Below are 112,698 nucleotides of genomic sequence, written 5' to 3'. Positions count from 1 at the left end.
CCAGAAGGGCTGGTCTGAGTATTTCAGAAACTGCTGATCTACTGGGATTTTCACACACAACCATCTCTAGGGTTTACAGAGAATGGTCCGAAAAAGAAAAAACATCCAGTGAGCGGCAGTTCTGTGGGCGGAAATGCCTTGTTGATGCCAGAGGTCAGAGGAGAATGGCCAGACTGGTTCGAGCTGATAGAAGGGCAACAGTGACTCAAATAACCACCCGTTACAACCAAGGTGGGCAGAAGAGCATCTCTGAACGCACAGTACGTCAAACTTTGAGGCAGATGGGCTACAGCAGCAGAAGACCACACCGGGTGCCACTCCTTTCAGCTAAGAACAGGAAACTGAGGCTACAATTTGCACAAGCTCATCGAAATTGGACAATAGAAGATTGGAAAAACGTTGCCTGGTCTGATGAGTCTGAATTTCTGCTGCGACATTCGGATGGTAGGGTCAGAATTTGGCGTCTACAACATGAAAGCATGGATCCATCCTGCCTTGTATCAACGGTTCAGGCTGGTGGTGGTGGTGTCATGGTGTGGGGAATATTTTCTTGGCACTCTTTGGGCCCCTTGGTACCAATTGAGCATTGTTGCAACGCCACAGCCTACCTGAGTATTGTTGCTCACCATGTCCATCCCTTTATGACCACAATGTACCCAACTTCTGATGGCTACTTTCAGCAGGATAATGCGCCATGTCATAAAGCTGGAATCATCTCAGACTGGTTTCTTGAGCATGACAATGAGTTCACTGTACTCAAATGGCCTCCACAGTCACCAGATCTCAATCCAATAGAGCATCTTTGGGATGTGGTGGAACGGGAGATTCGCATCATGGATGTGCAGCTGACAAATCTGTGGCAACTGTGTGATGCCATCATGTCAATATGGACCAAACTCCCTGAGAAATGCTTCCAGCACCTTGTTGAATCCATGCCACGAAGAATTGAGGCAGTTCTGAAGGCAAAAGGAGGTCCATCCCTGGTGTCACTCTCAAATGTGGGGTGCCTCATGGCTCCATGCTGGGTCCTGCTTAAATTAGGCCCAAACAGCCAAGCGCTGCAGAGGCCTGTTGGAATTGTGCTGTTCATTAATCTCCTCTGAAAAGCCGTAACATTTTAAAGGCGTAATCATACATCAACCCCTCAGAACTTTGTACAAGATGGTTCCGTGTGAAATTTTCTACAAAAATCATAAAAGGATGTTGTGCTCCCACAACTTAGACAAGTCAAATCTAATTTGTACCCTTCCACACAATAATGGACAATTGTAAAACAGACTTCTTCAGATGAGAGAAAAGCTCCATTCTCCATAAATGATTCTGACGTGAATAGAAATTCACAAAATGAATAGTCAATCTTTTCTGGTTGAGACGGTAGATGGTAGAAATACAGCATCTGCCTTTCTGACCGAACAGACGGACCTACAGGAAGAACAGGGGGGGGCCCTCAATAACTGAGGGGAAAATTCTTTTGTTGGATTAAAACATCTAATGTGAGGGTGATGAGAGCAGATTCACAAATGTCTTTACAAAGCAGTTAAAGCTGAAAGAGACAACTTGAACACTTTAGTGTTTTTTTTTTTTATCAAGTTGTTCCCTTGCATGTAAAAAAAGAAAATAGATAAAAAGGGACTGAGAAGATTTAAATTTGAAAGCAGATTGAAAAAGGTTCTCATCTGCATGCTTCTCTCCTCTGCAAGAACTTCACAAAAACATACCAGAGGATTTATGGAAACTCATCACCACAGCTCATGGAGGACCACGAAGGCCGTTTATCTGGGAATGTGGGCGGTAAGCAGCGTGGGCCTTCTGTCTGCAGACCCAGATGGGGAAAAAGTAGAAGAGCTGCTATCAGACCCATTAAAATACATATATAGTATAGGATAGTAGAACATGCTCCATTGAGGAAACAATATAAAACAACTACACTGCAGAGCAGCTACAGTTGGCAAAGTTGATATCCACTTCGTCTTCCTGCAGGCATCTTCTGATTGGTTCTATTCCAGCAAAAATTTACAGATCCAGAAAGTTCTTCTTAACTTTGGTTTACCAACACTGAGGTAACTTCAGAGTTTCTCCATTAACCTTCTGTATGAAATGAACACTGATTTATTCATCTGCATTTGAAGAAATAATCTGGTAATTCTTGGGCTCATCAGGAGCCCTCATCCAGATGGTCCAGGCTCAATCCCTCAGATAGATAAGAACTTAAAGATATTTTGTCATCTCATTGCTCTAATATCCAGCACGTTCAAGGAGCTGAAAGCTGTCTGCCTTGGCTGGTGCTGTTGGGTGTTAACTGAATGTGTGTCCAGCTGTCTGAATGGCCAGTATTGTAAGTCGGAAGTCTGTGGTTAAAGACCTGGCTCATGAACTACTTTACAGGTTCTGCTGGACTGTTCCTCTTCCGCTCAAGCTTCCGTCTTGGATCAGCAGCTCTTTGGCCTTGCCCATAAGAGCCGGCTGTGGTGATGCTTTATGCAATGTTGTACCTCCATCATCTCTTAAGGAACCAAATGAACTCCAGAATGTGTCCCATGTGCATCCAGGCTAAGGCTATGTGCTGGATTTATGTTTGACTTCAGTGACAACAGAAAAGCCTGGTTTGTGCAACCGTGATAGATTTGAAAAGACGTGTAAAAGTTATCTTTAAATTCAGGCTGAGATGCATTTGGTGGCTGTTTTCCGATTGATCTTATAAAAAAAAAAAAAAAAAAGTCAGTGTTGAAGTAGTACGGTAATCTGAATCCCAGCAACTAAATGAACTGGAAAATGGATGAAAGCAGAAGATTCAGGGTTAAAGGAGGCCATGGGGGCTGCTGCTGTGGTCCTGATTGATTTAGAGTGGCATGTGGTTCAATTTCCAGCTCACAGGCTTCTGTTTGCTCAGCCTCCTGTGACATACCCATACAGAAAAGTCAGCAACCAACAGTAGAAAAACAGTAGTAAAACCTGTCACATCAGTTGGTAGCGAGCCAGTTGCTCTCGCGGTTTGACATGTTCGCTCACTTGAGACTGATTCAAGTCACAATTCATAGCAGAGATGGCGACAAGCAGCAAAAATAAGACTTCAGACTCGACTTAGACATGTGCTCTGAATACCTGACTTGGAAAGAGATGACTTATGAACTTCCGTTTGTAGCAGTGGAAAAACACTAACAGTCCAGTTCAGTTGCTTTCGATTTCTGCTGGAATTAAAGTCGAGCTTTTATTCTTTTTTCTTTATTAAAGCCAACCATAGTTGTTGCATTTTGATTTATTAAGGATGGAGTCAAACTAGAGAAGATACAGCAATTGAAACTAGGAACATCTCCCGATTTAGCCGTTTGTTGACCCACCTACAGCACAGGTCAGTAATGAAAAGTCTTGTTTTGGTCAATTTTGGGTTGGATGACCCAGTGTGGGCCAAGTTTTAGCTGAAGTTGTATGTTTGTCTTTTAAAACACTTTGGTATGGAGTTCATGGTCCAATGGGAAAAATATGCTTCCATCATAAAGGAGAGACCCGCTCTGATCCAGATGTCATGATAGATTTTGCATACAGGAGTGTTTACATTTAGTTTTGAGTGTCAAACAGACGTAAAGAGGAGAGCTCTGCATGGTCCGTATCAAATTGCTGTTTCAGACGCTTTCAGTTCTTTCTTCTCCTTCTAAAACTACCCTGGGCTGAAAGTCCAGAGATCTACCCAGTCTCTGGTCTCCTCCAGGACCATTCCAAAGGCCATCACATGCAAAGTTTTTAGATCAAATACCCACTAAATACCAGCCAATACAGGACAGACTGCTTTGCTCAGCAGGTCAGTTGCTGGTTGTATTCAACCCATCAATTTTGAGCTGGCCCACTGAAGGTTTCTAGTTTCCAACATTTTATGAAAGAGACAAACGAATGGAAGATCTTGTCAAATTAAAACATACCAAATGATAACCTCTTCACTGCCATGCCTGATAGTAGATAAAAAGGAGTTTATGTCCTTGGTTGTTTGTCTAAAACATGGAGTGGTGGCTTCATTTGGCTAAACCAGTCCTGTTGCCATATTGGAGCTTTCTCCTTCAAACCTTCCAAACAACCAGACTGGTTTGCAGTCATGACCTTTAACCTTTTAACAGAAACCTAGAGAGTCAAAGGAGAAGCTCTTTGATATCTCCTTATTTCTCTTAGCCTCCTTCTCTGACCAATGCTGAGACCTACTCTGCAGGGAAGATTGACAGCTCAGATGTTCTCCTCTTTGTCGAATTATGTTTTTTTTGGAGATGTCTTTCTGCCCCTGCATTGTGTCAATACAGCTCTGAATGTTTCAAACGGCAGCTTATATGATCAGAAGAACTTGGCTGGTGGCTCATCTTACATCCCATTGTGAAAGGGGATTCATCTTTCACTGTCACGTGAACAATAACAGATCCTTCTTGCTTTTGGATGCAAGAAAGACTGCTTAAACTTCAAAAAGCAGCTTCAACCAAACAAAGTGAAAATTTAAACTTTATCAGCTGCAGGTGTTAGTATGGTGAATGCAGGTTTAAAAAAAAAAAGGGTACAATAAGCTGAATCACACTTTAAGAGATATTAATAATTAAACATTTAATCTTCTTTATTTATTCTTCTCACAAACATACATTAATAATTGTAAACATTTTCGGTAACGTTTGACATTAAAGCATCAGTTTCCCACCACATAACATTATCACAGCACCTCTACATTACATAGAACATCTGGATCCATTTTAATCTTCATGATTTTCAATCTTTTTACATCTTCTGCCGATATAAACAACACTAAACATGAAGCAGTCTGGGTGTAGGAAACGTCCTGGGGTTTCGTGTTAAAATCCTGGAACCACCAGATTCTCCCAGTTCCACCAGTTTACTGGTGTTGCTGAATATTAAAAATGGGTTTTAGTCCAATCTGCCCTTCTGACCCCGAACGGGATCAGGTTTTGGCTCTTTGGACTGGAAAATTACATTTAGACTTAAAATTTGATTTTTGCTTAATAAACAAGAATAAAAAAACCAAACTCAAATCGTTCAGGTGTATAATCCAATGTGTGAGAATTTAAAACTAAACTTTGTCACAGCTTAAAAATCAACACTTGTAGAAAAAAAAAACATTCAGGATAAAAAATAAAAAGCTTTCAGGACAAAAAACGCACTAACCGCTGCAATCGGCAATCCCTCGGTCTGCTCTCTGAGCAAACAGGAGCGCAGTCGGTGCAGCAGCTCCTCCCAACCTGCTGGCTGCCATGAGCCATTGTTTTTGTTTCACCACACATCACATCCGTCTGTAGCCCCCGCCCACCCCCAGCCAGAGAGAAGTGAGGGACTGTTTTTCCTTTAAATCGATGGGACTGATTCCATCTTCAGTTTTAAAACTCAAACATATAGAAAACAGTCTGCTTAGAATAAATCAGAGACAGTTCAGCGTTTCACAGGAAACTGATACAACATCGGACAGTGCCAAGGCTTCCTTTAGTTGGAGCTTAATTTCAAACAGATAAAAACAGCAGTATTTCAACATTACTCCCATATTTTATCTACATTTCCTAAAGGATTCTGAAACCTTCACACAGAGCCGCTGCTGCCAACAACTTCACTCATTTCTGTTCTTATCCATTTTCATTTTACTACATTCATCTTTTGTCTTCTGAGCTCCAATAGTTCAACTCTTACAAACAACCTGAGGAGGAATAACTTAGTTCAGCAACTGAATTTATGTTAAATAAGTTAGAAACAAGCATAGCCCTGTTGAGATAAGGCCTGAGCATTTTTTTTCCTTTTTAGAGGCATCTCAATCTTCAGTTGTTTATGATGAAAACTGAAACTTTTCATCAGTGCAGAGGGTTTAAACATGCATAGTAGTTAAAACAGATCATGTTTACAGAGAGGAACCATTAAAAATTAGCGAGGAAGACAAGGACAGCCCGAGCTTTAATCCACTGCTGGTTTTAGTCTGAAGTATGGTTTAGTGCATCAGACTTTGTCAGGGGGAAACTTACAGCTTCAGGCTCAGACACTGAGCAGATGAAAGTCCTCCGGGTAGGAACAGGGTGGAGAACCTGCAGAAAGCTGCATCACTAGAAGTCATTTCGCCGTTAAACAGCCTAGACTGCCAGGAAGGGTGTAGATGATGAGCAGCAGCTTAAAACACACAAAACAAAGGTTTCCATCATTAAAAAAAACCGACTGTCTGGTGATAGAGTAGAATAAAACATAAAAAATATGATGCAAACTGAAAAGGACAGAAAAGCCTTTGTCCCAAAGAGGAAAAAACATCTCTCTATCTCTGAAGCTCTAAGCTCTCTATCTTTGAATCTCTAAGCTATCTCTGAAAGCTGCTTTAGCAGCTTTCAGAGATAGCTTAGAGATTCAAACAAGACTGAAGGGTAAACATCTCCAAGATAACAATATAGTACAGTCATTTATTAGGAGGCATATTCAGGCATAAATGAAAAATTTTCTTTTGAAAAGAAAGAAAATGTGGAGGCTTTTTACAGAAAGTAAAAAGTGTAAGAATCAAGAATATAAAAAAGAAAAAGAAACCTCTAGAGATCTGCAGAAGACCCTTGTCTGAAATAAGTGGCATTTTGATTACAGCCTGTTGATTTATGGCTATCTGTGGGTGTTGCTTATTAATGCTGGCTTCACTAAATCAAATCCTATTTTAATGTCTTTCAACCTGTTTTGGTCGAGCGGCAAAAGGAGCCATGGAATATTTCCAGCGTAAAAAGCTCAGCTACACAGTGAAAGGCAGAACTCAGACATTTTATATAACACATGGAAAATTGCTATAGAGGATGTGTTTTTGGAAAATGCTTACCAATACTGTTGTAAGATACAGCATTTATTACAGAAAAAAAAAAAAAAAAAGACCTCGCTTGTCAGTCAGATACCAAGATGCCTCATTATGACCTCATCTTTAATGACCCAACCACTAGTTACTAGTTTACAGTTACACATAACTGTTACTTTTGCTGAGTTCAAAATCAGCAACTGTGTCCTCCAAAAGGCCAGATTCGTTGCTTGATTACATCATAGTGCCTGTTCAGATTGTAAGACTCCTCATTATGTGCCCGACCAATGCATCCTTCTTTTTGCCCGTTTGAAAGACAAGTCCGGTGTATCCTACGTAGCCTTGAGTATCCCGTGATTTACTGCGAGTCCAAACAAGCCGGCTGCTCCGTGCTCAGGTGAAAAAGGTAAAGGGCAATTTAATATAACCCAAGTATGTGAATAGTTCTGTCTGAAATATTTTTTTTTAATAGTTATTGAGTCAGATATGTGGCGGTTAATGTTTGGTTTATTGAATGGTTTTATCTGTCCCCGTGTAAATGGGTCTGGCTGACATTTAAGCACAGATTCCAATATCTCTGCAGTGAGGGGACTATAAAAATATTTGTGATGATGGTACTGCTGCTGAAGCTCCTCAAAAATGTAATTTGCACCCAGAACAGTAGTGAGAACTTTGGTATCCATGCTTTGCCTGCTTTATGTGTTCATGGCTGCCAGAATACGGAGCATACATGCTGTGAAAGCCGGAGAAGGCTGGACCTGTTTGAATCCATAGCCAAACTCTTTCGGCCTCCTTATTCTCTCGGACCTTGAAGGACCCAGTCCAGGTAGACTGGGTCCTTGGAGGATGCAGCCTTTAAAATCAAACACACCCATCAACTCAAGTTACCTTTTTCACTTAAGTTTGACCTCAGGAAGTTGATCTTCTGCCTGCAGAGACTCAACGTAAGCCAGGGCACTCTGTAGGGAGGTGAGACAGTAGCCTTCCTCTCCTATAAGATAGCTGAAAAGACAAATGGAGGTTAGTTTATAACAGCAACACTGGTGAATATTAAAAAAAAATTATAAGGAGCAACATTTCCTTCCACAAGTTAATATAATTGTCCCACAGTGCAAAAAATCTAAGCTCCAAATTTAAGATATGCACTGAAAAAGTCTCTGGGATTTTATGTTTTTTTTTTTGTACATGTCACGGTGTTAGGAGGCTGATGAAATGAGAATAGAGCAGTGAAAACAAAAAAAGGATGGGTCAGGCTTAAACCAGTGAACCGGGCTGTGAACAAACATCTCTGGCCACCCTAATGAGTGTATGACATGAGCTGTGTGGATCAACACACAGCCCAGGGTCTAGACCAGGAAGCAGATTTCTAGTTTAAGATGCCTCAGATTACCCACCCATTACCCCATACAGAAAGAGACTTGCCCATAGCCAAAGAAAAAGAGATTAAAGCCGATTTTGTGGCTGCCATGAGCCATATTACTGAGAGTCGGCACAGCAAAGTCGGGTTACCATTGGGAACGATACCCTCATGTTAGAGTGGGCGTATGAGTGAATTTCCAGAAAGCTTGCAGATTAAGGAAAACACCTACACTTCAGTTTTAGATGCAGACAATGGCGGGTGGGTCTTTAATTTGCATCTGACTTAGAACGCAACCAGGAGGATCCATGTGCTTTAAAACAGCAGTGTGAGTTACCAATGAACAAAGACTCAGTTGTTGAAATGTTTTCAATAAAAATGGTGAAAGCCTGATTGCCTCAGATTTAAGCCTGTTTGGTAGTCGTTATGACCTGGATGACTCAGAACTTGCACAGGCAAGTGTACCCATGCATCAAAATACAAGAAAAAAAAAAAAAAAACCTTTGTAAAGCTGAAGCAGTTTATTTTTCTTAATAAATGAGCATAATCGTAGGTTTTTATTTAAAACAGATAAAAAACTCCCATAGCTCTGTTGAGCTATGCATCCTCCCAGCAGTAATGACTTTGTGGATTTCTTAAGAACATTAATTTTCTATATATATATATATATATATATATATATATATATATATATAGTCTAAAAAATATATTTTTTATTCTTGTTTAGAAAGTGAGGCCGTATTGAAGGTAACTATACTATATGAACTGTGTTGGGACCTTTTTGATCCAGTTAATTTTCCGAGACAAAGCTATTGGCTTTAAATAAGCTTTTAACTTTTATGTTGGAGCCAATGCCAGCAAAATGATTTATGGAAGCATTTCCTCCAATTTCCACCTCCATTTTAAATCAAATTAATCCATCCCTATACAGAGATCCCTACCTCAGGCTTATGGTAGCTATGAATAAGCCTGTACTTAAAAAATTCCTAGTCAAGTAATACGTGTATAAACCACATAAATAACATTCATCTTCAATGAAGTTATACAAGAAAATTGTTTATCATGATCAAGCTTATTGGCCTGAAATATTTGCACCGGACGTGATCAGCTGACATACACAAAGTACACAATTGCCATCTGCAGGCAGCACCTACAGATTTAAACTTGGCAGCTTTCGCGGCATTGAACATTTAGATAGTGTTCAAAGAGCAACTCCAGTGTCATCCATCTTAGCATACAGTCATGGCCAAAAGTATTGAGAATGACACAAATATTATATTTTCACATGATCAGCTGGCCTCTGGTTTTCGTGTGTATGTCAGATGTCATCACATACAGAAATACAATTGCAATCATATTATGAGTAACAAAAGCTTTTAATGATAGAATGAGTTAATGCAGCAAGTCAATATTTGCAGTGTTGATCCCTCTTCTTCAGGACCTCTGCAATTCTCCCTGGCATGCTCTCAATCAACTTCTGGACCAAATCCTGACTGATAGCAGTCCATTCTTGCACAATCAATGCTTGCATTTTGTCAGAATTCCTAGATTTTAATTTTTCCACCAGTCTCTTAATGATATCCCACATATTTTCAATGGGATTAAGATCAGGGGAGTTTCCAGGCCATGGATCCAAAATCTCTATGTTTTGTTCCCTGAGCCAGTTAGATATCACCTTTGCTTTATGGCAAGGTGCTCCATCATGCTGGAAAAGGCATTGTTCATCACCAAACTGCTCTTGGACGGTTGGGAGAAGTTACTCTCGGAGGACATTCTGGTACCGTTCTTTATTCAAGGCTGTGTTTTAAAGGTAATACTGTGAGAGAGCCATTTCCCTTGGCTGAGAAGCAACCCCACACATGAATGGTTTCAGGATACTTTACAGTTGGCATGAGACAAGACTGGTGGTAACGCTCACCTTGTCTTCTCCGAACAAGCTGTTTTCCAGATGTCCCAAACAATTGGAAAGGGGATTCATCAGAGAAAATGACTTTACCCCAGTCCTCAGCAGTCCACTCCCTGTACCTTTTGCAGAATATCAGTCTGTCCCTGATGTTTATCCTGGAGAGAAGTGGCTTCTTTGCTGCCCTGCTTGAGACCAGGCCTTGCTCCAAGAATCTCAGCCTCAGTGCGTGCAGATGCACTCACACCTGCCTGCTGTCATTCCTAAGCAAGCTCTTTACTGCTGGTAGCCCGATCCCGCAGCTGAAACACTTTTAAGAGATGGTCCTGGCGCTTGCTGGTCTTTCTTGGGTGCCCTGGAGCCCTTTTGGCAACAATGGAACCGCTCTCCTTGAAGTTGTTGATGATACGATAGATTGTTGACTGAGGTGCAATCTTTCTAGCTGCGATTCCCTTTCCTGTTAGGCCATTTTTGTGCAGTGCAATGATGACTGCACGTGTTTCTTTAGAGATAACCATGGTTCACAGAAGAGAAACAATGATGCCAAGCACCAGCCTCTTTTTAAAGTGTCCAGTGGTGTCATTCTTACTTAATCATGACAGATTGATCTCCAGCCCTGTCCTCATCACCACCCACACCTGTGGAGCAATCCCTGAAACGATGATAGCTGGTCCTTTTAAGGCAGGGCTGCAATGACGTTGAAATGTGTTTTGGGGGATAAAGCTAATTTTCTACGCAAATATTGACTTTGCAATTAATGGCCGTTACGCTGATCACTCTTTATAACATTCTGGAGTATATGCAAATTGCCATTATAAAAACTGAAGCAGTAGACTTTGTAAATATTAACATTTGAATCATTCTCAAAACCTTTGGCCATGACTGTAAAGTATTTTTTGGGGGCTTTTTACATTTTTTCTTTGACTTTTGATTTCTTTAACACAGATCTGAAAGAAAGCCGTCCTGCATGGCATAATTAATATTTTGTGCACTCATACCCAGTGCTGCACCTCTAGTCACATGGTCTTGTTATGATCTATATACATATCTATCTCTACATCTCGCTATACGTAGATATACACACACATACATCTATATATCCATCTATCTATAAATATTTGATGAAATGTTTTAGTTTTCTAACAAAGAGCTAAACTCTGCAGACTTTATCTCCGTATTAAACATAGAAATAAAGGATTATAAACAATGTTGGGACTAACCACCAAGTAAAGCATTATAGTCACTACATTTTACATTAAAAAGTACTGTAAAGAAATACTGTAAAACAAACCGACATGTTAAGTCATTACAACGCTTTAAACACATTTGTTATTCGTTACTTTATGTGTATAGATATGGACTACAGGTCCTGGATGTCTCCCTGGTGAGGTGTTCCAGGCACGTCCCACCGGGAGGATGCCCAGGGGGAGACCCAGGACAAGCTGGAGGGACTATGTTTCTCGGCTGGCCTGGGAGCGCCTTGGGATTCCACTGGAGGAGCTGGCCCAAGTGGCTGGGGAGAGGGATGTCTGGGCCTCCCTACTGAAGCTGCTACCCCTGCGACCTGACCCCGGATAAGCGGAAGAAGATGGCTGCATGGATGGATGGCTAGCAAGTCAAACCACACATTAAAATATTGCGGATTAGTTTTCATTGTTTTCAGATATATATTACCTTTACTTGTTATTTAAAAATTAGAAAGTAACTAACTCAGTTACTTTCTGCAGAAGTAGCTAGTTTTTTTAAGTAACGTTCCCAACACTGAATATAAGCCAACAGGATGCCAAGCTTTTGTATGCCACCAGAGTAAGCCATTTGCATAGAAACTTGTAATGTCATAGTATTTGGCAAGGGTCCATTTAAGAAACCATCGGCAGATCCAAAAATAGACATATCTAATGTTCTTTTCTTATCTAGAATCTTGAGAAAAGTAGTTGCTAATCAAGTAGGTGACCACTTTTGTTAATCTGATTATTATTCAGTCGCTACACCTGGAACTAACCCTAACCACCAAGTTTTTTGGTTATTTTTGCTCAGGACTCTAGTCTCATTTCTGAATTACAGCTAAACTTAGAGAGATCATGTCCAGGACTGACAGCGTGCATTTGCAACTTTAAGGCTGTGATATTGTAATTCTGTTGTTTTTCTCCAGCTTTTATTGTCATTACACTGTCATAAGTACAGAGAAACAAAATTCTCTCTCTGCATTTAACCAATCCCCTTGGGGAGCAGTGGGCTGCAATGGGAGCAGTGTGGGGTTAAGGGTCTTTTTGCTCAGGGAACTAGAGTGGCATTCTGTAGGAGTGGGCATTGAACTCAGAGCCCCATTTCCCTACCACTAGGCTGTCACTCCTCCGATTCCCCCCCATTTTTTACTAACCAGCAAGTCCACTAAATGCAGTTAAGTCTTTAGCTAATCTAAAATTCTGCAGCCCGAGCTCTGATCAAAATTAGAAATATATTTCTCCAATAAAGGTATAGTGGAGGATGTTCCATTTCCAGGTGGATCATCTAAGTGGTCCTCCTTATTGTCAGTCATTCTGCTTATGTGTTTACATAAGTCCATCCTATGTGCTCGTCCTCAGTTAGCTATCTTTTTCTGTGCATGCACACTTTTATGTGGTGAGCTACGGTTTCAGTCATTTAAGCTCTGCTTTCTCACCGCGGTTCTTTGAAAATGGCAGAGGGTCGCAACGGAAAAAGTGTCTATGAAGTGTATGAGAAGAAGAGAAAGTCCTCATAAGAGAGAAACAAGACCAGAGTGTTTTTGGGAGATTCTTTTATGAGATGGCATAGACTGAAAGCACAGGTCGGGCTTCCCACTGATGCCTCGTTTGCAAAGTTTCTACTCAACAGGTAAAGTTTGGCATGCTATTTGGAGAAATCCATGTCCCAACACTGCTAGTAAAGGTTATCTACCTCTATAATGTAACTTTCCAGGGAAGATAAGTTTATTTTGTAATTTGCATCGTTTGTAGTTATTCTACGGCCACAGATCCTTATTTACCCTGCAAACATGTCCAAATACCCACTGCAGCACAAACACACACAAATATAAGCATGTCATGATTTTTTTTGTTAATGTACCAGTAGTCTTATTTCCGGGGAAACTTTTTATATACAAATATGAGTGAGATGAGATCCATCCGAACGACCGCCTTATTATTGCGTACCCCCATATCCTCGAGGGGAAATAGGATATTGCATGCTTTCATACTCGTTTAATAGGCGTTCCCTCCCAGGGGCAGGTACAGGGTTGTGCATGTGCATTTTTATTTATTTTTTTTAAGTGGAGGGCGGGTCTTTTAAAAAAAAGAAATTGTGAAAATACTATACCTTTAATTGAGTTTCTGTTAAACCAATAATAGAATTTAAAACTCTCCTCATGTACAAAACTTTATATAACTAAACTCCATCTAAAATCAAAGATCTGATTGTTCCTTATATTCATAACAGAGCAGTTCGGTGTTTACTAGTGGTTCCTAGAGTTTGAGTAAAATGGGAGGCAGATCATAGTTATTTTTTTTTCTCCAGCTTTCTATTCTCATTACACTTTCTCAAGTACAGAGCAACAAAATTAACTCTGTATTTAACCCATCCCCTTGGGGAGCAGTGGGCTGCCATTGAGCGGTGCCCGGGGAGCACTGTGGGGTTAAGAGTCTTTGCTCAGGGAGCCAGAGTGGCAGACTGTGGGAGGGGGGCTTGAACTTAGAACCTGTCTACTTTTAAGATGGAACAAATATCCAGTATTTAGGTAAACGGGTAAATCATTTTTGCAAAGAGCCAGAATGGTTTAGATTGCTTTTTTATGCAATAAATGCACAATCAAAATAAACAAAAATAGAAAACAAAATCTTTAATTAGGCTAATATGACAGCAGTGTTTTAAACTGATAATTAATCTAAAGCAAATTGGATGTTTGGAATCTGCTTTGGGTAATCTGTATGCTTTTTTCTCTCATTTCTGATTTAATTAAAAACAGACAAACAGCTATGAACTGACAGCTAATGACTCAGCCTTCGAGCAGTTTGTGGTTCCTACTTTCCCCCCAACTTGAACACACCCTTTCCACAAAAACTGCATAAAAATATATTGGAACTTTATTTGCATTTTTATAGAGGGGAAAAAGACCAAATCTCCTGACATTCTTTGGCACCAGTTTATCTAACAAGCTATATTTTAAAGCTCAGCCTGTAACAGATGTGATTAGACCTTTTGGGTGTGGTCAGAGTTCGCATGCAATGATACCAAGAAAGATACAAGTCATCTAAAGCAAACAAGCTCCTATTTCCTTTTCTTTTTATGAGTGGAAAAATGTTCAACTATTTAAATACTGGAGATGTCTTTAGTAAATATAAATTAAAACCTCTCATAGAAATGGCTGAATGTTAGAGTAGAGCAGTGACTCCTCTATGCGATGCTAAACCCAAAATATTTAAAGCCAATTTATAGTTGACAATGTGAACTCAAGTCTTTCATTAGATTAATTAGAACTGAAGGTATCAAGCTATTCTAGTAAAAGAAATGACACCAGGGATGAAATTCTGCACTTGAAAAAATGCAATAAAAAAAGTTGGATCTTGATTTTATCTGATAACTGGTAAAAAAAAATGACTGTTAAAAAATCTAAAGCTGTCTTTTGTAGTCTTTAGCTTTTAGGTGGCCTCAAACTCCAAAAACGGGGCAATTTTTGTGTGGTTCTGGGTAACAGACCACAGGTCTCAGCGGCAAGACTATCTGCTGCAGGATACACACTATAGCTGGAATAAAAGCTCTCATTTGTTTCCACTCTTACAAAGCTGCTCCTTTACACCAACTGTTTAAGCCTCCTTGTTTTAAGTGGATCCTTTGCAATATTCACACATCGTCTAAACTGAAACTTACACTAGCTAATACACATCTGCCTCAGCAAGAGGTTTATACATGGGATTTTCCAAGGAATTGACAAGTGTAAAACAATCAGGACAAAGTGGTGGTGTGCTAAGAGAGGTTTGTGAGCTTTTGGAAAAGAAGCAGGCATTGTGAGGTAGAAGGAGGTCTCATGCAGCACCGACATAAGCTCTACACACACCCACCCATCCCCCCCCCACACACACACAACCCCCCCCCCCACACACACACACACCAATCTTTTAAAGCAATAATGTTGAACAAGCTAAGAGCAGCACTCCTGTTATCAAATGAGCATCTGATTTTTAACATTCATCTTCTCGATTTTGGAGCCTTGTTTAGACCCTACTGCTGGTCAGCTGTACAAACCACACAAGATCACAAAAAAATAGTTAGTCGTTCCTTTAAACTCTACAAGCTCAGCATCCCAGGAGGGCAAGTTACCTGATGTGAAAGCTATTGTCTTCATCACAGATCTGTAATTCAGTGGTTTGACGGATTATAACCCCACATAATCCTGGATAGATTCCTAAATGTGGTGCTGCATGCTCCATGTTGTGTAACGAGTGCCTGGGACTTTGCATCAACAAATATATCATCGTATGAATCATGAATCATTTTCACTGACTCATGTCCAATCAAAGAAAACATGTTGCACTAATCAACAGGTCTCATTTACCAGGTTAGAACGGTGACGTATCTGATGCTGTCAGTAGCTTCTGGATACTTCAAAGTTCAGTATTATGTTTTTTCCCCATGAAGATGCCTCACCTTTCATGAATGAACTCCTCCAGAGCAGCACACTCAGACACCAGCTGGGGACACTGGCAGCGCAGCGCCACAAAAGACAGGATAGGCAACAGGTCATCTGCTCCGCTGTCAGAGGGACAGAATAAACAGAGCAAAGGATGAAACTCATTCACATTTACAGAGCATTTTGGCACAAGCTCCCTTTGGGGACCAGATGAATATAAAACCAACGCAGCTCTTAATGAGCTGTGTGTTGAGGGAAAAGCTATTTTCTAGATCTTCAGGGAGGAAAGCTGCACTTGGAAAGATGATGGCCAGATAGCCTTTTCTCAGTGTGCAGACAGCGACCCTTTGTTTATCATGACTCACACGCAGGGCTAACTACTGGTTTGCGGGATTGCGTGAGAAGGCAGGTTAGACCGACCCTGCTGCGTGCAACTGGATCCTCTTTTTCTGCAAGTGGTGGAAGGTGTGGACAAGCTCGTGTAACCAGTGAGAGCCAGAGCATCCAAATTCACACAATCCAACCCTGAATTATACAGCTCCCTCCAGTAAACATACATCTGACAGAAAAGGCTGCACCTCAGCATTCCAGGAACACAAAGCATACCAGCTCCATGAGGAAATCCTGAACCCAAGCAGCCCTCAGTTCCCCTTCTAACATAGCGGTTCATAGTTAGAATTAGATAATAGAGATGATTATGGAAAAACAAAGAGATGAAGAGAAATGAGCTAGAAAGAGATAAAGATTTGATTTTTAAAAACATTCATATCATACAATTATCTCAAATCAATAACCCATTCAAAATAATAGGAGCTATACATTTTTTAAACTAAACAAGATATCTTTATAGTTTTTTTTTTCTTAAATAAATCCACTTCAATCATTTACAAATATTTATATTTCAGTATAATTCTTCATATTAAAAGGCTGCATACAATCTGTATCTTATCCATTAGTAGGCCTATGCACCTTAGTAGTGTACAGCTGGCTATAAAATACACATAATGCTGTGAAATGATGCTTTTAAACAATACAAATAATAGTTAAATGTAACAGGGGTCTCACCATCCAGCCCACATTAATGGATAAGCTAGACTGCATCTCCAGTATGTTCATAAATTAAACAACTACTTATCATGCAAGTTATTTCCCCTTAAAACTGAAGAAAAGTTAATAATCTCAAACAGTTTTATAAAAATGGCCAAAAAGAAAAACAATGTTTATACCGATTTATCTTGAAAAAGGGTAAAAACATAAATCTGTACTTAAAAAAATTGGAGGAATGCAATGACGGCGTTAAATGTTTTAAAACTTAGCCTGATTCATGTTTCCCGAACAAAAGCGAAAAAAGAAAAACACCCACATTATCCCAGTCAGTTTGTTTAGTTACCAAACTATTTACTTTAGGTCTTTTATAACACACACAGAAACCCTCCACTGACGTAATTCTCTGCAGAGGTTGATCCAGTTCGCTGCCTCTGATCTCCAATAAAAGGAGAACAGCTAGCTGGGCTGCAACCAAAACACTATTAGCAGATCACACAAACACCATGGAGAACATTAATGAAGCAAAACTAAAATGTATTGTGAGGAAGAAGAGTGATGATGGCTTGTCTCTCTTCAGCCTGACATCCTGGCAACGTTTCTGTTCTCACATCAGTCCATCTGTTTATGGAACATTCAGCTTTGTTGATGTTCTAGAATAATGAGGATATAAAAATAATTTGAGAAAAGTTTCTTCATTTTGGACCAAGTTTAGCGTTTAATATAAGCCTAGATGATAAATGGTGAGTGCTGCAGATCTACTGGGTCAGGTTGACCCGGGATTCTGAAAACCGCTGAAAACTTTCAATTATCAGCATTTTTAGTTCAGCACTGTTTATGTTGCTCCCATCAAACCACCTGGGCGGACTCCTGCTTTGCTCTAAACTCAGACAGGACGACCTAGTTTAGGACCAAGCAAGTAAGAAGCGAACTGTAAGAGGGGTACAGACCCAGGACATCTCCTGCTGTGCAAAGGCTGAGTGAGCACTGATCTGACCCGACAGCGCAGCTACCAGGGCAATGAATCCTTAAATTGGGTTCTGCACTTCCAGAGGATTTTTGAGACAGTCTTTCAGTCCAAATTATATGCATGAAGTAGTTGAGGAAATTAATTAGTTTGAAGTTTAATGAGGTTGACAGCAACATGTTTGTTTCCATGTTTAACTGGGCTGGCTGTAATCCATCAGAATCAAAGAGGTCTGCTGACCTGTCAACTCTTCAAACAATTCATGACTTACATGGCTGCTGTTCTGGGTGTCGGATTTCCTCCTTGAAGACACTTGTAATCCTCAGCACAGGCACAGATCAGGCGTAATGTCCGAACTGTGACACAAAGAAGCAAACATGACTAGTTGGATCTGTTCCGCTTCTGAAATGGACCAAACAGGAGCTGAATATGGCCGCCAGAAGGAAGCCCAATGAACATGACAGATATTCCTAAAGACAATTCACTAAAACAGTTAAAGATGGCGGAACCAGGAAGATTTTTTTGAGGCCCTCAACAACTCAACCTGTAACATGTGTTTTTGATTTGGTCTGCATCCTCAGTCAAAAAAAAAAACGTATCGTGAATTTTACTGAAACAACATCCAAATGAAACCTTAACAAAAGAAGGCCCCAGAAAAAGTACTTAACGTATATGACTTCCTTTTTAAATCAGCCAAGATATTTAGTTTTGAGGGGTTTTTTTTGTTGCCATTTTGTTATTTAATCTAAAATAGGGCAACAAAGATTCAGCAACTTTGCCTGAAAAAAAAATAAAAAATAAATAAAAAATACCCTTTGAGTCCCCATTTAGCTAATTAGTCTCAAACAATATTGAGCATGTCCAATTCTTGTTGATAAAAATAAACCCAGAAAAATCCAGACCACAATGGCTGTCCATAACACACTGTATACTGCTTTTCTTTCCTTTTTAAATCAGGCAGATGTGGGACACCCTTATGTTATCGTCCATAATGACGTCAAGAACTTTTTTAAAATATTGTTTTATTCCATTATTGCCAAGCAAGTGAATAAAAAATAAATTTAATAAAAATACCTTCCTATTTCAACAGAAAGGCAATCTATTTTTTGGCCCACAAAGTACTTTTACTTCACATGTTTGGCCCAATTGCAAAACGTTTGGACACCCCAGGTTTCAAAAACATTCAGATTAAAGTCAGAATAAAATTAACTCCCATTAGAACAGTTTCACTCAAATTTTTTTGGTTTGCCTCCTTTTTTTCCCCATCACTCTAGTTCCACCTCAGTGCGAGGTGGGGTCATCAACAGCAGGGCAACTCCCCAGTTAGAAATATACACCTATGTGATTTGTAGCAACGCAAACAAAGGGCGCAGACCTCTGCTCTAGGTGTGTGCAAAATAATCGCCATGACGATGCATCGCGATTCTAATTCTTGTGATCTACTGCATCGATTATTGATGGCAAGAATCGATTCTTAATAAAAAAAATGAACAAATAAAATACATGAATTGTTGGCGCACATCAGCCAAACCAAGTGGAATACAACTTCCAGACCAGCAGATGTCGCTGCGGATGTGTTGACGCCCGCTGCCTTGTGTCACTAGCATTTCCGGCCGTGGTATACTGCGACGAGTCATAATAAAACATGGAGGACACTATGAAAATTCGGCCCCCGGCTCCATCACATTTCAAGTCAGATGCTTGGATGCATTTTGGCTTTAAAAACAAAGAAGGTAAAAATGAAATTGATAAGATCCACGTAATTTGCAAAAGGGGGAAATATACATTTTAATGTTTTCGTTTCATTGGTTTAAAGGACCACTTAGGCCATGTTAACGGCACTGATTATCCTTATTTTGTTATTTTAAGTTTGATGAATCCTAAGAACTTTTTGTCAGTGTGTCCACACCAGTAATAGTAATATTTCTGTCCAGTATTTGTTTTCATGGCAACACCTCCTAAAGTCGTTCCAATAAATACAGCTATGTATGAATTCAGTTGCTTTCAGTTATGTATCAATTGAAGACACTATCCAGATCACACACAGCCAGTCAGCCACTGGTAATGGCTGTATCTTTTTCTTACAGTGTTCAGTGAAAATATCGCAATGCATCGCAATATTTCAAGTATCGTGATGCATCATGTTAGAATCGCATCGTGGCATGTGAATCGTGATTCGAATCGAATCATGACTTCTTTGCCAATACCCACCCCTACTCTGCTCTGTCTAAAGCTTTAATCATGCTCATGGAGAGGTGAGCTGAAGAAGACAAATGTCTCTGGATGAGAAGGAGAGTCAGAAGAGAGGGAGGCTATGGAGCGCCATCAAGCTGACCTGAAACAATAGTCATACAAGCCTAATGAAAATGGATTTCAGGTTGAAGACAGTTATATTTATTTTGCTGATTAATGACTCTGTGGCCTAGCCAATCAGAAAGAGGCTGTGTTTTGAGTGGAGGGGATGGATGTTATAGCGTCCATCTGCATGGATGACGGTAGAGAAAAACACGTGATGGAAATGCTCCCAATGCGGGCTAAGTGGAGCAAAGCTGCCCGAGTAGAGTCTGTCCAAAAATTGGCCCAAGTGAGGAAGATGCTGCAGCTGCGGGAAGGCTGGGCTCACTGAGGCTGACAGAGGAAGGGTGAGATTAAGGGACCTAATGATATTCATAGGCTGACTGGGAGCTGGATATTACCTACAGCAACAAACAGACAAGATCCTATGTTGGTCCACTGCTTATCTAACTATTTTCCTACTTCTTAGCTTTAAAGAAAACCAAAGGTCCAATCAACAGAACAACCTGGTTGCATGAGTTACATACCTATTCGTTCTGCTCTAACACTGGAAGCATGGTTTTTATTTCTGCTCCAACTGTTCTGGATCAGATCCTGCAGTCAGGCTCCTGAAAATGCTGGAAAATATAAACGCTGAAGTTCCTGGCAGTTCCAATAGAATTCTCTACCAAATATTTGTGGTTGTATTGCATACAGTAATGCACTGATGTTTATGGGATGGATTATATTATGCACCATCACCTACATCCAACCAATCACTGAGGGGAAAACATGTTGGCCTGTTTTGTTCTAGAATAAAATTTAAAAACTTTGAGCTCAAACATGAATGAAAGCTGGATTCGAAGAAAAACAGCTGCTCGTCTATCTCCTCCAATAAATACATACAATCAGACAGTAACTGGGTGGGGAGACCAAACCAGTCTCCACAAAAGCCCAGTTTATTCTAAAAGAACTTTCTTAAAGTTGAGGAAATCATTGGGGTTTATCTTACCTACACACTCCAGCTTCCTCTGAGGACAACAGTCCTGAACCAGGAGCTTCAGTTCCTGAACAGCAGACTCATAGGGGTAGGAACCTTTAAGAGCAAGGGGGTCCTGGGGAAACAGTTTTAGGGGAACACCGACATCTGCTGGAGAAGCACAGCAGAACAGCCTCATGTTCCTCTCGAAAAGCTGCTCTCTTTCTCTGTGGACTCTCCTGGAATCACAAACAGAAGAAAGAAACTGGATCTCCACTGAAACTAAGGGAACAGAGATCTCCCACTTAGAAAACACAAGTTAGAACTCATTTCATTTCCTTTACAGTGTGTTTTACTTTTTAACTAAAGTCCCACTATCTACGGTCCAGCAGAAGACAGCAGAACATTTTTGTTCACACTGGTGGCCTCAATTTGAAAGTCTTATGACAGTAAAGAAGGAATAAATTAAGATCTAATCATAGTTGGTGATGACTCCGACAAATGCTGAAGGTTCTCATTTTGAACACAAGGACGCAGAACATCTTGTATAATATCAGGGTACACCATTTGAATTTCAATTCTGAAATTATGGTAGATTTTAATCCGCCATTTGCAGCTACATGTGCCCAACTTCCCAGCGGATTCTGGGATTGGGGAGTAAAACGAAACTATAGCTCTCGCAAACAGGCAATTAATTGAGGCTCCACACAGACAACTGCAACCAGAGCCAACATGCAGCTCTTAACATACAACAAGCTCCTATAGAAAAGAGAGACCACCCAGATGAAAATAATAAACATTAAAGGCAAGCCAACATCAGCGTGAGATGAAGGGGTTAACCAGAACCTTGAGGTTCTGCTGTCAGAGAGGTGCACTACCTAAAAAGAGCCAGCAGGGCGCTCCACAGAGGCGTAAAGAAGGCCTCCTCAATGCTGCCAAGACAAAGGTCTTTAAAGGTGGCGGTGTTCAAACAGTCAAAGGAAAGCAGACACAGGGAGAGCAGTTGATCTGGAAGAAAAATGTTATGATGAGCAATATGTCGAAACACCTAAACAATCAGAACGAGTCAGTACTTCCACTTGCTCACCGATTGCTATATGGATGTCTTTGACAATAGCTTTCAGGTGTTCTTTAAGTGCTCTCAGCTCCAGCTCTTCCAAGTGGCTTTCATCCAGCTCCATGGAGGGGTCACAGGTCACATCTGCATCCAGGCTGCTGATGGGAGGGGCCCAGTCCAACTGGGACAGGAACTGCTCCAGATCCTCAAAGGAGTTGTCCCGCTCCACTGCGACTTCTGCATCTACAACCTCATCATAGTTTGTGTGAACGTCATGAGAGTGCGAAGGGGAGAGCGAGGCATCGATGCTGAAGCTGTGGCCCCCAAAGCTTGGACTGGTGGTTCTGATCGGCTTCCTGTGGCTCTCTGATCAGGCAGAAAGACAGAAACATGTAGGCTTACATTTAAACGGCAGATTTATGACACAGACCCACTGATGGAGTCACTTTTAGACTAAACCGACTGTTCCCTTACTGCTGCTTTCTCACATTTTTCTTTTTAACAATTAAAAGTATAAGTTTGCATGATTTCAGGACTGCCTTTTAAGACATAAAACAATAGTCTGAAGTTGTTCTAAATTAGGTTTTCCAACCATCCTTTGGTTTACCGATAGATCATTGTCAAGGTCCCATAATCATGCGTTTGAAGACTTTCAAAGTCACCTATGGGCAAATATGGTAGATGCCTTTAGAACTATGTGGGTATTCATTTGTTATGAAATATAGTTTTGTTATTCCAGCACCCAAAAAAACATGTAAAAACAAACAAACCCTTGCCTTCAAAGCAAAGCCGCACTTTTTATTTTGCCATATCATGCCACTTCTGAAGACTAAGGCTACATTCACACTGCAGCCCTGAACTGACCCAAATCAGATTTTTCGGCCCACATGCGACCTGATCTTTTCAAATGAGACCTGTGTCTGAACTGGCAGGTCGCATTCATTATTCATATACCTGACAGTGATCCCTATTCTGCATCTTGCTACGCAGAAGCGGCAAGAAAAACAATAACCATGGCAGATTATGATGCGGAGAGCAGTATTTATGTTTAACCATATTGAAAAGATTGAGGTTTTATGGAAAAGATTGCTAGATGCGCACAGGCACTACCATCCATGTTCACTTCTGTAAACACAGAGCACGCTGGGTTGTGACGTCATTGCGTCCTCTACTGCACATGCGGGACACTTGCGTTGTATGAGTGCAGTTCACACAGGAGATTGTCATGAACGACAACGCAAAAAAAAAAAAAAAAAAACTTTCACAAAAAAAAATCAGAATTGAGCATTAAGGCCTGCTGTGTGAACTTAGTCCAAGTTAGACAACTCTCACTGCCACAAAGCAGATTTCATGACATTGTCTACAAAAGTAAAGCTGCTGACCTGTACAATTTAGATGCTAAAAGAGCCACTTTGCCTCAACGTGATCATCATGTTCTGCCTCACATCACCCGTCCCTTATCAGAGAAAGTTGGCATTTGTTTACAGAGATGGCACAGTGCTGTTAAGGCCGGTGCTTCCCTGGAATAGCCTTCTTATATAGATATATTTTTCAGTTTATCAGGACAGAGGAGCTGCTGCTCAGACAGCAGAACAAATGAGGATTACTCCAAGCTGCTTGAAAAAAGCGAAATACCACTTTTTGCATGATTTTGATGGAATAGCATTATAATACAGTTAAAATGCTCTAAAGACTTGTTTTTGCATGATATAGGCCCTTTGGTCCATGTAGACAAAAAAAAAAAAAAAATCTCTTTGCCTTCATCAAAACAGAAAGCTATAATAAGAAGTCAGACATGATCATTTAATACCCAACCCTTCAGAAAACTGGAGAAGAATCCAAGACCTCAGGACTCATTGGACCTGCTCACAGACGGCTGACAGTTCCTACCTGAGAGGAGCAGGCTGTGGACGCTGCGTGAGGGTCTCAGCAACATGGCGGGGCTCTGAGGAAGGCGTTTACTCACGATGGGGTAAAGCTTGTTGTAAATGCTGTACTGATGCTTCCTCAGGAGCTTCACCAGTGGATGGTCCGATTGGCTAAGGATAGACAGAAACTGGTAAGGATCACTCTGCTCGGCCATAAATTGTTTAAACATTTGTTTTTGTAAACTTCATCACACCAAATAATTTGTGATTCAGGGTGAATAAGTCATAAGATGGGGTAGTTGGAGATCCTAATAGTGGTTAATCCTTATATGCTGTCAAAACGGTTGCATTCTATCAGAGACTCCTCTGTTAATTTTTTACCATCTATGTTGTATTGGAAAAGGAGAGGATTTAGAAACTGGTCATCCAAAAAAAAAACAAAAAGACATTTTGAACCAAGTCAGCTCTATTACTGGACCGGGCAAATTTTAATGGGTAAATTCCCATATTCCCGTAGTAATGGCATATGACCATAAAATAAACCCGATTAGCCAAGCTTATAAACTAAGCCAGTTTGAAACACCCCTTTGCTCATACCTTTCTGCTCCTCAATACCATTCTTTTTTACTTTATTTAGCTCCAGATTCACACCAACGGTCATCTCAAGACACTGAGAAACGTGGGAGATTTGCTCTGCTTTGAGACAGCAGTATGATTTTATAATGCCTTATAAACACGTTTCCCAGGGGTGTCAATAATCAGTGAGGTTACATCATGTAGAAGGTAAACAATGAGGCATATGTTCCTTCACAAACCAGCAGTCTGACTTCAGTGCTTTGGCAGCAACCAGGAGTCAATCTAAGATCTAAAGCTAACAAAATGTGAGAGCTAAAATGTCTGGACTGTCAGGCGGTGATAGGAAGACTGTTTAGGCAACTCTCTCTTGACCTTTGACACTTACAATCCTTCTGGTTTAATGACGTTCAAAGACATCAATTAATCAAATAACAAAATCGAACGTAATGGCTGCATACGATAGATAAAAGCTAACACTGCCGTAGGTTTAAAACCATCTGAAGTGTAGGTTATTGCAGTTCCCAAAGCATGAGCCTTCCTGTTCCTCAAACTCAGCTCAATGAAAGCAGGAGGCAAAGGTTAGTTGGTTCAACAGTTATTGATGGCGTTATTTTCAAGGCCTGCTAATGATTCGGGATCCAGCTCCAGACCAGGACTCCTCAATATGGGATCCTGAATGGTGAGCAGGAACCTGAAAATCAAGTCTTCAGACCTTCTCCATGCAGAACCAACATCTGCGTTTCCATCTCAGGAAACATTTCTTGTGCATCAGTCTGTCTTACAGTGGGTCTAAAGAACCTCCTGACTGAAGACACTCTGTAGTGCTACGATTTTCTGAAGATAATGATGCTCAGGACTGTCGTTCACTTTATTAAGAATTATTCTTTCTTAAATCAACTCCGCAAATTCTAGAGGAGTTCCTAGAACAAATACATTGAGCTTTTCAAGTCATTTGAAGTCACCCTGCAGATGATGGAAGAAGAGCTCACACTCTCCACAACAGACATAGAAGTGGTTGCAAACATTGAAGGACCTAGGCTTCTTTGTGAAGTACAGTCTGTTTGTTCTCTTCTTGTAGATGAATGCACAGTTGCATCTCCAGTCAAGCTTATTGTCCAGGTGCAAATTGATGTATCTATACTCCATCACCACCTTCATTTCCTCTCCCATTATTTTAAATGCATTCAACTTGTTCCCATTTCTTCTGAGATCTACAATCATCTCCTTGTTTTGTTAACATTCAGGATCAGATGATTGTTTTCATGTTATGCCAAAAAGCAGTTCACCAGCTCCCTGCACTCTGCAGTCGATATGGACAAGAAGCTGAGTATTTCTACAGATGACAGGACTCAGTCTGGTACTGAAAGTCAGAGGTGTAGAGGAAAAAGGAAGGCAGCGAGTACAGTCCAGTGTCCCTCCTCTACTAGACTTCTTGATTAGACAGCTGACCCTTCAGTTTCAAACTGTGGTCTTGTCAGGTAGTTTTTGGATCTGGGTGATTGTTGATGCCTCCACTTGAGTCTTCTGGAGTTTCTCACAAAGTAAGAAACGCTGAATTGTGTTAAATGCACTGGAGAAATCTACGAACATGATCTTCACTGTGCCGTTTGCCTCATCTAAATGACAGGGCATGTTGAAGCAGGTGTATGATGGCATCTTCCACTCCAATGCATGGAGTCCTGATAGCTGCTTAATGTCTGCTCAGGTGAACCGACAGAAGTCCTCCAGGACCTTGATGATGTGGGATGCAAGAGAAACAGTTCTATGGTCATTGAGGACTGTTTGAGTTTTCTTTGGTACTGGAACAAAGCATTGCAAATAATTTCCTCGTTAGCGCCCCCTTCAGTTCTAGAGGCCTCATTCTCATCAGTAGTAAGAGTCTGCTCTGAGCCTTCCAGTAAAGAGCATCAGTGCTGTTATTCTGGTCCAGTTTACTTTTCAGGTGAACACCCTGCCCTCCATCTGGGATTCCATGAGCTTTGGAGGGCAGTCTACATAACCTGCCCAAGCTTCACACCCAAAACAGACAAACTAAACAGATACAGAGGTTCTTAGAAATACACCAAACCTATGAAAATGATTTGATCCATTTTAAGCTGCGCTTCAGTTTTTATCCCAGTTTAGAGAAACGGAGCCACACTGACTGAACCCTAAAGGTTATTCTGATCACAGTGCTGCAAATATTTACCTCAGCAAGTAGGAGAGGAAATCTAACACCAACGAGGAATCAGGGTTCTTCTTTATGCTGGCTCTCCACTGTTTGGGCCAATCCTAAAAGAACAAAATATTCCATTACATAAATTACTCGTTGCTTCCAAACTGCAACTTTTTAAGAAGATACTGTAAATTTAGCTTAAGATCCTATAGCCTGATAAATGCTAAAGATGGCTTCAAACTCAGCAGTATGCTGGTTTTGCAGCTACTAATAATTATAGTAAAATCAAAAAAATTGTGTGGTGTGAATCAGAAACACTAACACATTGTCGCCTGCTGAGTTCAGTTTCTTCAATTAAAGCATTATGTGCGATAACTTAATTCTTTGGTACAAAGTAAACTGCCAAAAGTTATGGGTTAGTACTAGAAACTCATTAACATTACTTAGTTTAGGGGTAAATAATTGTTCTCATGGTTGAATTATTTTTTCCTTTATAAATGAGATAATTTGTAAACAACTGTTTATACTACTTCAGATTGTCTGATATGAAACATTTTGAGAGACAAAGGTCAAGGTAAGACGGTTAATGGTTATTCACATCACTAGATAAATCAGCCACCAGTAGAGATACACCGATCCAGTTTTATCCAGTCTAATACCAATTCCTGGGCTGAGGTTATCGGCCGATACCAGATACCGATACCACTGTTGAATAAAGGATTTGTGTACTTTGCCATGCGAATTAGAGCATCAGGCTTAACATTAAAATTGTTAAAAAATAAAATAAAAAAATGGGGGAAAAAAGTTAATAAATAACAGATAGATCATCACTAACTGCTTTGCTCTTCCTTATGACAAAAACAGTGTTTTGTAAACACAGCATTTAAGTGACCAGATTGCTGTAACTGTATTATTTTGAATGATATTAATAAAAACCTGAAACAAAAAGATTGGCATCATTCATCCAACTCCTAATTAAGCTAATTATTTAATATCGGAGCTGATATGGAGTCAGTGTAACGGAACAATGCACTTCTAGTAGAGCAAGATGAAACTGGTCAAATTTTCCATTCAATTTTTGGCAAAATCGGATAAAAAAAAAAAAAAAAAAAAAAAAGATTAATGGGATTTGGTAGGAGGACAAAAAAATATTAAAGGCTTACAATTTTTTTAAGCTATAAATCGCTCAGCCCTAATATCTAGTTACCAGACAAAACATTAAATTGTTCTTTTATTCAATGAGTTAAAGAGGTCGACTGTAAAACAAACACTAGAGGAAGCTGGAGAGCATCTTTAGCAACATTAAATCCAGAATTATGCTAAATTGGGACCGCAAGTGCAGGAAGCAGCAAAAAAAGCGCCAGCTTCTTCAGTTTGATGCTTGTACATATAAAAAGGTCTGACACGCCTCAAGTGCATCTTTGATGCTCCTGAAGTGTGTCCCGGTAAAGTGTGTACAGATGCGTCCGATGCTTCTGCTGCCCCTGTGTTCAATGGCAGAGAGCAGCTATGCTATATTTGCTGTGATCAGTGGGTAAAAAGTAGTTTTAAGATGTTTAAAGTGAGAAAGTCCACCTCAGAACTTTATCTGTGCAGTCAGTTAATCAAGATTACGATCCAACCTTCAAATATTATTTCACTGTTGGACTAGCACGAAACCCCCGTAAACCGGCAGTGCACTGTCACTGGAAAAGCTGTTCAACAGCAGCCTCTGGCCTGGTTGCCTCTTGGGGTTTTTCAGCTACTGTTCAGGGTGGCTGGAAGGAGATGTTAGCATTTTTCATGTGCATAATACAAACTGCAGGCACCAGAATAATAAAAGCGAACATATTTTGCCAGTAGGTTTTAGTTTTAGAGGGGTGATCATGGCACTCTGCATCAGCAGTGCTGTGTCCGTCTCCCTGCCAGCCTCATACCAGCTTCTCAGATTGGTTGATGTGGCGTGTCGAGCAGTAAAATTTAAATTTTTTAAACTCCAGCAGCTGCTGCTTGTGAAGTGCATCCCACGCCTAACATGTTTAGGAGCTCATGAGGCTTTGCTTTGATGCTTCAAGATGCACTGCTCCTGCTGCTCAAAGTGTGTTGCAGGACCTTTTGATGAACGCCAACCATTGAATTTGCATGTAAACCAGCTGCATCTGCTTTTTCAGCAGCGTGCGGTCTGAAAGTAGCATTACTCTGAGCAAGGCAAAACTTCACTGCCCACACATTATTCCAGTATGTTTATATTTAACTAATCAAATTTGTCCCCTAATCTTCACCATGTCCGATTTGCAGCCTTTGGGTCACTCACATGATCCTGCTCATATTCAAGTACATTAGCATAGAGAAGGCGCTGCTCCTGCTCGTCTGCAGTCATGGCTCCGGATGCAGCAAACCTCCTGTTAAGACAAACAAACCGCAGGATTTAGACCAACGTTTTTGCACAAACTCTCCATACTAAGGATTTTAATCACATTGAATGCAGAAGACTGGTCATGTTTTGTCACAGTGGGAATGTCAATTTCAATTATCTCCTTGGTTTAGAATGTCAATAAAAGCTTGGATATAAATGAATGCAGTAATGGGATTCATAAATATTCAGCTTTTAGTAAAAAAAAAAAAAAAAAAAAAAAAGGGAAATATAAGTTTGGCTGAAATACAGGTACACACAAAAACAAATAAAGACATCAAGCTATGCTTTTGGTCTATTGACACTAAATATTTTTAAAACATGAAACTCCACAGATTAAACAGAGAGGTTTGTTTTATAAGTGCAGACAAAAACAAACAGATAACAGGGCTGATGTGTTTTAGGGCGCCCTTTGGAGCCCAGACAGAGCGCTCAATGATCTGAGCTTTCTGGACAGATTAAACCACGAGGCAGGGAATGTCAAAACACTACAACTGATAACAGCTAGACAGATGCAAGAGAACAGACTGACAGCCAATCAGAGAACCCTTAAGGCAAAGCTCTGCAGCTGACCTATATAAGGACTCCAGAGGAACCACTTTACCAAGAGGTGAAGGAGACCTTCACTCTGCACTTCATTTAGTTTTCATGAGTTTACCTGTTAGCTTCTTCTTGTAGCCTTAGCCTCCTTTCCTCCATCTTCCTCTGAAGCTGGTGTTAAAAGTTTAGGAAAACAAACAAAAAAACACTCTAAAGTGGTGAATATGATGTCAGATAACAGGAGAAGCAGACAAAGCAAAACCTCAGGATACACTCATATGGTTGGTTTAATCCACACCCTGACTAGTCAGAGATTCTCTTCTGGCCAACAGGAACCTGCTCCAGGTCAAACCTTTTCTCACCATCTAATGGTATCTAGATCTTTCTAATACGTACTTCTTAGCCAAGCCTGTTTACAAGCAGATTTTGATGTGAACAATATCCAAACACCAACAAGACACATTTGACTGTTAAGTTTTTCTTGAAAAAATAAAAAAATCTGTAAAAATATCGAAATTTCTAAAATATTTTATATCTGAACTTTTATAGATTTTACCAGGTTGTACATTCGGCCGCAGACTGGCCATCATTCAATGGAAGCTCCCAAAAGGATACAGCATCCTGTCTGGCTTTGGCTATGATGATGTTCTCCATCATCTGTCGCTGCAGAGAAAGCGTCTGGATCAGAAAGATTAAGGAGACAAATATTTAAAGACTTTAAAAAGGTTCAGATTGTTGCTAAAAAACTAAGAAAAAAACATCACCTTTCACATAAGGTTCACTTGTATATTGAAAACAAAAAACAGGAGTCATAGCAGGCATATTTATATAAACCTTTATTAACATTAAAACTGACAAAAAAACTTGATAGTTTGGCAAACAGACATCCACATAAATACATTCTTCACAACATTAGTATAAAAAAGAAAACTAGTCTGTCCAGTGCAGGATGGAAAACAAAGATCTGTCAACTTTGGAGGCTTAAAACAAAAATTCAGATAGAGATCCAGTCTGCTGCCATGTTTCAAATCAAAGAGTGAAAAACAAGATTAAGCAGTCCTTCCAAACGTAGATAACTTGGCCACAGTCCACAAAAAAATATTTCAAACACTTCAAAATTAAAGCATTGGGTCCAGGTACAAAGCTACCGAGCAGCAGTGCTATGGTCTAATTCAATTAAATGGCATACACAGTAACATGCCAACCCTGTAAAAATCATAATCACTGAAGTTTAAGAAAAGACAGGTCAAGGATAAAACAAATAAAGACTTAAACAGTGAGACAGAGAGCATGGAACAGGACCCCAAATATTAAACAATTAGCCTTGACTGCATTCATCATAAGCTTTCCAAACAGTCATGACACAAGAACAAACCCCTCAGTCCCTCCTGTCAAATAACCAGGAAAATATTAATATTTTGCTCCTCCATCAGGAATGGGATCCTAAATACCAACAAGTTTGTATAATCCTGCAAATTTATAGAAGTTATCAAAGCAACAGGCTGAGCGGAGTTTGGAGGAAGATAGAAGCTCACGATAGACAAGTTTCCCATCATTTTATTAGCAGCAACACCTGATTTTATAACCAAGTGCTCGGCTTACACAAGTTTCCACGTCTGGTTGCTCACTGGACTTGAACATATCAAGTCCTTCTTAAAAAATAAAACATGCAGAAGAATTTAATAGTGGAGTGCCCTGGAGAACTGCTGCAGCAGATCAAGTGTTAGGTCTGGAAATCCTTCAAAGCTCCTTAATATCTTTTGCATTCTTAATTCATTTCTATTATAAGCCCCCCTTCCCCCCCAAACATGGTAGGACAACAAAAGGCACATTTAAAGCATTTTTGTATGAAATGATCAAACTTCTCTTTAGTTTCATGGTCCAACCAGAACAGTTTTCAATTCAACCTTTAAAATCCAAACTGGATGATTGAGAAGTTTTCAAAGAGTTGAAGCAAACAAAAAAGAAGAGATTACAAAATTAGCATATTTAAGCATCACAATAGAAGTCTAAAAATCTAATAGAAAAGTTAATCAATGCCAGCAATTAATTAACTTAAAGACAAACCAATAAAAGGCAATAAAAAATCTTTATTATGAATATATATTTTTTTTAATTTCCAGTATTTTTCCAGCAATCGAACCACAAACTGAAGAGTAATTTGCCATCAAACTGCCTCCTTTCTTTACTCCTCTAATTTAAAAAGAGTTGATTCTAGAGGTAGAGAGACCAAACTAAAAGGCTGGAGATTCATCTGGACACGGAGAGGCTGTGGATCAAAGATCTCCGGATGGAAACACTTTTCACTTGTTTGGGGGAGAAAACATACCTGTCCGCCTGGAGCTAAGCAGCTAACACCAGGTTAGCTTACACCACTTTACCTTTACAAACGCCTTCAGTTTCCTCCAATACGGCCGGAGCTCCACTTGCTGCCGAAACATTTTCCTTATCTAAATTGGAAATTAAAATTAATTTTAAAATTTCTAAGAAAGAAAAATGGAAAAAACCGACAGAAATCTAAAAGGTGAGGCGGGGAGAAATTTGGCGGACCGGTTTGGGTAAACGGTCGGCTCACCATATTTTCTCTTCGGACGCTGAGAGCGTTTTTCAGTCATCAGACGAAGGAGGACTGGAGAAACTTCTGGTTTATCTGGAGCCCAGAGTCGCAGATAAAAAACGGTGAGCCTGCCCTTTACTACTACAACTTTGATCATTTACACAGCTGACGCTGACGCCGAACCGGCACAACTGATGAGTTTCAAAATAAAATACCGGAAGTAGTTCTGAGCGAGAAATCCATCTTGATGCCCCCCAACAATTGAGGGTGTGTGGACCCCTGTGGAGGACCAATCCTGCCATAATTAAAAATAAATATAGAAATATATGAATGCTCCAAAAATGAATAAGCATACAATTAATTGCCCCCAAAAATACAATAAACAAATAAATGTAGGTAGAAATTAAATTATACAGCGAAACATAAATATATATATCTTTTTTAATTAGCTTATTTGTTTATTTGCCTTTGTAATAATTACCTTATTTATATATCCGTTATATTCTTCACCTTTAATTATTTATCAATTATTTCTTTAAGTATTTATTTATGTGCATGTAATAGTATTTTTGTCTGGTTTATTCTTCCTTTGTATTTTTTTACCCTATTTATTTCTTCCATGCTATTTATTTCTGCCTGTTGTTTTTACATTTCTGTATGCATTTCTGCCTCATTAGGCAAATGAGTAAGGGTGTGTCCTAGACGGTCAAGTTCTGCTCATTGGTTGGTTAGCAGCCACCGGCCACAGTCACAACAAACATGACTACCTACCATGAAGTGCTCAGTGAGCTAAGGCATAATTTAATTTCTACCTACATTTATTTGTTTATTGTATTTTTGGGGGCAATTAATTGTATGCTTATTTATGTTTGGAGCTTTTATTTATTTCTGTTTTTATTTTTAATTATGACAGGATTGGTCCTCCATAGCCTCAGACCAAGGAGGTCAGTCTAACCCAGGGGCGTCAGCAGACCCAATACTATAAAGGGGCACAATGGGGCACAAAAAAGAAATGCGAGTGCTTAAACTGGCGAACTACAAATTTTTTTGGCATCTATTTATTTAAAAAAAGCATGGGCACAGATGATTAATGCAAGCACGTGAGCAAAAATTTTATAGCACTTATTCTGATTATAAAGTGTCATAAATAAATTGTACAATCACACTGTTATTTTCTGCATCATTAAATATCTACCTAACCCAAACTGAATTGAATTGGCCCAATTGTGAACTTAACTGTATATCTCTGATCCACTACTGATGAAGGCACAATTTATCTTCATTAAATATCAGTCAGCAAACATAAAACTGAAAACTTGAAATGTACATCTGTAAAAGGAAAAAACAAAAGAAACACATCTTACATGTCTGTGTTTATCATTTCTATTTTGGTCCATCCTATGATGGTGATGATCCTTTGAGGTGTGTGTATCATGGCCAGAAAGATGGAAGAGCTGGATGTTTTCTTTTTTAACAGTAAACGGTAGCATCTCCGCTTCATTTTTGAGAAGCTGTCGATCACTTGTGACTGGCTTAATTTGGAGAGTTCTCCTCTCTCAACTCCGCTTTCAGAGCGGAAAATTCCGATGGTTGTAACCTCTGGTTATTTAGGACTCAATAAAATATATTAAAGTTGTGTTTTACACTTACAAGGAAATTGTTTTGGTGATGAGTTGCTGCACACAGACTGGTAAACGTACAGTTGTCATAAATAAAAATGGAAAGTTGCACTGGACGATGGGGGAGGTTGGAGCTATGCTCCTTCTAAAGTCTATGACAATCTCCATTATTTTTGGGGTGTTGAACTCCACACTGTTGTTGCTGCACCAGATGATCAATCTCCCAGCTGCAGGCAGACACATCCCTGTCAGAGATGAGTCCAGTGCTGGTATCATCTGCAAACTTGAGGAGTTTGATGGAACAATCACTGAATCTGCAGCTGGTTGATGTACAGCAAAGTACTTTTTCCACCAGTAGCTGCAGTTTTTCCAGGGTGTGCAAAATGGAGAGAAATATCGTAGACAGCGTTATGTGGAAACCCCTCCAGAAGAGATGCAAGACCCACAGCTGGTAATCACTCCAGCCTCGTAGCCAGTCAGCCTGCTCTCCGCACCTCTAATCTAATGCGGTCCTCCACTGGGGAATAAAAAAGGCACTTCTTCTTCTACAAAGTGCTGATGCGATTCTTTATCCAGTCCCCTAGATGGCGTCAGGTTCCATGTCTTGGGCTCATGCTCTGTCCTTCATCCTCCAGACTCACATCGGCACCGCCCCTTTGCTACGTTTTTTGATGCCACCTCATGACTATAGAGAAGTTATTCTAAGTAAAGCTATTCGGCTTTGTGACATTCACGATTTTCTGGTTTCAAAAAAGGTGATATCAACAAGCTAACTCAACTCTAAATTAAGTCAGCCCAGATTTCATTGTAAGCTTGAGGAATGGAAGGCAGAAATCCAAAATGGAATAAAAAAAAGCATCAAAAGTCCACATTTTACACAAATGGAACTTAAAAAAAAAAGAAAGAAATATGCTAAAAGAGGTAATGCTGCTTCTATACAGAAGAGCTATATTTGTATATAATTTATCTTTTTATTTTTAACTTTATTTTCATGTGTAGTTTGATGTGTATATATAAAAACTGCAACTGGAGCGTGTAACAAAAGTTATTTCCCTCTGGGATTATTAAAGTAATTCTGATTCTGCGTCACAAGGAGGAGATTAAGCATGGACCACTCAATGCATGAGTGGGATTTGATAGAGAATTGAAGTTACATTTGCAACATTTATTCAACATGAAAAAAATAAACTATACGTATATGTGTTCATGGCCATAAAATATGAGTCTAGGTTTAACCCCAGCAGGAACATAGCAGTACCTTTTAAACCTTTACAAACTACACAACATTTGTTGGCTTTATTTGACAAATGCAATTATTATTATACAGAACCTTACATACAGCAGAAATGTACACTCACCAGCCACTTTATCAGGTACACCTGTCCAACTGCTCGTTAACATTTAATTTCTAAGCAGCCAATCACATGGCGGCAACTCAGTGCATTTAGGCATGTAGACATGGTCAAGACAATCTCCTGCAGTTCAAACCGAGCATCAGTATGGGGAAGAAAGGTGATTTGAGTGACTCTGAACGTGGCATGATTGTTGGTGCCAGAAGGGCTGGTCTGAGTATTTCAGAAACGGCTGATCTACTGGGATTTTCACGCACAACCATCTCTAGGGTTTACAGAGAATGGTCCGAAAAAGAAAAAACATCCAGTGAGCGGCAGTTCTGTGGGCGGAAATGCCTTGTTGATGCCAGAGGTCAGAGGAGAATGGCTAGACTGGTTCGAGCTGATAGAAGGGCAACAGTGACTCAAATAACCACCCGTTACAACCAAGGTGGGCAGAAGAGCATCTCTGAACGCACAGTACGTCGAACTTTGAGGCAGATGGGCTACAGCAGCAGAAGACCACACCGGGTGCAACTCCTTTCGGCTAAGAACAAGAAACTGAGGCTACAATTTGCACAAGCTCATCGAAATTGGACAATTGGAAAAACGTTGCCTGGTCTGATGAGTCTCGATTTTTGCTGCGACATTCGGATGGTAGGGTCAGAATTTGGCGTCTACAACATGAAAGCATGGATCATCCTGCCTTGTATCAACGGTTCAGGCTGGTGGTGGTGGTGTCATGGTGTGGGGAATATTTTCTTGGCACTCTTTGGGCCCCTTGGTACCAATTGAGCATCGTTGCAACGCCACAGCCTACCTGAGTATTGTTGCTGACCATGTCCATCCCTTTATGACCACAATGTACCCAACTTCTGATAGCTACTTTCAGCAGGATAATGCGCCATGTCATAAAGCTGGAATCATCTCAGACTGGTTTCTTGAACATGACAATGAGTTCACTGTACTCAAATGGCCTCCACAGTCACCAGATCTCAATCCAATAGAGCATCTTTGGGATGTGGTGGAACGGGAGATTCGCATCATGGACGTGCAGCCGACAAATCTGCGGCGACTGTGTGATGCCATCATGTCAATATGGACCAAACTCCCTGAGGAAGGCTTCCAGCACCTTGTTGAATCTATGCCACGAAGAATTGAGGCAGTTCTGAAGGCAAAAGGGGGTCCAACCCGTTACTAGCATGGGGTACCTAATAAAGTGGCCGGTGAGTGTATATTTTCTATGTACCTAAAGTTCCATGGACAATAGCTGTATGAGGTGTATTCACAAGAAGACATGTTAAAAACCTAAAAATAATAAAAAAAAAGGGCTTAAAAGGCTTCTAATTATGCCTGAAACCCCCAAAATATATGAATAGATATTACTTAAAATGTATCATTTTATCCCAACCCTTTTACTGCCTTCCCTGATACCTGGAGTGAGGAAAACCGTGCAGCTGTGGTGGCAGGAGGTAACTGGGTGGATCAAATTTCTCCACAAATGTTTATAGAGCTTTCCTGTCTGCAAAGCTTTGTTGTAAATTATAATAGAACATAATCTAAGCTAAAATAGAATAAACTCCAGTCTAGGTTGAAACCCCCATGTTATGCACATCAGGTAGAGATACTCTCCTCTCTGCCAAAGGAGACGGATGATACTTAACAGAAACTATGATTGATCTGATGGGCATTAGCTGCTTGGTAACTATTTAATAATAAATCTCTAAGGCAAAGAAATAACTTGCTACCATTGTGTCTTACCGATCTGTGGATTAAATTTTATCGAGATAAGTTTTTGACAAAAATGGTGATGCCCAGAAATATATGCATTAAAGTGCATTTAATCGCACAGAGCATATATGAGCATCTGCTCTCCAACATCTACATGCTACTGCAGTAAAAGACACCATTCCTAAAGCCTTTCTGATCTCCATTTAAATGGGCGACAGACTGAGGATTACTTCCAGAAAGCCTGCTAAAAAACAGAGCTGTTTCACTGAGTAACTTGGGGGATTATTTTCTGGCATAATGGCTATCTGGCCCTATGAAACTGAAAAACCAGAATATGCAAAGATCTAGCTAAGATAGATCTATCTGCAAACTTACTCTGCATTCTGACTTATTCCACTTTCTGAAATGAGCCCCTGGTCTTGACTGATGTAGCCATTACTTGGCTAATTAGGTCCAATAGTTGTATAGAAGCATGTGGATAATATGTTGTTAAGTTATTAACTGTACAAAGATGATCCACGTTGTTATAAAGGGTTAGGTTATAGTAGATCTGTCATAACTGGTAACTAAGCAGCTGGTTCTACTTCAACTCTGCTTTATATTTTCTTTACAAACTCTGCAAACTTACCAAAGACGTCTTCTGGTAGACCTGACCAGGGGTGAGCCTTGCCACACGGGCCTCATAGCTGGCCCTCAGCTTCTGGTTTAAACGTGATGCTTCTTCAATTGGTGTCAGATCCCTACAAACCAGGCACAATTAGACAAACATCCATGTGATGGTGGACTTCAGCTGTTCAGTCTTTAAGAAGGAATAACTGAAGTTCACATCTGAAGAACATATTAATAACACTGCTGTCAACATGCCAGGATCAGCCATAATTAGAATCAGAATCAGACATACTTTAATAATCCCAGAGGGAAATTACTATATAATTATATTGGCAATGTGAAAACATAAGTATAAGGTACATTAGAAACACACAGATTAACAATCAGAAAAGCATCAGAAAAACCCCCCCAAAAAGCATAAACACGAGACAAAAGAAATGGGTCTAACTCTACATCAATGTTGACAAGTCTGGTTATCAATAAACTGTTGCTTTAGCCGCATCTTAAAGGTGTTATATTTGTTTTAATTCCTTATGACCATAAAGATGAGATGTCATTCAGTAGCAGCTCGAACAGAAAAAGCAGTTTGGCAGAATCCACTTTTCCTAAAGCGAACAGATGTTTAACACATTAGTGGTGAGGAGGAGATGATAAACCATGCATCATTTTATAGATAAGATAACAGTAAACATTTGTTGTCTTATCCAGATTTTGTATATTTATATTTTTGTTGGTTTACTGATTGTGGGGAAATGCTGAACATTCTAGCAAACTGATCTACCAGTTGGACCTTCTCCATAAGGTTTCTATTCTCTATCTAAATAATCTGAACCATTTAAGAAGTTCTTAATGTTTTCAAGCTGAGGATGATTAATTCATCAACGACATTAAATAAAATGGATTCTTCTACATTTAGAGTTGGGGAATTTCCTTGATTCATTGAGATTAGTTTTGGTGCTACAATCTGTCAACAAATGACCTTACTTTTTGCATGATTCCTGAGAGACCACAGCTTGCAATCTCTGGAAGGCTTCAGGAGGAGGAAATGGGGAGAGCTCTCCGCCACCATCTGACAAAACTCGCCGGTGGCCGGACTTTGTGTAGCCGCCCACTTGGGGAGGTGCGTCCAAATGAGTATCAGTAGCTGTGACATGGACAGACAGCAGAACAATAAAAAAAAATAAATAAATAAAAAAGAGAGGTTAATTTAACTGGATTTTTTGTAGGAAGGTTAAAAAGAGCAGAGTGGTTATAAAATAGATGCCTCTAATTGGATGAAAAGCTCCTCACCAGTGTTTACAGATGTAGGACCAGCCTCTGTCTGAAAAGGCTCTAATTGGCCGGCTGACGCAGAGCAGGTGGAGTTGGAAGGGTCAGGAGGCTCAGAGCGTTTCGCTAAAAACGACTTGGCTCGCTCCAGACACTGCTCAGCCAGCCTCAACATCCGCTCCACCTCCACAGCAACCATCTCGTTCTTCTCTGGAAGATGGAAACACAATGAGAGCGGATCCAGTTAGCCTCTGGAACAGTATTACTACAGCTGCATAGCAGTACCTCAAAATATCATTGAAAAGGGTGAATTATTTTAGTAATTCTATTTTTAAAAAAGCAATCTGACTTTTTAAAAATGTGTTTGTCACAGAATGGAATGTAGCTGATTTTTATTTTCATCTGGTTTCCAGCTTAATAACAAAACAAAATGCCTCTGAAAGTTACATTATTCCAGCAAATGAATAAAACAATTCAATTCAAAAAATACTTTATTAATCCCAAAAAGAAATTACATGTAGAAACCCATGGACTTTTATTTAAAAACAAGTTTCTATGAATGTTAATAGTTGTAGGCAGGAATGATATTCTATTGTGATCTGTTTAGCACCAGATCTGGAGTAGCTTTGACTGAAGACACTGTGTTGTTGTTTTTACAGTCTTCTGATGAGGACTCTCACTAAATATTCTGCATTTTATGAAGATTCTGAAGGAATATTATACAGAATTATGGAGCTAAACTCCTCTGCTGTTCGGTTCTACTGGACACCATGCCTCTAGGCTGTGGCTTGGATTAATGTATTAACAAAGGGTAGGACGGAGGAGATCAGACTCTGGTTCTTCCCAGGTCGCTTCATTTGCATAACCCTGATGGTTCCTGAGAGTTCCCGAGGATGTTGCATTCTAATATTTTTAGTTCCTGGTTCACACTTGTGCCCACTAGGTAGCACATTTGGATCCAGTTTCTGTGTGGGTGTAAAAATCCAGATTTAGTTAGAAATGTTCTCAGACAGCATCTCCTCGGTGCAGCATGTTGCATTAGGGTGCAGTATGTCTCTGTGAACAGTCTGATACTCCAGAGTCATTTCTAAACTGCAAGATATAATGAAAGGTGCATCATTTTGACCTCACTGTTAAATCCCCTTTAAATCAAGAGGTCAGTAAAAATATATTTTTTAGAGACGGTAAAGAGTTAAGGGCAATTTTAGCATTATAACTTCGAATTTGATTTTGGATTTTTCATTTTCAATATCACTGAATAAATCAATAAGATAAATATACTTTCAAAAGCCGTGTTTTGTTCCCTCACTCTTAAAAACAAGTAAGGGAACATAAGACCCTGAACTGAGAAAGTGTGCCTTCCAGAAATCTGTGCAGATTAAAAGGGAAAAATACTCACTAGCAAACAACATGGGTGCCCAGCATGGAAAGTTTTGTTCTACATTTGTTTACCTGAAACATATCAAATGTTCTATTTTGTATGCAACAAAATGAGTGAGGCTCACCTTCTTCCAAAAGAGCATGTGATATATAGTTGATGGTCCGCAGGTACTCATAGTACGCCTCCTGTAGAGAAACAACAGTCAGTAAAAATTCAACATGTATAAATATACACACACGTATATATGTATATATATATATATATATATATATATATATATATATATATATATATATATATATATATATATATATATATATATATATATATATATATAGGGCCAGCAGGCAGCATGTCAGCATGTGAGGCCTCAGCTGATGCACATGTTGGACTTTACTAGTTAACTAGCAGGATAAAAAAAACAACTACAAGCCAACTGGTAAACATTGTGAGCTCCAAAGGTTAACTAGATTTTTAATAGACTCACCAATCTCAGTATCTTCGCACACTTTCACTCCATATTACCAATTTCTCACACTAAAAAATTACAGACAATAAAACTCAACTCTGTTCCACTTATTTATGTATAAATACCACGGTGACCAAAATCCAGTCCGCATTTTTAATACAATCTTAGTGGTAACACATACCCAATCCATGTTCCCACCTACTCCCTGTGCTAGATATTGAAAAAAAGACAGTTGTTATGAGGTATGTCATTTTAATTTTTATCTTATCTCATCTGGACCAGGATAATTCTCTTTGTAAATTATTGAAGATTTTAAGTGATCTTGTACTTGAGTAAATATGAATAAAAACTACAGCAGCTTGCTTAAACTATTGATGCGGAGGCTGAGACTAGGATCACATCCAATGGTTTGTTTACTCTTTACCTGGTGCTTTTTTTAGTCCCAGGTTTAGTCCATGTTTTGCTGACAAGTTAAATAATTATTGCTCAGTCTAGTTTAATAATCTCCCGTTGGTGTTTAGCAGAAATTAAACCAACACAAATATTTTAATTCTTAAAGCTTTCAGGTTGGTCTCTCAAAACAATAGGAGGTCCCCAACAAGAAAAAGAACCATTGCATTTTATTTTTAAAAGATCAGCCACCAAAGAAAAGACCAACCACATTCAGAGATGATGTGCAGAACAACTCGGTTATCGAGGATTCATAGAGGAGAAACCACAGGGATGTTCTTCTTTTGTTATTACTTATCTTATTCTTTATTTTGGTCGATTAAATATGTTTAAAAACTGAATTTCCATCACACCTTCCAATCTGAAACATCCAGAGAAGTACTGTCTCTTGCCATGGGGAACTTTTATAAAATCGACAGCCTCCTAGAAGGTCTGAATTGTTTAGCTGTTTTGTCAATTGTAAAAAAAACTAATAACATAATCAATGAAGCTTTTTAATCCTTAGCATATTACAAATATTCTTACACAGTGTAGTTTGCATGGATTTCGATTGCACTGGCTGCTGTATCAGTGCCAGTAATAGCTTATTAGTTCCCCATTGTTTAATTTACTTGAACTGCAGAGAATAATTAATGAACAAAGTTGTGAAATTATTATATTTACGATGCAAGTATTTTAGTAGGGCCCATTCTGCTTTACTTCAATTCCCTTAAAATCACCAGAATGTAGAAAATAATGTATATTGTGAGAAAATGTTTCACATAACTACAGATCACTTATTGTTACTCAGTAACATTTACTGTGCTATAAAAATTCCACATTTTGCCACTTTGCTTCAGTTAAATCCTCTGAAAACCTCCAACCTTGAGCTGCACCTACCCTCATCTAATCCTGACAGGGTTTCCTGTCCAAACTATTTCAAAATCTTACCCCAAGGTTTGGTGAAAAGTTGGCAGCCCTGTAATTAAATAGGTAGATTTTTTTTTACCCATTTAGGGTCTGCTAGCAGCCAAGTTACATTTCTGCGCCTAATTTGTCAACAAATCACATTTAAGAACCAACTGCACTTTAATAGGTATGAACATGGAGAGGATGTTTCACATGCTGGAAAGCCTACAGCAGTAAATGTTAAAAAATAAAATAAAAATAAAAACTGAAACCAGTGTGTTTACTGTCTTTACTGAGAATGACAGCTGTTACCCGCCCTCTGTTTGTTTACATCCCCTCACATCGTCACTTCCTGTCGGTCTTCGACTAGGCTTTCATCATCTCCACCCAGGTGAGTAGATGTGTACCTTATGACTGTTTCCTCCCTCAAGCTGGATCGCTTCTTTGGCCATCTTCATGGCGTTTTGAAGAGGCTTCACTCCGCTGTCAGACGCAGCCATGGTGATCTTCTTCTTCTTCCTCCTTTTTCTTCTTCTTCTACTTCAGCTTCCCGGGCTGCTCACTAAGTTGCACAGCGCACCCTGGTGGTCCAGTATCCCAAAATGAGAGTGGACAAAACAATGAGTTTGACTTGTGTTCACTACATTTAACACCCTCCAACGTCATTTTCAATATAGAGAAAATATTGAAGATCATAACGGACAATAAATAAATAAGGTAATTATTACAGAGGCGAATAAATAAAGAAGCTAATTAGAAGAGATATATACATTTATGTCTCACTGTATAATTTAATTTCTACCAACATTTATCTGTTTATTGTATTTTTGGGGGACAATTAATTGTATGCTTATTTATTTATTGAGCATGTATTTATCTCTGTATTTATTTTTAAACATGTCCTCTATAACAATAATAATAAACAATAATATTATTATTATTATTATTATTATTATTATTATTATTATTATTATTATTATTATTAATTATTATTATTACCGCGGAATTCCAGGAGGTGGCGCTCTGAATTATTCGTCCCTTTCCCTACTTCCGGTTTCACTTCCGGGTTCTAATGTTTACATCAGTGAGGACAGCTTTGCAGCCGTGGAGTTTGTTTTTGTTTGAGTGGCTCAAGAAGTCACGTGTTACATTTAACGTGTTATCAAGCTGTTTGGCTTGGGAATATATAAGGTAGGCTGCAATTCCAGCCCTTGGTGTTTCACTTAAACCGCGCAGCTCCAATAAAGCTAGCAAAAGTAAGATGCTAACCAGCTAATAGGCTAAGCAGCTAACCAGGCTAAACAGCAGCTGAAAGGCACCTAGAGTTGGGTTTGTTATTTTTTGATAACCGTCAGCACTGACCAGAAACCTCAAGGGATGAGAAATAATTGCTATTTAGTTATACATTTTCCAAACTATCTAAAAAAAAAAAATCTAAATTACGATTATTTTCAGATTCAAATTTATTGCGATTTTATTTTTATTTTTTTTTTGCACTAAGCACAACCATGTCGGTGTTTCACTTGTGGGTTTCAGTTCGTCCATGACCTTGAGAGCCTGCTTGTCCAGGAGCCTGTGCTGCAGGACGTTGCTGTAACATTTGCATGAAAAAGATCTTACTTTTAATATAATGCATAGATTTAGGTGCTAGCTGCACCTCGCTGTTCCCTTCTGATGGACAGCATACCCACTTTAATTGTATTACCACCAACTTAGGGAGGAATTCAGGGTCTTACTCTTGTTGAATCTATTATGACTGAAATTGAGTGTCTCTGTGATTAAGAAATTGCATATTTCTAAATTGCGATTTTATTGCAAAATGCAATTAATTGCCCAGCCCTAATCTAAATGTATTCAAACATATTGTTGTATTCAAATTCACAAATTTGGGTTATTTCTTTATCTCAGTGGCTCACAGGGTTGTCTTTTTTTCCACCTTACTACAGAAACAGAATATTATTCAGAAAGTCGGGCCCTGACATAGACCATGAAGAAGAAAGTGCGACGTCTAAGGACCTCATCACAACAGACTGGCAGAGTGCAGATGTCAACAGATGGAAGTGAGGAGAAAAAGTCATCTGGTAACAGAGGGAAACTTCAGAAGACTGTACCACATACTATAGATGGTTTGTTACCCGAAAATACAGGGATAGACATGAACTCAGGCTTAAGTGTGATAAAAGATGACGAACAAGAGAAAAATCCAGACAGCAAAACCAGATTATCAAGTAAGTGGTTCAATCTCATCTGCTCAAACATAAGCCAAATGCAATGATGCTCAACCTCACCAATGGAAAAAGGTTGTCAGTAATCTGTGTCCATCAGTAGGTGCTGAAGCATTTTGTGTCTTAGTTATAATGCAGAACAATTAAAGCTACAGTGTGTAATAATTACAGGGATATACAGTCAGAAATGTAATATATTATACATAACTATGTTATTTATCATCATCTACGAGCTCAGCCTCTTAACCTTAATATTTGCGTTGCCTTAGAATTCGTTATTTATAATTACATAGGAGCGGGTCTCGCAGCCATGGAGGCAGACAACTTTGCGCTACGGCAGCGCAGAGCCAACAAACTAGCGATTGCGAGATCGCCAAAACGTCACAACGATGTAGAAAAAATAACGGGTATATTTATTATCTTAAGTCTACATGAAATCTATACCCTACACAGACTAATGAAATACTATCTGTAAAATTATCTATCTAAACAAACCTCATCACTTGAGAAGGTAGGTGATGCGGACGTCGTGGAAGACATTTTGTCCCGTAACGCTCGCCGTACTGTTGGGGGGGAGAAGCGGTGGCGGGGAGATGTTCATGTTGCTGCGGTCTGCAGTCTGACCGCTAGATGTCGCTAAAAGTTACACACTGTAGCTTTAAGAGGATTTAAACAATATACACAAACAAACTTTAACTCATGTAGACAAAAGATAAAAGGTCATGGGTTGAATCTAACTGAAAAATATGTAGTAATTTTATAATTTATTATTTCAGAGCATAATCATATCCATAAATCTTATTTTCAATTATACGCAAAACAAAATGTTTTTTTCGCACTGAGATTTAAGAAAACACAAGTTTTCATGTGTCGATACATTTTGTAAAACAACATACCCACTAACCAGCTTACCATCATCATTACTAGGGATGCAAGCTATGTGTTAATAAATTAATCTAAAGTGGATTTATCTTATCGACTAACAATCGATTGAAAAATTGTCATTTTCTTAAAAACCTGTATTTTTCTTGTATCAAGACGATCTTTGCATGACATGAAGGGTTAAATGGATTTTTTTCACCATATGCCGAGTTAAAAAAGAAGAAAAATAAGTGAATTATTGCGTTTTAGCAACTTGTTCCAGCGGTCTGAATAAAAAATAATACATTAATAAGAGAATTTTTAAACACATGCAGTGGAAGTAGGGCTGTCCTGATCGGATAAAGATTTTAGAAATCGTTCCGATAGACAAAAAAAAACGAACAATAGAATATATATGCCCGTGTCTAAAATCTCTGATATGAGTTAGTTGATAGAAACACTGCTTCAATCCGCTTCTTTTTAAGTTTATGTAGCCCATGGGTAAATACCAAATGGGTTAGTTGTTTTTGCCCAGTTAATAACCAGCTGTTATTAACTGGGCAATTAATTGTATTAGCAATATAATCGCAAATTGCAAAATGCAAATTGAAGATACCCTCTGTCTCACTGTAGCTGTTTAGAGTGGGTTTGCCTCCACACATAAGGTAGAGAGTTGTGGTAACACACATTTCCATGCATGCAGGTAGAGGTAAAAACTTCCCCAGGCAAAAGTAAAATCTTGCGACAACTGACTCTGGACAAACAAGCTTTCAAGATCATGAATACAGGAAAACTCTGGATTAAAAAAACTACATGTTTATGATTAGTGCAAATGAAAAGCGGAATGAAATTGCAATGATGGTGCATTGATGGTAACATCAGTTTTGTTCTTATATTTTTTGTTTTTTGGGGCTGAAAGTGGAGCAAACACAAAACATGTGCCTGTTTCGTCTCCCAGCAGGCAGACTGTCTACTGCCATCTGCCGTCTCTGCCATGGAAAGTTCTCCCCGCGCAGCCTAAGGCACGCCTTCAACAAATGGCCACAGGATTCCCTGGAAATCTTTGACTCTGCTGCTCAAGCGCCCCTCTTTTTCCATACGGACTTCCAGCGCTTGGTCGGGGTCCAGTTGGACCGTGATCCTGAACTGTCAGAGTTTATCTGCAAAAAGTGTCACACCAAGTTCTACAAGTGCCACAATACCCTGATCAGGTTTCTGCAGAGAGTCAACCTGCCACCTGTCGGAAAGGGGAACCGGTGAGGGTCTGAATAAGTAAATACAGCTCAGGGTGTCTCTAAGAGTCTGTTTTTAAACCGTGAAACGTGCTGGACCTAAAGCTGCTTGTTTATTTACAGGAAGAACCCAGAGTGTCCAAACTCCTCAGCAAACAACACATCAGGAAGTAAAGAATATCCTCCCTTTTTTGTTTTGACCAACCCCATTACAATGGGGGGTTCACTGTGGGTTCACTCGGTTTTTTTTCTCTCTGTTCTTTCAGCACCAACTTCCATAACAACTGACCCAAAATGCCTCCACAGTTTGGTTACCTGGGCTCACCGACACGGGGAGGCCTGCCAGTCCTGCCCTGACCTGAAGGAGGTGCTGGAGGGCCAGTGTTGGGGCTCTGTGAAGGCTGTGTGGGGCTGTGTCGATGGTCACAGATACATCATGGACACTCAGTGCTCCTCTGCTTCCTACCTGGGAGCCAAAGGGGAGGCCAGTAGAGGAGCTTTAAGGATCAGGAATGATGAGGGAGAAATGTCAGAGGACGAACAGGAAGAGTTGGATGAGGAGGAAGAGTCTGCTGGAAATGAAAGGTTATTAGATGGAAGCATAAACACTCTGGTTCAGCAAAATCTCCCCTCAGGAACAGAACAGAACTTGGCTCAGGAGGGCTGGACTGGGAGTGAAGGTGAGAATTCCTACATGAGACCTTCAAAATGTGAAAATAGAACCAGCTGAAGCTGCGTGGGTCTGAGGTGGAAACACAGCTGTGGGTTTAGTGGGATTTATAATGCTGTGATTTTATTTTGGGTTCTGGATACTGATCTGTTTTTGTTTTGTTTTTTTTCCCCCCCAGATTTTCCAGAGGAGGCGCTGTCTCCAGCTGCTGCTCCGCTGCAGGACCGAAGCGCTGACGATGATCTTTCTGACAGGTTTGTTTATGATGGGTCAGTGTTGGCTGAAGCACTCAGATAAAACAGGAAAAAGAAGCCTTGATTACTGGTGTTATTGAAACATTAAAGAGAAACATCTTCAAACTCCAGGTTGCTGTGAAAGTTCACCTCTATGCAACCATACAATGCATATTGTTTTAGATTAACAGGCTTCCAAAAAACAGTAGTCAGAATCAAAACAAATTACAGACACTTTGGTTAAACAGTAACATGTTATTAATAAACCATGAGAAAGAATCTGGCTTGTTATGGAAATGGGGTGCGTCTTGTCTACAAACAAAAATGACACTAAAGCTACTTGTAATAAATTGCTTAGATCTTTTTTGTCATCAGGCTAAAAGATATGTTTTTTTATACCTATCAAAAAAAAATTTCAGAAGAAAAAAATGAAATGATGCTTTCTTTTTGCAAATGTTTGTTAAAAAGAAATAAAATTAGTGATCTTTTCATAAATGAAATAATATGCTGTAGTAGACATTTAGAAATAGTTATTAATGTTTTTCCTATCAGTTAACATCTCGAAATAGTTTTATTTGGCTGAACTGAATGAAAAATGGCTCTTTGATTGTAAAGGTTGCAGATCCCTGTTCTAGAGTCTGTACACTTCAGTAGTTGATTAGTATATCAGTATTTCATTAATCACAATTAATCTGATCAGTCATTTCAGCCCTAGATTAAGGGGAAGTTTATTCATTCCAATGTTGGATTAGACACAGGAGGACTCTTTTTATAAAAAAGGCGACTTCAGAGGAGGAAGTTGATTTGATGCAGTGTTTTTTAAGAATAAGGCCCCAAATTCAAGTGCAAGTTTTCTTAATTTCCCCTGTGACACAAAGCTGGTTTTGAAATTAAAGCTAAGAGAGACTCTGAATCTGTGTGGCTTCAGGGCGATCTCCGAGGAAGAAATTGAGGAGAACAGAAGAGTGGACCCGTCAGACGAGGAGCTGTTTGAGCCAATCCTGAACCAGGCGTAAGTCATAAACCACTTCCTGTAGAGTTAAAGGCCAACCAATCCTCCCTGTAGTTGTTTGTAAATTGTTAGACGTCTCCTCCCCTCAGAGCCTCCAGACTGAACATCTCCAACAAGAGGAGGCAGAGCCCAAAGTCCTCTGAAGAACCCAGAGTCAGGAAAAAACCTGGACCCAAACCAGGCTGGAAGAACAAGTTCAAGCCTAAAGGGTGTGTAAACTTTCCAGGAGGTTCTTAAACCAACAATCTCTGGTCCTGTTCAGATCCATAAAGTGAAGCTGTTGTTTTTTTGTTTTTAAGAGAGGAACTCCCAAACATCTACAAGTGTCCATATCAGGGCTGCACTGCTGTCTACAGAGCTCCTGATGGCTTAAAGGTCAGGATGGATCCTCCTCTGCTCCCTCTGTGAATCTGTGTGCTCCTTTTTCTTCTTTCTAACTTCTCAGAGTCAGAGGTAAACCTATCCCTGCAGACGCGTGTGTGTGTAGGTTCTCAGTAGAACTTCTGTTTGTGTCTGTTTAGAAACACATTAAGGAGCATCATGAGGACATGAGGGAGAGACCCTGCCCTCATCCTGGCTGTAACAAGGTCTTCATGATCGACCGCTATCTGCAGCGACACGTCAAGCTCATCCACACAGGTGAGGCCTCCAGGGATACTCTGTGGTGGGTCTTTCTAGGCCCACACACGCTGAACAACGGGGTCACACATAACCTTACGTGTCTTTTTAAAAAGATCACAATTTTAGCTTTGATTACAGCTCAAATAGGATTTGACCAATCTGGAAAGACAGACTGATAATATTGGTTTATTTCTATCAATCTGGGCCGTTTAGCAAACTTTCTTACATGCTGGAGCAAAGCAACACCAAATGCCCACCTGCCAAAGTTTGGTATTAGCCACTCATGCTAACAAGATAAAATGTGCAGGTGCTACACGGTGTGACTTCCTTGTTCATATATGTACTTCTTCCTGTGCAGCCATGTCTATTTTGGTTCAGCTGTTGGCTCCCCCCACTTGCTTTCATCATAGCTGGATGTCCCGCCGTAAGCCGTGATACTGCCTTGTGATTTGCTGTTTCTTTTGGGGTCAGTTTCTGAGCCTTTGACATAAGCCCCATTTACACTACCCTTATTGAAACCGTGCCGAGATCGGTCCGAGCAATGTAACTGAGATAACTGTTGAGTATAAATGGCACGCATAACTGAACCGTACTGAACCACACTAAACTGGTCCTAGTTCATTAGTTGGTCTCAGCACTATTCAGTTCCGGCACGGTTCTCAGATAACAAAGAGCGCATGAGCAAAGCGCATCATCTCCTTACAGTCAGCCTCTGTAATCATGATATATCAGACATTCATAAAAATACTAGCTTCCCTACTGAACCACATGCTTTCTGATTACCAGTGTGATGAACCTCAACGTTTGTCATATCCACTTCCCATAAGCCGACTCTGCCAAGTAAATTTACCAAAGGCTGCCTTCTTCACCTGACTCTTTTTTTCAGTTTTCGCAAAAAACGAAATATCTCAATTATAACCAAACTTCCTAAATGTTACGGGCGCCGCCATGTTGATTTGCTTGTTTACCTCTAGAGAGCAGTAGTACCATCGTCACTAGAAGGCGAGGAACCGTGCTAGCATGATGTGTAAACGGCATAAGGAACCAAAATCACCATGGTTAACTGATCCAAGCTCGGTCCGAACTCGGCACGGATCAGTTTTCAGAGGCTAGTGTAAATGGGGCTATAGTTTCAGTAGGTTTGCTCCATGCCATGCTGCATTGATGCAAGAACTCATCAATACAGTTAGTGAGTTATTGTGGCTTTTATCTTCTAAATGTTTGTCTTATCAGGTTACTATGAAATATTTGGTCTCAGTAACTTCAATAAGGATGTACAAATGATAATAATGTAAATATTTCTATTTGTGTTTCCAGAGGAGAGGAACTATATTTGTGACCAGTGTGGTCAGACCTTCAAACAGAGGAAACATTTGTCAGTTCATCAGATGAGGCATTCAGGAGCCAAACCGCTGCAGTAAGTCCTGATTAAGGAGCTTCATTATGACCTCAGTCTGCAGCTGACCACAGACCTAGTTCCTACGGTCTGAAACTGAAACATCTTCAGGCCTTGATTGGACTTTATTCCGCATTACATTCCTCTACATGATTAATAATTTAAGTGATCCAATCACAGTCTTCTTTATGACATTTTAGAAAAATCTTCCAGCATGATATTTAGAGCTTCATCTTTGTAGGAATATAAGTCAAAATATGATTATTAGCTATACCATACTCAACATACAGGTTATTGGAAGAACTAGAAATAAAATAATGTCCTAAATAAGCTCAACAACTTTAAAACCCCAACAATTGCCTGCTCTAAGTAGGGCTGGATGATTATTCAATAACAATATATATTGGTCGATAGACGTGTGGTGCAAAAGAAAAAAGGAGGGTTAACAAAAGTTCAATATAGAAACAGTTTTCCTTCCTTTTCATTGTAGTCTATCATGGTACAGTCACCACTTCCCACAAACTAATCGCCATCACTGACCCAGGCAAGCCGTCACAAAGCGCCACCCTCTAAAACCACAACACAGAGCACATATAGATGTCTCAGCAGGAGAGGCGAAGGATAATGTCCCGAAGAAGGGATTTAGTAGCTCGCCAGTTTGGCATTATTTCGGTTATAGCAAGTCAGACAGAAATAGTTTAAAAATTCATACATTGTGATTTCTGGATTTTTTAGATTATGTCTCACAGTGGACATGGACCTATGATGACAATTTCAGATCCCTCAATCATTTCTAAGTGGGAGCATTTGCAAAATAGCAGGGTGTTCAAATATATATTTTCCTCACTGTACCTCTGATGAAATTGAAATAACAATCTACAGCTGAATCCAGTGAGGAATTAAAGCAGGCTCTGTTCAGCCAGCTGACCAGCAGTGTGCAGGGGGAAAAGAGTCCACTAAATACCCCAGAAATTCCTCCAGAATTTAATACATTTCTTTGCAGAAGAATTTAGGCCATCCTCACCTCGCCTGGGTATCGGTACTACCCGTAACAGACTGTCCGTTGCATGTTGAGGTTTTGCAGATCGTTATTTTATAAATGTCAAATTGGTGTACAGGTTGGTCTCCAGATGAAGGTGAACTTATTTCTGATTGTTTGGTCATAATCAGAAGCTATGGCTTAAAAAAAAAATCTGGTTGTCATCCTCCTCTTTAGATGTGAGGTTTGTGGGTTCCAGTGCCGCCAGAGAGCGTCCCTGAAGTACCACATGACAAAACACAAGGCCGAGGCAGACCTGGAGTTTGAGTGTCTGATATGCAGGAAGCGCTTCGAGAAGGCGCACAACCTGAACGTCCACATGTCCATGGTCCACCCGCTGATCCAGGCCCAGGTCCAGAGGAGCGGCACCAAGAGGCAGCATGCAGACCTGCAGACCATAGGTCTGACCGGAGAAGTGGTCCAGCAGGACCAGGACAGATGACGGCAGGGAGTCCGGGTCCTGCTCTGCTTCAGAGGTACAAACAGCCTGTCTGGGTCTGCACTTTGGATCCATTGTCTCAAACTGTTCTGAGAGAGTCCCGAAGTTTAGGTTCAGCTGAGGGTAAAAGAACCACTACAACCATTCTCAACAGAATCAACTTATTCAGCAGCTTTAATTGGGCTGTGAATCAGGGATCAGTCATATCAAGAGCTTTCTGGGTTATATACTCTATAAAGCTTCGAACTCAACACTAATTTTGACATTTTGAACTCAAAAAGCTTCCTGGATGGGAGGCGAAACATCTTCAAACTTGGATAACAAGGTCCAGTGGATTGGCTTTAACTTTTGAATGACTATGACCTGGATGACTGTTAATCTTCACCACTATAATGCCCTAGGAAAAGCCTTTTTAAATATAGCCAATGGGCAGCCTTCATCTTAACATGGATGTTCATATGCATCCATGCTAAATAATTGCCATATTTGATGAATGTATTTGAATGTTCAAGAGTCTAGCTGATCACAGAACCAGGCTGGAGCTCACTGAGCTCCCATCCTTTCAGAAATCTTTCACCAAACTGTCTGCACCCCTCGAGGCTGGATTTTATACACCTGTGGCCATGGCAGTCATTAGAACAGCTGAGTTAGATTTTTAGGCTGGGAGAATGAAACGTTTTTGATGTTGTATACATTTTATCACCATGTTGGGCTGTGCGAGTATAGATGCTGATGCATGTTAAAATATGTTGAGTTTTCTGCTCTGAAAATTTATCAAATAATTTTTTGTTTTCAGGTGAAGGTGCTCAGGGTCCTGTCGTTCCTGTTTCAGCCACTAGGGCGGTGTCTGCCTTTCCTCCATTCACACTGCAGCAGTTCTTCAGTTTTTGGTCCTAATGTTCCGACTACTCAGCAAAGGAAAAAAGCAAATGAATCCGAACAAAAGATCTTAAAGAAAGTTGCAGATTTTAGCTTCAGATTTGAAGATGAAAAGGTTTTATTGTTTTGAACTGCTGGTCAGGCAACAAACTATTTAAAATTGATGTTAACTTATGTATTCAATGTTGTCACACCAGGAAGCGCTGCCTTATGACTGTTAGCCAAACTACAGCTGCTAAGCTCTGGTGTTGAGGCTCTGTAGGAAGGAAGAAACACAACGAGATAGAGTCTTTTTTTATTCCAAGAAAAGAACACTGCAACAGAAGGGCTCCCCATGTATATGATCTGTAGAAAAACTATGTAAATAAATAAAATACTTTGGTAAAAAAGTCGCCTGTTTGAAAAACATTGTGTTTGACGTTTAGCATCAGGTCAGATGTTTCCAGTCTGTCACCATTAAATGAAGTCTATCTCAGGGCTGAGACTGTGAGGGTTCAGCAAAACCGACAGAGCTGCTGCCAATTCTGGGTCCAGGTCTGCGCATTGACACTCCAGCTGGATCCATGAAAACACAGAGAAAAACACCAGATAAGATGAAGGCGAGTCAGGAGGGTTGGAGTGGGATGCAGGCACTGATGTGGGAGCCTACCTGTCGCAGCTGGCTGGAGGAGAATGCAGCGGGAGGTACCTGTGAGATCGAACTCAGGACAAGCTGTTTGGTGCGGTTCAGAACCTGGGAGGGATCCAGCTGAAAGAAAACCCAGATTTTCATTTAGCATCATTTCTAATCGCTCTGCATAGACAGACAGAACCACCCTCACCTTCTCAGTAGGTGCTGTGGTCATGGTCGGCGTGTCTCCTTCTAGGAACAGCTGCAGCACAGAGAGGTACCACAGGATGGCAGCGTGGAGGAACCCTGGACAACACAGCGCCCTCTGGAGGAACTCAGCACTTTGCTGCAGCAGCAAACTGAAAAAAAAAAAAAACAGGAAAGAAATGAATATGACCAAGAAAACGGAGCCAAAAGAAAGTATTCTTATACCTTTATCATAATATATTCCATATAAATCAGTTTCACACTTCATGTTAAAAATTTCAAACATCAGGATCAAAATGTTTTGGAAAGATTTCAGCTTTCAAAGCTTTAGAGCCCAAAGTTTGATCCTGATCCCCAGCCAGCATCAAATTTCCTCCTCTCTGCAGGGCAGCCGAACCTCCCAGTGTCCCAGACTAACAATCTGCTCCTTAATCTAAGCTTGAAGCTTCTTTCTGAGCAGCTTTAATTGGAGGAATCTCTTTAACTTACACCACAAGGTAATTTGGAGCCATTTCATTTTTGGGTAAATGTTCAATTATGGATGGAAAATGTACTTCCAAGTTTATACATGACAAGCTGGAACGGAGCAGTGGTGTGAAGACTTAATGGATTTACCTGCAGAGAGCCCAGGGCATTAACCGTATGCAATCGTCCGAAGATGTCAGGGAGACCCAGGGATACCGGTTTGGTTCTGAAGATGCTGAAAATGTCGATAACATAAATATAAGAAGCTCCAGATCATTGGAACTAGTTCCAGCTGTGTGTAAACGGTACCGTTGGAGCTGAACATTAGCAGACAGTCAGCAGAATTCACCAAAACAGCCAGAAGCTCTGAGCAGAAATGTTTAGATTTTTCACAACTTTGTTCCTACAGTGGAAAAAAAACAAAAACATGATTTATCATATTTGTGATTCTTTATCTCATAATTATCAGATTTAGCTGCACTCTAGAAAAATACCACATTCAATGTACATATGTTATTGTTTCACAAATTTAAATCTCTAAAGATGCAATTTGTTCTTTTTTCAAAAGTGTATTTCATTCATGATGGATACAGAATGTTAAAGATTTAATTCCCGGTTGGACTTCGCCTACCTGAGGGTACAGAAGTGCTGACAGGTAGTCCTTCAAGCAAAGGAAGAGCAGAGAAACAAGAACCTGGGCCAAAAAAAAATTAATCAATAAAGTTTATTTTTTTAACATTCATCTCAGAGAAATTTACAAACTGACAACCAGAACCTTTAAAGTTCCTTTCTAGCTTAACATAAGATGATGCAGTTTCAAACAGTTCAATAGGAATGAATGGTTGGCTTGTTTTCTCAAGCATCTCCACATGTCTGAAGGATTGATCAGTTTTTGTTTTGGACTCTCACCTGTTTGTGTTCAGCTCCTCTCTCTGCTTTCAGTGACTTCACAGCATCACTGAAGCTCTGCTGCTGTTCCTCACATCCTCTGCAGAAGGAGCCATGCAGGCTTGCGGCGCACACCAAAACAGCAGCTTCAGGCATCTTGGCCACCTGACTCCGCTTTAGACTGCAGACCATAAACAGTGACAGAGCACTTCTTAGCATTGTCTGTTTATCAATTAGCTGACAGGTAGGTAATGTCTGGTTTTACCTGCAGGCCCAGAGCCAACAATCCGAGAGGCGCTGTAGCTGTTCTGGAGGAGACTCTCCATTACGGAGACGAGCCCACAAGGAAAACAGGAGCGGAGAAAGCTGCTGCCACCAGCGCTGCAAACACATCCAGGCAGCAGATGTTTGCTCAGCTAGCAAAATCCTTAGCTCACTTCAAAGCTGTGATACATAATTAAAATCATTTCAAACTAAAATGAAAATTTCTTTGCTTTCTAATGTTCATCTGAATAAATGTATAGTTATTAAAATAGATAAAGTATTTTAAAGGACAACTCAACCAAAAATCCGCTTTTTTTATTGATGAACTGCACACATTGACATCACCTACATCCCAAGCATCGTTTTGACAATTTACTGCATGTTTGCACTAATCCTTTTTTTGTCCAAAACCTGCCCTTTGGCAACCTCCTCAGGTTTAACAAGTGCACTGTATCTTCTTTTAAATTAGCATCGGTTTTGGCTACAACGTTATTGTGATGTTACATAAAATAACAAGCATGAATAGCTCTCTCTCTCTGTGGGGTTAAAACTGGCTCCATCTCCCCCATGTCTTGGTAGAGAGTTAGAGGAGGTATAGATACAGATTGATGGCAAAGACTAGCATCACTACGATCACTCTCCTTGTTGGTGTCACTGCCAGTGTCATTGCCTCTGTCAATCACAGCAGAGACCATGCTCAGTCCCTAACCCACTGCATGTTCCGTCCTCTGCCAAGCACCGCCTCCGCAGGGCATAAATTATAAATATATGCAGATGGAAGTGAGGCTCCAGAATGGAACGAGTTCTTTTAATAATGTTCTTTAAATGTTCTTTCATGCTCAGAATCCCTCCATTTGGTTTGTTTCTCTCCTAGATGAAGCTACTTTGAGGGCTACTGATGCTATTTAACTTAAACATAGGAGGTACCCGTATGAACACTGCTTCCGTGCTTCTTCTCTCTACATAAAAATGTGTTCTTATTAAAATTGCAAATAAAAATTTCCCCTTTGATAATTTTTTCTTTTCTGCTGTACAGGTTAACATTTAAAATTCTGTTTTCATAATAGAAGTTTTGATTCTTCAGTTTACTTTTCTTTGCCACTATGGGGCTTTAAAGGTATTTTTCATATTTTTTTTACACTCTGAGAGGTTGCTGCAGACTGTGACTGAAAGCAATCTATGATAATCAAGTGATTTTATCTTTCTGTACATGTGGTGCATTCCATTAACCTTGGAAGTTGGAGGACGGTAAAGCTGTTGGATTACCTCTTAAGAATGTCATTTTAAGCTATGCAGCATTTTTAAAGTATACTTTTTAGATGTATATCAACAGATCTGGAAAAACCTTCCCATAACAGAATGTTTTAGTGATACTAAGCGATTTTTTTTTTTTACGTAGGTGTTTTCAAGAGGTTCATCAGATTTTATTGCAATATTTTGGTTGTGCAATTCTGCAGATGATGCTGGACCATCACAGCCTTCAAATACCAGTTCCATTCAGAAATTGGTCAATTCCATTGGCGCAGAGGTGACATCATCTAAAGATCAATTTATGGCACCAGGTGTTGCATTAATCCACTCCGAGAATCACACTAAAGATGTTATCCTACACTTTTCCAAATAATATTGGAATAATGAAATGAAATCAGTCAGGTGTAAAGCTTCCAGCTCTGTTTTCCATACCTTTCCAGCATATAGGCTCAGGTTTCATGGATGTTAGCACCAATCTTGTTGGATTGTGGTGAGAAATTAATTGGAAAGCAGATTTTTTTTCAGCATAAACTGGTATCTGGTCTTTTTAGGAGCAATGAGTCATCAGCGCAGGCTGGTACCGGTTGTGACTGAACTCTTCCTCTGTTATTTTAACTCAGAGATAAAAGATGGAGGTAAGGTGTACCACTGCAGAGACCACGAGAAGAGGACAACTGATGCTCATCTGAGACCAAACTCTGTTGACTTCTTCTCCGGGGCGTTCACACTGCACAGCCGCACATAGCAGACCCTGGAGGGCAAACACAGCAGCTTACGTCTCCACATAGACACAGAAGCAGCAACGTTTCTGTAGCATCTTCAGGGTAAATGAAACGACTCACCTTCAGGAGGTGTGCCGTTACCGAGCAGGCCAGCACGCTATCTGGAGAACACACCTTCCTCTGATGATGAAGAGAAGAAATCACATGGTTTCAACCTGGCTGAAGTTTGCTAAAAGATTAAACTATTAACCACCAGTTTACCTGATGCTGGTTGATGTGCTCTACGAGCCTGCTGCAGTCCACAGTGGTCCTTCCACTTTCAATCTTTATTTTAAAGAACAAAACAGCTGGGAGGGACAGGAGCACTCTGAGGAACACAAAGGTTAGGGTCAAAGATCTGATCTAGAGTTTACTGCACCCTTTAACCAGGTGTAATCTATGGAAGGGAATCAGGCCACCTGTTCCATTTATGTAAGTTTCTCTGCAGGCCAAGCTTGGAGGTGATGCTGGCAGAGGATGGAGAGCATCTCTGAGACACAACCTCAAACAGGAAATCCCAAAGATCAGCTCTGTGTCTGCAGCCACCTGAAACGTTGCTCACTTCCATTTCGTACACCAACTCCTTCAAGAACACAAAGAAATATTTTATGCCCTTATTTTACTTGCGGCAGATTAATATCTATTTATTTTCTACGCGTTTAACCCATCAAGACGCCATTCAACAACAGCTATGGGTGGTCGGTTTATCAGCCCAAATATTATGAGCCCCAGCCTAATAGACACGGGGCTCTTTGTGTTCGAGCAGAACCTCTGATCACGTCAGCAAGAGAAAACAACATCTGTGTTACCATCAAAATTTTAAAGAACATTTAGCAAATGTTGGTGTTTCTCATTAAAATGTTTTTTCCAGATTTTGCATTGAAGATTTTAATGCATTCATCAGGTGAGATGCGAAGGACACCCTGGACAGGCCTTCAGTGTTGGTCAGGATGACACAAAGAGTCTGCAACCTGTGGCTCTCATGACACTTTACAACAGCTCTTCTTCATCTTGGCTAAAAAAGGTGAAGAACCAACTCATTTTTTATAATATAGATCCTCTAGCATATCTTTTTTTGCAACATAGTTTTCCAAAGATTTCAGCAACACATTGAAAATGTATTCATTCTCTTTTCCTTTATTTTTCAAACAAAAATTTGAAAATTAAAACAGCAGGTCTTTAAGAGATACAACTTTTACTAAATATAACCCGTTTTGTTATTGCTGTCAGTTTTCTTTTTATTAAATGTAATGTTTGTGGCTCTAAACGTCCTTTATTAGCTGGACTAAAGTCAGAAATAGCTCTCTCAGTTTTAAAGGTTGCAGATTCATAAATTAAACACTAGTTAGCCTAACAGTCACGATTCCGGACTGTTGGCAGAAGCTGGATAAATGGTAGAGATGCAACACATTCACAGCAAGAACACATCTTTTTCCTCTTTTTTTAATAATGAAAAGAAAAAATAGAGGATGGATCTAGTCTGAAAGTGATTTTTAGAAATCCAGACATCTTCAAATCTTTATTATTTAATTTTTTTTTCTCCCATGGTTAGGGTGATGGAGGGTAAAGTTTCTTTTTACTCCACTTTTATTTTCCATATTAATCCAGACCTGAACATTTCTCTAATCAAGAGTTGCATAATAAATCCAGCACATTGCTTGTGGGTTGTTGAGGTGTTGAATGCTTAGTTTCTGCAGGCGTCAAAGTGTTTCACACCTGCAATCTGGAAAGGAGGTCCGGTAAACAGGTTCCTGAAAATCCTGCAGAACAACTTGGCTTTTCAAGGCTCAGGTCCCTGTTGGAATCAAATAAACAAAATGATGCTTTAATAACCTGAAGAATCTGTTTTAAATAATATTACAACCAACTATTATTAAATATTATATATTCTTCTTACCTTCTACATTTTGATCATTTTGGACAATTGCATTGTTCCCACATGAAGTCTTTTAAGTCTAATTAAAAACTTACAATGTGCACAAACGTACAATAAAGCATGGCCACTGATGAAACTGGTGGATTTAGAAACCAGTGGTTAGAAAGATCAGAGAGAATCTGTAAGTTTTGTAAAGTGGACGGATACAAACTGAAAAGCATTTCCTTATTACCTGGTCAAATTACATCAATATAAGAAACACGTTTCCCCTCAAGTGTTCTAATCTAATCTCTGGATTTCTTACTTTCCTGCCAGAAAAACAGATAAAAAGATTCTGGGTGAAGAAAGCCAAATTGCCGAACTATCAGAATGTGTAACGGATTGTCACACAGATAAAATAATAAAATTAATCTGATCATACTGTAGCCGTTTCGTTACTTTGCTCTATTGTGATGACTGTATATACCGTAAATTCTCTAATATAGGCCCGGGCCTTTATTTCACTCAAGTGCATCGCGGTCCAGGCCTTTATTGGATAGAGGCCAGTATTAGAGACAGGCCTCTATTGCTATTTGAGCAAAACAGACTACCAGTGGAATGAATAAAAATGAGATTTTGTGTCTATTTGAACCTATAAAACACTAGGTTCATTTATTGAAAAAGTACAGTTACCATGTCTCGCTTGGTTTGAAGTAAAAAAAAAAAAAAAAAATCCTCCAATTCTGTTTAATTCTCCTCCTCAGTTTTTCTCCTCCTCTTCATCTCTCCCTTTAATCTCCTCATCACTCGCGCTCCTCCTGTTCTGCTGCGTGTCTGTTCTCTTCCTCGCGCAGACGGGCAGCAGTCAGGGCCTGTCGTCCAGCTGCGCAGGGCTGTGGTACTTGTATGTTACTTACTACCACAAGTATAATGTTGAGGTATGCCCAGAAAAAACGTTTATAGCCCCGGCCTGTATTAGAGACCGGCCATTATTTACCTCCTCTGACAGCGAGACCGGCCATTATTAGAGACCCGGCCGCTATTGGAATACAGGCCAATATTAGAGAATTTACGGTATATATATTGCAGGTTTATTACTATAAGTTTCATGTGATTCAATTTGAGTTTAGTGTCTAGTGTCATACCAAAAAGCTTCTCTGACTTAAATTATAAATCAAATACTTAATCTCTCAGATGGCAGAAATTTCCTCTAAAATAAAGTAAAACCAAGTTTATAGAGTAATTGCCTTACAAGCATTCCTGCATTATTTTAGTCCCAAAAACCATCTGTGTTATTAGTTGCAGTTCTAGGAATTTTTTCAAAGGGTGGCTAAGGGATTTCCATAGTGGCCAAATTAGCATGGTGCCTGATCAGTAACTGTCCCCGAAAAATATTCATAGGGGTATTCAGGCAGGGGCTGATGTGCACTAAAGCCAGGCATACCCTGTACAACTTATGCCCTTTCCTGGCCATTCTACAATCATGCAAGAATTTTTCAGGCCAGCTTTCAGTCTGATTGGGCATCTTGTAGTATACAGGTGGAAACGAGGCGCGATTAGCCTTCCGCTCAGGAATCGTAAGGTCGGGAGAAAAATCAAACATGTTTGAAATTCAGTCGGCCGTCGTAAGGTCACATCAGAGCTTCAGGCCGCACAGTGTATAATATTTGGCTCATTTTTATATTTCAGCATTTGGAACCTCCCTAGATGGGCCTTAAAAGAAAACTGTAGTGCATAAATCATTTAACTAATCATCTAATGAGGTTTCTTGGCACCTTAACGGCTGGTCCATAATGGCATTTAACAGTTGAGAGCAGAGCTTCTTCATGTCTCCTCCACAGCCTCCCTGCTCCTCTGGACGAGTCAGATAGACCTCACAGCAGGCCCACTGCTGATACTCCTGCCTAGAAAGAAGAAAGAAAAACATGCAGTGAAAAACTGAGCTCAACTCCACAATAACAGCAACCAGTAGTTTCCTTAATACTTATGTGCTTTGGGCACATAATTATTTTTAATTCTTTTTCTATATAGTTTAATATTGACTTTTAGTTTAATGAATTTTTGTTTTGTATGTTTTGGGGTTACTTTTTTCCCCCTGGTTAATTAGTGGCTGTTGGACTGCCTATGAATGGGCTGGGTTTTGATCTTGGAGGCTGTCCTTTGCTCGCTCATTCATCTCCACCATGGAGAAGGCGCACCTGTCTCCAGCTACTGTAGGCCGCAACCGACACCTCCAAGCTGCCATGCGGTATATTTTGTTAGCCTTTGCTTGGAAACTGTTTTCATTTTGATTTCGACCTGGTGGGACCGGTTGTACTGTTTTCGATTCTTCTTTTCTTTTCTTTAGTAGTTTATTTTTTGTAGTCCAGTACTAGTAGGGGCTTCGAACGGCCCTGTATAGGGTTGTATAGTGTTGGCCCCCTGCTGTACCGTTTTGTTGTTTTTGATCGGCTCATCAGGTCCAACTTTCTGTTAATACTTTGTTTTGGTATGTTCTTTTTTCTCTTTTCCTTTTTTTGGACACAGAAGCTGAGGATATTTAATTCTGGTTTTTTTGTTTGTTTTTTTCCTCTACAGAACATCCCCACAGCTGTCTTGAGAAAGAGGGTTTTTGAAAGAGAGTAAACTACAGAATAAATTATCTTACACAAAAATGTTTACAAGAGAGGTCAAGTTTTTCTTCTGTACATTGTTGAATGTTTAAACCTGAATGGGTACAAGACTTTAATATGTAATGCGTAAGCAACACGTAATGTGATTTATTCAATAAATAAATTCTAAATATATCAGTTGCATTTCCTGCACATGCCTTTATTTCTGATAGGAAATACCTGTCAGTTTTACCTCATTATCGAGGTAAAACTGACCAATTTATAGTGATATTAGTTTGAGGTCATATCCCCCAGCCCTAATTGAAAGGTCATTAAAGTTCCTGGGAATGTCAGCTGATTATTCAGACTAAAAGCATACTCTATATCAAGGGTGGGCAATTCCAGTTCCTGGGGGCCGGTATCCTTCAACTTTTAGATGTGCCTTTGGTTCAACGCACCTGAATCAAGTAATTAGTTGATTGAGAGGACTTGTGAGAAACTGACTGCATACTGAGGAGGTAACTCAGCCATTTGCTTCAGGTGTGTTTGATAAAGGAAGGATCTAAAACCTTCAGGAGACCGGCCCTCAGGAAAAGGAATTGCCCACCCCTGCTCTATATTATACATGCTCCCAATTGACATGTAAAAATATCCATTCATAAATACGAATTTCTGTCAAAAGTTTGTACCAAAATGTTTGGAGAATGAAAAATTTTTAAACTATTGTTTATATATATTGTCAAATTAAATCTTGATGTATTTCAGCTGCTTCTTTAGAAGCATCAGTGAGTTCATCGTCATACCGCTGAGAGTCTGACAAGATGTCTTCATGTCTTTGGACTCTAAGCTCATAATTCAGCCACTCTGAAAAACATAACTGGACAAAAACAAAAGTTCATTAGTATTGGAGTCAGTCATGAAAACTAATCAGTTAAAAAATTATTTTTAATGGCCGAAGTTTATTGCAGAAAAGAAACTCTTCAATATCTCAAGCCAAAGTGTAATGCTTAACTTTCTTACATGATGAGCAAAACTTTTCAATGCAAGTAAATCAGAATAATTCTTACTCTGAAAACTGAAGTTTAGATTTGCTACTTGAAAAATTTCCGTTAATGTTGAAATCCATAACTACAACAAGAAGAGGTGCAGCTTCAGTTCTGAGCTTCGCACAAACCAATAATTCAGCAACACTGAATGTTTGATTCGATCTCACCCTAAACTGTGGCATCTGCTCCAGCTGCTGGAAGGCAGCATGCCTCCAGAGATTCAGGACAGTCTTCTTCCAGTTACTTAGGTCATGTGTGATGCTGCTCCACAGGGGGTCTGAACCATCCTGCTGTTCATCAGGGCAAACAGATCCAGAGCTTCTTCTGGCCTCAGGGAACAGCCTTGGAATGAGATACAACAGCTGGACAAAGACAACAAAAAAAGAAAAACATAGCAATTTCATTTTCATAGATGTGCAAAAAAAAAACACAATCATAGCTACCAAATGAATCTCAGAATTTCTCAGGCTGACAATGACAGAAGCAACAGAAGTTGTACCTTTTTATAAAGGCTGCTTGGGATATACTCCTGCTGCTGCTGCTGTGGAGATGGTGAGTCTCCTCTGCAGAGTCCATAGCACACAGCAGCCACACCGAGCCTGGTAAAAACCAGAGAAGAACGGCAAAGATGTCAAGTAACAAAGTACAAATACTTAATTACTGTACTTAAGTACACTTTTTAGGTATCTATACTTTACTCCATTACTTATTTTCCTTCCTACCTCTGACTTCTACTTATTACATTTTCAAACAAGTATCTGTACTTTCTATTTCCTTATATTTTTAAAACAAATGTTACTCGTTACTCTTGGCTTCGGTTTAATGTTTATAAATATTTATTTCATGTCATGTGCTCCATCCAATGCAGATCACTGGTGCCATCCACATCTAGTGAAAACTAGTGTAATTGGATGAGTCATATAAAGCAAACACTCATTGGTTAGCTAAAGGAAATCATCAGAAGCAAGCAGGTGTTCTTCAAACTGTAAACGTGAATTGTCTATGCCATGCTACAATATTGGATTCAGAAAAAGATGTTGAAATGTCTAAAAGTTCGGACACAGCAAGAGCGTATCGGGAGATGGAGACCAACCAGACCTCCCTCATCCTTGGTCCTATCTCAAAGGACTTTTTGAAATGGTCGAAAAATTGAGCTTTCAATTCACATAGTGGCATGTGGTATTTTTTTTTAAAGGTTACTTTATACTTTTATACTTTAAGTAGTTTTTGGAGCACATACTTTTTCACTTTTATTTGAGTAAAGAGGTCAAGTTGATACTTCAACTTTTACCAGAGTGTTTTTAAGTATCTATACTTCTACTTAAGTAACAATTGTGTGTACTTTTATCACCACTGAAAACGGTGAGACAAAGCTCTATCAGTCTGTGATTACTGCAGACTGACAGCTTATTGAAATGTAAACATTCTTTTGTTTTAGTCACATAAATAAACTTTGCAGTCTTTGCACCAAGAAGCATGAATATATTCTCAGAAACACCTTAATTTTAAACTAAAAAAACAAAGGGTGTTGGATGAGCAGATTAATTCTAGACAAGTCAGATTTAATTATTAATAATGTTGAAAAGCCGTAGATTATCACAGGTGTCCATAATTAGCTGTGTGAAGGGCTCATAAAGCTTTGTTCATGCTTGACGCGCCCATGCCCCTCCGGGCGGACTCCATTAGGACAGGATTTCCGCACAAAGCACCTAGGAAAATTTGTAACTACGAGGATGGATCCATGTGAAAAACATGGAGAGCAAGCATCAGCTCCTGCTGGCAAGGGTTCACAAATGTAAACATCTACAGACATCCTGTGATTTAAGTCTATAAATAAAATCACTATCAACACATTGTGAAAAAGAAACTGCTGTGGCTCTCGAACGACATGAAGAGGCTTGATAAATTTGTAAACGACTGTGTTTTCTACTTCCTCGTGTTGTGTGGAGGTGTCAGCTTGCTGTTTCTGCTGAACATGCCCTGCCCCCCAGAGTCAGTTGGGACAGGGGAAAAGCCGCACACAATATAAATGCTGCAGACACTGTGACGGGTGGCTCAGTTTCCACAGAGAAAAGACGCCCATGCCATTGAAGAGCCACAGCAATTTCTTTCCTGGAGTTTTTCCCCAAAAAATGTTGATATTGATATTTATTGGTTAAATCAAGGGATGGCTCTAGATATTTACATTTGCAAACCTTTGCAACTTCACCACGCAGAACTTGTGGAAGCAGGAAGCATAAACCAAGCTTAAAGGAGTATGTGGAAGCAGCCATAGCTCTGCAGGAGAACATCTCCAATGGAAGAATGAGGAGAGAGATCTGTCTGTTCAGAGATCTCACTGACCTGCTGACACAGGATGATGCCTGACTTATTCACTTCTTTAGAATAATTTATATTATAATTCAAACTAAGATGTTTACCGATACATTTGAAACAGGTGAAATTATCTCCACAGGCAGCTGCTTATAATTTGTTTATTTATATCACTTTGCAAATCACTGCCTCTATAAACAAAATCTACCTGATTGGCTTCAACAGAACCTTTTGGTAAAACCCCTTGATACATCTGCTGCTGTGAATCAGCATTAATTGATGAACTGAACTGAATGACCTTACCTGACAGAGAAGAGCATGTTGATGTGTGTGTTACAAAGAACTGCTGAGCTGAGAGCATCAGCCAAAGGTAATGGCTGATGTTGCCTGTGTGACACCAGCTGAACCCGAGGACCTTCTGCCATGGAGGCCTGAATGTGGACCATGAAGGCTGCCAGGCCAAGAATGTGTGAAGCACTCAATGAAGCTCCCTTTAGGTAGAAGAAGTAATAAATAGAATCAGCTGAACTTCCTTGGAAACAGAAAAATAAACTGAACCTAGCTGTCTTTGATTAACTTTCCAATTAGAGTGTAAATAACTGAATCAGACTTGACAGAAGATGCCTTTTTTTAAACTGCCTTGAGACTAAATGTGTAGTGAATTGGTCAAATATAAATACAGATAATTAAATTAAAAAATTCCTGCTTTATATAATGTTGATATGTCATCAGAGAAGGAGCAGATAGCACAGTGAAGTTTAAATGTTGATTTATGTACCTGATTGTGAAACAGCTCCCAGAGTCTGTGTGCTACGCTGGAGAGAAGGTGTCTGTTGTCAAGCAGCAAGCTGACAAACCTGCAGCCCCACGAACACTGTCTGAAAATGTAAACAAATATGTCCAAATCAATTAGCATTAAATTGGTTTAAAAAAAACTATTTAAGATAATTAATTGATTATATTGGTGAGTTTCAACACCAAATTCATAAAGGAAGAAACTATTTCTTTTTCTAGCTCTTTTTTTCACTTTAAAAAGCCAATCTAATTATTTCATCAGTTTTTAATCATGACGAAAAGAAAATGTTTTAAATAATACAACCGTTTCTACATTAGGAAAATGTTAAACCGTTTCTGAGTCATAAAAAGTATTTAGAAAAATGTGCAATTAAAAAGGTTCATTTTATAATCTTCAAAATAGATTAAATTACCGTATTTACTGTGAGATGAAAACAAAGATTGATCCCTTTCTTAAAACCAAAAAACAGCCAAATATTTCTGTTCAGTTGAATTTAGAGGGAGTCTGTTAAAGTAAAGAAACCCACTCACTTATTAGGAGGATTTCCTCTAGAAGCGTTCAACAGGCTTTGGCAGAAAGTTCGCAGGATTAAATTAACAACCTGATGATAAAAACCAAGAAATCTCTGTGATCACAACTTTAAAACACAACTTAACCAGTTCTTTGTTTTTCAATCAAAGCCTACTTTTACATGAAGCTCAGGCAGCTGGGTGCAGTCTGTATTCAGCGTGACAACTGCTTGCCTCATGAGCTCATCAGGGGAACCAGGAAAGATGACGCTTAAAGTGTGGGAGATCCTGGACAGCTGAGCTGACATCTCTGAGAATAAACAACCAGCACTGATTACTGATTACCTACTGATTATTGTTGACAGAATTGTTTGAGTGGGAACACATACCTCCATTGTTTCCTCCAACAACCAGCTCTGTGAAGTCCCTCAGCTGAACTTTCAGGATGTCAAATGGATCTTCTTTAGTGTCCGAATGTGCAGCAGTCTCTGAAAAACAAACAAACAAACATCATAAACACCTGAATTTAAACTGTAGACGAATGCATCACCTGTGATTCAGAGGGTTCATTAGAAAATGCCTACTGTTTTGCTGCCTTTGTTTTTGACAGGACTCCACATACGATGAATACTGGGCAGCTGGGATCTTATCTGCTCTGAATACAACAAACAAATGAAACAATAGACAGAATCCACAGAAAATATAAAGGGATTCATCAGGAAAAACACAAAGTATTCAAAAAAATATATTTTAAAATGCATAAAAAACCAAACTTAAAACACAGCATGATTAAAAACTTACTTTTTCAGAGCTTCAATTAAATTCATCTGCGCGTCAGGTTTTAGTGGGAGCTGAAATAAAGTAAATATAACTTTAAGTGTTTCACGCAGGAAATGCGGACTATGTGGAAAATACTCACCACTCTTGGCTTGAGCAAAGCAGGAAGAAATCGGGTTAAAAAGTATGGCCTCCGGAAAATACTGTAAGGAGAAAGAGGAAGTTTGTTCATTCATTTTGAATATTTGTTATTATATACGCGTCATTTGGCCGTTATGATGCTCTGAACTGATTTGGTGTTGCGTTCAGTCAGGATTAACTTTGTCACAGGGATGGTCTGATGACACCATGGTCAAATGTTAACGCACAATATCCAAGTTGTATGTAACAAGCATACACATAACAGGAGATGTAATAATAAAAAATAAAAAAACCTGAGTAAAGACATTGCAATCCTCTGAATATTAGGGGGATTATTTTAGTAGTACATTTTCACACCTATAACATTTATTTATCAATGCAGAAACTGAGCTATAAGCAAGTCAATTTTCCCTCGATTTGAACAGCTCAGCAAGACAATTTTCCAATGGGATAAGATGATTACATCTGAAATAATCATAAAAACAAACCATCATCTTATTTCAAGTGCATATCCATCTTATAGGGGCAAAAATACACATTTAATTGGCAGATCAAATTAAGGACTAAGACACTTATTCAATTCTAAATGTTAAACTTATTTTCAGATCTGTTCTTGATTCTTCCCTTCTCCCTACTCAGTCTAAGCAGAGTTGAGTTTTTAAACAGAACTTGGCTGTTTAAAAAAAAAACTATAACTTATAAAGTGCAATACTGCCTTCTATTTACCAGCCTTTCACATAAAGTGGAACAATATAAATTTGCTAAATTGAATTGAACATTTTTAGCGTTGAGCCAGTTAATCTGGGTCCAGGGACGGACAAACAATAATCAGCAGCTTTCCGCCTTCTTACAGTATTGTTATTGAGATAGGCTTGCATTTAGTGTAGCTGTTGCTGCTCTTTGACCTCTTGTGATTTACATACAGTTCCATCCATTATTTTATTCCGATTATTGCTTTAACCTTTCAAATAACATTCAGCACTCGCAAACCCTGAATTTCTTCCATCTTTGTGTCATTGCGACATTGTGATGTGAGAATTCACCTGGCCTCCATGACAGTAGCAGAGATCCTGCCTGTGCTTTCAAACAGAGACACTGCTTTCTCCACATCCTGTGCAGCCTGGCACTGAAGCAGCAGAAACACAGATTATAAAGCTGGTAATCAACACTTGGGACATATACATATACATATATATATAAAACACATCATCAAAACTAAGTCTGACCACTGGGGGTCGCTGTTACCTGCACTGATGTACCTCCAGAAGAAACATCTTCATACAAACCCATGTCCTCCACCGGCTCCTGCATGAACAAACAGACTAAGCACCATTAAAGACAGACATCCATCTATTCAAGTATTAAACTCCATCTAAATAAAGAGAAACCTAAAATTAAAGAAGATAGAATGACCACAGATGTGTTTTACCTTGAGGTCAGCAAGCCTGGTCTTTGCCAGAGTGATGTACTCCATGAGGAGGCCACGGTGTTTAGCAGGAACATAAGGAGGATGAAGGATATGAACCTTTAAGAGGAAATTAAGTCAGGTTCAGAAGTCAGAAATTAAGTTACAGCTTCATTGCACTTTGAATAAGAAGTTAAAAGTTTTTGCTCGATTAGTTTATTCCCTTATGATTTAAGAAAATAATGTTGAAGCTCCTCTCAAAATGTAGGTTTAATTGAATCTTTTTTTCATCCATCAGAAAGTCTCTGACTGGAAATAAGATTCTTTGAGAGTCTTTCTAAATGATGAAAAACATTTCAGCTTTAAACAACTAATAATTGTGGTCAATTTACAGATACTGTTTTTAGGGGAATAGGACTTCAAATATATAACGTGTCTTGCTCTTGAACATTTGTCAATAACTAAATAAAGTTAAACAATAAACTTTGGCCAAAGTCAACTGGCCCTTTTAACTTAATGATGCCAAAGTGGCCATATATAAATAATTATGACATCGCAAATGTGGAGGAATTGGAGGAACTTAATTTTACCAAATCAAAAAATCTATCTAGTTCAAATAATATTCCACCCTCTAATGGTGACAGTGTGTTTTATTCCCCTAATGTATGTTGAAAAACCTAATGTATCTCTTTAGGTTGTCCTGCTCCTCAAAACAAATAAACATCTTAGGTTTCTGAAAGCAAATGAACTTGACTCCATTCATTCAGGGAATTAATTTCACCTTAAGATACTGTGGAGGCTCGAAGGGCACCAGGTCAGAGAGGAACTTCAGCAGGAACACCAGAGACTTCTTACTGCTAGCATGGCAGCCAGTAGAGCCGCAAAAGGACATCTGAGGCAGAAAGGCAGAAAAAAATCCTTAATCAACCTTAAATGATCAGATCCACATCCCACCAAACAATTACCAAACCTTAATAAAAAATTAAATTGATAAAAAAAGAAAAATGCATAAAGAGAAATTAATACAGTGCAGCTTTAGAGTTTTAAGAAACTTATATATGCAATCTTCTTTTTTGGTTTTGTGTGTGGAGCATCTTAAAAACTAAAGTTTCATGACACCTAGTAAAATCAAACACTGAATTGTACGTACAGAAGTTAAGCTAGAGCTGAGATTCTGTGTTTGTCTGCAGCATTCCCAATTTATTTCCCTTCACATACCAGTGATTTTGTTGATGGGGTTGCTCGTTCTCTGCTTGGACAATGTAGCCCCTTCGAAAAAGATAAACTCTAATAATAGAAAGCTGGCTCCCTGGTTTAATGCAGAGCTGTGTGCTCTGAAACAAAATGCTAGGTAAGTGGAGAGAAAATGGCGATTCTTATATGTCTACAGGAATCCTATCTAGTCTGGTAAAAAAACAAGTTACTGCTGAACAGGATGACCCTTCGTATAGCAAGAGCAGCATATTTCTCTTCATTAATAGAGGAAACTAGGTATAATCTTAATTACTTTTAATACAGTGGCAAAACTCACCCAGAGCCATAGATCTGTTGAACCGTCTATCTCACCTGCTCTAAGTAGTAATGATTTGATGGGATTCTTTTAAATAAGATTGATACCATTAGCGGCTGACTAGCTCAAGTGGTAAGTCACCCATCCTGCAAACAGGAAGCATGGTTTTGTATCCCAGCTGGTGGAAATGAGGTGGCAGTGTCGGTCCTGACGCCTGCTTTGGGGAGTGGTGCCCTAGTGGTTAGGGCATTGCACTTGGAATCCTGAGGTTCTGAGTTCAAACCCCACTCCTACGGACTGCTACCTTGGGTTCCAAATTCCAACCAAATTATTTGTCTTCCCTCTGACTTCTACCTCGATTTTAAGTGCGATTAACATATCCGTTACAGAGACATATACAATTTGGTTTTTTAACTCATCACAGCACAGAAACAGCTCTGGATAAAGTCACTAATGATAATCTCATGGCCTTAGATAATGAACTTGTATCTGTACTTGTCCTGTTCTATCTCAGTGCTGCATCTGGCACAGTTGATCATAATGTTCTTTAAGTAGGACTTGAATATTTTGTAGGAATTAAAGAAACAGCATTAGGCTGGTTGACATCTTAATCTGAGAGATTTCAGTTTTTCACATTAATGATAAATCTGCTTCATGCTCCAGGGTTATCTGTGGAGTACCACATGGATCAGTGCTAGGACCAATTTTCTTTACGATATATATGCTCCCAATTGGTAGAATTATTAGAAAGCAATTAACACAATATGCAGATGACACTCAGCTATATCTGTCTATAAATCCAGATTAAACTAACCCATGACATAAATTACAGGCATGTCTTGAAGATATAAAAACCTGGATGACTCTTAACTTTCTGTGACTGAATGCAGACAAAACAGACGTTATAGTCTTTGGACCACTGTCTTTGAAATAGAAGCCGATTAGTCAGTCACCTCATTTGGATGGATTTAAATTGATCTCAGATAAGAAAGTAAAAAATCTAGGTGTTATCAGGACCTGTTATCAAATCCATATCAAAGAGGTTTCTACAAATTTCTTTCATCTGCCGAATATTGCAAAAATTAGAAATATCCTGCCCAGGGGTGATGCTAGTCCGTGCATTTATTACTTCAAGGCTTGACTATTGTAATTCTTTACTATCAGGAAGTCTACAAACTGTAGTTAAAAGCCTCCTGATGAAAATTAAACAGAGGAATCATATTTCCCTTATATTAAGTTCTCTTCATTGGCTTCCTGTTAAATCCAGAATAGAATTTAAAATCCTCCTTCTCACATATAAAGCCTTAAATGGCCAAGCTCCATCTTATATCAGATATCTGATTGTTCTTTATGTTCCTAACAGAACACTTCACTCTCAATCTGCAGGTTTACTAGTGGTTCCTAGAATTTCTAAGTGTAGAATGGGAGGCAAATCTTTTAGTTATCAGGCTCCTCTCCTGTGGAACCAACTACCAGAGTTAGTCCGTGAGGCAGACACCCTGTCTACTTTTAAGGTAGGCTTAAAACTTTCCTTTTTGATAAAGCTTATAGTTAGGGTGGCTCAGGTTATCCTGAGCTATCTCTATAGTTATGCTGCTATAGGCTTAGAATGCTGGAGGACATAGGGACCCCCATTTCATCGTTCTCTTTTCTTCCATTCTGCAGTATTTGTTTGTTCAATCTCTAACTTTTTGCTCTCTATGCTTTTTCTCACCATGGTAGCTTCATCTAGTCTGTTCCTGTTTTGCTGTGACACCATTCCGGAGAGAAATGTCAGCTGTACTGCTGCCATAAATTAGCTGAAAAATGTGATGCATTTGAGTTGCATGTTAAGTATGATTACAGGACACCGCCTATTTTAGTTTTTACATCCAAACATATTTCAGTCCGATGGTGAATATTTTGCATGTTACCACAGCTACTGGTAACCTGGTCACCATAACCTACCCACACATTTCTGCACTGGTAAACCATCTGCTGCATCCTGATCTACAGTTCCAGCTGTAGCTTTTTCAATTCACCTACGTTTACCCTGAGTTTTGAGAAAAAAAAAGAACTACTTCTATTGTTCCTCCTGGAATAGTAGCGATCTCTGTTCATTGCGCCTTCCAATTAAATGTCTCCTCTGCATTTAACCCATTTAATGAAAAAAAAGAAGAAAAAATTAAAATAAAAACAAGTTGATTATTTTAGGCCGGTTCTTATTTTCAACTCTTTTTCCCTTTAAATGCTGAGATGAAGCTCTACGATTAAAAATGTACTTTAAGAAAGTCAGGAATCGTGTCCATGTTGCAGCTCTCTTATGAATGACATTAAAGCAAATTAAATTAGATGCATAACGTGGATGTAACCCTGTGGATGGACTCCTGCATCTAGACAGGGATGAATGTGATGAGAGCTGTATGAATGTACAGTACATCTAAAAACGCGAAGGAAGCTGAGGAGTTGAGCTGAAACCTTGAACCAGTCGCTGTAAGACAGGAAGATGCCGGCGCCCTCCAGAGCTCCCTGTCGAGCCAACAAGAAGGCAGTGATCATTTTCTCCAGGTCATAGCCTTCGAACGCAGACTGCAGCAGTCGGGACAACAACTCTGGCAAAGAGAGACACACAGTGGACACTTTAGAAAGTCAAACATCTGTGAATGCTGGGATAACATTATATATATAACTAAAAAACTGGAGTTCCCTGCAAACATTGTCCATTTATAATGAGTAATAAGTGTTTTTTCAGCTATATATTCATAATGTAGATATTGTTTCTCTGCAATTTTACCACAGTAGCTTGAATTCAGTCACGTTCTCCTGTGTTTACCTTTGAGGGGCTGAGCTGACTGATGATAAACCAGCAGGGAGGAGACAAAGCACAGGACATGTTTCCAGTTGACCTCGTGGGTTTCCAGGACCTGCTGTAGGTGTTGCAGCAGCTGCTCGACGCTGAAGATGGCAGCCAGCTGTGACAGACATGAGAACAAAGCTTCATACGGCGACACCTTCTGCTTCCTCATGAAGAACAAAGAAAAAATCCCAATGAAGGAGTCCCAGTAGGTCCAATTATTTAAACATATAAAGAATATTCTTTTGATATTTTAAAAAAGATTAGGAACTTCAATATTTACATGAACAGGGTGATAAAGAGCTACAGAAAGGTTGTCACCTGAAAACATTCCTCAAATAAATGTATTGCAGATATGATGTATTATATGAACATGTCAGTACGGTGTATTGCTTCTACATCAAGCGGAGGTAATAGTATTTGATACAAGGCCCATTTGGCAGGTTTTCCTTCTTAATGTGTAATGAGGAAGTCATTTTTATCATAGCTTCTCTTCAACTGTCAGCAGACATCAGATGTTTTTGGTGAGGTTCACTCTCTGCAGCAGGGGTTCTGGACCACTCTTCCATACAGATCTTCTCCAAATCCTTAGCTTTTGGGGCTGTCGCTGTGCAATACAGATGTCCAGCTCTCTCCAAAGGGGAGAGTGGCAGCCTAGTGGTTAGGGCATAGAGCTTGGAATCCTGAGGATTGTGAGTTCAAAACCCACTACCACAGACTGCCACTCTTGATCTCTGAGCAAGACCCTTAACTCCTGATTGCGCCCCACGATGGCAGCCCACTGCTCCCCAAGGGGATGGGTTTAAATGCAGAGGTAAATTTCTTCAATGTGATATCAATAAAGTTCAATTAGTATTACTTCTCTATTGGGTTCAGATCTGGAGACTGGCCAGGTCCTTCAAATGCTTCTTACAGAACTACTAGTTAGTAGCCCTGACCTGTGCTTCGGGTCTCTATCATTCTTCATTGCCCTTTCTGAGGGAAGGAGATCGTTGGCCAAGATCACCTGAAACATGACCCTATCCATCCTCCTCTGCAGAAAAGTATCCCTAAAGAATGAGGTTTCCACCTTCAAATTGGAATTATTTAAGTGTTCTTTAGAGTTTTCCAGACAGCAGAGGTACCAAATTTATTGAGAACTCAAGTCATTTACCTTGCAGTAAAGCGAGGTAAGGCTGGGGCTGGTTTTTCCCACAGTCCATCCATTCTGTAAGGTTACAGCATCAGATACTGAGGACAAACAAAATGTTTATGCTTCTAAAACTTAGGAGGCACGTCGGTCATTTAATACTATAATGGTTTCGAAAGGCAAAATGTTTTGTGGATTTTAAGATAAAAGAAAAAAAGCTGCAGCCAAGTTTCAGGAAGAGTGAAAATATCAAACTGGAACTTTGTGTTTTTACCTGTCAGTCGAGGGTTGTAGGTGAAAATCTGAGTGAGGGAGTGAGTGAAGAAACGCTGCAGGGCTTCTGGTGACACAAAAGCTCCACAAAGTGATGCGTCAAATGTCTGAATCCTGCAGCAAACAAACCGAGAGAGCAGGGAATCAAATTTCTACTCTTCACTCTAATGTTTCACATTTAAAGACATGATAGTTGGAGCTTAAAGCTATGAAACCAGAACTATGAGGATGTACTGAAAGTAGTCACCATTCTCTGTGGAAGAGGCTGACCCTGAAGGGAATCCATGACAGTGAAAAATTATGCTTCTCTGTTAATAGATTTGAAATTTCCATTGGTTTATTTTTCCATTTAGCTTTTGATTTTGTCCTTTGATTTTCTCCTTGATTTTCCTTTTTAATGTTTGTTAGCTAGTTTAGTTTTTATCTTTTGAAAATGCTTAGTTACAGTTTAGTTTAATTGATAGCTTCAGTCTTTTATATAATATAACTCCTATACTGAGGGCAAGACCAAACAAAACAACTCCCAAATGAGGACAGGCCGCTGCAGCAGCAGCACAAGTGAACTGACTGCCATCTGCTGGCATAATATGGTACAGCAAAACAAGGCAGAAACAGCAACCAGTAACTAGATTTCATATTAATACATTATAAATAGTGTTGCACCGATACCAATTTCAGTATCGGGCAGGTCCCGGATACTGCACTGAAATGGTGGTATCAGAATCGGTAAGTACCAACAAATAGAGCACCGATACAACTTTGAAAGCCAAAGTTTATTCAACTATTGTCACTGATTCCAGGTAGGCAATAAAAAGTTTTACTGGATTCACTTTGTATTAGTCTGCTTCACAAAGATAGGCAGCAGCTTCACAAAGCCATGATCGCAATTATTTTACATCCAAGTAGTATGTAGTTCTTCATATATAAAACACACACATCAATTTCAAACACATGGTATCAGTATCGGCCGATACTGCACAGCCAGGTATCGGGTATCGGTGCCAAAAAAATAACATCAGTGCAACACGAATTATAATTAAGACAAAGACATTACTATAACAGTTTCAGTTAGTTTTTCTTTGTTTTTACAAGGGCTAGTTTTTATTCTATTTGAGTTAACTAAAATTTTTTCAATTCTAGTTTTTGTTGCTTCATTTGTTTTATTTAAAGATAATAACCTTGGATATTATCTTTAACCTTCAAAACTGCTTGTAGGTTTGCTGTCCAATCACATCCTCTGTTTACCTTCTAACCTTTCTTTGTCTTCTACCTAAAGCTCTCCTCCATCTGATCTGTACCCTCACTGTGCATCATGATGTTCTCTTAACACAGAATAGTCTACTTTGACTTCTGTCTGACCTCAGCTACTCCAACACCAATGATGAGAAGCAACTGAGAGCTGATTCATGATCTCCTCCCAACCGTCATCAACACATTTAATCCCATATATATATATATATATATATATATATATATATATATATATATATATATATATATATATATATATATATATATTTTTTTTTTTTTTTTTTTATCCCAGTTTTCCATCCCCTTTCCTTTAAACCCTTAGCATGTAAAGTACAAAAAGATAATACAAAACCATTTCTCTGCGCCCTTATCACATTTTTCCTCCGTCTCCAGAAGCCCTTAAATAAAAAAAATTAAAAAAAAGATAAAGTCATATTATTATTTCCAAAACTCTTGAGTTCGGCTTAGGGTTCTGAATTAAACTTTACAAGAACAAGTAGACTCACAGAACAGCATGTCATCCAGCACTGAGCTGCACAGCAGTGAGATCTTCCTTTCTGGAGCTGCCAGATCTGGTCTGACCTCAAACGCTGCTCCTACCAAGACTCCAGCCACCACTAAACAGAACAACAGGAGCAGATAAACACATCAGATCTAACCAGGACTAGAACAAACAAGCTAAACCTCAGATTGTTCAGGGCTTCATACCTGCTAAACCTTCTCAAACATTTTAATCAGCAACTAAAATCCTTTTTATGGAGTTTCTGTGACAGACCAACTAAAAGCTGAAGATCATAGTGAATTGGAAGCAATTCAGGATAACTCCATGGGAATGTCAGGGTCAGATCAGAATATTAATGTAGATTAAGTAATTTGATGTATCTGAGATGTTCCAGAAACATCTGTGAAGGTCAGGTAGCTCTGACCTGATCTATTTGACATAAAGCAGCTAGCTGGGGTGCTCTCCTTATAAGGTGGAAACCACTTGTGATCACATCGGCAGAAACGTGCAACACCAGGTATGAACAGTATTAGTAAAACACAGAGGTGACAGCATCATGCTGTGGGGATTACATTCTTCTGCAGGGACTGGGAAGCTGCCACTACTGAAGATAAGAAAACTTGATATTTCATATCTCTTCTTCAGCTCACCTTCATCATATGACTGATTTCACTCCTCATCGGACACCAAGGTCAGGTGTGTGAATACCTAAACCTTGCAGGACAGTGGTCCCTGACTGGAAAACTCCTGGTTAAGATCAAAGCTTATTTATGGGTTAAGATGGCCTAGTCAAAGTCCAGACTTAGTTACATCTGAAAATCTATTGCAAGACTTGAAAACAGACGTTCTCAGAAGCTCTCCATTCAGTCTGAGTGAGCTTCATCATGTTTAAAAAATGAAAACAAAGCATAATTTCTATGGTAAAATGATCTATGATTTGGTTTTATTGGACGAGTCTGTTATCCTCACACCCCCTGCAATGGAATGAAGAGCTCTTGGATTTAATAAACACATCTCTCTGCTGTCCTGGTGTTTACCAGTCTAAATATAAATGGCCTGTAGTTATATAGAGCATTTTTCAAGTCAGAAGACTTTAAAGGAGAAGTTCGGTTTTTTACACTTTAAGCCCATTTTCTGTAGTGTCCAGGATGAAATCGAATGATCGACACCAAAAGTTTGACAATTGCTCCTGTCTCTGCTTTTTGGCTCATTTAGAATCAACCCCTGGCTGCTTTAGAATGGCTTGCATAGAGCATGTCCGATAATGTCCTTAAAACAACCTTAAACGTTCTTTTTTTTAAATATGCTACTTACCGTGTCGTCAGCGCTGTTCAATGACGTTCCAAAAAGAGTTTCGTGAAGAAAAAACGTTCCTGTAGTGTTTTATTTAGCATTTTGTAAATCCCATTGAGTTCTGTAGGAATAGTCAATATTCCGCTGCCACCGGAAACGGAAATAGGGCCTGTTTACACAGTTGTAGTCTTCTCGCTTCACTCTGTGTACTCCGACGTCGAGAATCAAGAATCCAGCTTTCGTATTCCATTTTCAGAGTTTTTTAAAGTGTTTAACAGAGACGTTAGCACCTCGACGTCGGAGTACACAGAGTGAAGCGAAAAGACTACAACTGTGTAAACAGGCCCCATTTCCGTTTCCGGTGGCAGCGGAATATTGACTATTCCTACAGAACTCAATGGGATTTACAAAATGCTAAATAAAACACTACAGGAACGTTTTTTCTTTACGAAACTTTTTTTGGAACGTCATTGAACAGCGCTGACGACCCGGTGAGTAGCATATTTTAAAAAAAGAACGTTTAAGGTTGTTTTAAGGACATTATAGGACATGCTCTATGCTAGCCATTCTAAAGCAGCCAGGGGGTGATTCTAAATTAGCCAAAAAGCAGAGACAGGAGCAATTGTCAAACTTTTGGTGTCGATCATTCGATTTCATCCTGGACACTACAGAAAATGGGCTAAAAGTGTTAAAAACCGAACTTCTCCTTTAACAAATCACTTCACATTACATTCAGTTATTCACCCATCCACGCACATAAATTCTCAGCAGTAACAAGTAAATTATTGCTGTAGCAAGTGAGCAGCTGACTGCTCAAGAGGATACCGGCTGTTCTAGGAGGGTAAAGCAGCATCAGCCTGAAAATCAAAGAACCATGAAAATGTTCCAGGGTCTAAAACTATAATTTTATCAGAAAAATTGATCTCGTCTTTTTTTATTATCATTGTCACCTTTGTGTGTATCTACATGCCTCCATCTGACTGCCACTTCAGGGCCCATCAAGTTAAAGGCAATAATGTATTTGCTAAATCTGAACTAATCAGGATTCACACAGGTCTGATGTAGAAGATATGTCCATACTCAACAAAACTTTTTGGAGGATTTGTGTCGTCTCTTCTTCGTCCTGCGGCGACGTCCAGCCGCACAGAGCCTTCACCTGGCGTGGCAGCCATGATCTAACACTTTCATCACTGAAACACAGACAAAAGAGGAGGAAATGAATGACACTGGATAGAGGATTTTTGTTGAAGATGTGTTTAAATGGCTGACAGAGCTGTGAAAGATTATGGAAATGGATTTAAACATCTTGATGCTGCTACAATGACCTCCCAAGTATTGACTGAGATGATCTGGGTTCAGCAAGTCTCACCATGTCCCTTTTTCTGTTGGTAAAAAGTATAGTCATCCTGGAGAATCCCATGTTGACTCTTCTCTAAATGTGTGGTTTTTGATCCCTATTAAGACCATTGGCAATGTGGGCGGAGCCATTACAGCACAGCAGGCCTACAGTCTGAATGTGACACAAATAAGGAAACAACAAACTACCTTCTAACTTATAGTAAAGATCCAGAGGAGGCTATGAGCAAGAAGATGCAGTGATTCATTGTTAACAAAACCCTAAAAACATCATCCAATAGTAACAATATAGAAACACTTAAGATTTTTGCAAATAAATATAAACTAAATAATGAATTACATAAGTATTCAGAGCCATAAGCAGCAGAGGCGTGCACAGAAATTTTGGGGGCAGGTGCTCAGGAGGGGGGGAGGGCACTTTTTGGCACACGTGGAACACTTAATTATTTTTTAAAAAATACACACGCATGTTGAATGAAATTTAACTTTTATTTGTAACATTGTCTAAACGTGAGTTTTCAATGGAAAAAAGTCACACCAGCAACAGAACAGACTAAAGCTCATCTTTCTTCTTCTTTCATCTGGCTCATCTGCCTGTTTTCCCTCACCCATCTGCTCTCCCTCACCCATCTGCTCTCCCTCATCCATCTGTTCTCCCTCATCCTGGTCTTTTTCTGTCTCTGTGTCTTCCCTGAACTCTTCCTCATCTCCTGTCCTGTTAGATGTTGATGGTATAGAGCTTCCTTGCTGTGACTGGCTACAATATAATAATAATAACCATCATGACAATAATAATAATAATAGCTTTAACAAATATGCCACATTAGTTTAAATAATGGGCTATTAGGGAAGTCTTGTGACGTGGATATGACTTATGGTAGCCTACAAAATAATAGCTATTTTAATACCTACTGATTTTGTACAAACCACTTAATAAAATGCGAACAGCTTTTAAGATTTTTCAATACGATTAACCCTTCTTTTCTTGGCATTGTGCTGCAATTACTAAATCAATATACAATTAAGACAATAAAGAGACCAAAATGTGTTAATTTATGTTGCCTAACAAAACCTATACAACAGAAAACGTCTGTCCTAACACATAGATTTGCAATTGCAAACTCTACGTGGTCGTCCTCACGTTATCTGTCATTGACTTGGGCTACAGTGTAAAACTTTATCTAGCCTAACTAGTTTATCAGGTGACCAGTCGGCAAACATGCTTGTTTGGTGCTGCTGAATGAGACATTTTAATGCACAACAAAACGATTTTGATTGATCTGTATATTACCTGGCTAATGGGACACGGGAGAAGCAGTCTGTCAGCGACCGTTCCTGCTATCTGAAGATGCTTACTGAACTGCTATGATGCTGCGCATCTGGCATGCCCTGCGGGCGACCACGAGAGTGCATGTGAAAAAGGAAGAGAGATAGGCTGGTCGGGTGTGCGCAAGGAGGTGGCTCATTTCGGGGCATTGTTTCAGTCGTTTTTAATGGCTCAGGTTTTCAAAAGATCATTTCAAAACCGACCTCAGTAAAATCTTAATAATATTAATAAAAAAAATTAATAAAAAAAACGAGTTTCAAAAGGGCAACTTTCTAGTGCTTTAGCACCACCTAGTGTCTATGTGTGCACGCCCCTGTTAAGCAGCGTTTGTTGAAAATGATGCCATGGTGGTCACCTTCCTGACGAAGGACCTTCTACCGTAACCAATCAGTTCATACAGCCTGCAAGTTCTAGGAAGAGTCTTTCCAAATCTATGTCCAAGAAACTGTTTTCTGTACATTTAGACTCAAAGCTGTAAAAACATCTAAAGAATAACCTATGGGAACGGGCGGCACCTCAGCTTAACCCATGGAAAAGGCTGTGAATACTTCCTTAAATGTGTTTTCCTAGTTTCTTTATTTCTAATATTTTTCTAAGAATGCAGAAAAAAAACCCAAAAGTTTTATATTGTCATAAATGTTGGGAATTTTGAGGGGAAAAGGTTCATCTAATCTTTTTTAGCAGAAGTGAGGTTCTATTATTAAGGTCTTTACTATAAACTATACGACTAAAAGGAACGAGGTTCTGGACACAAGAAGACTTAAAATCACTGACAACAAAAACAGAATATTAAAATCCAATAAAATTATAAAAAAAGAAAAAAACATGCATAACCAGTCATACATAAAAAAAAAATAAAAAAAACTCCAGCTAAACTCGGACGCAAATATCAATTTTACCGGTAATCAGATTTCAATACAAATTCCACATCTTAGGAGCTGCCACAGAAAAGCGTGATCCAAATACCCTAAATTTTAGACCCTATTTCCTGTTCCTGGCACATTTCCCTTCACCTTTCGCAGGTAGAAAAAGAGTTCCCAACTGCTTTGCTGAATCCAGACAGCTATTGGCCTTATGACATCATTATACGATGAACACACACAAAAATGTCAATGATTAAATTGGGACTAAAGCCTTCTGGAAAAAAAAAACATCAATGGCTTTCATAATGATGCATTAAGGTATCACCTCTCTATGATGGAGTCCAATGTAAGGATGTTGTAAAGGTGAAGATGGTAAATCAACTCTAGTTTGGGATTTTTCTGAAAAACAGAAAAAAACATTTTGGTTACGGCTGAGGTTTACCAAGTTTAAGATTCTTTTGTTCAGCTATCCCTTAAATAGAGTTAAAATACGGAAGATTACCAGCTTAAAATATTCTAATACTGTAATGACCTGAGCTCGTTTTAGTTTTCTCTGAGATACCTCAAGTTTCATTGAAAAAAAGAGCAGCAAACCCAGAAGAAAACATTAGATTTTTGTTGTATTTTTCAATCTCAGCTAGACAAAATTCAATAAATCCTAAAACAATGAGGACTGAATCTATATTTCATCATTGAACAACATCTCAGCAATAAGAAGTGGATTCCTCATACAGAGAGTCTAAGCACCTGGTTTCGTCTGTGCTCCATCCAGAGCAGTTTGGGGCAAAGGATTCCTTGAGAAAGCAGCTCTTTGGTGGACTCCAACAGAACACGGAGCTGCATCTGCAAAGGAGAAGGAGAGGACAGAATCTATCAAAACATCTGCAACACAAGCACCATACAAAAATATTCAGCGTGTACAAAATATTAACACTAGGGCAAACGCTGCTGTGAACAAAATCAGATTTTAAAAAAGCTCAGAAGGAACCATTTTTAAGAGTGCATTGATTTTTTTTTTTTGATGCAACATCAACTTAAAAAAACATGTTTAAATGCAGTCAATTTCTATACAGGTTACATTTCAAAGAAGACTGAATAAACACAATAGGTTTAAAATACAAAACACCACAACTACAGGAGATCAGCAGAACAAGCTGCCACCAGGGGTCTCTTTTTTTTAGAATTTGTTTGTGTTCTTCACTAAAACATCAGCAGGGCCTAAAACAACAAGTGGAGTAGATGAAGTTTGCAGCCGTGGGTTAAAATCCATCTGGCAGAGACTCACTCTTTGAGAGGATGTAAGCATCTCTCTGCATCTGTTCTCATCCATCTCCTCCTGTCCATCAGTGATCTCTGTCAGTCTCTCCAAAACTGTTTTTACTGACATCACTCCCACAGAGACACCAAGCTGTTCAGCCCGACGCCTCAGCTCACTCCCTGTCACAGGAAGGAAGGAAGGAAGGAAGGAAGGAAGGAAGGAAGGAAGGAAGGAAGGAAGGAAGGAAGGAAGGAAGGAAGGAAGGAAGGAAGGAAGGAAGGAAGGAAGGAAGGAAGGAAGGAAGGAAGGAAGGAAGGAAGCCTTTATTAGTCTTAAGTTTAGACATTTTTGCATCAAGACCAAACATTAACAAACTGTACAATAACCACAACTTGAGCTTTAAAAACAACCAACAGCATCTCTATCATGTAATTGGTGCCCCTGTCATAGCATTAATGCACTGTTGCTAAAATGCTTATGGCTTTTTCTTTACACCATAACCTCTTCAATTTTCCCAACTTTAGTTTGAGCCACATTTGGTAGAAACTGGATAAGAAAACAACACCTGTAACCCTTTTATGTGAGAAATGCAGCTCATACATGGTTTTATTGACCAGACTCAGTGTTTAGTGCCTGAATTCACACGCCACTAGCTATAGGGGCTAATAGGAGATGTCCTATTCAGTAATATATACAAGTATATATTTTGAGTGCTTTAATGAGTTACCCACTCACCCAGCAGCCATCCTGAGATGTGATTGGGGTTAGCCTCAGATCCTGCCTGGTTCTGCTCTTGTTTCTGAGGGGAGAAAATGTTACCTGGATCTGGGCTCTGCAAACATCAGAAACACATATATATTATAGGAGGAAGATCCCCACTTAAACAAACTAGCTCGACACCAACATGTGATAACTTCATCTTGGGCCAAGCTTCTGGACTCAAAAGGTTTTGTCAACCTTAGGAAAATGCCCCCCTTTCTTTGATCTTCAACCACAGATGCATATTCCCCCCCAAAAAACTAAACCTGAATGTGACTTAACAGCAACAGAAGAGAGCAGCCACCTCAGGAAAAATTACAACAAAAAAAACAACGTTACTGTTGCCTATGATCATGAATCCTGAGGGACTGTGCTCCCTAATCAGGTGCCCAGAACAGTTTTGAGGCCCTTCTCCTTCTCATACAACAAGGGCCTCCTTAGCCTATGAACCTTATATTAAAACACCTACCAAACTTGATAAACACAATATTTTGGGGTACCATTTCGAAGTAGTCCAGTCAATCAATCATATTTAATAGCATGAATGTCCATAATTTCAGTGGGGCCAAAAAGTTTTATATAGTCAGCGACTGACTGTGCAAGTTCTTCTACTTAGAATAATGAGAGAGGTCTGTAATTTTTAACTTAGGTAAACTTCAACTGTGAGAGACAAAATAAGAAAAAAAAATCCAGGAAATCACACTGTAGGATCTTATCCCATGGGGTCAAAATGATCATGAGAAAGGTTTGCAAAAATCCCAGAACTACACGGAGGGAACTGATGAATGACCCGCAGAGAGCTGGGAACAAAGTAACAAAGGCTACCATAAGTAACACACTACACTACAGAGGGACTGAAATCCTGCAGCACCAGACGTGTCCCCCTGCTCAAATCAGTACATGTCCAGGCCCGCCTAAAGTTTGCCAGACAGCATATGGATTATCCAGAAGAGGATTGGGAGAATTCCATGTGGTCAGATGTAACCAAAATAGAACTTTTTGGTAAAAACCCAACTCGTCGTGTTAGGAGGAAGAAGAATGCAGAGTTGCATCCCAAGAACACCATACCTACTGTCACGCATGGGGGGGACAAATCATGCTTTGGGGCTGTTTTTCTGCAAAGGGGACAGGAAAACTGATCCGTGTTGAGGGAAGAATGAACAGAGCCATGTATCGTGAGATTCTAAGCCAAAACCTCCTTCCATCAGTAAGAGCCTTGAAGATGAAACGTGGCTGGCTCTTCCAGCTTGACAAGGATCTCAAACACACTTCCCAGACAACAAAGGAGTGGATCTGTAAAAAGCATTTCTGGAGTGGCCTAACCAGTCTCAAGACCTTAACCCCATAGAACATTTGGGGAGGGAGTTGAAAGTCTGTGTTGCCCAGTGACAGCCCTAAAACATCCCTGCTCTAGAAGAGATCTGCATGGAGGAATGGGCCAAAATACCACCTACAGTGTGTGTAAACCTGGTGAAGACTTAAAGGAAATGTTTAACCTCTGTCATTGCTAACAAAGGATATGTTACAAAGTATTGAGTTGAACTTTAGTTATTAACCAAATACTTATTTTCCACCATAATTTACAAATTACTTCTTTAAAATCCTACAATGTGATTTCCTGGATTTTTTTTCCCTCATTTCGTCTCTCATAGTTGAAGTGTACCTATGATGAAAATTACAGACCTCTCTTATTATTCTAAATAGGACAAATTGCACAATCAGTGGCTGACTAAATACTTTTTGGCCCCACTGTAGCTTACGACTATGAAATGATCTTTTGCTACCATTTTCCTTTTTCAACTCATCCCGCTGTCTGTCTCTCCTCTTTCCTGCACCTGCTCTTGATGCCTTTTCCAAACACAGGTGTGAAACTTAATCATACAGATAGTATGTCGGGGGTTGGAACCACAGGACTGATGGTACTAGAGAAAGGTCCATCTTTTCATATAGCCTTTTTTTCTATTCTTACGTCAAATTAAAAGCTTTATAATTTTTTTTTATATTATCACCAGCACTCTTCCTCAGCTCAAAGTGAGATGCTCTTGGGCAAGGTGATGGGGAATCTTGTTCAACTTGAATGCTCACAAAAGCAAACTGAATTACTGCATTTAATTCTCAGAGTTCTAATAGCATTTGTCAGTTAATCTGCCCTCTGTCTTTCACAGCTGTAGTCTGACAGCAGTAAAATGTCAGCATTCCAGAAGCTCTAAAAATTTCCACCTTCAGCATCATGGGTTAAAGTGGAGTCAATAAGTGAGGAGAAAAAGGTTTGGCTAGACCTTAACATGGGTACATACTAGGGTTGTCACGATACTAAACTCCTCAACTCGATACCGATATTAAGGAAAATATTCGATACTTGATACCATTTTCGATACCACAAGGATAAAAACAAAGACTCCAAAATTCTACAGAAATATGTTCATTAATAAATAAAATACAATAAATAAATACAATAAACAATAAGAACAATATTTTGAGGTTGTATGCTGTGCACAATATTAAGCAAGCTTGATAAAAAAACTTATAAAATTAAAATTAAGTTTTCCTTCATTTGCTATGCTTTGCACATATAACAATGACACTAGCCGAACCGGTTAAGAAACAAAAATAATTCTCAGCAGCTGCACCTCTTACAAAAAAAAAGTCTGAAACTGAAAGGTGCACAGAATTATTCAATCACACAGTGTTCTGAAAGTGCATTGTCCTCTATTCTGCACTTTAGATGAATGACTGTTTAGGTGCCACTGGTGGTGGCGGCACTGTATCGATACTTTTAAAAACGAGTATTGTATCCAGATACAACGTTTCAGTATCGATACTTTTGACAACCCTAGTACATACGACAAAGCATTTCATTTGTTTAATTAAGAACGGTCCGGTCTTGGTCGGTCCGGTCTCTGGGGATCTCCTCTTGACTACTTAAAGGGGAACGCTGTTTTTAGGTTATATCCAAGTTACGTGCAGGATATCGTTCCTGATCTGTATACCACTTTGTTCAAATTTTGTCCGGTCTCCCAATAAGTGGGACATTTCTGTTGGAACTACCCAGATCTTTTCTCTGACCATCATTCACCTCCAGCTCCTGGAAGAGGCTGCGGAGGTTCTGATGCTGATCCAGCAGCTGGATCGCTGCCTCCTGCAGCTGTTGACCATCTTCATGCTTTGGCTTCTTTATCACACGGCCAGCTGAAACCAAACCAAAAGAGAAATAAAATAAATTATGAAGGAACATTTGAAGCTGGTAAACAATCTGACAAGTGAAACATCATGAGAGGTCAACATCTCTGGCTCTGGTTAGAAAACTCCTTTGATGACTTTAAGATGTTAACTTTTTATACCTCACCACTACCAAACAGGAATCTGTCTGCAGTGAAAATTTGTATCAGGATAAAACAACGATTCTACCAACCAGAGATAAAATCTTCTCCCAGGTTTTCCAGCAGGTGGAGACACTGTTGTGCATTGTTATAAATAGAGTCAGTGGGCAGAGTAGTGGCGCAGGGTTAAAGCATGCAACCTGTCAATGGGGTCCTTAGAGCTCAGAGTGGGTGTTTAAGCATTAGATTGTTGGCCTTGGATGACAGGTTAGAAGAAAAAAAACTTTCAGAGGGAGGAATCTCAAGATGTTTATCCATAAATTGACCCAGAAATATTAAAATAAGTACCAGCACTAATAGGCTGAGTATTATATGAGCTGACCAAAAAAGGAGACCAACAAGAATATTGCCAAACATCCCCTTCAAAAGTTCAATCTTTAATGTGTTTAATCTTTATGTGACAGAAAAAGACAGAGTAAAAGTTTAGTGTAAAGGGTGAAAGGAAACCAATTCAGAGTTTCTACTGTTTTACAGTTATCTGTAAGGTTACCCCTGATTTAAGTCCGTTTTTGTGGTTGCCATGACTGAGAATAAACAAAACACGACAGGTTTAAAATAAATAAATAAAATGGCACCCTATTTTCTTATAGACAAAAATGCTTTGTTCTTCATTTGCAATTTCCTCTATGAGGAGCTGGTGAGAAGGAAGTTCCAAGCTTTCCTGGGTAAGAATCCTGGGTTTGTATTCAGCCACCTTGACTCTAATGCACATAAATAAAATATAGTTAAACAATGCACCAATGCATCATAAAACATGGTGGTGGCAGCATCATGCTAGGGGAAGGTTATCGTTTAGCAGAAACAGTGGAGCTGTTCACAGGTGATGGAAAATTGATGGTGTTAAATTCAGGACCATCCTAGAAGAAAATCTGTTATATGCTGCGAAAGACCTGAGACTTCAGCCACAGATGGTCGATCCAAAGCACCTCATGAATGTTAATATCTATTTAAATGAGCCAGCTGACCAGTTTAAAAACAACCAGCCAAACAGCCAGTTTAACAAAGGCAGAAATAGGTGCGTTTGGGCCAGGAGGCATAGGTCCGGCCCGGCAGGAACGAGGAATGAGACAGTGACCACCCCGCACCACAAGAACCGTCAGGGAGCCACAAGACACAGGCACCTCTCATTGGCGGTGAGCTCATTCACTCAACCTGACAAGTAGACAAAGACAAATTCACATTCATCCAGTCACATTCACACAATCCCACCCTTACACCCATATGGACAGATACAAGCACTCAACAGAGACGCACAGAGAGGCAGACACTAAACATATTCTTACAATCCTCACACAAACAATATCCTCCCTGGTCTATGGACCAATCCCCCGAGGAAAAACAGGCCCAGGCCCAAAGACCTAGGTGGAAAACTCCAGATCCCCCAGTGTCAAGAGGACAGACAGCTTGAGCTCTTAAAAAAAAAATAATAATAAATAAGGGCTGCTCACCAAAGGGAGGAGAGCAGCAATGTAGCCCAGGTCCCCAGTTCTTCCCCCAAACACCACCACAACACCTTCAGTCTGGTGTATGGACTGATTTTTATCAACAATTCATTCAGGATAAGTTATGATGGATGGATGGATGGATGGATGGATAGATAAAGAAAGAGAAAGAAAGATAGATAGATAGATAGATAGATAGATAGATAGATAGATAGATAGATAGATAGATAGATAGATAGATAGATAGATAGATAGATAGATAGATAGATAGATAGATAGATAGATAGATAGACTGTGAAATTCAACACTTATCAATTTAGTCTTAAAACAGGCAAATGTTTTAACACTTCAAAATTTTTATTTTGTTTTTGGTAGGAACCTAATAAACTAAAGTGTAGGGAAACAAACATTAAGATGTTGCTTTTACACAGGAATTAAATGTTACAAGTCCTGATAACTGAGGAGTTATGTACTTATTTTCAGGCTGAAATTAGTTCTAAATCGGTCTGGGTTAAACAGGTTAAATCTTCCATCTCCTAACATCCTCTGCTCAGAACAACACAAACGGGTCGCCTGAGAGCAGATGAATAAACACAGCGCTCATGTTTACCTGTAGTGATATTTAGCATGTAGTAGTTAAATAAACCGACTCACCGAGAAGACTGGACACAGACCGTTTCTGCGACACCGGCCCATAAAACCCACTGAGGGACATAGGCCCAGAAATAATATCCGGACTGAAATGAGAAGGTTTGAAATATTTAAGTTCCCTAACTGCTGTTTAACAGCTGTCCTAAGGGACACCGGTTTCTTCTTCTTCTTCTTATGGGGTTTTATGGCGGTTGGCAGGCTTGTGAATTGTGCATTACCGCCACCAACTGATATGGAGTAAAGCAAGAAAACAGAAAACGATTCACCCAAAAAAAAAAAAAAAAAAAAAAAAAAAAAACAAAAAAAAAAAAAAAAAAAAAAAAAAAAAAAAAAAAAAACCTGTGTAACTTAAACCAACATAATACTAAATCACATTTGCCCATATAATTTTAATTTACTCTAGGTCATCTTAACTCTGACCAGTTTCTGATGGTCCCATCGGTCCTCCATTCATACTTCACCATCTCCCATGTTTCAAATCTTTATGTCAGGTATTTATGCTGGCCACGCAGTTTAAAATAAATATTGGACCTTTTTCTTTAACGCTTTTTTTTTTCTTTTTATGAGCTGTGCAGTAAATAATTAACTTTCTTAATCCTTTTTATGCCATGATAAGAAAAATAAAATTGTTTTAAACAATAATGATTCATAAAACTTTGTGACATCTCTAGGAGGTTTAATCTTTGCACGTGGAGTGTTAACGGGTATGGTTTGGGTTTTTCTGACTCAGAAGGATCCTTTTTGCGGAAGCTAGTTCAGCGTGGTTCGATCCAAGCACCTCATAATTTAATTTTTTAAATGAACTGCATTTAAACACCCAGACGCATTTACGGCTGTGCTTTTGGCCAGCAGCGATAGGCCGAGAACAGATGAGAGTTGACCCCACCACAATAACAGAGCAAATTAACGCTTCATTGGGTCTCCACTTCACTACTAACAAAGACTTCACATCTCCCATCACCATTCCACAACCCTTTACACCCTATGGACAAACAAGCATCAGACGCACAATGGGAACCTAAATTTCATTTTACAACAAAAAAATCCTCTCAATGGTGAGGAAAAGGATGGCAAGAATTGTTGAACATTCCCTATGTAAGAGACAGAACATGCTTGATGCTCTTACTAAAAAAAATTAATAATAAGGACTGATCAAAATGTCAGGAGCAGTCTTCCCGTGTCCCAGTTGTCTTCCCAAAAACCACGAACACTTTATACTTGTATGCACCGCTTATTTTTCAAAATTCTTTTCGGGAAATTTTTTAGGATGGATAGATACAAAGGAACTACTAGATAGATCTATGATAGTTTCCATAGATAGATAGCATGAATCTTATACGTAATTTGTTAGATACCCGTAAGCTTTGCCTTATCAATTTTGCTAAACAGGAAAGTTTTAGACATTCTTTTTATTTGATTTGTAGGAACCTTAAACTGTGTAGGAACAATTTATGAGGGTTGTTTTTAAGGAATTAAATTTACAATTTTGTAATGAGAGTCTGTACTGATTTCGGCTTGAATAGTTCTGAAATTCAGTTTGGTGTTAAATGATGGAATGAATCTCACTCTATTTGTTCAGAACAGACCCCTTGAACAGTGAATAACACTGTTTTTTCCTGTGTTTTTTCATGTAGTGTTTAATAGTTGCCTAGAAGACTGACACAACCGTTTTGTCACACCTATTAAACCCACTTGACCATAGCCCACAAGAATAGATTCCTGTTTCCTAACTGACTCAGGTTCCTAAGACATTTTACATTAGCACTCAAAACAGCCATGCCCAAACGTCCTTCACATGATCCTCAGGCACACCGGTTTCTTTCTGCTCAACAGGAGGTAGCCATGTTTGTCTTCCCTCTTCGCGCTTCCCTCTCTGATTGGTCGGAGCTTCAGCCAATCAGGTAAGACCCCAAAGCATTCTGGGATTAGAGTTAGAACTGTTATTGGCTCGTGATGATATACAAAACGTAAAATATATAAATACTTTAAATGTTTTTTTCAATTATTATTGTATCTTTTTTAAGTAGTTTGTTTCTGCAAAGAACGTTTTAAGTGTAGGCTTAAAACTTTCCTTTTTGATAAAGCTTATAGTTAGAGTGATTCAGTTTATCCTGAGCTATCTCTATAGTTATGCTGCTGTAGGCTTAGACTTCTGGAGGACATAGGGACTATTTCCTCATTTTGCTTCATTCTATCTCTATTCTTCCATTCTGCAGAATCTGTTTGTTTATTCTGTAACGTTATGCCCTCTCTGCCTTTTCTCATAGTAGTTTCGCCTCGTCTGTTCCTGTTTGACTGTGACACCACCATGGAGAGAAATATCAGCTTTACTGCTGCCATCAACACCCTTGTTTATAGATGTTGGAGATCGGCCTGTTTTTCCAGTGTCCTGTTTCTTTGACTGTGACGGGGTGGATGTGCTCTCTTCATCCTCCGACATGGGAGCTGGCTTGGAGCTTGGCTGGACAGCTGTGTCTTTCCTGGATTGTTGCTTTTTGTATCTCTGCTTCTGTCTCCTTGAACCCCAGTCGGCCTCGGCAAAAGGCCGCTCACACTGAGCCTGGTTCTGCTGGAAGTTTCTTCCTGTCAAAAGGGAGTTTTTCCTCTCCACTGTCACTACAAGCGTGCTTAGTGTGAGGGATTTCATCCAGTCAATGAGTCGATGCGATCAGCTGTTTTTCTTTTAGATAGAAAACTTTAAATCAATTTGACTGGATGATCTGGTGAACTGTAAAGTGCCTGGGATGACATGTGGTGTGAACTGGCGCTATATAAAAAAACTGAATTGAACGTTACAAAGCAACAATATTATACATGAGAGTGTAAACATCCCAAGTTTAATACTTCTGGATTCGTGTAGAGTTAATAAGGAACAAAATATATTAGACGGTACATTAGCTATGATCTATCCATCTACCTACCTATCTAATCATGTTTTTACATTTTTTTTTACTTGATGACTCCCTCACTTTTTTGATAGTTAGGGTTTTTTTTTTATTTTTGAAACAAACTTTTTCTTTTGAGGTGAGAAAGGTGCTACTCAAACATTTTTATCTATCTCATTGAGACCTGTTAGTAAAGAACACCTCAGCTCAAAATATCTTTGAAAGATTGACTGCTTATCATGCTTCTCTAAGGGTTATTATTGACTGCCCCAGAAAAATGATCTAGAAATAAGTAAAAATGTCTTAAATGAAGAGTATTTACCCTTAATTTGAGTAGGTAAATTAGATAGTTTGCCAATGGAATGAGTATTTTTACTCTTAAAATAAGATACTTAGATAATATGCACCTTACATAAGACAATGCAATTGTGTTTTCTTAAGTGTAAATTGTCTTGTTCCATTGGCAAAATTTCTCTTTTACCGCCATAATCCAAGAAAAAATTTACTTATAATAAGAAAAGATGACTTATTTAGATTTAGATTTTTTCCAGTGTGTAGAACCTTGACCCATTGTTGTAAGTTGCAGTTTCCTGTGGGATGGCCATTTTTGTCCACCAGGAGGCTGGGACATAGTTTTTTTGTTTTGGTAAAGCTATGCTTGGACCACTGCCATCCTACATAAGTAATTAAATCACACAGAGAAATGTTGCCTCTCTTTGCGTTCAAATGATCACTTGCTGCTCTCTGTTTCCCACAGGACTGGGAAAATTGACTTTTATTTAATCTCCTTTATCAACATGATACATTCTGTCAGGAAATGGACTGAATTTCCTACACAAAACAAAAGTATAGTTAAAATAAGTCGATTTAAAAAGCACAGTCCCCCTCATAAAGTATTTCTTAGACACTGTGGCATTTTTTCAGATGCCTTTTACCTTTATATAAAAAGGAACTGAAAGTTAATTTAAGTTTTACTTTACTATCATAATATATCATATTTTGTCAAAAGAGAGCAAGGTTGTGCATAATAATTTATTCTTGTTTTGCTATGATTTAGGTGACAATGCTCCTGTTTATGCACTAAACAAAGCAGAGGAGGAGGAGCAAGGTGTCATGACTCAGACTTCCTCTTTCTGACTCTGTAACATTTTGAGAGACCCGGAGGGCTGGGTTCCTAAACCAGACAAATTTTCCATGAGCTGATTTTGGAGGAATTACAGTTGAGAAACAATCCAGAGAGTTCAGACCAGAACAGCCAATCTGTTCTGTTTTCTACCATGAAACCAACCAATGTTCTGTTAAGGTTGGGGAAGATAAAGCTTTGCTCTCTTGTTGTGAAACTCATGAGTTCTGATTAGACATTATGCGACTTGTTATCGTCCAGCAGAGAGCTGATAAAACATGGACCTCGCCCCGTGTTGCAACAAATTAGAGAAACACCAATAAACTCTGGAAAACAATTTTTTATGATGCTTTTCAAGTAAACTCACATCTCTTCCCGGAATTCTTTACTTTCTTTTCTAGTTGTTTGCTTCCTCACTCAGTTTTGTTGGCCTTCACTTTGCAAAACAACAAAAAAACACATTTAAAAGACTTAAATACACAAAGATAATTAGAAACATTTTCACAGAACATTTTTTTTCAGCTGTGAGCCGAAGAAACTCAGGTTCTTAAGATGCAAAGTTTAGCGAAAAATTAAACATCCTCATTTGTCTCTTTTCAGGGCAGCTATGAAAGTATTCACACCCCGTCATACATTTTGTCTACATATTACATCATTAGGACTTAATTTGACTGATAAACAAGTGAAAGGGAATATTAGTTGTCCATTTTTTCCCCAACACTTTTTTTCTAAAAATAAAAATTTGAAAAATGTCCTTTTAGAATAATTGAATCATTCATGCATTCAATGGCACACAGCTAATGGAGTTTGTTTCACTGGATTTGGTTTTAAGAAATTCATAGTTAAGGAGGGTAAGAAAAAAAACTATAATTTCATTCATTTGTAAGAATCAAGAACTTTTCCTCAGTTCTGGACTTTGTGTTGGTCCGGAACAGAATCCGAATAAAGGACATTCAAGCTTGATGTTGGGAGGCAAGGAAAGAATGGTTAAGGAGGAGTGAATACTTAAGCAAACTGTAACGGTTCACATTTTGTTATTGAGACAAGCGTTGTGTAAAAGTTTTTGTCTATTCATGGGTAAAAGGGAAATAAGCAATCCTGAATCATGCCAAACTGTGTTATCAGGCCTAAGCAGAACCATCAGGAAAACAAGATAGTTTCTAGTTATGATCATCAGAAAACAAACAGCTGATAAATTAAAGCTCTCACAAGGACTTTTATTGGCTTTTCATAACTTGCAAATATTCAAGTACATGGATGTAAAACATCCAGGACACAATCAGTGGCAAATACTTTCTGAAAAGTTTCTCGTACTGTAGATTGTGAGAGCTTCCTCTTGAAGCGACGGTGTTCCCCTCCCAGTCTAAGACACGTAGATCACTTGTAAACATGATACATTTTCAGTCTTTGATTTTAAGATTACAAAAAGTAGTCTGGTAGAAAAATATCTTCTGTCATAGGCTTCTCTCTTCTTATGAATTTCAACACGACATACCTCACAGTATAATCTGATCTGAAAAAAGGACCGACACACAAGAAGGTCTTGGGGGGGTAAAAGGCCTTTGGTTTTCATCAAAAAACATACCAAAAACAACATTAAAATAAGCACAAAAAGTCATTGTCACTGTCCGCTGTACAACAGTGATGACTGGACTCGATCTGTCGGTCGCCTTCAAGGCAGTACAAACGTCCCATTAAAGTTCAGTCTTCAGGAAAGTTCTTTCGCTACAATCAGGCGTCACTCCTGAGGTCAGCAGAGCGGCACAGCCTCCGCTGGACAAAGTATCCCAGGACGATAAGTAACATCTCTGAGGTGCTGCTGAGCGCCACGATAAAGGGCGCCTGGGATGCAAAGTCTGCCTCCACCCGCCGGAACGACAGCTGCATGACGGCCAGAGCCAGCAGGCTGTTCTGGACGCCCACCTCGATGCTCACCGTTTTCATCTGTGGTATGGCCAGGCGTGCTATTCTGGCCAGGATGGCACCAACCAAGAGGCCCAGCAAAGGCACAGTCACCCCAACTGCAACAATCTGGGGCTGGACGTTGGACAGGATGGACGCACCCATTTGGTAGGCCATGAAGATGCCACCGATCATGAGCACGAGACTGAAGGGTCGGATGAGCACTAGCAGGACACGGGTTAGAGCCGGCAGGCGAAGCTTGATCAGCATGCCCAAGGAGATGGGGATAGCGATGAACAAGAGGGTCCCCAATATCTTCACAAATGGCACATGGAGGGCAGCGTGCACGCCCAGCAGTCGGCCATACAGAGCAGAGGACAGCGGCATGGCTGCCGTGGCCACCACAGTGGACACCAGCGTCATGGAGATGGCCAGGGTGACATCCCCCCCCAGCAGCAGGCTGTACAGGTAGCCACCCCCTCCCCCAGGGGCAGAGCAGGTGATGACCAGGCCGAGGGAGAGCGCCTTGGGCAGTGAGAGCAGCCGGGACACACAGTAGGCATAGAGCGGCATCACCAGGAACTGGGCCAGAACCCCCAGCAGCAGGGGCACAGGGCTCCTCCACAGCCCCCGCAGAACCTCCACCTCCACCTTACAGCCGAAGGCACACTTGTTGACAAAGATGAGGGGCAGCAAGGCGAACAGCACCGGGTTCTCCGTGAAGTGGGACAAGCCCCCGGACTGGAGCAGCCGGGTGGCCTGGTCGTCCTCACCGGGCTCCACTCTGATGGTGTAATCCGTTCTCTCCTCGATCAGAACCGGGGAAGAGTCCCTGTCCAGGTTCATCAGCTGGATGTGCAGCGGAGCTCTGCCTGGAAACCCGGAGCGGATGTTTATGATAAAGCTGCCGGCGGGTCCAGTCTGGCCGCCGTCCGTCACATTCAGGATGGACAGGACCTCTGGGTCCAAAGAGCGAACCCGAACTGTCGGGGAGCCCCGGTACCGACTGGAGATCACGATCACCCCTTCCGTGTTTTCCGGAAACTCAAATTCTTGCGACGATCCGTCACCGATCGTGATGTACCCGGTGTGGTTCCCCCGGTTGGTGACGGTGCTGCTGTCCACGGTCAGGTTCCCGGTGGCCCACGCCCGCTCCGCTCCACCGATCAGGAACAAACAGAGAGTAAAAAGCGTCCTCATAGCAGTGACAGACAGGAGGCGGAGGCAGAGACACGCTTCAACCCGGCCAGGGCCCTCCACAGACGGTTACACCGCCGCCCTGCCCCTCCTTCACGCCGAGCTTCTCATTCCTGTCTCTGAGATAAAAGATCCGCGTCGTCAGCCGGCTCCTCGTCTCGTCTGGTTCCCATTTTCGTGCCGCTTTTATACCGGAACCTAAACATCACCCCGCCCTGTGAAGACCTGGCGGAGCCCAGCGGTGCAGCGGAAGCCCCGTGGATCCGACCCACAGCCGCCCGTTGCTCCTCAGCTCAGAGTCCGACAGGAAGAACCGGAGCCTCGCTTCGTTTTTCGGTCATTTTACCTCCAGGTTAATGAGAACTGACAGCATCGCAGCTTTCTGCCCAGAGCTGTTAACGTCAAAGTGTCCCAACGAAAATGAGGACTTCCGGTCAAGCATGCCAAAATAAAAGCGTTCTTTCGCTTCAAAATAAAAGAGACCGGAAGCCCCTTTATGTGTTCAGAAAGCAGAAAAACTACGTTAAAAATGATTAGATATGATCTCTTTATCATAATGTACCACATGAAACATTTATCCAGGGCAGTCTAAACACATTTTTGTTCCTTCAGACTACAAATCCCAGAGAACAGAAATTAAAAGGAGTAAAGTGAACCATAAAGAGAATCATAAACCATCATAAATGAATTCCTTCTTTCCCACAAAATCATTACTGTCAGCCTTTTTAAAAAGAAATGAAACAGGATCATATAGCTATATTTAGGATCCTTCAAAAAATAATTTCTTCTCAATCCACACCTGCTGCTGATTTGGATCACATTTCATTTTAATTAAATCATGCTTTATTTACAGAAAATTGACATACATAGAAAATAGACCAATGACTAACAAAGATAAAAACAATGATACTGCTGTTAAAGCTAAATCTTAATATTAAGATTCAATGTAAATAAAAATATAATTATTCTATCTGTCAGGATAACCCAATGGGTGGTGGGGCCAGTGAATTTTCTTGGGAGCACAGAAAAAAAGAACAACAAAAAAAAACAGTGCAAGAATACATTGTTTAGTATTTTAGGTGAGCCACAAAGCCAAGGTTGCAGACCCCTGATCATAACATCTTATATATGACATACTACTGGAGCTCAAGGCTGAATTTAATATGAAAAGTTGATAGAGTTTTATTTTCTTATTTTAAATGTAAATCATTGTATTCCATTGGTAAATTTTCATATCTCAATGCTCAAATCAAGGGAAAATAAATTTAATTCAAGCAAAATTGAATTTGATTAAAATTTTTGCAGTTTCTGTTCTTAGTAGAGTTCCCAGTTCCCCAAAAGAACAATCCTGGCCCCTTTTGGCCCATCTCGCACCACCTATGGGCACATCCCATGAAAAATCTAATTTAATGGGATGTCCTGCTAACATTTTGGTACAAACACTTTAATACACATACAGGGGTTCTGGTGGAGTCCATATCAATTGGTCAGGGATGTTTGCAGAGCATAAGGAGAACAAACACAATAGATCCATCTTCTAAGTTTACATTTGGAGGAACATGATCAACATTCGAATGAACCTTTAATAAAATGATCATGATTAGCTCTAAGGACTAAACAACGTCCCATTTTTTGGCCGCATTTAAGGTGGGCTCATGAATGAGGAAGTTAAACTAAAACAGCTAAAAAAAAAAAAAAGTCTGTAAACTCAGAAAGAGAAGAAATGGCTAGACCAGAGGTAAACAAATTCCAACACAGTAAAATATATTTTTTAAATTCTTCTTTAAAAACCTGGCAACCAAAAGCAGTTAATGAGCTCCTTCTCGTGAAGCCAGACTGAAGCTTAGCCTCTTCAGGTACACCTGTCAGGTGCAGAAAGCCAAAATCAGGGAGGGAGGTAGGTGCTACAGGCCTCAGCTGTGGACCACAGCGAGGATGACTGTTTCTCCTTCTGGAGGAAGAAGAACCTGGACAGTTGAAGGAAAGTGCATTAAAATAATCTATCAGTGTGTTTCTCTTCCACAGCTCAAATAGGAGTCATTGTTCATAAATCCTCCCTAAGCTGTAAAATCCTTTCTTTGACCCTAAAATGCATCACCCTGTTTTACCACAGAAGGCTGAAAACAGAGTATACAAATATAGTTAAAGGACAAATAAGATAAAGAAATCCTCAAAAGTCAGAAAAGATTCCAAATATTGTCAAAGTTTAATGGCTGTAGCATATAAATAAATAATAAAATGGATGAAATAAATATGCTGTATTGTTTTTTTTGCCTTCCAGTCAGTCTGATCTACTTTTCCAGTTTTATTTTTTTAAATATTAATATTAAACCCATCTGTCCTGTTTTTTGTGTCACATGTGTCACATTACACAGATCCTTTATGCTGCAGCAAACCCTGAGCAGTTTGGTGTGAGACAAAGCAAAGCAGACGAGCATTTGTTTATTATATACACAATGACACCCGACACTCGTGGGCTTAGAGAGGAAACTCCTAAAAGTTAACAGCACGCAGCTCCTCCTGGGAGCCTCTCGCTGATTTCATAACACGCAGCTTTGTTCCCCAGCTGTGGAAGAGAGGTCAGAGGCAGCTTATCTTGCACGCTGTGGTGAAAATTACTTTCTGGGACAGCTTGTTCGTCATCCATTGTGTTTCCATGAGTAGTGTGTCCTCTTTCTGTCAGCCTGGGTAAGTCAAGGCTTCCAGAAAAAGAAACAGGCGGGGGAGTCCTCGGTGGAAACACTCAGCAAGGCAACCTGCTGCTGCTGAACGCTCCATCCTCCACTCTGACATTTCATGGAGCTGCACCCCCCTCCCTGGGCTCTTATTATTAACACATGGGAGGATAATTCACTTTATGACTAAAAATGGGGAGGTGGAGGAGGAATGTAAACTCTTCGTAAGTGACCTCCCTTCTGATGTTTGTAGTGATTCTGACAGGGATATCAGCTGCTTGGGATTCAGTTTGTCTGTTTACTCAGAGCTCACTGGGGCTTATGTTTGCACTTTGAATATTAATAAAGCAAATATCATGCTCTGCCTTGTGTTGCAAATGAGATCATAAGCAGCTATGATGACTAATCCAACGGCATTGTCCCTGAGAGCCAAACAAGCTCCGATCACAGACTGCAGAACCAACAGGTTTAGGGATATATTGTTGATTAAATCCTAATGCTAATGTTCATCACTCTGGTGTCGCAGACAAAAACAAACAAGATGTACTATAAATCAGAACGTCATATTTACTTTTCTGGTTTCCTAGGAGCCATGTTTTAAGATGTTTATTAAAAGAATGAGAGGAAATTGTTTGTTACTCTGAATTATAATAAATCGATGAAAGATTTTTCTGTCAGGACATTTCTTATAAACCAAAATAGAAAATGTGTTTACATTTTTTCACAATTTAGTCATTTGTGTTTGAGTTAATGATATACATTTTAATTGCTTTTTCAATAATTCAGAGTTTTTCTTTTTGTCAACCTTGTTCCTCAGCATCTCAGCATAAAGACAGAGAATCAACAATGGGTAACTACTCTTTAAGAGGCACATCTTCATGAGTAAACAAACTTTTCAGGGACACTTTCAGATGAAGGAACTTTATTTTTACATGATAAATATATAAAACAAAAGTGCTGAACAGTCAGTGGGGATCCAGTACGAATAAACCCTCCTCAAAAACTAAATTGGATGACAAAATATGAAACACCAAGGTCCTGATGCCCCAGAAGCTGTTATTCAAACATGTTTTGATGCAAACTCTGTTCATCTGTCTGCATCTTTCTCCGACTTTGCTGCAGTCATCAGAACTTCCTGGATGAAACAGAAGTAAAAAACAGGATCCGGCCAGAACAGAACGCCGCTAAAGCCACTCTGGTATTCACAACCAATCTATGCTATGTGAAGGAGGTCGTTGTTTATATTTAATATCAATGAACGCAAAGCAGATCAAAGTTACAAACACTGAGGTGCTAAAATTCCTGCTCCAAAAACTAAAATGCTCAGAACAGAAAAAAAAGCATACGTAATTAAAAACAGCTAACAGCTGAGGACGAAGGAGAAAGCCTGGCTTTCCCTATCTAACTGACTGTTCTTTATAGGCACTGAAGCAAGAAGCACCTATTAAAGCACCTGCATCCCAAAATAAGGCGTTAAAAGCATCAAATCTGAAAGCGAGAAATAAATGTTTAATAATAGATAAAATAGGGGGATTGTCGAGTATCGTTTGTCCTCACTGAGTCTGGATGACTCTGATCAGCAGGGGGTTAAATCTGTTAGTGTTACTGGTTTAAACCTGATCTTTCTTCTCCCTTCTCTCAGCAGAATCAGCGGCTTCCATCTTCGACCCAGAACCAGAGATAAATAAATCTCTTATAAACAGAAAATCAGTAAAGTCCTTTGTACAAAACACATTTTACAAAGTTTACACCCAGAAACCTGTAATGTAGAGGGGGGCTAAAAAAAAAAAAAAAAACAAGTGAAGAGGAACAGATGAAACCAAAAAGGTTAGCCCAGGATCCGTTTCTGTTCTCAGATGCTATTTTTGGCTGCATTTCATTTATTTATAGGGCAGGAGAGGGGGAGGAAAATCAATAGACTCATTAAGTTCTCCCAGCAGGAGCAGTTCAATAGAAACACGTCGTAGTTCCTGTCGTCGCCGGTCTTACAAAGTGCTCTGCCTCCATGCAGCTGTTGTCTCCTCAGCACCAGCCTTCAGTTTCGCAGAGCTGCCAACCTGCAAGAACAGATTCCAAACTTTACGTGGTTGCTTCATACAGAGCGGCGTTCTGAATGATGTGAGGTAAAGAATGAGCCACAAGTCTAGATAAACGGAGCCTGGCAGCAAACGCCACGCTCTTTAAATCCCAACATTTAGTAAAGCCAAAAAAAATCCTTTAAAAAGGCTCCTTTAAGGTTTAGAGTCCAGCTTTTCTGTCCCTGCCTTCATTCTCTTCATGAACAGCTCTCTGAACTATCTTGTCACTAAAACCTACTTTACAGATAAAGGCAAGTTTATTTATACAACACATCTTAGAAGCAAAACAATTCAAAGCACTGCATATGGAAAACATCTTAGGAAAAACACTCAGGGCCGGATTTATCAAGATCCAATTTTGCGTGCAGTAATTTGCGCTCGCAAACTGGAATTTTGCGCGAGGGGCTGAACCATGGTTTGCGGGTGATTTAACAAGAGTGATTGCGTAACTGGTGGAAGGTGCAAAACTGTTGGAGACGCCCTATTTAAATGATGGTTTTGCGCGTTTTGTGGTTTGCGGCAAAGTAGTTTGTAGACTGTACAAACTAGTGCATTAAGAAATTTAAATCTTACAGTGACCCCCAACAAAAAAAATAAATAAGTAAATATATATATATATATATATATATATATATTTATAAATTGGCAACCTTTATTCCCTAAGGTGGTATGTGCTGCAGTAAAAAAAAACAAAACAAAAAAACAGGTGTTTTGTATTGGCCTGTGACTGTGGATGAGATCCCCCCAGCATTTGGCACGTTGCTCCACAGGCGCAGGGGGAGAACCCCGACCCCGTCGGACAGCACTTCTGAAAAAACGAGATTGGGAGATCCCAGCTCTCGCTGCAATCGTACGCTGGAATGACCCAGATGCAAAAAAGTGCAATGTTGCAAGGAGTTCTGTGATATCTGGTATTGCGTGGGTCCTCCTTGTGGCTGGCTCCAAATCCATTCGGAGTTCCCCCAACAGCTCCAAAATGGCAATGCTGGATAAACTATGTTTTGATGATCGTTTCCTCGTTCATTGCAAAAATATTCACACGGAGTGAAAAAATGCGTTCTCTGCGTCTCCTTGCTTCATTTCCCTGTCTCCTTCTTGCGACAATAACCGCTGCCATGTGTGCGCAATTACGCATACAGACCATTTGCACCTTCTTTTGAAACGTGTTAAATATAGAGTCAGATAGCGTTAGCAAAATTGCGTTCAAGTTTGATAAATCACTTTGCGAGTGCTAAATTAATATATTTACATGTTCTCCTCCCACAAGACGCACTTTAGCGTGTAAACGCCCCATATTGCATATTCATTGCAGAAAAAGTACTAAATGGATCAGAGGCGCTATTTAGCACGTTTTAAAGACCAAATGCTTTTAGCACGCTGTTGATAGATCAGTTTGTACATTTTTAGCGTGCGCAGTGAAATAGCTCACGTTTTTATACACGCAAACCTTTGATAGATCCGGCCCTCACTGCGCGTTCAATAATTCATGAACATCAATAATTAAAGAGAATAAAAATTAATAATTTAAATGATAGATTATAAAAAAAGAATAATAAAATGACTGAACTAGAAATTTAAATGAATAATGTTTAAATAGAACAGTCAAGGGCAACTTAAGACCAATAAGTTTTTAATCTTCATTTAGGGTTTCAGCATTTCCCAGTTTTCTGGAAATTTGTTCCAGATTAGAGCAGAATAAGGACTAAAAGCTGCTTCTCTGTGTTTGGTTTTGGTTCTGGTTATGCAGAGAAGATCTGATCCAGGAGACTCGAGAGGTCTGGGTGGTTGAGACACTGACAACATGTCTGTATTTGGATGCTGAGCGAAAACCTACTTTGACTACGACTTTTTTAAACGACGGTCTTCTGTGTATAACTGCTTTTATATTTAATAAATTTGACTTTATTCTATTATAAATACATACTAGACTTTGTACATTTACAGAAATGAGAAAGCATTCTAAGTCTTGCAGACCCAACAGCAAATCCCTTCCTATTTTTTAACAAGTGGTAACTTAGCATTATATATTTTTTCAAATCTGTAAACCAGAAAAGTAAAATAGAACATATTTGTGCTGTGGCCAAACATCAGCAGTAACCTCTTTACTTTCCAACAAAGCCAGGCTCCTGGCTCACTTTATTTGACTAATATTTGACTGTTATCTCAGTCCGCTGTAGTACGATATCTTAATCTGCCTGTGCTGCGTTGTGCTGGCTGCAAAGTTAGTCGATTATAATAAACTGACCGGTTATATAACATTGCTCTTTCCCATTATGATTTTTAGTTGGGTAACTGCTTAAAATTCCAACACCAACAAGTTACTCAAACTTATAGGTGATGATAAAAAGAAAAAAAGGATTGTGGGTTAAGCTTCTGTAAAAGTGTCTTTCTTACTTGCAATTAATCAGACATAAAAATAGGTCTGAAGTGAGAAAAATGAAACCCCACTACATCCCCCGGAAAAAATGTGTTACCATTTTACCATGTAGTCTGCTCTAATAGAATAATCAAGGAAAATTACGGTACAGCAGGATGTAAATTACTTATACATCATCAGGGCTGAAATTCATTTTTTCTTACTCCCTTTAAAGGAACAGACATTCTTTATCTTGAGACTATTTTTAATATTTATAGCATTTACTTTTTATTACATTCATTTTTTAAGCATTTAACAATAAATGCCCTTCACCACTTATTCACAGCAGTACTCAATAGTGCACCTTTCTTGGTGTAATAATGAAACTTTTCATGGATAGTAATCTTTTTAGTAAAACTGTAACTCTTGCTCTTGCAAAAACTACAGAACTCAGTTTGTTGAAAGGAAGACATGTAAAAATTTGCATTTATTTTTACTCCGGATGAACAAAAGCTAAACTGTTAGTATTATACCAATTCTGCTGGTGACACGCCCTGAAATCTTTCTATCACCCCATATGGATTAATAATAGAACTTAGACAGAGTCTCAAAGGCTACCATGAAAATCCAGAACTTAAAAAAAAAAAATTTGAAATGTAAAAATATAAGGAAATTGAAAAAAAAAAAAAAAAAAACGAAACTACAAAGAAACATTTACATCTTATTTGACTGAATAGAAATAGAGGAATAATGAGAGAGAACCAGTTTAGGAAGGTCTATATGCCTTTTCATCTGGGTCTATATCTAAAGCTATCATAAAAAGATCAAATATTTATTTTGGTTATTATATATTATTCCGGGCTGCTCAGTGGCGCAGTGAGTAGCACTGCTGCCTTGCAGCAAGAAGGTTCTGGGTTCAAATCCTGGCCCAGGGTCTTTCTGCATGGAGTTTGCATGTTCTCCCTGGCATGCGTGGGTTCTCTCCGGGTACTCCGGCTTCCTCCCACAGTCCAAAAACATGACTGTTAGGTTGATTGGCTTCTCTAAATTGTCCTTAGGTGTGAGGGTGTGTGAATGGTTGTTTGTCCTGTGTGTCTCTGTGTTGCCCTGCGATGGACTGGCGACCTGTCCAGGGTGTACCCCGCCTCTCGCCCATTGACTGCTGGAGATAGGCACCAGCACCCCTCGCGACCCCAATTGGGACAAGCGTGTAAGATAATGGATGGATGGATATATTATTCCTTCATTTGGAGGAAACTGAGTTTTGCACAAGTCTGAGGAGCTTCAAAAAAGTCTTAAAGTTAGAAAATCAGAGAAAGGTATTTTTTCATATCAGGCTGGTGGCGTTGAGCTGATAGGTATTTTAGACAAGAAGCAACACGCACTTTGAAGCTCATTTTTTTCAGTAACTTACAGGCAGAGTAGTTTGTCGGAGTTCTTACAAGTGGAAACACCATTAGTCCCCAGGAGCACAAACATTATGGCTTATTACATCAGGCAGCAATTCTTCCTTCCTAGTACTGGGTACTAGGGCTGGGCAAAAAAATCAATTTAATCGATTTTGAATCGATTCCTTTACATTTTTGCACAATCGATGTCTAGGGAATGAAATCGATTAGTTTTCTAGTGACGCACGTGACGTTCACATTCAAATGAGCAGGAAAGATGCACTCAAGATGACTTCAAGCCAGACAGCTGCAAATATAGCCAATAGGTTGACTGAAGACATTAACAAATGGGGGCTGACCAGCAAACACCCTGTAGTTGTTACAGACAACACTGCAAACATGGTTTCTGCAGATAGATAATGCAGCTCATGCAAGTCTGCCGTTTCCCACCCTATCACGTCTGCTTGCTCGAGTGAGGCTTCACTTTTTCACTTTTAACAAACAAGTTTGCACTTATGAGACAGTTTTGTTCACATCTCATGTTTAAACTGTCCGATTTACAAGTTTGCACTTTGTGCTTAATGTGACAGGAAAAAATAAAATACATTAGTATTTTAAAACACATTAGAACCACTTTGATTATTGTAAAAACAGATAAAATCTAAATTAATCGATTTAGAAGTGTATTAATCAAAATCGATTCGATTCAGGACTTTGGCGAAAATACCCAGCCCTACTGGTTACCATTGTGGACTTCATTGGTTCGAAGTAACATCTCTACACAAAATGTTGGTTCAGTCACTAAAAGCTCATGTTAGCTTGTGTCAGTCAATGCAACCTTAAAACCTCTCAAGCTGGATCCTTCAACATCCACTGAGGTCCTAGTATTCAACGCGCTCAGTTATAATCGTTATCCGTGCTCAGATCAGCTCCCACTGAAGAGCAAAATCCAGTCAGGTAGAAGTGATGGAGCTAATATTTCAATGTTTTAACTCTAATGAGAGGCATGTTGAGTAGAGGCATCGCTACCTGACAAGCCTCTGTCTTGTAAGCTGCAGACAGATTCACTCTTGTTTTTTTAGGCTTAAATATCTCCGACCCAGTTACCTGCTTTTGGTTTGAAAACAGTTAATTTTACCAAACGGGGAGTGATTTTCATGTCAGATGTACCTGATTTTCTTAAGCTCAGATTCCGCTCACCACTGTCTGTTAAACACACACTTCTCTAATGTCCAAGAGCTATGCATCCCACCCCTTCAGCTCGATGTGATCTGTTCACATTTTTGGCGTAGGCAAGGTGGAAATCCAAGAAACGATTCACCAGCACAGTTTCCGTAGAGATCACAATAGCATTATGAGCTCCTTTTCCACTGCTCTTCAAAAGGGATTTGAAAAAGGTGTGGACTATTTTCTTTTCTGTACAGAATGACCCGACTAATATTACCTGCACTTTGCTTTCACAGGGCTTTGGTTCCTCAAGCGACACAGTAAATTGCTCTGCTTGGTTCCTATTAGTAAGGTAATTCAAGCCGGAGGCTTTCAATGGAAAAAGGGGCTATTGAATCTTCTTTTGAAACTTCCGGTTCAGACTCACCTGGCAGAACGTAAAAAAGCATTTTCTCAAAACTGCTTTGAATCAAATTTCTGTCAAGGTGACTCAACATCAGATTTGAGTTTCAGAACTTGTCTGATGTTTTCCTGTCTTAATGTAACCAAATGAAAAGTAGCCTTACCGTCGGGAAAGCTGGTCCTCCCTCTCCTGGCTCCGTGAGCTCTCTCCACCCAGTGAGGCAGCTCCAGCAGGCAGCTGGCTGAGCTGATCCATCACCTCCAGGCCATTCTGTTCCGCTATCTGGTGGATCAGGTCATCCACCTGCTCCTGAGGTGTGGTCAGCGTCATAGCGGAGCTCATGGAGTCCTCCATTACCTGGTGCAGGTAATAGGCAGGTTCATGGGTAAGAGTTGGAGAAGCCTAAGAGCCGTGAAGATGTGGATGTGCAGAAAAGGCAGCTACTCACTGAGGTGTGGACATCAAGGTTCTGAACCTGGGTTTCAAACTTATCCATCACTGCAGAAACCTTCTGTAGATCCATGGAGTTCAGAGCTTTGTCCAGGGCTTTGGTTACCTGGCCCATGCTTTTAGTCACCTGCAGGAAGAAATAATAAGCATTTAAAATGTATATTTTACTATAAAGCCTGACAACTTTACAAAAATGTGTGGTGTCAAATTGTATATTACCATACTGTTGCCAACTACACAAAAAAACATTTAAACTATATTTACCAACCTGACTGTCTTTCTAATAAACTATTATTTTTTCTTACATTTATTGACTCTAGTTTTATGTATCTTTTTGTGCACACTTGGACAAAACAACCTGCCTGCAGGGATCGATAAACCTATCAAGATCTTTAATTGGATTATAACTATACAGGACTTTACTTGATCCACATCAGTACTTTCTGGTAACTTCGGAGCGGCGTAACTTACTCCTTTCATGGTAACAGCCGTCTGCACTTTAGACGCCACTGCGTCGACTCGTGACGCCATGCGCAGCCAGTTAAGACCTTCATTCTTCTTTCTGATGGCGTTCTCAGCATAAACTCTGGCACATTCCACATTTTTTTGCTGCAAGGCCTGGAAAAACAGAACATTTTGAGCTCTGTAATGTAACAAAGTAGTTTTCATAAGGAACACCCGAGAAGACGGAATAGAGAGAAAACAGAGAAAACTCAACTCACTCAGCATTCTTCTAGATTTATGTGGATTGGTCGTATTTTGTTGGTTTTATTTTCTCATGAAAACTTTGGAAAACTGCTATGAAGTCTGTCAGTATTAGAATGAGAGAACCAGTTTAACAATATTTCAATCCTGACTTATGCAACTTTTTGTTCGAATCAAATGCTTTTCATTCCACTAACTCAAGCCTGCTTTTCTAAAAAAATCTGCTTTCTGAATAGACACATGAAGACCAACCAAGCCTGTTCTTGTTCAGAGGTAAGCTATACTGCCACCTGCTGACCAATCTCGGCCACATTTACAGAAAAGAACTGATCAGAAGCTGAATATAATCAACAGCAAATAAACAAAAATGACCCAATTGTTGCTTCTCCCTTCTAATGTCAAAATGAAACTAGAAAGTTTGGAGAAAACAAAGAACTCTGCTCATTTTTATTCTGGTTCTCTAACAAAGGAGGAGGTGTGCAGGTGAAGACAGAGCTCTGTGAGGTATTCCATGTATGTAACCTAGAGCTTAAGCTGAGTCATCTGCTAATGTTTCTACAAATGGACACAGATCAATCCTTCAATGTGCAAACCGCTCCCTAGCAAGTCGTCTGATCACTTAAAGGTTGCCAGGGGGGAACTTCCTGCAACAGTTTCCCATATGAAAGGCAATCTTCATCATCAGTGAAGAAAAAGATAATGGATCGCAGCGAGATGAACAAGAAAGAGCGGTACAATAAATCAAAATAGAGAGCAGCTCTAATTGAAGGTCTAGAGCAGGGGCGCCCACACCTGGTTAAGAGCCACCATCCTGTAACTTTTAGATCACTTCCTTCCTTTTCACTTTTTGAGCCGTGTGCTGTATTTAAAGCTTCAGAAAATGACGGAGCGATCCATAATCTCTGAACCAGTGGAACCACCGATGTAATTTAGTTTTAACCAATGCATTTTCAAAAGTATTACCTAGATCTCATAATCAAGGCCTCCATTAGCTGATTAGCTTCCTTTAAAGGGTCTTTATAAGACAAAGTCCACTTTTTAGAACTAATCACCAGAATAAGTTAAAAGTATGGTGATATTCCTTCACTTGTTTCATGGTCTGAGTATTCTTCATGATTTCTGCTCTCTGAGCAGCCGTCCTTTCCTGTCCGGGAGAGCCACCTGGTGGCCTGCCAGATGTCTGGCCCTCTTAACCCCAGATTCCCCACCCTCCATAACGGGATGAGCACTTATACAGTCATGTTAATCAATGAGAACTATTCCGCATCCAACTTAACTCGTCCACATCCGTGTTCTCCGTCCTTCCCTGTTAAGTACGGAGCAAAGCTATTTTTTGCTCTGCTCCAGTGGAATCCAGCCAGTTCAACCTCTGCATTTGCAATCTCATTAAAGAACAACAAGAGGACCCTGTTTGTCAAAGTAAAACATAGTAGCGACAGATTACTACAACTTAGAACATAGGTTTCATATATTCCCGAAGAAGAGGACCTTTTTATTTAATTGATGGATGCAAACTACTGGCACGGTACACCCTGGACAGGTCACCAGTCCAGTGTAACAAACAGGACAAACAACCATTCATGCAACCCATACTGACATACTGAGGGAGAACATGCAAACTTCATGCAGAAAGACCCCAGGCAGGAGATCGAACCGGGAACCTTCTTGCTGCAGGGCAGCAGTGCTACCCACTGCACTACTGAGCAGCTCTAGCTTTGTCATCTTGATCAAAATAATTATTTTTAGATTTCAAAATTTCATCAAATCCAATTGTAACAACTTCCAAGAGCAACTTCTTATTGCAGGCATAGATGAAGAGATGCTGATTTTAGAGGTGGAGAACAAACCAATTTTAGATGATTCTGGGCATACTTATTACAAAGACTCAGGACGAAATGTAAAGTTTTGGGCAGAAACTGTATGTGTGCTGGATACAACTGCTGAGTTTTAATAATTCTATAGGCCTAATAAATTCAATGCTCATTACCTCTTATGATGCTCCTATGAATTAACAAATTATAATATTGTGCAGACTCTCCTCGGGGCTCCAAGGAACTGAGAGTGGAGCAAGACAGGAGGAACCGCAGAATTGGCCTGGTGTGGGGCGGGGTGGTTACAAAGGACGTTGGATTGGGTATTCAAATACATTTTCAGACTGCTTTTAAAATAATTTGTATTTCACTTATTATGATCTGTATTCAATTAATTTAACACATACAGATTTAGGACGTTAATTTGAGTTGCTGTATAGGTTTGCATTAATCAGGTTGTGGTGGTCAGTAAGTGAGGGATTATTCAGGATGTTTACAACAATATGTTAGGTCGGGGAATTGATTTTGTTCTACTGAATGTCTGAAAAACACAGCCACCTATTTTAAGTTAAAAAAAACAAACAAACAAAAAAAACATGAAACCTTTCTTATATAGATGGTTTAGTGTAAAAAAAAAGAACAAAATGCCTGAACATTTTTACAGATTAAATGACTTTAAAAGAGCCACTTCGACTCAACTTTAGGCTGGGATCAAGGCACTCTGCCTCACATGACCCCTCCCTGATAGGAGACAGTTACAGTTTGGTTACAGTTACAGCCTGGTTAAAGTAGCTGCCTCCTGGAGGGAGCTCATTATCCCTCCATCCATCCATTTTCCGTCACACTGTATTCCAGCAAGGGTCGCGAGTGGTGCTGGTGCGTATCTCCAGCTGTCTACAGGCGAGAGGCGGGATACACCCTGGACAGGACGCAGTCCATCGCATCTCCCTATCTATTCTCCATTCCCTCAATTTTTATCTTATACAGGACTGGGAGGGGATTTGACACAGACAGCAGACATGTGAATTACTAAAGAGAGCATGAAACAAGTGAAATGCCACTTTGTGTATGCTTTTGCTGAAAGAATAGTGTTATAACTCAGTGACAAGATTGTATAATTTTTAGTCAAAAAAGTAGCATGATATAGGCCCTTAAAGAGCCCTATAGACCTTAAAGGTTTCTAGAATAGAAAACATTATGAGAGGAATATGCAAGAAGAGCAAAAAATGCAATTAGGAAAACTCAGATCATTACAAAATGAATTCAGATGCTACAGTGCATCCCAATTCTTACCTTCTTGACTTTTGCCTGCTCCTTTTCAGACTCCTTTTCTGCCTTCTTAGCCAATCTCTCAAGTTGCTTAGCTGTAAACTGTGAAACACAAAAGAAAAGTGTGGACGATAAATTATTAACTTTGAAGCCATGAGCTTGTACGGAAAAAACATATCATATATCGTCACAGGGACATACCTTCAGCTGGAAGAGTGTGTCTGCGGAAAGGAAGAACAAATGTGATAAATAACTCTAAAAAAGAAGCATGGTTCTGGAAACATCAGAAATTAAGTAGATTTCTAAATCCTTAAAAAGCATACAAACAATCTTGTTGTGCCATTGAAAGCTTGTATTACTGTGAAGTGATGCTATTTACACCTGCTTTCCTCACATCTTCATTTTGAACACTAGTATTCTCTATATTTTTTGAGTTAGTGTACACAATAAAAGTAAAAGTGTAGATATACATGTGACTAAGAAATCTCTAAATCGTTAAAAAAGGACGCAAGTGTCATTTTATCAAACAAAATATAAAAAATAAAGAATCATCGATGTAAAATTTCAGCAGAAACAGATTTGTAACAAAAACTACAAACATAAAACTCAAGCAGTAGCAATCAAAGGTTTGCTACATGTAATTTGTGTTCAAGTAATATATTCACTATAGGTCCATAAGTACCTGTGGAGTAAATTGTGCATAACACAGACGTCCTGTTGATTACAAAAATCCCTTTATGTTTCAAAGAACATAAACAGGCCGATGGAAAAATAAAATGATGGAAAAATTAGAAAAGCTATTAAAAAGGCCAACAACTCTTCTAAATACAAAATTTCCAATAATAATTAATAAAAACAATCATTAACCTGATATAAAAACTAATGTTATCATGAACAATGACGGCATATATTAGATATTTGATAGGATCGTCTCCAACTATCATAATCAGGTACTTACCAATTCAAAACAAAGGTTATAAGGAGGGATTTTAGACAAAGACAAGAAATGTCCGATTTAAAAAAAAAGATGGAGGGTAAATAAAGACTATGTCACAATATTTCTACACAAAAATGTAACAAAAAAGTTTCCCGTTTCAGTAAGTTTAGTTTGTCACGATGACAACATCAGGAAGTGTCTGGTTGATATACGTTCATGCGACAAACGGCATCTGCCACAAATAAATTCAGTGAGACTCATAAGTAGAATATATTACTTGTAATTAAACAATCCAACTCGATGATTCGGTTAAAGTTTGAGCTGAAAATAAAGATAACAACAACAGTTTAGGGCTAAACTGTCTCTGCTCTTAGCCAAGCTAACAGTGGATACCAGGATTTAGACGAATCCCGTGAACAGAGAGAACTAAACTGAGAACAACACGTACCGTCCATGTCAACACGAACACAATGTCTGAGTTTAACTAAAAATGTTTGGTTCGGTTCTTCAGCCAGGAGCTCCGGGACCAGTTCTAGTTAATTAAAAGGCTGCTTCTTCCTGGATCGAGAGCGAATCCCGTGAACAGAGAGAACTAAACTGAGAACAACACGTACCGTCCATGTCAACACGAACACAATGTCTGAGTTTAACTAAAAATGTTTGGTTCGGTTCTTCAGCCAGGAGCTCCGGGACCAGTTCTAGTTAATTAAAAGGCTGCTTCTTCCTGGATCGAGAGCGAATCCCGTGAACAGAGAGAACTAAACTGAGAACAACACGTACCGTCCATGTCAACACGAACACAATGTCTGAGAGCGAATCCCGTGAACAGAGAGAACTAAACTGAGAACAACACGTACCGTCCATGTCAACACGAACACAATGTCTGAGTTTAACTAAAAATGTTTGGTTCGGTTCTTCAGCCAGGAGCTCCGGGACCAGTTCTAGTTAATTAAAAGGCTGCTTCTTCCTGGATCGAGAGCTGCTCTTCTTCTTCTTCTTCTTCTTCTTCTTCTTCTTCTTCTTCTTCTTCTTCTTCTTCTTCTTCTTCTTCTTCTTCTTCTTCTTCTTCTTCTTCTTCTTCTTCTTCTTCTTCTTCTTCTTCTTCTTCTTCTTCTTCTTCTTCTTCTTCTTCTTCTTCTTCTTCTTCTTCTTCTTCTTCTTCTTCTTCTTCTTCTTCTTCTTCTTCTTCTTCTTCTTCTTCTTCTTCTTCTTCTTCTTCTTCTTCTTCTTCTTCTTCTTCTTCTTCTTCTTCTTCTTCTTCTTCTTCTTCTTCTTCTTCTTCTTCTTCTTCTTCTTCTTCTTCTTCTTCTTCTTCTTCTTCTTCTTCTTCTTCTTCTTCTTCTTCTTCTTCTTCTTCTTCTTCTTCTTCTTCTTCTTCTTCTTCTTCTTCTTCTTCTTCTTCTTCTTCTTCTTCTTCTTCTTCTTCTTCTTCTTCTTCTTCTTCTTCTTCTTCTTCTTCTTCTTCTTCTTCTTCTTCTTCTTCTTCTTCTTCTTCTTCTTCTTCTTCTTCTTCTTCTTCTTCTTCTTCTTCTTCTTCTTCTTCTTCTTCTTCTTCTTCTTCTTCTTCTTCTTCTTCTTCTTCTTCTTCTTCTTCTTCTTCTTCTTCTTCTTCTTCTTCTTCTTCTTCTTCTTCTTCTTCTTCTTCTTCTTCTTCTTCTTCTTCTTCTTCTTCTTCTTCTTCTTCTTCTTCTTCTTCTTCTTCTTCTTCTTCTTCTTCTTCTTCTTCTTCTTCTTCTTCTTCTTCTTCTTCTTCTTCTTCTTCTTCTTCTTCTTCTTCTTCTTCTTCTTCTTCTTCTTCTTCTTCTTCTTCTTCTTCTTCTTCTTCTTCTTCTTCTTCTTCTTCTTCTTCTTCTTCTTCTTCTTCTTCTTCTTCTTCTTCTTCTTCTTCTTCTTCTTCTTCTTCTTCTTCTTCTTCTTCTTCTTCTTCTTCTTCTTCTTCTTCTTCTTCTTCTTCTTCTTCTTCTTCTTCTTCTTCTTCTTCTTCTTCTTCTTCTTCTTCTTCTTCTTCTTCTTCTTCTTCTTCTTCTTCTTCTTCTTCTTCTTCTTCTTCTTCTTCTTCTTCTTCTTCTTCTTCTTCTTCTTCTTCTTCTTCTTCTTCTTCTTCTTCTTCTTCTTCTTCTTCTTCTTCTTCTTCTTCTTCTTCTTCTTCTTCTTCTTCTTCTTCTTCTTCTATTATGGCGGATCACAAGCAACTTTAA

At 39.5% G+C, this 112,698-nt stretch overlaps 5 protein-coding genes across 7 annotated transcripts; 1 reads left to right on the top strand and 4 right to left on the bottom strand.

Annotated features, from left to right (window-relative positions):
* Positions 1–4,560: 4,560 nt before the first annotated feature.
* Positions 4,561–42,386, bottom strand: vps9d1 (VPS9 domain containing 1). Its single transcript, XM_038293959.1, has 17 exons — positions 42,249–42,386; positions 40,159–40,219; positions 38,675–38,863; positions 38,369–38,528; positions 37,404–37,515; positions 30,153–30,215; positions 29,656–29,708; positions 28,899–28,986; positions 26,639–26,721; positions 23,897–24,045; positions 22,037–22,372; positions 21,828–21,957; positions 20,983–21,188; positions 17,968–18,052; positions 15,703–15,807; positions 7,670–7,783; positions 4,561–6,129 (listed from the first exon to the last, which is right to left on the bottom strand). Exons 1-16 carry the CDS (start codon positions 42,339–42,341, stop codon positions 7,675–7,677), a joined length of 2,022 nt encoding a protein of 673 aa, XP_038149887.1. The 5' UTR covers positions 42,342–42,386; the 3' UTR covers positions 4,561–6,129; positions 7,670–7,674.
* Positions 42,387–42,896: 510 nt separating this feature from the next.
* znf276 (zinc finger protein 276) lies at positions 42,897–52,838 on the top strand. Of its 2 annotated transcripts, none has more exons than XM_038293955.1 (13): positions 42,897–43,032; positions 43,788–43,901; positions 45,886–46,183; positions 46,283–46,329; positions 46,426–46,839; positions 47,008–47,083; positions 47,991–48,074; positions 48,164–48,283; positions 48,374–48,449; positions 48,596–48,713; positions 50,013–50,112; positions 51,308–51,606; positions 52,366–52,838. In XM_038293955.1, the coding sequence occupies exons 2-12, from the start codon at positions 43,829–43,831 to the stop codon at positions 51,570–51,572; spliced, it is 1,671 nt and encodes a 556-aa protein (XP_038149883.1). In that variant the 5' UTR covers positions 42,897–43,032; positions 43,788–43,828; the 3' UTR covers positions 51,573–51,606; positions 52,366–52,838. The 2 variants fall into 2 exon arrangements, with proteins under 2 accessions (XP_038149883.1, XP_038149882.1); XM_038293954.1 differs by having other exon boundaries at positions 43,788–44,069.
* LOC119789159 (Fanconi anemia group A protein) lies at positions 52,728–90,026 on the bottom strand. Its single transcript, XM_038293953.1, has 43 exons — positions 89,976–90,026; positions 88,158–88,316; positions 85,758–85,870; positions 82,658–82,754; positions 81,950–82,101; positions 81,412–81,507; positions 80,990–81,063; positions 78,199–78,308; positions 75,830–75,940; positions 75,676–75,721; positions 74,074–74,186; positions 73,824–73,900; positions 72,650–72,788; positions 72,295–72,428; positions 69,109–69,219; positions 68,352–68,447; positions 68,168–68,227; positions 67,966–68,048; positions 66,924–66,984; positions 66,806–66,855; positions 66,589–66,659; positions 66,394–66,492; positions 66,181–66,314; positions 66,026–66,096; positions 65,478–65,577; positions 65,003–65,190; positions 62,886–62,985; positions 62,554–62,748; positions 62,144–62,217; positions 60,525–60,653; positions 58,611–58,689; positions 57,314–57,477; positions 57,117–57,222; positions 56,976–57,035; positions 56,780–56,884; positions 54,884–54,999; positions 54,640–54,799; positions 54,362–54,424; positions 54,040–54,133; positions 53,881–53,965; positions 53,270–53,417; positions 53,098–53,196; positions 52,728–53,003 (listed from the first exon to the last, which is right to left on the bottom strand). Exons 2-43 carry the CDS (start codon positions 88,216–88,218, stop codon positions 52,905–52,907), a joined length of 4,323 nt encoding a protein of 1,440 aa, XP_038149881.1. The 5' UTR covers positions 88,219–88,316; positions 89,976–90,026; the 3' UTR covers positions 52,728–52,904.
* A 2,460-nt stretch (positions 90,027–92,486) lies between these two features.
* On the bottom strand, positions 92,487–95,703 carry slc10a3 (solute carrier family 10 member 3). Its single transcript, XM_038293939.1, has one exon. The coding sequence runs from the start codon at positions 95,262–95,264 to the stop codon at positions 93,894–93,896; it is 1,371 nt and encodes a 456-aa protein (XP_038149867.1). The 5' UTR covers positions 95,265–95,703; the 3' UTR covers positions 92,487–93,893.
* A 3,138-nt stretch (positions 95,704–98,841) lies between these two features.
* On the bottom strand, positions 98,842–111,498 carry chmp1a (charged multivesicular body protein 1A). Of its 2 annotated transcripts, none has more exons than XM_038293951.1 (7): positions 111,358–111,498; positions 109,765–109,784; positions 109,588–109,665; positions 106,250–106,396; positions 105,777–105,905; positions 105,492–105,685; positions 98,842–99,993 (listed from the first exon to the last, which is right to left on the bottom strand). In XM_038293951.1, the coding sequence occupies exons 1-7, from the start codon at positions 111,362–111,364 to the stop codon at positions 99,972–99,974; spliced, it is 597 nt and encodes a 198-aa protein (XP_038149879.1). In that variant the 5' UTR covers positions 111,365–111,498; the 3' UTR covers positions 98,842–99,971. The 2 variants fall into 2 exon arrangements, with proteins under 2 accessions (XP_038149879.1, XP_038149878.1); XM_038293950.1 differs by lacking the exon at positions 111,358–111,498 and adding an exon at positions 110,949–111,076.
* Positions 111,499–112,698: the final 1,200 nt, after the last annotated feature.

The sequence above is a fragment of the Cyprinodon tularosa genome, unplaced genomic scaffold (genome assembly GCF_016077235.1).
Source record: "Cyprinodon tularosa strain WSP-4 unplaced genomic scaffold, ASM1607723v1 ctg332, whole genome shotgun sequence".
NCBI lineage: Eukaryota > Metazoa > Chordata > Actinopteri > Cyprinodontiformes > Cyprinodontidae > Cyprinodon > Cyprinodon tularosa.
This window is presented reverse-complemented; position numbering and strand designations above follow the sequence as displayed.

Bases quoted from the DNA above. Each gene is read 5' to 3' on its own strand.
- vps9d1 (XM_038293959.1), bottom strand. From the start codon at position 42,341: ATGGCTGCGTCTGACAGCGGAGTGAAGCCTCTTCAAAACGCCATGAAG. The intron at 21,958-22,036 runs GTGAGCAAGTGG...TTTTTCTTCCAG, and splicing joins AGACATCCATATAGCAATCG to ATCAACTGCTCTCCCTGTGT. The intron at 21,189-21,827 runs GTAGTGCACCTC...TTGTGATTCCAG, and splicing joins GCCCTGCTGGCTCTTTTTAG to GAGAGTCCACAGAGAAAGAG.
- znf276 (XM_038293954.1), top strand. From the start codon at position 43,829: ATGAAGAAGAAAGTGCGACGTCTAAGGACCTCATCACAACAGACTGGC. The intron at 48,450-48,595 runs GTCAGGATGGAT...GTGTCTGTTTAG, and splicing joins GAGCTCCTGATGGCTTAAAG to AAACACATTAAGGAGCATCA. The intron at 48,714-50,012 runs GTGAGGCCTCCA...TTGTGTTTCCAG, and splicing joins CGTCAAGCTCATCCACACAG to AGGAGAGGAACTATATTTGT.
- LOC119789159 (XM_038293953.1), bottom strand. From the start codon at position 88,218: ATGTCCCTCAGTGGGTTTTATGGGCCGGTGTCGCAGAAACGGTCTGTG. The intron at 66,315-66,393 runs GTATGTGTTCCC...GTTTATTCTCAG, and splicing joins TGTTGGAGGAAACAATGGAG to AGATGTCAGCTCAGCTGTCC. The intron at 60,654-62,143 runs GTATGACGATGA...TCTTCTTTCTAG, and splicing joins ATCTTGTCAGACTCTCAGCG to GCAGGAGTATCAGCAGTGGG.
- slc10a3 (XM_038293939.1), bottom strand. From the start codon at position 95,264: ATGAGGACGCTTTTTACTCTCTGTTTGTTCCTGATCGGTGGAGCGGAG.
- chmp1a (XM_038293951.1), bottom strand. The intron at 106,397-109,587 runs GTAAGAATTGGG...CTGTTTTTCCAG, and splicing joins AGCAGGCAAAAGTCAAGAAG to GCCTTGCAGCAAAAAAATGT. The intron at 105,906-106,249 runs GTAAGTTACGCC...TTCTTCCTGCAG, and splicing joins CGGCTGTTACCATGAAAGGA to GTGACTAAAAGCATGGGCCA.